Below are 139,136 nucleotides of genomic sequence, written 5' to 3'. Positions count from 1 at the left end.
GAGTATTATGGCAATCCCCCTTATCCACAGGGAATATGTTCCAAGACCCCAGTGAATGTCTAAAGCCCTATATGCACTGTTCTCTTCCTATACGTACATATCTACATAAGTTTAATTTATAAATTAGTAATGTATATTAACAACAACTAATAAAATAGAATAATTATAACAATATACTGTTCAAAATTTGCAGATAAAAGATTCTTTCTTACCGTAGATTTTACCAATTGCAGCATATTTGTTTTCCCCCCCTTTCCTTATTAAGTTGAGAAACTTTCACCTTTTCACCCAAAGGGAGCACTTTACGGGTTCTTTTTGACATATCTGAATTGCCAGCATCATCATTCTTGCACTTTGGGACTATTATTATGTAAAATAAGGGTTATGTGAACACAAGCACTGAGATACTGTGACGGTGCATCTGATAACGGCTACTAAGTAGCTAATGGGTGGGTGGTGTCTACAACACGGATATGCTGGACAAAGGGATGATTCACATCCCAGGTAGGATGGCGTGAGACAGTGAGAGATTTCATCACATTACTCAGAACAGCATGCAACATTAAATTATGAATTGTTTATTTCTAGAATTTGCCATTTAATATTTTCAGATTGTAGTTGACCATGGGTAACTGAAACTTTGGGTAGGGAGAATCACTGTATATATGTGTTCGATATACTGAATGTAAAACTGTACCGTGATTATTTAAGAAAATATCCTTCTTCTTAGGAGATGCACACTGAAATATTAAGGAGGAAAAGAGCACAACGTATGCAATATACTCTCAGATGCTTCGGAATATAGATATATGGATATGTATACGTGTGTGTTTAGAGAGAGAGAAAGAAAATGATAAAAAATAAATAGGGGAGCCTGGGCGCAGTGGCTCATGCCTGCAATTCCAGTACTTTGGGAGACCGAGGCAGGCGGAGCACTTGAGTCCCGGAGTTTGAGACCAGCCTGGGCAACATGGTGAAACCCCGTATCTACAAAAAATACAAAAAAATTAGCCTGGCATGGTGGCGTGTGTCTTCAGTCCCAGCTACCCGGCAGGCTGAGGTGGGAGGATGGTTTGAGCCCAGGAAGTTGAGGCTGCAGTGAGCCATGATCCAACTGTTACAGCCCAGCCTGGGCAACCGTAGTAAGAATCTCTCCCTAAATAAATAAATAACGGAAGTTTAAAAAAATAATGTATCGGGATAAAGAATATTCATGAGTTCCCTGAATTATTATCGCATTTTTTTTGTAAAGTTGAAAATTTTAAAAAAAATTTTTTATTTTAAAAAAGAGAGAGGACTTCCATGTTGTTCCTTGGGCACCCAACACCTCTGTGACTTACCTACATACATAAGCAGCTGCAGAGATTCTTGTGTTCTCTCGCTCCCCAAGTTCTTACCTCCCAGGGTTTCCTTCTCTGTGAGCAGTGCCCTGGCTGCTAGTCTGAAGAAAAATGGTTATCTTCTGGTGGTCCACGTGCTCTTAAACACATACTTACTTCCTAAACCCACTCCCCCTTTCACTTCCTCCGCCTAGCACTGGACAAACACACTCAGCCAATTCTTTCTGTTCCCACAAACACTTTGAAGTGAGGCTATTTGGGCACTGACACAGATCCAGACATCCAAGACAGGAAATGTCTCCAGCCTGGGAAACTGCAGACAGTTTTGTTTCATGGATCAATTGTTCCACTCCTGAGTTACACCCACTATCCTGTGGTTTATGCAGCCTGACCTTGTGCATGAATTTCAAGTTTAGTCTTTTCTTATATTTGCCACATGTACTTCCTTTAATCCTCTCCTATAATTTCTGCAGTGTCAAGATCTTTGGCCTTTATCTGGCCATCTCTCCAACATGATTATTTTGCTTTTCACACTTTACAAGTGTATTATGACAAGATTTAGAGTATTTGAGACAATCATGAGTTTTCACATATCTTTACCTATAACTTTATCCAGTTTTCCACTCTCTACTCCCTCTTTCCATTCCCCCAGCCAATAACCACATTCCCATAAGAATATCTAGATTTTGCAAATCTGATCATTTAGCCCTAGATAGGAGACTATCCTAAGCAGCACTTTGATTATCAGTCCCTATAGTCTGGGTGAGTAAAACCAGGCGGGTTACGGGTTACAACGTTGATCCTAAGGTTCACTTCTTTAGCTGAAATTGACATTATGAGATAATATTTTTAAAATCACTCTGGAGACTGTTAAGGCACTATAAAAATCCTCTGTAGACATAAACACGATCTTTTAAGAAGATGTTTTCCTAAACTGTGGTATAAAAAAATGAAATAAAAATAAAAGAAGATGTTTTCCTTAGTCCTTCAGGCAGAAGTTTTCAAATGGTGGTCTAGGAGCCACTTCTGTGATTTACAAAGTCTACTGGGCTGACTTTTTGCGGTGCTGGTGTTTATAATTTGCAATAAGAGCAATGACACCAACCACCAGTATTAAGCACTTACTTTTGCAAGGCACTGACTGCATTTCACCCTCACATTTGCTTGTGCTATCCCTCTTCGGTGTCTATTCTGCCCATTTATTCTGGTGAGGTCTATTTGCAAAGTGAAGAGAAAATCAATAATTATCTGCTGAGCCCAGTAGCAGTCTAAGGTCAGCAGGGGTAATGTATTCAACAACCATGCATCACCTGCTTCTTTATAACTAAAGAGTTTTGTTACTACTAAAGATCATTTGAAATTAACCTTTAATTAAATATAAAGAAAGAACCTAAGTCTGTATAAGTATAACCTTTAGACTGGACAGGTTTTTAATTTTCATTTTTATTTCTTTTTCTAGGCTACAGTTTTCTCATCTTCTAAATTTGAATCGTTCTTGGACATAAAATGGTTTATAATACTAAAAATTTTTTTTAAATAAAAAATGAATAAATTTGGATAATAGTAGCACTTACTTCATAGGGCTGTTGTAAATATTATATAAGACACTGCATGTAAAAGGCTAAATGTATTAGTTGTTGTTGTTATTGCTCTTACATAGCAATTACCAACACATGCTCATTACCCACCCAATCAATATCATTTTCCTGTTTAGAAATAGCACATACTAAGGACCGTAGCTACCAACAATGCTCACTGTATCTTCTAGAAGAGTCAACCAGTATCCTGGAATCTCACAGAAGGAATTATGAGAAGGCTGATATAAGATGACCCTCATTTCACAAACAAAGAAGTGGCTCAAGTAAGTTAATGTCCCAAATGCTACAGATAACTAATAGCAGTTCTGATACTAAAATCTCTGGCTTGTAGTTAAGAAAAATTTATGACAAATAAATAGATGGTGGATAAATGATAGGTAGATAGATAGACAGATAGATAGGTGTAAAGAGATAGAGGTAGAAAAGATTGATGTTAAAACTGAACCCTACAATTCTCCCAGCTTATTTCCTAGAAAGAGTTTTCAGGCTGTGGCACAGAGAAGGAGACCCAGGCAGAGTCTGCCAGTCTTCCTGAGCTGAGGAGATAAAATTGGGGGGTCCAAGGAAGCCAAGGCAACTGGAGTTCACAGAGCACAGTACCAGAGAGGACAGAATTGCAGAGAGAACTTCAGAGATCTGGAGTGACGAGATGTCACTGCATATCTATCAGAATGGCTGAAAGAATAAATAGCGCAAATACCAACTGCTGGCAAGGAGGCATAGAAACCGGGTACATGCATACATTAATGGTGAAAATATAAAATGTTATGGCCACTCTGTAAAATAGTTTGTCAGATTCCTTTTTTTACTGATACATAACAGTTGTACATATTTGTGGGGTTTTGATACATTCATACAATGTTCGATAATCAAATCAGAGTAATTGGGATATCCATTACCTCAAGCATTTATCATGTCTTTGTGTTGAGAACATTTCAAATCTTCTAATCATTTTGAAATATACAATAAATTATTGACAACTATGGTCATCCTGCTGTGCTATTGGACACTGTAACTTATTCCTTCTGTCTAACTGTATATGCTTACCATACAACCCAGCAATTGCACTCCTTGGCATTTAACCCAGAGAAATGAAAACATATGTTCACATAAAAACTTGTACAGAAATAAAATAGCAGTTTTCTTCATAATATTCAAAACCTGGAAACCATCCAAATGTTCTTCAATGGGTGACGCATTAAGCAAACCATGGTACATGTACCATGGAATACGAATCAGCAGTAAAAAGGAATAAACTATTGATACACACAATAAATTAGATACATCTCGAAGGCATTATGCTAAGTGAAAAAAATGTATCATCAAGTAGCCATGTACTGTATGATTCCATTTACATAACATGGAGAACAGATTCATAGTTGCAGGGTCAAGGATCATTGGGATAGGGGTATATGCGTGACTACAAAGAGTTATCACCAGGGAGATCTTTGTGGTGATGGAATAGTTCTGTATCTTGATTGCAGTGGTGGTTACAGGAATAAATACATAATAAAATGACTTGTAATTACACACACACACACACACACACACACGCACAAACACACATCACACTAATGTTTATTTCCTGGTTTTGATATTGTACTCTTTAAGTGAGATATAACCACTGGGGAAAACTGTTGTCAGGTACATGGGGACTCTTTGTACCATCTTTGCAACTTTCTGTGAATCTATAATCATTTCAAAATAAAAAGTTTTTCAAAGTGTTAATGCTCATTATAGAAGTTTTACATAATAGTATATAGAAACACACAAATACACACACAAGACCCTCATCCTACTGTTATTTACATGTTGGTGTGTATCTTTGCAATCTTCCTCCACTCAACTCAACCCCATGTTGACGTTAAGTTCAACATGCCTATTGAAACTACAAGTTGGCCGGGCATGGTGGCTCAGGCCTGTAATCCCAACACTTTGGGAGGCCGAGGAAGGTAGATCACCTGAGGTCAGGAGTTCAAGACCAGCCTGGCCAACATGGTGAAACCCCATCTGTACTAAAAATACAAAAATTAGCTGGCTTGGTGGAGGGCGCCTGTAATCCCAGCTACTTGGAGGCTGAGACAGGAGAATCGCTTGAACCAGGGAGGTGGAGGTTGCAGTGAGCCGAGACTGTACCATTGCACTCCAGTCTGGGCAAGAAAAGCAAAACTCCACTCCATCTCAAAAAAAAAGAAAAGAAAAGAAAAAAAAAACTGCAAGTGGAAATGTCAAGTGGTAGTTGGACATAGTGGATATAGCAATCTGGAGTTCAGAAGAGTCTAGTCTGGAAATATAAATTTGAGACATAAAGAGACATAAAGGCATATGGTTATGTATCTAAAGACATGAGACTAGACGACAGTGTCAAGAGAAGATTTTTCTTTGTTTTGTTTGTTTTTAAGATGGGGGAAATAATAGCTTGTTTGTTGATAGTAAAGACACAGTAAAGAGGAAAAACATAATGCAGGAGTGAAAGAAGATATTTGTTACAGCAATAGTTTGAGTGCTCAGACTGAGAATAGATCACCTGGGTTTATGTGTGTAAATGTGTTATGTTACCTATGAATTACACTTCAGGATAGTAAAAGGGAAACAACACGTTTGCTAGGAAAGGTTGGATCTGGTGACGTGGTTGAGAACCAGTGGTTTGAAAGAATCAGTAATGGTTAGGGTCTTGCTACACTGTGCACACATGAGTTTTTCCTTAATGCTGCAATTGCAGCTGCTCCAGTTGACTGGATATAAGAATCCAGCTCAGCTGTGGGATGGAGGCTTTCCAGGTATGAGGTCTCTCTTGGGATGTGTAACATGGGAACAGCAGAAGGGAAAGAATACTGAACAATGCTTTTCTAATAAAAATACTGAACAATGCTTTTCTAATAAGGAATTAATCTCTGTTGTGGGTCCCAAAGAAGCCATTATCTTTTTTCCTATGGTTTTTGTCGTTCACATGCCCACCAGCTAAATAGTCTGTGGTGGGAGAGGGGGCACTTTTTCAGAAACTGCCATGTTACTTGAGATGACCCAATATCTAAGCATGGTCTTCCATCAGGATCCCAGAGTGCTCAATTGTGTGCAGATCATAGCGTCAGTCTACCCACCAAACACAGAGGGACCTAGCCTATTAAACATCTTCCTAGAAAAGGCTTTCTTATGATATTATGTAGTACAATTCTTCTTACAGAAACATTTCTGAAGATTATGCTTTGCTTAAGGGTAGCCAGCAAAGGGGGTAAATAGAAATGAAAACCTAACCTATACTCTGTAAACAAACTGTACAAACTAGCACTGAGTTGACTTCACCAGGAGGAAGAGACTTTCTTCTCATTCATATAAAAGTGCTGTTTGGGCTTTCTGGGGACCTAAACAGATGGCGCTACATTTTAGTTCATTTTCACATAAGTAACCTCATGTCATCCTCACAACTTCCCCACCAAGTAAGAAGGTCTCAAATTACCTTTGGTTTTACAATAAAACTGAGGCCTCAAGCTGTTAAGTGACTCGCCTGAGGCCACGTAGGTGGTGGGTGGCAGAATAGGAATGAGGCCCTGATCTGCTGACTTCCACCCATTGTTTTTTCTTTTTTAGCATCTACCTAGACCCTGATAATGTGTTCTAGTTGAAATCATTTCCTCATGGACCTAGAGAACAATTGGTTACCAGTGATTCCAAAAACAATCTTGAATATATAAGACAGGTATTTTTAGTTATTATTAAGAATCACAATTCACATTTGTAAAATGAACTACACAAACCTGCTCACAATCTATAGAACCCAACCCTTCCTAAGTCTGCCTGCTACTTTACTCTTACGATCCTTGTTCCCCCTCTCTCATCGTTGTAGTTCCTCTGATCTAGATTTCTACCTGTTCAGGCCCTGCATAGCCATGGGTTCAGTCCATGGATTACTCTCTGGGGGAGTTACCACATTACGTCTTATTCTTTCTAACTGAGTGATTTGGGCAGCTTCTGCAATCTTGGAAGAATTTTGCTAATAACATATAAACCGTTAAACAAACCACAACCACTCTGGTGCAACAGAAACTTCCAGAACCAACAGTCTACAAAAGGAGCTCCCCAAAATCGCATCTAACCTATGAATCACTCCTGCCGAGAAGTTCTTTGTTTTTTCACAGCCTATACCTCTGCTAGAAAAGATGCCAGCTCTCTGATATTCTGGGTGGCATCTTCGATAAAAATCATGCTCAGGCTGGGCGCAGTGGCTCACGCCTGTAAATCCCAGCACTTTCGGAGGCTGAGGCAGGTGGATTACTTGAGCACAGGAGTTTGAGACCAGCCTAGGCAACATGGAAAGGCCCTGTTTCTACTAAAAATACAAAAACTAGCTGGGTGTGGTGGTGCATGCCCGTAGTCCCAGCTACTTTGGAGGCTGAGGTGGGAAGATCACCTGAGCCCAGAGTGTTGAGGCTGCAGTGAGCCAATATCACACCGCTGCACTCTGGCCTGGGCAACAGAATGTCTCCAGAAAAAAATAATAAAGTTCAAACATTTTTATCAGTGTAAGTAATATTCACTGTCTTCTTTGAAATAGGCTTAATCATTATCTTTAGAAATATTTTATCTAAAAATTATTGGAGATGACTTTATTATCTGGTTGTATAAGTTGAAGAAATAACCAAATTTCTTTGTAAGTTGCATTATTCTTATGAGCCTGCATAACCTTTCACATTTGAAAATTATTGGTAATAAACTAACCACAGTCATTTTAAAGCTCTGTCACCTACAGATAGTTTTTGCTTTACTCTTATGTTTGCCTAAAGGCTCTGCTATAAATTACAGGCCAGAATTTGTGTCTTCAATAAAGAAGGACAGTCTCAAAGCCTCATGAAAAATGATGGTACCAGATATTTCAAACTATTGATACTTCAAAGCATATACTTGGATATAGGCTTTTGAGGTAACATCACTTAGACAATTTTTAGATCAGGCTGGGTGCAGTGGCTCATACCTGTAATCCCAACACTCTGGGAGGCTGAGGCAGGTGGATCACCTGAGATCAGGAGTTTGAGACCAGCCTGGCCAACATGACAAAGCTCTGTGTATACTAAAAATACAAAAAAAATTAGCCAGGAGTGGTGGCGGGGGGCCTGTAATCCCAGCTACTTGGAAGGCTGATGCAGGAGAATCACTTGAACTTGGGAGGTGGAGGTTGCAGAGAATAGAGATTGCACCACTGCACTCGAGCCTAGGTGACAAAGCCAGTCTCCACCTCAAAAAAAAAATAATTTTTTTTTAGATCAAACTTGTAGACTGACTCCAGATTTCCAAAACTCATTTTAGTTTTTTTTTTTTTTTTTTAAAACCGCCTCATGACAGCTAACTCAAGTTTCAACAGAATAAGAATTAATTATGTAAAACTGAATGAACTGATAAAGAAACGTTGTAGTTATTTGTTTGGAATATTGTTTTAAAGTTCTGCTTTAAGGTTGATGTTGTTTTAATGTTCTATTCTGAACATATAAACAAGATTTTTTCCTTTCTTCTTAAAATCTCTCTAATTCATAAGTTAGTAGCTTTTGAAAATTAAAATATTTATCAAAAATAAACATTTTTAAATGATACCTGATTCTTACTGACCCACATACTCCAACTAAGAATTCAGAAACTCTTACCTCCCTTGTTACTTTTTATAACAGTATAGTTATCTGAATAGGTTCAGCAAGAATCTTTTCTCTTTTTTACCAGGATATAGCAGAAAAACAGTTACACAACCAAGGTGTGGGCCAGAATGTCACTTTTGAGAATGGTGCTCATTTAATCAGCTTTGATGAGCCAATGCCTACAAAATCCTCTCAGGAAAACCCACCTGGGATCTGGCTTACAGAGTGCCAGTCTTGCAGGAGGTGAGGAAGGTCACTTCCTAGTTCTTGGTTCCTTACCTTCTTGGCAGGTAAGAAACTTTAAGAAAATATGAGAACCTTGAGAAGAAAGAAATTCATCCAAATGTATAGGTACTGTGGGTAAAAATCTAGGGGAAAGAGATTCTTGAGCTTGGTTTTTCTAACCTCACAATAGCAAATAATAGAGGCTTTTGAAAGTCAGTCTGAGATTTCTTAAGGAAACTTCTAGAAAGAAGTTCATTCCGTGGTCTTGTGAATAGTATATGGCTCTAGATTTACAAAGCAAACTTAAGAAGGCCTATATGGTAAATAAAACTCTTCCACCTGTGGAAATAATCAGGCCAAGCTATCAGGATTGCCCTTTTACTTATCTTCCACCACACTGAGCTGAGAGCTTCCTATGCCATCTCTCTTCTTATCCTCAGTGCCAAGCAAAGTGTGTGGAACAACGAAGGTAGTCAACAACATTTATGAGAAGAATAAATATCAGGTTGTGAAATAGCTTTCGCACCTGATTCCAACCGTGAGGCAGCAATGGAGAGCCGGGGAGGCAGGTGGAGGCGCTGGACTCATCAAGCTTGGTTTCCTCTGCCCAGCCTCAAGTTGTACCATGGGGAGACAGAGACTCCATTAAAAATAAACTCACAATTAACTTTAACATACTGCAGCAATAAACAAATAAGTAAAAATAACAAAATGAGGAGAAGAGATGAAACAAGATGGGCAAAATGATTACTGTTGAAGTTGCATGTAATGGGCACTCGGGGATTAATCATACACTTCTTTCTACTTTCAGTGCATGTTTAAAAATTTCCATAATGGAAAGGAAAAGAAAGGAAAGGAAAAGGAAGGGAAAGCAAGGGAGGGGAGAGCATGGGAGAGGAAGGAAGAGGAGGGGAGAAAAGGAAAAGGGAGGCGAAGGGAGGGAAAAGGGAGGAGCGGGGAGGGGAGCGGAGGGGAAGGAAGGGAAGGGAGAAAGGAAAGAAAAGAAAGGAAGAAAAGAAAAGGAATGGAAAGGGGAAAGGACAGGAAAGAGGAAAGGAGAAAGGAAAGGAAAAAGGAATGGAAAAAAAAAGAAAGAAGGGGAAAGGAAAGGAAACTTGAAGGGGAAGGAAATTACAAAAAGGAAGTCTGCTTGCTTTGTAAGGAAGGGAGTAATGAGTAAGTTCAGGCAGTTTTGTTTCATTTTGGGTTTTTGCACCAGTGTTGGAGGTGTCCTAATCAGAGTGACTCATCTCGAATAAAGGCCAGATGAAGCCAAACCTGCTGGGTTACTTTCCCAGGAAATTGGGCACTGTTAATCACAAAATGTTTATGGTTGAGGAAATGAGTTAATGGAAAAAGGCATTCTCAGTTTAAAAATGGGTTTCTTGGATGGCGTGGTGGCTCACACCTGTAATCCCAGCACTTCAGGAGGCCAAGGCAGGTAGACTGCTTGATCACAGGAGTTCAAACCAGCCATGGGCAATGTCAGGCCTCTGAGCCCAAGCTTGCACGTATCCAGATGGCCTGAAGCAACTGAAGAATCACAAAAGAAGTGAAAACAGCCAGTTCCTTCCTTAACTGATGACATTACCTTGTGAAATTCCTTCTCCTGGCTCAGAAGCTCCCCTACTGAGCACCTTGTGACCCCTGCCCCTGCCAGCCAGAGAACAATCCCCTTTGACTGTAATTTTCCACTACCTACCCAAATCCTATAAAACAGCCCCACCCCATCTCCCTTTGCTGACTCCTTTTTCGGACTAGGTCCGCCTGCACCCAGGTGATTAAAAAGCTTTATTGCTCACACAAAGCCTGTTGGTGGTCTCTTCACACGGACGCACGTGACAGGCAACATGGTGAAACCCTATCTCTATAAAAAAATAAAAATAAAAATTAGTTGGGCGTGGAGACTGAGGTGAGAGAATCCAGAGGATCCAAGAGGATCGAGTCAAGGAGGTGGAGGCCGCAGTGAGCCGAGATCGCACCGCTGCACTCCAGCCTGGGCGACAAGAGTGAAACTCTGTCTTAAAAAAAAGGTAGGTGGGAGAATTTCTTGTGGTGGTGAAGGTGTAAGCAAATAAATACATAAAAATAAAAATGGGTTTCACTTTAAAGATAATACTATACTCATAAATTATTGCTGAAATCAATAGTTACACCAGAGAATAACAATACTAATAGCCTGTCACAACTTGATCACAAGCCTTTATAATAAAGTAAACTATTCTTTTTTTTTTTTTCTGAGACGGAGCCTTGCTCTGTCGCCCAGGCTGGAGTGCAATGGCGCGATCTCGGCTCACTGCAAGCTCCGCCTCCCGGGTTCACGCCATTCTCCTGCCTCAGTCTCCTGAGTAGCTGGGACTACAGGCGCCCACCACCAAGCCCGGCTAATTGTTTGTATTTTTAGTGGAGACGGGGTTTCACCGTGTTAGCCAGGATGGTCTCGATCTCCTGACCTCGTGATCCGCCCACCTCGGCCTCCCAAAGTAAACTATTCTTAACCTTAATATCCTATATAAGCAAGCATTACATTTAAAGTAGGGGCATTCCTCCTCTTGCTCTCTGAGGATGCCCTACTCTGTAATAGAGTAGTTTCTAATGAACTGTTTTAACTATACTGTACTCTGCGCCCTGTCCTTAATTCTTTCCTGCCCAAGATCGAAGAACCTGCTCTTGAGGTTTGGGACAGGAATCCTTTTCCAGTAAAACCGGTAGTTCAAACCACTCCCTGCTCCACCTCTGACTTCCTCTTTTGTTTTGAGAGAGGATCTGCAAAACACTAGCAGTTTTGAAGAAGAGTGAGCCCTAGGGAGAGAAATGCTCAGTGGCTCTGTACTAGCTCAAGTGTTGGCAGTCAGCCTCACCCCACACACTGGCCTTTTCCTGATCCCTTTCTGGTCTGAGACTGAGCAGTGGCCGGATACTGCCATGAGTAGATGGGAGTGGAAATACTCACAGCTGAAGAGGAGACAGGAGAAGAGGAGCTGAAATTTTCAAACAACTGTCACTATGTGATATTTCAACTTTAAATAGTGGCCAAATAAGTTTCAGTGGGAACTGCGTTCAATCCAAATGACAAAACCTCTAAAGTCTGAAGAAGATATACCAGCTAAACTGGTAGCTTCTAATCTTTTGATCATCATGGGTTCTTTTTTCTTTCCTTTTTTTAAATAAAACTTTTAAGATTCCTTCCCAAGTAGCTGGGAGTACAGGTGGGCCCCACCATATCCAGCTAATTTTTTAATTTTTTGTAGAGATGTAGAGATGGGGTTGCCTAACTTATTAGACCCTTTTTATTATTCCCAGCCCCCATAGGTCCTTATAAATATTTGTTAAGATATAGTTGTAACTTAACAAATGTATATGGGGGACCATGTCCAAAAAAGCCAGATGGCCACCCAGAAAGGGTTTCAGGAGGTGGAGGCTGCACAATTATCCAAGATACATTGGATCCTATCCTCAACTTACAGGTGCAAACTTGATCTTATCTGAGTTTTTCAGTTACTTTTTTTTTGAGATAGAGTCTCGCTCTTGTCGCCCAGGCTGGAGTGCAGTGGTGTGATCTCGGCTCACTGCAACCTCCACCTCCCGAGTTCAAGCTTCTCCTGCCTCAGCCTCCCAAGTAGCTGGGATTACAGGCACCCGCCACCACACCTGGCTAATTTTTGTATTTTTAGTAGACATGGGGTTTCACCATTTTGGCCAGGGTGATCTTGAACTCCTGACCTCAGGTGATCTGCCTGCCTCAGCCTCCCAAAGTGCTGGGATTACAGGCATGAGCCAGTGTGTCTGGTGAGTTTTTGAGTTTCATGCGACTGACTCACACCAACCAATCCCCAGTTAAAACTATGAACAAGGTCTACATTGAAAAATATGTGCAGTGAAAATAAACCTGCCCCATGCATTCTCTCCCTGACTCAAGTGGGAGACCAAACCTCAAAGAGATGATTGCTTGGTGAGCATCAGCGGTCAGCAGCGTCACAGTTCCTTCGGGCCAGGATAAGCTTGGGAAAACGTTTCTGACTTGAAAATAAGAACTGAGCTAGTGTCTTACTCCTGGACAATGATGGCTTAGTAGAAAGCAATTCTCAAAATTTAGAATTTCCCTTTCCAATTTCCAAACTCTCCTATCTCCTTCTTAAAATACATTAGCATGTTTGTTGACTTGTATTCTTTTATACTCCACCTCGTTCCAAGATAGGATTAAAGTCAGCTTGCAAAACTGTCTGCAATAAATAATAACACGAATCAAATTTAGGTGAGAGAAAAGAGGCAGGATACGACTTGATTGATTATGCCATCATTGTATCGAGGCTAAAATCATTATGCTTCCTGAAGCCGGCATTTTGGTCCCCAGAGCTGAGGTGTGTGAGTCCTTAGCCCTAGTTGATAGATTAGAAGTTTGGATGGTTTAATTCTACAAATGGTGACTACTATTTACCAAATGCTGATTTGACCTGATTTAATTTCTCAGGTGGTACTAATAATTTCAAGTGTTGAAGAAATTTTTCCATATAATATTTATACCTATGAATCACCACTTTATTTTCCCATTTGTATTAATAAAAATGAATAAATAAATAAAACTTACCAAAAAAGAGTTTTTAGTAAGAATGAGATGACCACAATGATTTGAATAGTTCAAACAAACTTAGTTTTAGTTAGCATGTTGTAGCCTTATTCAGAGTAAATGTGTGGTTTCCAGTAAGATGCCTGACATGTTAAAATTAGCTCACAGACTTTTTGACGCGTAGAAACAATCTTGAAAGGACAGCCAACAACCATAAGGACAAACAAAACAGAAACCACCTAAGTCAAAAAGGTAGACACAAATGCCCCTCAATTTGCAAATATATATTTCCCCTGCACCAAGAATCACCCCATGGGAGGAGCAACTGAGTTAAAATTTCAGGATGAAAGGGTTTGCTTTCTCTTCATGAAACTGTGTCTAGTGCTTTGGTCAGGTAATGATGATGATCAAGGTAATATTAGTGATCCAAGGAGCAGAGGTTTTTTCCATGCCAAGCCCATATACCCTGGTAGGGCCACCAGGTGGACAAGCCAGTCCATCTGCATGATGCTCCTAAAGGGCGGGTCACAGAGCCAAAGAAAGGAATGACTCGCCAGAAGAAACTCTGCCTTTTCTGAACTTTTTTTTTTTTTTTTTTTTTTTTTTTTTTTGAGACAGAGTCTCACTCTGTTGCCAGGTTGGAGGGCAGTGGTGCGATCTCGGCTCACTGCAACCTCTGCCTCTTGGGTTCAAGCCATTCTTCCATTCTTCTGCCTCAGCCTCCTTAGTAGCTGGGACTACAGGCACGTGCCACCACGCCCTGCTAATTTTTTTTGTATTTTAGTGGAGACAGGGTTTCACCATGTCAGCCAGGATGGTCTCGATCTCCTGACCTCATGATCCCCCCGCCTTGGCCTCCCAAAGCGCTGGGATTACAGACGTGAGCCACCGTGCCTGGCCAGAACTATTTTGAGTTCACAGACGACTAAGTTCACTTGGGATGGCAGATACTGGCTGATATGGTTTGGTCGTGGTAGTGAATAAGTCTCAAGAGATCTGATGGTTTTATCAGGGGTTTCCACTTTTGCATCTTCCTCATTCCCTCTTCCCTCCGCCAAGTAAGAAGTGCCTTTCACCCTCTGCCATGATTGTGAGACCTCCCCAGACACGTGGAACTGTAAGTCAAATTAAACCACCTTTTCTTCCCAGTCTCTGATATGTCTTTATCAGCAACATGAAAACGGACTGATACACTGGCACAGAAGTTAGCACAGAAGAGTTGTCCGTTAAGGTTTGGTGAAAGAGAGAGGAAAGGAGAGGAAAGGGAAGGAAGGAAATAGGGAAGAAGGGAGGGAGGGAGCCCTGAGCAATGCATGGAGGTCAGCAGTTAAGATTAGCTCAGCAGGAAGGAAGCGTCCTGGGCTTCTGTGGGAGGTGACCTCTGACAGGCTTCCAGGTTCCTGTGCTCTTTGAGAGAGTCTTTCTTATCCCCTCACCCAGTATACAGATACTTTGGCCTGGCCTGGCTGGCCAGATATGCAGTTGAGGTTTTACCTTCAAAGATGACAGCTAGAGAAATAAGAAAAGGGAAAGCATTTAGAATCCATAATAAGACGTACTGATAAGTAACACACATGCAGATCTTACGAATTAATGTGAATCTTCATAGGTAAGATCTTCATAATGGCAATGCTATTATGTAAGAGAATGTCCTTATTCTTAGAGATGCATGCCAATATATTCAAAAGTAGACTGATAGGCAAATTGTCTGCAGCAATTTACTTTCAAATGGCTCAGGAGAAAACAAATGTGTGTAGCAAATTATTGACTATTGATGGTTTAGGTGAGAGGTACACTAGTGTTCATTACATGATCCTTTCTACTTTTCTGTAAACTTAAAGATATCCCAAGTAAAAAGTTCAGGACAAATGGGCATTAGAAATTTTCTCTAAAATGTATAAAATCCATAGTAAGCACACCTAACTGGTAACAGTGCTTGCTTATCTTGGCTGAGAGGATAAGGGGTTCTTCCTTGCTTTTTGGTGTGTGTGTGTGTGTGTGTGTGTGTGTGTGTGTGTGTGTATGTGTTTAAGGCCACAGCTAGGACCCTTCTTTCTGCCCCTCTGGCCTCTTTCACTGTACCAAACCACCTGCTCCTGGGCCCCAGCAAAGCAATCCCCCTATGAACAACATTTCTCAACAAGTGTTTCTATGCCTGTTAGTAGCCTGTTAGTAGCCCCACATGCTTCTTCCCCATAAACCCTTTCCTCATAAACCATTGCCCACACAAAACACACCCCCTTTAAACTGCTGTTCTGGAACAAATGGCTTTCTTCTCTACTGAGTGCACCTCTGCCCAAGGCTTCCACCCACAAACGATTCTTTCTCCAAAGTTCCTGTGTAACCCTACCCCACCCATCCTCTCTGAATCATTGCCTCAATCCCCTGAGGTCTATCTTGCTGCAAATTGAATTCCTGCTGGTGTTGAGCCTGAAAATTTCTCAGTTTGCTAAGCTAAAGAGTTGCCCTTTCATGACAGATGAAGCAGTGAATTGCTTCCACTTTTGTCTAGGATCAGGCACAGACCTTACTCTTTCTGCCCTAGCACCCCAGCTCCTCAGGTCCCACTTCAGTGGCGTCAAGCAGAAGTGGACATGCATGGATAGATATATAATTATTGAAACATGAAAGCACAGTGTAACATCCCACCCTCCTTCTGTAGAACTAGAGTGTTGTGGAACTATAATTGTTGCTACTCAGGTTTTTGCAGATAAAATGTCTTGAAAAGAATTTTAGAGGTCATAAGGTCAACTATTTCTCTCTACAGCTTTGTCAAATATTCCTCTATCCCCTATTTCAGCATTTCAGGAATGTAATGTAACAATGTCTTTTTTGTAGAGCTCTTTTTCTAATATTGAGTGGGATCTCCTGTCCTAGTCAACTCTCCAAAGTTGCACAGAGTAAATTTTATTCTTCTATATAAATAATGTCTTAAAATAATATAAGCCCAGGTACATTGGCTCATGCCTGTAATCCCAATACTTTAGGAGGCCGAGGTGCTAGGATCACTTGAGGCCGGGAATTCGAGACCAGCCTGGGCAACATAGCAAGACCTTGTTTCTACAAAAAAATTTTTTTTAATTAGCTGGGTGTGGTGGTATGTGCCTGTAGTCCCAGCTACTCAGAAGCTTGAGGCAAGAGGATTGCTGGATTGGAGCCTTGGAGTTCAAGGATGCAGAGAGCTATGATCATACTACTGCATTCCACGGAGCCTGGGTAACAGATCAAGATTCTATCTCTTAAAAATATAATAATAATAATATTAATAGAAGACAGTTCTTCACTACCTCCTTTCATCTTCTGTTTACCACCAAACTTAACTACTCTCTGACTTTTCATTCAACCTAAATGTGATGCCTTTTTACACATTCTCCATCCCCATCTCTTTATGTAGATCTAATGGTATGGTGACAAAAGTCCTGAGCCTGAAGGAATAGCTTAGCTATTCCTTTGCTGTGTGATGTTGGAAAAGTCAGATAACCTTTCTCTAAGCCTTTTTAAATCAGAAAAATGAAAATGAGAATAATATCAATGATACTTGCTCGAGGGTCTCAATAATTATCACAACTAAAAAGGACCAAAAAATGTAAAATATTTTGTAAACTATAAAGCACTATGTACATATTACCTGCTGTGAATATTCACATTAAATGTCCAATCTCAGCATGAGTGTCTCCCTTCTTCCCAGCATAAATTAGGTCCTTCGATACTAGGTTTTTTTGGTAAAATTTAGCCACACACATGGGAATTCAGCATCAATGGCTCTTATGGAATGATAGTGAATTACAGTGATTACTCTGGAAAAATAGTCTATTCATAATGACAATGGTCCAGACTAATTTGTTTTATTGTTATTGTTTTGTCTTGTTTTTTAGAGAGGGACAGGGTCTCGCTTTATCACCCAAGCTGGAGAGCAGTGGCGTGATCATTGCTCACTGCAACCTGGAGTTCCCGGGCTCAAGTGATCCTCCTGCCTCAGACTCCCAAGTAGCTGAGACTACAGGTGTGTGCCATCACAATCAGCTTGTAAAATTTTTTTTTTTTTTAGAAACAGGGTCTTGCTATGTTGCCCAGTTTGGTCTCAGACTCCTGGCCTCAAGTGATCCTCCCACCTCAGCCTCCCAAAGTGCTGGGATTACAGGCGTGAGCCACTGTGCCCGGCCCCCACCTGGCCTAGTTTTTTGTTTGTTTTTAATGCTTCAATATAACAGCTACATCTTCCTTCTGTACTAGCCATTCTTTTACACTCAATCAGCTTTATAGTTGCTCCCTCCCCTGCAGGGCTCATAGTCTGCCATGTTACCAGTTGTATTCCAAAGTCTGGAGCCTTTGGGGTCTCTAAGCAAGAATTTAGCACTGAGGCTCTGGGGAGGAAGGGCTGAACTTTCTTTAATATCTTTAAAGAGTTTGCTAAAAAGTCTTTACCCTGCAGGGATCACCTTGCAGAGCTTTTCTTTGTTGTTGTTATTGTTGTTGTTGTTTTTAATTTCCTAGCTCTGCTGCCCTCTTATGGGCAGCTATCAAGTCAAAACCAAGCTTCTATCTTAGACCAATTTGCTTCCACTGGCAAGGTTCCCTATCACACAACACAGGTGTAACTGTACTATAAGCAAGCCATAGGGTATTATATCAGTAATCAATAAAGGTGCCATTTAGCTCTCAGACTATGGTACAGGCCATCTTCTCTTCTTCAAATCACACCCAAGTCCCAGTTGGCTTCTTTCCAGTTCAAAATGCCTCCCATCATTTAAAAAAAAAGGGAAAAAACCTTCCCCTGAACCCACATCCTTTCCCCCAGCTACCACTTCCCTTTATAACAAAATTTCGTTGTTTGCACTTGTTGCCTCTATTTCCTCATCTCTCATTCTTTCTGGTGTCCGCTCTAATAAAGATATCATCTTTGTTATTCCACTGAGACTACTTGTCAAGGTGAGCAGTGACCCTGATCAGTCTCCTTGTGTTAAAACACTTGCTTCACTTGCCCTCCAAGGCATCCTACTTCTTCATTTTCCTTCTGCCTCATTAATGTCTCCTCAAACACATTTGCTAGATCCTTCTCCTTCTCCTGACTTCTGTCCCCAAGTGATATCATCCAGATAATTTGGTTTAAATGCCACCTATGTGCTAATGACTTCCAAATGTATTTATCTAGCTTAAACCTCTTCCCTTGGACTCCGAACTCATATACCCAACTGTGTAATCCACGTGTCCATCTGGAGGTCTAGCTTTCCAAACGTGACAGCTGTAAAAGAAACTTTTGAGTACCATGCCAAAACTGCTCCTCTGTTAACGGTATCTTGGTAGATGGCAACTCCATTCACCCAGTAGGTCAAGCTAAAAACTTAGGAACCTTTCTAAATTCCTATTTTTTACTCATATTTTATTTTCTACATATCTATAGAAATAAGGTAAGTCTTATTCTATATATATAGATATATAGAAAAATAGAAATATATATTTTTTTCTATATATATATATCTCTCTCTATATATATTTCCATATATTTATATAAATATAGGTAAGTCCTATCTGCTCTACCTTCAAATATCTCCAGAATCCAACCTCTTCTTACTGAAGCAGCATCGTTCATCTAAGGTAATAACCTGAGGTTTGCTGCCTCATGCCAAGGAAATCAAGGATGTGGGCACACAAGAAGTGAGGTTAAAATCGGAGGTTTAATAGGCGAAAGAAAGAGAAGAGCTCTCTGTGCAGAGAGGGGTCCTGGGGAAAATGGATTGCCACTTCCACAGTGAAATGCAGGAAGTTTTATAGATAAGCTTGAAGAGGCAGTGTCTGATTTACACAGGGCTCGAAAGATTGGTTGGACCAGGTATGCCATTTGCATAGCACTGAAAGAAGCTGGCTGCCCGACCCTAATCTTTTATCACGCGGGCGGGTTTTTTACTTGGCCGTTGCCATGTCACCTGGTTCTCTGCTGTGCACGTGGTGACGAAGAAAAGAGAAGATGGAGCCTCCGTGTTGAACATGCCTGGCCCTCAGGTGGCCGTTTTCTATTGGCACAGCGGCCGGCATTCGACTGTGCAAACTTCCAGCTTGCTTATCTCTGTCTGCAGCTCAATTTTTCAGGCCACTCTTTGTTAGAAAAGAAATGACTTGGGAGCTGCCTTTAGTTAAAAAGGGAAACCTTGCCAAGGACTCTTGCCCTCACCATCTGCCTAAATAATTTCATCTAGTTCCTGTATCATTAGCACCTCCATTACCACCACTGGTTCCAGCCTAAACCGCTTTTACCCTAATCTACATCCGAGGTCTCCTAACCAATAACCCTATTTTTGCTTAATACTATTGATTTTCTACAAAGCAGCCAGTGAGGTGTTTTTTTTTTTTTTTAAAGTAAATTGGTTAAATTTCAGTGACCTTCTTTCATGCTCAAATAAAATCTAAACTTATCATGACCTACAACACCTGCTTACATCTCCAGCCTTATCTACCATCACCATTTCCCTTGTTCAGTCTACTCTAATAGCATTGGTCTTCTGTTACTGCCAAATTGTTAAGTTCCCTGAGAACTCGTGTGTTTGCTTGCACACTCTTCTCTAATCACTGCATCGTTCACGCCCTCATTTACTCAGGTCTCTGCTCAACTGACAGCTCCTTGGAGACGCCTTCCCTGAACCAACCTATTTGAAATCACTCACCCTTTTATCACTTTTTTTTAAAAAACAGCCTTGGCTGGGCGCGGTGGCTCATGCCTGTAATCCCAGCACTTTGGGAGGCCAAGGCGGGTGGATCACCTAAGGTCGGGAGTTCAACACCAGCCTGACCAACATGGAGAAACCCTGTCTCTACTAAAAATACAAAATTAGCCAGGCATGGTGGTGCATGCCTGTAATCCCAGCTACTTGGGAGGCTGAGGCAGGAGAATCGCTCGAACCTGGGAGGCGGAGGTTGCGGTGAGCAGAGATAGCGCCATTGCACTCCAGCCTGGGCAACGAAAGCAAAACTCCATCTCAAAAGAAACCAACCAACCAAACAAACAGAACAGCCTTAGTGAGCTGTATTTCACGTATCATAAAACTCACTTGTTTCAAGTGCAAAATTCAATGATTGTTATCATTTTATTTAGTGTTGCAACAATCATGTAGATCAGTTTTGGAACATTTTTACCCCTTAAATAAGATCTCTATGTCCATTATATTAATCCCCATCTCAACGCTAAGCCCCAGAAAACCATTAATCTACTTTCTGCCTCTATAAATTTTTCTGGATATCTCGTATAAATAGAATCACGTAATACAGATTTGTATCTGGATTATTTTATTTAGCATGTTTTTGAGGTTCACACATGACATAGCATGTGTCAGTAGTTTGTTCTTTTTTATTAATGAATAGTATACCATTGTGTAGATACGCATTTTTTCTTTTTCTCTTTTTTTTTTTTTTTTAAAGACAAGAGTCTCGTTCTGTTGCCCAGGCTGGAGTGCAGTGGCATGATCTCAGCTCACTGCAGCCTCCATCTCCCTGGTTCAAGTGATTCTCATGCTTCGGCCCCCAAGTAGCTGGGATTACAGGTGCATGCCACCGTGCCTGGTTAATTTTTTATTTTTAGTAGAGACAGGGTTTTGCTATGTTGGCCAGGCTGGTCTTGCACTCCTGGCCTCAAGTCATCCACCCACCCCAGCTTCCCAAAGTGCTGGGATTACAGGCACAAGCCACTACACACGGCCTAGATATACATTTTTTTAAAAATCCATTTACCAGTTGATGGGCCTTTAGGATATTTCCAGTCTTTATTATTTTAAAAGTTGCTGTGGACATTTGTGTGTGTTTGTGTGGTTATGATCTTATTTCTCTTAGGTAAACAGCTACAGGTAGAATTGCTGGGTCATATGGTAGTTTTGTGCTTTACCTTCTGAGAAACTGAAAAACTGTTTTCCAACTGGCTACACTATTTTACATTTCCACCAGAAAATGGAAATTCCACAATTTAAAAGATTCTTGTTTTTCTGCGTCCTCACCAATATTTGTTAATGTGTGTCTTATTTATTATAGTCATTTTAGTGAGTGTGAAGTGGTATCTCATTGTAGTTTTAATTTGCCTTTCTTTCCTCTATTACCTTCTATCCTCTTTATTTTTTTCTTAACACTTATTATTACCTTAGGTTTTTAAAAACATTTGTATTTATTGGTTGTCTCACTCCCCTAATTTAATGTAAATACCATGAAGGCAGAAACGTTGTCTTGTTCTTCTCCATATCCCTAACCCCTAGAACGTTTGTTGAGTAAGTAAATAAACATATCCTTCTCATGTGTTCATCTCTTCTTGTTCAGCAGCCTAGAAAGACACACTTGATAGGTGCCCTGTCTGGGACATTGAAAAGCTGAAAAGCTCAGCTTCTTCAAGGTCGCATGGGCAGATGACAATTTATAAGTTGTCAGTTTTGGATTTTGCATACATGTATATATGTACACATATGTTTGCGGTTGTATATGCACACACACACACACTTCCTGGTATATCTATATGAGGCTTAATACATCTGATTATCAAAAGGACAAAGTTCAAAACAAATGCAGAAAAAAAAAATGAATGAGTGTAAGCACAATACAGAGTTGTCAAATAAATGTTATGGTTATCTAGAAACTGAATGGCCATTACATTTACAAATGTCTATACTAGGTACAGATTGATAGCAAGACCTGACACAATGTCACTTGAATAAAACAAACAAGGTTATTTATCTAAAGGGCACAGCATAAATTCAGCTCAGTCAAAAAAGTGAACACATTTTCCAATTCAGACAGAAGTATATCTTCACTCCAACATCTTCACCAAAAGTTGTGCATTATTACTGAAAACTCCTAAATGAGTGAGAAGACTCTGCAGAAATTTAGTCTCTCTTGGTCCAGCCTATCTGTGCTCATAAACAAGTTGAATCTGCCTAGAGCGCCTCCTTGGGCAGAGGTATCTCGTGTGTGTAAGGGTTATATAATGACAGTACTATTGCCGGGTCTTAGAGAACAGGTTGGTTCTCTAAGGCATCTCTCTCAGACAGTATATCCTGTTCTGAGAACATTCCTGAACTCAGTTTTGTGGAACTGAAGCAGGGATCAGTTTCCTAGATCTTTGAGAGACCAGCTAACAAGCCCTAGATCTTTGACAGACCAGCTAACAGCCATAGGGTGTATCCTGAAGTGAAGAGTCAGTAGATAAAAAATAGTTGAGAAGCTGGACAGCCATAAAGAATGGCAGATTGACAGAAAATATCCAAAATTACTCTTACCATAATTCTGTCTTTTTTAATACTAGTAGTTTCTATTTGTGAGGGGGAGAGAAAATTGGCAAAGTAAGCATCCAAGGAAATCTAATATCCATCACCTGCCTAAAAAATTTCAGGCGTAACTCAATTTTTCTTTTCAGAGACTTTACTGATTCCATAACATCTTATCTATGATGTCCAGAGTGAGAGCTTTCTCACTGCGAAAACAACCATATGAAAAACAACTACTGTGCCAAATGTCAACTTATCCCTTATTGCAATTAAATAATTTTCCTACTTTGATGACATTAGTGGAACAGTAACAATGGTGGTAGCTATGTATTATTATTTTGGGGGAGATGACACAGGCAGATAATAATAAAGATTAATACTGTGAACCAGAATTGATCTTAAACAACCTCTGATCGGTAAAAGAACAGTTGATAGAACTAGATCAGGTCAGGGTACACAAGAGAAGTACTATGTTCTACTAACTTTTTATTATAAATTACAACAGGAGCTCAGATAGAAACAGTTCAAAAAGAGGAAAAGGGAAAACCAAGGCCAAAGTCAGGTAGCTAACAAGTGAAATGGTGTTTTAAAAAGAGTAACAGCAAAAAGAAGAAGAGAACAAGAAAAAAAAAAAAGATTGGCAAGTGAGATAAAGTAAAAGCTTCCTAGAATGAATAAACAAACTCAGAATGGACGTGAAAGTAAAGCCCAATGAAAGGGTAGGGGTTCTTTGACCCGAAAACAAGAGAGCAAATTCAGATTAATCCAGAAGAATATCACATCTAATTTAAGCCAAAACTAAAAATTAGACAAAATGATTAAAGACAGGAAAATTTTATTTTTATTAAAATCCAAATTTACAATAACAGAAAAACCAAGCAGATAACCAGTGTTTGTTCAAAGGCATCCCTTAGAAACAAAACATTATTATGAAAATCAGGGTCCTATTTACAAGAAAAAAAAGGCAACACAAATCTAAGCCAAATCGAATTAGGCAGAAGACACAGCACAGAATGAATAGCTCTCTTCTTCCCACCTTCTTGCTTTAAAGGAGCAGCAGGTGGCATTATCTCTTTGTGTCTATTCCTATTAGTAATCAAAAAACGAACTGAGAAGTGGCAAAAAAAATTAAGACCATATTCTTCCTTTGCTTCTAAAAAACTGGAGGTGACAGACGTATATCCTTGGCAGCATTGATGTAAGTCGTCAAGAAAGCACACTAATTCACTGATGTGAAAAGATCTCCAAGATATGTTAAAATAAAATAGCAAGATACAGAAAATATATATAACATACTAACTGCTGTTTATAATAAGAGAAGAAAAATAGAATTTTTATTTGTTTATATTTGTATAGATCCTGGAAGAATGCAAAAGAAACTAATAACAGTGGTTACCAGTGGGTGGGGAAGGAAGGGCATATGAGGACAAGATGGAAGTGAGAGTTCTCACTATACACATTTTATGTTGCTTAATTTTTGAACTATGTGATTATATACCTATTCACAATTTTATATTAAAAACAAGGGGAAACTATTGACTTAAGTGTGTATTTTCATCTCTAAGTTGTTTGCACTTTTGCCTCTACATTCTATTTTATAACAGCTTATTCCTTTTGTGTGTGTGTGTGTGTGACAGAGTCTTGCTCTGTCACCTAGGCTGGAGTGCAGTGGTATGATCACGGCTCACTACAGCCTCGATCTCCCAGGCTCGAGTCAGCCTCCCACCTCAGCCTCCCGAATAGCTGGGACTACAGGTGTGCACCACCATGCCCAGCTAATTTTTAAATTTCTTGTAGAAACAGGGTCTCACTATGTTGCCTAGGCTGGTCTCAAACTCCTGAACTCAAGCAGTCCTGCTGTCTCGGCCTCCCAAAGTGCTGGGATTACAGGCATGAGCCACTGTGCCCGGCTAATTTATTCTTTAAAACACTATAGAAGACCCCAACCTGACTAAAAATTAAATACTTAACACCAACCATTATGCTATTCTGTACAGTTAATTTTGGGTGAAAGTAATTCTACTATCAAAACAAGCCTCTCTTTTAGTCAGGCTTCTAACCACCAAAATACTACAGTTCAATTTTCACCTACCAGTCCTTAGTTTAAAAACCGTCAATGGCTGGCCATCTTGACTAGAAAATAAGGTCTTACTCTTTTGTTTTGTTTTGCTTTTTAGAGACAGGGTCTCACTCTGTTGCTCAGGCTGGAGCACAGTGGCTCCATCATGGCTCACTGAAGGCTCAGCCTCCCCAACTCAAGCAATCCTCCCACCTCAGCCTCCCAAGTAGCCGGGACCACAGGCAACCACCACCGTGCTCAGCTAATTTTTGTAATTTTTGTAGAGACGAGGTTTCCTCATATTGCCCAGGCTGGTCTCGAACTTGGTCTTGAACTCCTGGGCTCAGGTGATCCACCCACCTTGGCCTCCCAAAGTGTTGGGATACAGGTGTGAGCCACCGCGCCCAGCCCTAAGGTACCACTCTTGAGCCTGGAATCAGATCTCCTCTCCACCTTACTGCCCATCCTCCCATTTGTTTCTTCACTTTAAGCATTTCAGTTTGTTAAATGATTAAACATTCCTGGATTCATCTGTATGTAATGCCTTCTGCCATGTCCTCTTCACCTATCTTTTTTTTTTTTTCCAAAGATGGAGTCCTACTCTCTCACTTAGGCTAGAGTGCAGTTCCGCAATCATAAAGCCCACTGCAGCTTCAAACTCCTGTGCTCAAGTGAATCTCCCACCTAGTATGTGTGATTATAGGCATGAGCCACCGTGTCTGGCATTTCTGTAAGGTCTAAATAATGTCTCATCAATCCTTTCCTACTCCCCGACTCTGGTGATGGTCCTCTTCTCTGAATTCCTGTAGCACATACCACCATTGACACTTAGCATATGCTACTTTTCACACATTACTCTACTCCTTTTGTAAAAAATTAGGCCCTCTTCCTCAGTTCAGTTGAAAAAGCTGATTCTAAACAATGACAATATAACATATGAAGAGACTAGTAATAGTCTTTAGCAGCTGTAAAGGGCTCAAATAACTCAGCCTAGTTATTTCTTTTTATGCATACATCTTCTCTCACATCTAGACTGTAGACACTTAATCTTATACCAACTTACATTTTGGTTTTTAGGACAATGTTCTCTACATAATACATGATTAATGAATAGTTATTGATGCTAATAAAGATGGTCATGATAGGGTCAAGAAAGCAAGCCTGATGACTTCAATGTGTTTGGACACCTACCATGAGACTCAGTAAAATCAATGTATTTTGCAGGCATTCTGCAAGCCCCTCCAGAAATGAATGGTATCATCACCAGTTTTTTTCAAGAATGTCTTTTCTCTGGGAAGCCCTCCCACACCTACTTCCCTTCACTCTGTGCTCGTATCCTACAATCCTAAACTGATACATTCAGTTTTGGCTGGACTGGTTGGCTTTTTAAAATCAGACACTTGATAAACAAAATGTGGTGTATCCATGCAATAGAATATTATTTGGCCTCAAAAAAGAATTAAGTACTGATACATGCTACAACTTGGATGAATCTTGAAAACATTATGCTAAGTGAAAGAAGCCAGCCACAAAAGTCCAATTCCATTTGTGTGAAACTCCAACATAGTTAAATCTATAGACACAGAAGGTAGATCAATGGTTGTCTGGGGCTATGGGGGAGCAGATAAGGTTTCCCTTTGAAGTGACGAAATGATCTCAGATTAACTGGTAATAATTGCACTTATTTGTGAATACACTAAAGACCACTGAATTGCACACCTTAAATGGGTGAATTCTATGGTACATAAATTTTATCTCAATACAGCTATTTTTAAAAAAGAAACTGAAGACATTATGTCTTCATATAAATAAATATGAACTTAGTAAATCTACTTACTAAGTCTAAAAAGCTTACATATTCCACTCTTAAATACTCCACTCAAGTATCTCTAGGACATATTTTTCAGATGGCCCCATTCTGATTCCTGGTCAGTCTGACCAAGAGGGAGATCGGGGGTAGGAAAGCCAAGTGCCAAATGCAGCCCTCCTCAAACCAATTACCTTTCTGCCTGTCTCACCGGAGCCTTCCATGTCCTGATCTAGTCCCACCAGTTGTGACAACAACTCACGAACATGCCTAGTACTTTTTGCAGCGCTGCGTTGCCTCATCTTGAAGTGAAATCCTCTTCCCCTGCTTCATCCTTCAAGACTAGGCTCAAAGTTTTCTATAAAACTTTACCTAATATTAAGTATCCATCACTTTAAGCAAAAGAAAAAAAAACTTTCCCTAATCTACCCAATTCTCACTGTTGGGTGTACACAATCAATCCCTCCTTTGAGCTCCCACATGTGACTTTTATTCATTTTGTACAAACTTTATACAACAGTGGCTTTGTAAACGAATCTTAAGATTGTAGGGCAAGGCCAGGCACAATGGCTTACTCCTGTAATCCTAGCACCTTGGTAGGCTGAAGCAGGAGGATTGCTTGAAGCCAGGAGTTCGAGACCAGCCTCAGCAATATGATGAAACCCCATTTCTACCAAAAAATACAAAAATTAGCCAGGTGTGGTTGCATACACCTGTGGTCCCAGCTACTCAGGAGGCTGAGGTGAGAGGATCACTTGAGCCTGAGAGACGAGACGGAGGTTGCAGTGAACTGAGATTACACCACTGCACTGCAGCCTGGGTGACAGAGTGAGACCCTGTATGAAAAAAAAAAAAAAAAAAAAGAGACAGAGCCACTCCAAGATGCTTTTTCTTTGTGTTGGGCAGTTAAGTGGGTCAGTTACCAAACAAAGGATAATTTGAAAGTTCTCCAAAGCAGCCTGTGCAAAATATCTCTTCCGTATTATACCAATAACAACTAAAATGTTGTCATTACTGGAGGCTCATCCAGCACTGGTCTTTCTCAAAAGGCACACAGGCCTGGGAGGGCAGTGTGGTTTTGAAACATGCCAGCCAGCTGAACGCAAGTTGATAAGCAAAGACAATAGTGCGGTGAGCCAACAAGGGGGAAATGCCTGGAGGCAGTATCACAGGGAGGTTCTGACCAAGCACAAGTGAAGAGAAAGACTGGAGCCCAGAAAGGAAGAGGAAGGAGAGAAGGAGACACTCAAAGAGAAGCAGAGTATGAATCAACTTCGCAGGTTTGCCTGGGGCTGGCAGCAATCCAGTCAACAGTGGAGTGGCTGGCAGCAGAGAAAAGTGTTTGCCACTGCCTCATCAGCATGGAGTGAATAGAGAGTGTGGTTGCAGATGTTAGAGAAGAGTAGGAGAGAAAAGGCAAACAAGAGGAAATATAATTAGGGCTTTGGTAAGGAACTGGGAACTAAGAAAGAGGCTAATCAGTGAACTAATTCAGAGATGATCAAATAAACAGGAAATGAAACAATCAGAAGGCAAGAGAGAGAGGCAGGGCCAGCCTGACGGAAGTCGCCATCAAGTGCCGGAAGTTAACTTTTCCTTACCATCTCATAACCTCTTTCCCACCTCACCTTTCATCATTTTGCCCTTCTTCATCCTTTGCTGCACTCGCATACTATCTCATCTCAGTTCCTAACTACTTGTCTGAGAAGCGGATAGTCACACAAGACATGCGATCTCACATCCTTTCATGCCAATCTTGGTCTGTGCCCCAGCCCCATACCAAGTTACACAAAAAAATGAAATTATTTCATCTTTCTCTTTATTCTGACAACACTATGACATTAAATAAAGTCCAAGAGGTATTGGGTTAGTCCTTGTTTGGTCTCTGGTGATTTAGATAAGGCAGAACTGAGCCCCCAGGAATGTATTATCTCAAAAAGCTAGTAGCGGCTACTGTGCAAAGTTCTAAGGCCCAAGTCAAATCCTGGGCATCTCCACAGATGTGTGGTAGGGCATAGGCTCCAGCTCTTGTGTAAGAAAGAACAGGAGTGAGAACAGCTGTATTTTGTAGCGCCAAGGTCTCACTATGCTCACACCTGTAATCCCAGCTTTGAGAAGAGGATCTGGCACCAGAAGGGTCTGGTAGAAGAAAGTGGGAAAGGTGAAGGACAGGAATCTTTTCCTTTCTGCTACAACCTAAGGACAGAGGCACATGACTCCAGCAAGGGGCCAAAGAAGGTAACAGCTACTTGGATCTTGTGTGGGAGACGCCAGATCACTCCAAGGCAGGTCAACTGGCTTTGTCAGGGAGTGGAATGCTGGCCATAAGAGTGGAGACAAACTGTTCCAATTTCTGTGCAGCTTGTTTGCCAGCTGCCAATACTTCTTCATGGTTGGCCTTCTCCAGGCTTTCGTAATCCATGATGACCTTGTTAGTGATGAGAGAGAAGCCAAAGACTCGAAGTCCACAGTGCCGTGCAACGATAACTTCTGGTACTGTACTCATGCCTGATAGTGAGAAAGATGGAAACCAACTGTCAGGATCCTCAAATAACTCTTTTCCTTGCCCTTTAGCCTCACTTTCAACAAGAATTAAAAATCTCAAAAAACATCCAAAGATGGCCAGGTGCAGTGGTTCACACCTGTAATCCCAGTACATTGGGAGGCCAAGGCGGGAGGATGTCTTGAGCCCAGGAGTTTGAGACCAGCCTGGGCAACATAGTGAGACCTCGGCTCAAAAAATAAATAAAATTAGCCAGGTGTGGTAGTGTATGCCTGTGGTCCCCGTTACTCAGGAGGCTTAGGTGAGAAGATTGTTTGAGCCCAGGCAGTCAGAACTGCAGTGAGCTAGAGATGGTGCCACTGCACTCCAACCTTGGCAACAGAGCAAGGCCCCACCTAAAACAAATCCAAAGAAGCAGCTAAATTACTGTTGAGGTATGTTCTTCTATATTGCCTGAAATAAATACACATTACTTAAAATTACCAATACAATGCTTCATTTCTATATTTGTGGCAATTTTGAAGTCAATCCTAATAATAGAGTTCCATCTTCCAGCTAGAGGTACAGAAGGTGGCTATAGTGAATTTTTTAGAATTCTTAGAAACAGTCATCAAATTGGCCAGGCACAGTGGGTCGCGCCTGTAATGCCAGCACTTTAGGAGGCCGAGATGGGGGGATCACCTGAGGTCGCAAGTTCAAGGACCAGCCTGGCCAACATGGTGAAACCTTGTCTCTACTAAAAATACAAAAATTAACCGGGCGTGGTGGCACACGTCTGTAATCCCAGCTACTCGGGAGGCTGAGGCATGAGAATTGCTTGAACCCGGGAGGCAGAGGTTGCAGTGAGCCGAGATCATGCCACTGCACTCCAGCCTGGGCAACAGAGCGAGACACCGTCTCAAAAAACAGTCATCAAATCATGGATAGATCATTCATTAGCACTGCAGCTGTTAACCCCTTGGTGCTTCGTAGGGAGATTTGATGCTACACCAAATCTCACCAGTTTGTATTTCAATAAGTCAGTTTAATTCACCCTTCCCTGAAATCAGATCCTCTCAGTCCAATGAGGCCTGTTATTTCCTACTCCTTCCCCTTCCCATTGTGCTAAATCCCTCCCTCTTCAAGCCTCCAACCAAATTCCCCTTCTTACCAACAGCGTCTGCTCCCAGCTTCTGCAGCGCACGACATTCTGCCACAGTCTCAAAGCTGGGGCCTGCTATCATCACATAGGTGCCTTCCTGTAGCTCACGTTGCTCCCCCATTTGTTTCCAGGTACTGAGAGCCCTCTGCCTCATAGTCCGGTCGTAGGCATCAGACATGGCAGGGAAACGAACTCCAAACCTAGGACACAGGTTGAATTATCTCACATAAACGGAATTTAAAAAATTCTCCCACAGCTCCTAGAAGTCTTTAAATCCTACCCATCAAAAAAAAACGGAGTAACATACATACCTTTCATCATTGGGCCCTCTGAGAGGGTTCTGACCACTGAAACCAGGTAGGTTGATATGGTCACGGATCAGCATGATATCTCCAACCTCAAACTTGGGGTTCAGCCCTCCTGCTGCATTGGTGACCACCAGGGTGTCCACACCCAGAAGGTGGAAAACCCTCACTGGGAATGTCACCTTCGAAGCAAAAGATCAGAAAAAAATTTACAAAATTTCATTAATTCAGCTACACTGAAATGCATGACATACATCGTGAAAGAAAAGGAAGGAGAGGACCAAAAATCCACCTAGTCCAGACAGCTAGGTAGCGAAAGAGGCTAGACAGTTCTCTCCTGCCTCTTCCAGATCCAACCAGGCCTATCCCCCTGACTTACCTTCCAGAGTGAGTACCCTTCATACATGTGGAACCTGCCCTGCATCATCACACAGGCTCTGCCATTCAGGAACCCAAACACCAGTCGGCCAGCATGACCTGGTACTGTATACAAAAAAGAAAGAGAAATGAATGGGATTATATTTTCATGCAACACATATCCATTGAGCACCTGCTGTGAGTTACTCGCTCTGCTCAAAATGTTAGGATGTAATTAAGTAAAAGACTCATTATTATCTGTGCTTTCAGAAAGTTTAAGTCTGGTGGGAGAGCCAGGCATTACTCATAATTATACAAATACAACCCGAGATTAGAGATATGGGGTAAGGATGTTCAGCATGAACACACAAAGAAGGAAGGGCTTTTTAAAGAAATTTCAAGATAATACAAGCCATACTGCCAGAGAGTAAAAAGTGAGAAAAAAAAAGTAGATACTCAGAAATGGAAGATTAAATACCACATGTTCTCACTTATAAGTGGGAACCAAATGTGTACATATGGACCTACAGAGTGAAATAATAGACATTGGGGACTCGGAAAGGTGAGAAAGTGGGATGGGGATGAGGGATGGGAAATTACCTAATGAGTACAATGTTCACTGCTCAGGTGATGGTTACACTAAAGCACAGACTTCACCGCCGTGCAGTATATCCATACAACAAAACTGCATTGTACCCCTGTAAATCTATAAAAATTAAAATAAAAAATAGGCCAGGTGCGATGCCTCACGCCTGTAGTCCCAGCACTTTGGGAGCCCAAGACAGGTGGATCAAGAGGTCAGGAGTTCAAGACCACCCTGGCCAACATGGTGAACCCTCATCTCTACTAAAAATACAAAAATTAGCCAGGTGTGGTGGCGCACGCCTGTAATCCCAGCTACTCGGGAGGCTGAGGTGGGAGAATCACTTGAACTTGGGAGGTGGAGGTTGCAGTGAGCTGAGATCATAACACTGCACTCGAGCCTGGGTGACAGAGCAAGACTCTGTTTCAAAATAAAGTGAGTACAGTGAATGCAGTAATTATAGACCTCTTCAAATTTTTCAAAGTTCTCAAAACATGTATTCTTATATATTGCCCTAACTTAATTACCTGCCTCCTCAGTCCAGCAAGCAAGCTCATAGTATACTTACTCTGGCTTCTTAAAGAAGAGGCTACTGAACAAGGGGAAAAGAATTTGAACGCATGCAAGTCTCTCTCCTTATGACCCACAGAACAGTCCTATAGGAACACATGCCCATGTAGGGGGTGCATGGGAATGCAAAGATAACTCCCCACAGACATAACAGCCATTATTACCATTTCTCTTATCTGGCAGTCTCTTCTAATAGATGGCCAACCTATATCTTAGGGAATGGGAGAGGGACCAGCACCAAGAGGAAGAGCTGAGAAATTCTCAAAGATAGAAGAGCTTACGCCAAAAAAAAAAAAACCAAAAACAGTAATAAAGTTGACGCAGGAAACCCAAGTGGAGTATAAAAAATAAACATGTTGATAAGCTTAAAAAAACTAACCCACTTATCATTTAATGCAGTGCCCTTCTCACTGGGGGCAGGAGTGGCCAGTGGAGCCAGCGTCACTACTATCTCCCTTAGAGAAGTATGCCCTTCATACACCCTCTGTTAGTATTTCCCTCACCTTTCCCCTCTCTCTCCCAGTCTTGTGTCAAAGAGTTTAAAAAAAATAGCTATTAAAGGTCTTTTCCTGCTGACAGGTCTTAAAAACAAATTCTTAACTCTCCAGGGAAAAGAAGATAGATAGAAATCTTAAAAACTAATAAATAAACCAATAGAAGTTAGTTATTTGAGAAATTAAGTAAACCAAATAAACAACTCTTGCCCTTTACTTGGCCCCTGTCACCTGGCCCTCTTCTGAGTCTTAGCCTCAGTCCACTGACACACACTTGCCCTGTCTCTTATGGGATGTCTGCTAGAGGAATCTCCTAAAGTCATTCTGACTCATGGTGGGCTTTTCTCCTCTCTTACATTTGTCTTCAGTGAAATGCTAGGTCAAGGAGTAGAAACATCGGCCTCCTTGGTTGTGTTCCACAGAATCCCAACAACATCCCTCAGTCCCATTCCCCACTTTTGCTTGCCAGTACCTGTACTTCGGGGAAAGTTGGGGATTTCACTGTAGTCAAAGATCTGGGCCTGAGTTAATTTATCAGTCAGACCTCCTAATCCAGAACCACAGATTATTGCAACTTGAGGTCGGTGCTTAGTGTGAGACAGAAGCCATTCTGCAGTGTTCTTGTAATCTTCATATGTGTATCTAGGAGAAAAAAATATCAAGGTGAATTCTGCTCCCATTCCAAAGGCATCACAGACAAATGACCTTCAGTGCAAAAAGGCTGGCAGGTATACTGAGGCAGCAGGGACAGAGAAGCTGGCACAGAGGGAGAGGCCATACTATGCTCACCCATCTACTCAGCCACCCTTCTTTCTGAATCAAGCCGGCTACAAGTCCGATATGAAACTCCCTCCATTCTAGAGCCTGGCAAAAGTTAATAAAGCCTGTTTCTACTAACAGACCCAACTCCAGTGTTGGATCTACTGAACACTGGCAAGCTGCATACTTATCCTTATGACAAAGGTTTAGAGAGGAAGGGACCAGAGTCTACAGGGAAGTGCAATGAAATAATCAAATTAGGGAGGGTAAAAGGGCTTGGCCAGGAGGGAGCAAAAGAAGAGTACTCAAAATGGAATTAAGCCCTTCCTGAGGGTGGTGCCCCCCTAGTAAAATCCCCCTTGTTACCTTACCTATTCCCCAAAGACATTCAAAATGTAATTAAGACCAACTACTATGAAGGCAGAGATAAACTCAAATTTCCTTTTGAACCCTCATCCCTCCAGTTCCTTCCTCAGCCAAAGACTTAAGGGCTACATTTCTTTTTTGTTTTAACCAATAAAACACAATGGGAACACCCCTGGTAGAGGTCTACGTGCCAGTCTTAGCTCCCTGGATCACAAGGGGGTTAATTCCAGATAAAAAACTAGATAAACTGCTGTACAAAAAAGCAGACCCAGTCCACAGTACTGATTGTCAAAGGTTAAACCAGGACTGATTACACAAATTCTCAGCAGAATCTTGCTAGAAAAACAGATTCTGGCACTCCAGCCTGGTGACGGAGTGAGACCCTATATAAAAAACAAACAAAAAACAAACAAAAAAACAGATTCTGAAGCCCATGTAATTTTGATTTTAAAACCAGGTTTAGGGGCTGGGCGCGGTGGCTCATGCCTGTAATCCAAGCACTTTGGGAGGCTGAGGTGGGTGGATCACGAGGTCAGGAGATCGAGACCATCCTGGCTAACATGATGAAACCCCGTCTCTACTAAAAATACCAAAAAAAAAAAAAAAAAAAATTAGCCGGGTGTGGTGGCGGGCGCCTGTAGTCCCAGCTACACGGGAGGCTGAGGCAGGAGAATGGTGTGAACCCGGGAGGCAGAGGTTGCAGTGAGCCAAGATTGCTCCACTGCACTCCAGCCTGGGCGACAGAGCGAGACTCCGACTCCAAAATAAATAAATAAATAAAAATAAAATAAAATAAAATAAAATAAAACCAGGTTTAGGAATTGCTGGTCTGGAGGGAAGCAGAATTCGACCTAGATTCTAGTCCCAATATTGTCTTTTTAGGCATGTAATTTGTGCTTTAAATTATTTTCTCAGGTATAAACAAGGGATGTAAATTGGCCCCATCTACCTTATAGGCTCAATCTGAAAATGAATTGAATACTTGCTAACAACCTCCAAAGACCTATGGCTCTGTTACACAAAGTATTTGAACCTTTCTCCTGCCTTCCACCTGCCGGTGGTCTTCTTCCTGTCCTTCCCCCTCCCTGCCTCCTCCCAGTCTCCTTTCTCCCCACCGAGGATCTTTGCTCTTCAGAAACCTAAGGACACTTACCCAGAACCCCTACACTAGCAAGAATCAACCCGTGTTACTTTTCTCCCAGTTCCAAGTCCAGTTCTCTCACATCCATCTGGGAAGGCCAAAGGTTGCCTTCAGAGGTGGCAATGAGGTGTGACAGAGCTGAACATAACAAGCTTCCGCAGGAAATTTTTTACTTCCAAAGCAGAGCCCGGGAAACCAGACATGATTGCACAATACACCAGGCTGCCCTCAGGGAAGCAGTGGGATCAGGTAGGTTGGGGGCTGGTCCACAGAGCCACAGGACAATGGAGAGAAGCAATTAAGTTGGTAAAATGTTAATCAAATGGCATCCCCAAAAGGTGCAAAGGAAATGAATGTGTGAAGCTGCCGCCACATGGCATGTCTAGCTACATCTCATAGCACTTCCTCATTGGCTATCAGTCCCCGCAAGAACACCCTGGCTCCCTGGGCATCCAAAAGCAACTGTGACGCCTAATGCAGGTGACTTGGACTGGGATATCCAGGACCTAAGCAGAGAGAAGAGTTTTCAAAGGCGTGGGGTGGGGGAAGTGAGCAGAGGACTGTTGCTCAGTTCGGTGATTAATTTCCTTCTCCACTTAGGAGTCCGTTCCCACCGAGTTAATCACACTTCCAGTCTGGAAGGAAGGGAGGAGTGCAACTGGCAAAGGAGGTGAGCAATCTTGCCTCTAAAGGAGGAACTCCGAATTTGAGCACGGAAAGTACCTCGCAGCTTTACCCAGACCCTAGCACGGGAATTTCTGAAGAGCGCAAGGAGTGAGGAGACCTCCTCCTGGTATGGAGTGAGGGATATATAGATATATATACTCACGCTCCACTTGTTCCCCTAACACACACACGGAGACACACAACGGCTGCTTTTACGGAGTAGCTTAGACAGCACCAACCTGTCCCCTTCCTGCTCCGATGGCGCCACCCCAGCTCGATTCCCGCGTGCGTCCCTGCCCGCGCTGGCTGCCGCATGACTCTGCCGCCTTGCCCGCGACACTAGGCTCCGTGCCAGGCCTCTCTGCATCCCCTGGGCGCTCGCTCCCTCCCCCGGCTCCCTCTGGGCCCAGTGTGCCAGGTTCCCGGGTCTCACAGCACCTGCCCCTCCCCAAGGGTCCTGCGGGCCTGGTGTCCTCCTCACCCGTTCTCCATGGTCTCGCAGACGCCCTCTCGATGAGTCTGCTCCGGTGTGCTCCGATCCGCTCCGATCCGCTCCGATCCGCTCGGATCCGCTCCGCTATGCTATGCTGAACAGAGCAAGGCTGCCGGGTCTGATCCGCACAGTTCGCTGACTGTTCTAGGCTCTGGCTTATATCCCCAGCCCTGGAGTCCCCAGCCAATGGCAAGCGAGCACGCGGGCCGGCCCTGTCTCCATGGTGACACACCCTAATTCAATCGGCTGAACCTGGGCTGTAAACCTAATCAGAGTTCTTCCCAGCCCTAAACCTTCTCCCCCGGGGCGGGCGCGGGGAGCCGGAGCGCACCCAGCATTTCATCTCCGTACCCATTCCAGTCCGCAGAGCAGGAGTTCCCAGCAAGAAGGCCTATGCGGAAATAGGGCTAGAAGTAGGGAGGAGAGCCCCCAGCCCTCTCCTTGCAACCTCATTCCAGCTGTGTCAATAGCAAACCGTGAGAGATTCAAAAAGGAAAAATTTCATACCTTAGATTGTACAACCCCAGAATAAAAATGAAGCGAGCCTGTGTCTGAGTTGCTCCCTGGACAAGGGAAGCTGGGTCGCCCCCGGCAACAGTGCTAACTTGGAGGATACAGGGTTTAGGAGAGCACATCCAGGCCCAGGCCGGGAGAAGAAAAAGTTCTCAGGCAAGAATTCCGGGGTCCTAGATGCCGACAGAAACGATGAGGATGGATTTGCTGGATAGGGACACAGATAATCCCTTGATCTGCGCAATATTGATCCAAGCAATTCAGGTAACTAGAGGACTCCTCCCACGATGAAAATTCTGTTATCAGAATACACGGGTACCAGAATATAACATAAATAGCGTGTCTTTGGTAGAATACAACTATTTCTTCTCCCCACATTTACAAATTAACCAACCTTACATCAAATCACAAATCAATGGCCCTTGCTTAGCTATTGGATCCTCCACTTCTTCCCTCCTCCAGACTCTAATCTTTTCCGCTTGCCATTTTACCCACCTCCGTGGCCAGCCACTAATTTCCAACTCTGTTTTTCTCACTCATTTAACAAATATTTATTGAGCATCGTCTATGCACCAGTACTGTTCTAGTGCTAGGGACACAAGAATAAAAACAATATCTGTAAATTAAAAAAATTTACAGATTTTATCTTTTTATTTAAAAAATGTGTGTGTATATATAGAGAAAGAGAGAGGCCAGGCGCGGTGGTTCACGCCGGTAATCCCAGCACTTTGGGAGGCCGAGGTGGGTGGATCACCTGAGGTCAGCCTGGCCAACAAGGCAAAACCCCATCTCTACTAAAAATACAAAAAATTAGCTGGGGGTGGTGGCAGGCGCCTGTAATCCCAGCTACTTGGGAGGCTGAGGCAGGGAGAATGGTGTGAACCCGGGAGGTGGAGGTTGCAGTGAGCTGAGATCACACCATTGCACTCCAGCCTGGGCAACAGAGTGAGTAGCTGGTTCCTGAGAACTTACTAGCACTTTGAAAATAACAATGCACACAAATTGAAAAAAAATATTTTGTTCTTAAATAACCACAAATAGTTACTTATGGGATATGTACATCTGTTTGGCACTACTCAACTTCTCACATGTAGGAATCCAATGCTGCCACCCTCATTTTCTGTTCCATGCTGATTTTTACACAGTACTTTTTTTTTTTTACTTGGTACTTAATTTTTATCAGAGGGACCTTCTAAAACCATCTTTTTTAAAGATACGTTGTCTTTATATATATATATATTTTTTTTGAGACAGGGTCTCACTCTGTCACCCAGGGTGGAGTACAGTGGCACGATCTTGCCTCACTGCAATCTCTGTCTCCTGGGTTTGAGCCATTCTTTTGCCTCAGCTTCCCGAGTAGCTGGGATTACAGGCGCCTGCCACCACGCCTGGCTAATTTTTGTATTTTTAGTAGAGACGGGGTTTTGCCATATTGGCCAAGCTGGTCTTGAACTCCTGACCTCAATTGATCTGCCCACCTCGGCCTCTCAAAGTGCTGAAAGTATAGGCATGAGCTACCACACCCGGCCAGATATATTGTCATCAAAAGGAATGTAGCACAATCTAATGTTCCAACTGTGAATCACCTCAAGTTAATAGGTCACACAGTGTTTAAGAAATATAAAATATTGCTGTGTTTCCTTTGAAAATTAAAAATATTCCACAGAACCCTTGTGAGCTTGTACTTTGGCACAGAGTTTGGGAACCATGGCCCCAGTCACTCCATGCCACCTCATTCCTGAATCTATGTAGTGTAAATGAATGGGCTCTAATAAAACTACCTGTGTATGAATGCCATCTTCACCCCTTATTTACTCGTTGTGTGATTCTAGGCAAGTAAAATTCTTATTATGCCTCAATTTTTTCATCTGTAAAATAGCAATAATCGTACTATTTTTGTAACGATAATACAGAATACCTTTTACATGTTTAGGTAAATGCCTGGCTATATAATAAGCACACATTAAATGCTGGCTATTATTATTAATCTCCATTGTCTCTTTCTCTTTTGATCTTTCTAGACTCACCTAACCATAAATTGAATCAAAATAAAAACTAGAAGTATATCCAGCCTATCAATACCAATGAATCCCACACTGTTCAAAACAGAAGGCACTAGCCGTGTGTGGCTATTTAAAAGTAATAAAATTAATTAAGATGAAGTATAATAAAAATAATTCAGTTACCTAATCATACTAATTACATTGTAACTTCACGATAGCCACATGTGGTTGGTGGCCACCATATTGCATAGCATAATTACATTTTTATGCTAGAGCACAGCACTGCTCTTATCTTTTCTAGTCACTGCTACCTTGTATCCACATAAAAGAAACTGGAACTGTGCTTTATTATTTACTTTTAGGGTAAAAGAGTTCCTGTAGCATTCCTATAGACAGGAACCAGACAATCTTAAATCTTAGGGTGATTAGAGTTCATTAATGCCTTATTACACTTTCTTCTATCTTCTCATCACTTCTATCTTCAGAGGGACTCCTTGTCCAGGAACATACTTAGTAACACACTTACCCTCCACCCTTAAGATCAAGGAAACTAAAAAAAGTGGCAGGAATAGGTTCTAAGTCACTCAGTATTGCCTTGTGGAACGTATTTTATTCCTTCCCTCTCAACTGAGATCTCTCATTCTCTCTAGATCACAAGCTAAATATGTGGTTTTAAAAATATCTACCCCTGGCCAGGCACAGTGCCTCAGACCTGTAATCCCAGCACTTTGGGAGGCCAAGACAGGAGGATTACTTGAGCCCAGGAGTTTGAGACCAGCCTGAGCAACATGGTGAAGTCCCATCTCTACAAAAAATACAAAAATTAGCCAGGTGTGGTGGCATCTGTGGTCCCAGCTACTAGGGAGGCTGAAGCAGGAGAATCACCTGAGCCCAGGAAGTCAAGGCTGCAGTGACCCGTGATGGCGCCAATGTACTCCAGTCTGAGTGACAGGGTGAGACCCTATCTCAAAAAATAAAATAAAATATCTACTCCCCTTATCACCATAATCTTTGGCCTTCCATTTTCTCCAATTACTGAAATTAAAACATTTTAGGGTTTTTCCCTGTTTTTTTTTGTTGTTGTTGTTTGTTTGTTTGTTTTTAGATAGGGTCTTGCTCTGCCACCCAGGCTGGAGTGTAGTGGCTCAATCTCAGCTCACTGCAGCCTCAATCTCCTAGGCTCAAGCGATCCTCTTTCCTCTGCCTCCCAAGTAGCTAGGACTACAGGCACGCACCACCGCATTTGCCTATTTTTTATTTTTATTTTTTTAGAGACGGGATATCTTCACGTTGCCCAGGCTGGTCTCAAACTCCTGGGCTCAAGTGATCCTCCCACCTCAGCCTCCCAAAGTACTGGGATTATGGGCATGAACCACCACATCCAGCCCTTTTCTTTCTGTTATAGGGATCACTTTTATTTCTCTTTTCTAAGAGTGAGACTTCCATCTGTGCCTCACTCAGTGGCAAGAAGAACAGAGCAGAGATAAAGGACTGGCTTACCACCCTCTATTCCAAAGACCTTGGCTCCTAGAAAGGGAAGCCAAGAATTCCCTAAAAGAAAGAGCAAAGAACTGAGGCCCAGGAAGAGCAAGGAGCACAAGGGAGCAAAGTCCCAATGTAATTAACGTAAATTAATTCTTTAAAACCAGGTCACACCCTACCCAATCCCATCCAACCCCCGGCAAACTACCCCTCATCTTAGTTAACTCACTCTGCACATTACCAGAAACTTTCTGTGCCTTTGAAATGCAGTAAGGGATTGTGTTGTTTTCACACAGGTGGTAAATTACCACTTCAGGAAAGAGGAAAAAAGAAATAGGGCATGTGGAATATGTGAAAAAAAAAAAAAGAAATCAGATTGGGACACTTTGGATCATAGAAGCCAAGCAGATGTTTTCCACCCCATCCTCTGGCCATGTACACACTGTACTAGTTATCACTTTGTTGGAAATCTGAAGAAAAAAATGCTTTGAAATCTTCACAGTGTCTTTATATTCTATTATATAACACACTGAAGTGTGTTCCCCCAAATTCTTATGTTGACGATCTAACCCCCATTGTGACTATATTTGGAGATAAGTCCCTTAAAAAGGTAATTAAGTTTAAATGAGGTCATAATGGTGGGGCCACAATCCAATAAGACTGTTGTTCTCATAAGAAGAGAGGCCAGACAGGGTGGTGCTCACCTGTAATCCCAGCATTTGGACACCAAGGCAAGAGGATCACTTGAGCCCAGGAGTTAGAGACCAATGACCAGCCTGGGCAATATAGTGAGACCCTGTCTCTACAAAAAATAAAAATATTAGCCAGGCATGATGGCATGCACCTGTCATCCCAGCTACTTGGGAGACTGAGGTGGCAGGATTGCTTGCACCCAGGGGTTCAAGGCCGCCATAGACTATGACTGCACCACTGCACTCCTGCCTGGGTGACAGAGTGAGACCCTGTCTCTAAAAGCATGGAAAAAGAAGAGAAAGAGGAAGAGAAAGCAAAAATGTGTGCAGAGAAAAGGCCATTTATGCCACAATGAGAAGGTGGCCATCTGTAAGCTAAGGAGAGAAGCCTCAGGAGAAAGCAAACCTGCCAATATCTTGATCTTGGGCTTCCAGACTCCAGAGCTGTGAGAAAATAAATGTTTGTCGTTTATGCTATCTGTAGTGTTTTTTATGTCCTAGCAAATTAATACACTTCAATAGCCTAATTGTTCTCAATCTAAGTGAGAAGATCACCCCATAGGTAAAAATCAGGCAATACCTGAGACACTCAATATTTACCAGAGACAATATTAAAATGATTTATCTGTATAATACAGGTACCAACCAATCAGAACCAATGGCGCCATAAACAACCAATGCCAGCCACCCTGTAGTGCCCCAGCTGAATATCCTCCCTGCTTGCAACTGCAGCTAACAATATTGTTCAGTACCCAGCAAATTTATCCCAAGATGGGGCTTAAGTTACTTCATTAATTAATTAGACAGCCATCTATCAAGCAGCTTCTATGTTCCAGGCATAAAAGGGGGCCCATCCCAAATACCTTCTCTCTGCCACTTCTGTGCTTCTGCCCCTTTCAATCTACCTATCAAATTATTTGAATGTAAAGTATTAGATTATAAGTCAGAAGACAGGGATTTAGAGCTCCATTTCAATCTATCACTTAGCTTAAATGACTCCAGTTTACACAGCCTCAGTTTCCACATCTGTAAAATAAAGATATAGTCTTGGCTTCCCTGTCCATATCACAGTGGGTTGTGAAATAAAATGAATATAACTCTGAATGTGCTTTATTGGCCGGGCACAGTGGCTCACGCCTGTAATCCCAGCACTTCGGGAGGCCGAGGTGGGTGAATCATGAGTTCAAGAGATTGAAACCATCCTGGCCAACATGGTGAAACCCCATCTCTACTAAAAATACAAAAATTAGCTGGGTGTGGTGGCGCACACCTGTAATCCCAACTACTCGGGAGGCTGAGGCAGGAGAATCGCTTGATCCCGGGAGGTGGGCAGAGATCACACCACTGCACTCCAGCCTGGCGACAGAGTGAGACTCTGTCTCCAAAAAAAAAAAAAGTGCTTTATTAACTGTGAGCAAGTTCCAAATATTATGATTACTTTTTGCATTTTTCTGCCTATTGATCTACTCAACACAGAGCTCAGATCCTAGTTATCCATGCACAATACTCATTTTTCCTTATGTTTTAGAAGTTTTCTCTGGCTGCTCTAGCTAGAAGTGATCTCTTCTTTTCTTGAACTTGAATTACATTGTTTAATTCTTTTATTATGAAGCATGTGCTGTATCATGAATTTCTAGTATTGATATTTTTCCATGTAATAAAATACTAGTGCTGATTTTTTTTTTTTTTTTTTTTTGAGACAGGATCTTGCTCTGTTGCCCAGGTTGAGATCACGGCTCATTGTAACCTTGAACTCCTGGGCTCAAGCAATCCTCCACCTCAGCCTCCCAAAACACTGGGATTACAGGCATGAGCCACCACTCCTGGCCTGATATTTTATACTGTCAATGTTTACACTATTCTCTCTCCCTGCCCAGAGTGTAAGCTTTTTTAAGGAGTGTCTTTCACAAAGTGTAGATATTTAAAAAATATTTTTAGGACAGTTTTTGGAATATATGTGTAACTAGGGCGCAAATAATGAATCCTACTCCAACCCCAGACAATGCTTGAGCGTCTGTGTGCCACAAACTGCAGAAAGAGCAGCAGACTGGCCTCCCTCTATGGAGCTACAACCTCTTCCCTATTTTGTATCTGGAGCTTCCTTAGTTCTTTAAGTGTCTGTTAGGGGCTCTTATCTAACTGGTCGAAGGTTACTAGCTTCCAAGGAGAAGTTGGCCTGAGAAAACCCTGTCTAAAAAAATCAGGACCTAGGTGAAGTCTCCAACCCCTGTAGCAGCCAATTGCTGGGACATCAGCAGTTCCTTTGTTATTACATATTTGGGGCTGGCTGTACTTTCTTTGATGCACTTTCTTTCTCAGTGGAGAGTCTGCTAGCCAAACTGATAATGGACCTCCTCGGGGTTTATTGTTTTTATCAATTCCTTGTTGCTTCCCATATTTAAAGCAGTCCCAATTTGGGCTATGACTTGGGAAAAAATCAGGTGTGGTTCAGGCGCCCATAAAGACCACACGAGACTTCAGGTAGGGGAGGAGGCACTGCCCCTTTGCTGGAAGCAAAGTTGAGACAGGTCTAAAGACTGTCCCATCTGTCAAATAAGGTGACGAAAATAACCTTGTATTTGATTAATCCAATCAACAAATATGTGCGTATGTTAAAGGTTGGTAGTCATAAAATTGAGTAAAGGCACGGTGGCTTGCCCCTGTAGTCCCAGCTACTGGGAAGGCTTAGGCGGGAGATCAAACTCAGGAGTTTGGGTCCAGCATAGGCAAGACCCCATCTCTATTGAATTTTTTTTTTTTTTAGTAAAACGATGAAATCTTCTGGTAGTGGAGACACTAATGAAAAGATAATTTAACAATTTGATCAGCAATGGGGAAAGACGGGGCTCTGTAAGGACAGCTTCCAGGAAAACCCAGTCTTGTGTCCTGTCCCGAAAGTGACTCCAGCGACAAAGGCTGGAGTGATAATCTTAACTTTTTAATACATTTCCTCCTGGTACATCATTACTCTGACTTTTTAAAGGTACTTCTTTGAGTAGAACAGCTAACTTTGTCTACCGTTCCCCACCGTCCATTTTCTCCCCGCTCAGAAGATCCCAAGCTTCCGCACTCCTTTATTGCACCCGCCCAGCCTCCTTTAAAATGCATAAGCCACGCCCCCCATGTTCTGGCGCTAAGTTCGGGCCAATGCAGTTGCGCCGCTAGGATCACAGGACGAAAGAAGGAAAGTCACCAGCCAATAGGAAACCAGCTATAACGCAAAGCCGGAGAAAAGTGTTTTAGTGGTGTCTTTGAACGAATGAGGAGCAGAGCAACAGGGGCCGTGCAGCTTCCAGAAACACGTGACCAGTTGAGCAGACGCAGCCTAGCCCTACCTCCTGGTCTGGAGGTAGCGCGATGGGCGTCGCTCCCAATAGCTTGCAGAACCTCTAGTCACGTGCAGGTTTTGCAAGCCCAGCAGCATCTGGCAGGTCATGTGACAGTTGACGTTTGTGCGTCGCTTCCCAATGGAAAAGGAGAGGTGCCTTCACAGGACCAGGAATTGGTTTATCTACGCGAATAATAGCATGACCCGGGCGGGGATAGCCTATCACGTGCTGTTAGACGGAACGGGGCGGGGCAGGCCACTGGTTGCCGAGTGAGCTGGGCGCGCGGCGCGCAGGCGCCCTGGGGACCCGGTAGCGGCGGTGGCGGTGGCTGCGGTGACGGCAGAGGCGAAGGGAGCCGGATCCCCGACCTGAGCGGGAGGCGGCGGTGGCGGCCATGGCGGCAGATGGAGAGCGTTCCCCGCTGCTGTCTGAGCCCATCGACGGTGGCGCGGGCGGCAACGGTTTAGTGGGGCCCGGCGGGAGTGGGGCTGGGCCCGGGGGAGGCCTGACCCCCTCCGCACCACCGTACGGAGCCGGTAAACATGCCCCGCCCCAGGGTAAGCCGGGGCGGGTCCGAGGTGCTCCCCGGGGTACTCTGAGAGCCGGGGAGGGGGCGGGACCGAGGGCGGAGGCGGGTCCCAGTCGCCAGGTGCGGGACTGCTGCACCTGTGACTCGGCGAGGCTTCCTTCCCTCCGTAATCGCGATCACAGCCTAGGGACGGAAGGGGGTTCTGAGCAACCTGATAGAGGTGCCAATTATAAGAAGCCCTCCGAGCTTGGTCAGAGGGTTGAAGATCAGAAAGACTTCCCTACCACTGTGGAGCATCAGTGGGGGTGTAAGTGATCCCAGCCCTTCTATTTGCTTCCTCTCCAGCATTTCCCCCGTTTCCCGAGGGGCATCCAGCCGTGTTGCCTGGGGAGGACCCACCCCCCTATTCACCCTTAACTAGCCCGGACAGTGGGAGTGCCCCTATGATCACCTGCCGAGTCTGCCAATCTCTCATCAACGTGGAAGGCAAGATGCATCAGCATGTAGTCAAATGTGGTGTCTGCAATGAAGCCACCGTGAGTTATACATATCTATGAAATGGGCCCTGTTTCCTGGATCCTCTTTCTGATGTCTTGGTTCTAGACCCTGACCTTCCGACTGTTAGCCAAGTGCTCTTGATGATACCCAGGTTTCAGTTCTAGGTGTCTCACACAGCCATTTCCCCAGAAGCCACTCACCAAAGCTAATGTTTACTTTCTCTCACTTTCACACCTAGCCTAGTTCCTATTTGCAAATCTCATGATATAGTCTTTCTTTTATTTCTCCTTCCTGGCTAGCACCTTATTTTTCTGATCTCATAAAGTGTTTTTGGAGGGAAGTGGAGGGGATTGGGATTAGAGGTTTGCTTGCTGATGACCCTGTTATTCTCTAGCCAATCAAGAATGCACCCCCAGGGAAAAAATATGTTCGATGCCCCTGTAACTGTCTCCTTATCTGCAAAGTGACATCCCAACGGATTGCATGCCCTCGGCCCTACTGGTAAGAGGCATAAGGTGGGGAAGGGCCTAAGTGGGGAACTGGAAAGTCAAAAAAGGATGAGCATATATAGAGAATGTAAAGGTGAGAGAGCCTAGTGTTTATTTAGGAGAAAAGGCTTTGAAGCATGTGCCTCAGGAATGTTATAGCGGTCTTTCTCATTTCTCAATAAAAATATTGGGATGAAATGATGTCGTTTCGGAGAATCGACCCAGCCTTGGGGAGTGGGTGTGTTATCCTGAGGTCGGAGGGGAATTGGGGACCTGAAGTTTAAACAGTGCTCTTTCTTTCTCAAGGATTCTTGAGGGTATACAGTTGGGTGACAGAGTATCAAGTGTACAGAGAAGTCGAGTGACTTAATAGGCAGGGAGTGGGGTATGTGAAACAGGGACTGTGTGAAGATTTTTAGGATTAAAAATTTTTCAAACACAAGTTTGAAAATACAAGTCTTGCCGGGCGCAGTGGCTCACGCCTGTAATCCCAGCACTTTGGGAGGCCAAGGCGGGCAGATCACAAGGTCAGGAGATCGAGACCATCCTGGCTAACACGGTGAAACCCCGTCTCTACTAAAAATACAAAAAATTAGCCGGGCGTGGTGGCGGGCGCCTGTAGTCCCAGCTACTCGGGAGGTTGAGGCAGGAGAATGGTGTGAACCCGGGAGGCGGAGCTTGCAGTGAGCCGAGATCACGCCACTGCACTCCAGCCTGGGCGACAGAGCGAGACTCCGTCTCAAAAAAAAAAAAAAAAAAGAAAGAAAATACAAGTCTTTTTCTTTTGTATAGCAAAAGAATCATCAACCTGGGGCCTGTGCATCCCGGACCTCTGAGTCCAGAACCCCAACCCATGGGTGTCAGGGTTATCTGTGGACATTGCAAGAATACTTTTCTGGTGAGGAAGGGGTATTGGGAAGGGGAGGGGAAAGGAGACTAGGAGTCATTTCGAGTATATTTCTTGGAGTAATGGTAATGACCCCTGAAAGGTCTGTCCTATGGGAACATGTTCTGCATCCCCACCCCAAGGTTCTCATTGAGGGGGACCCTGTTTGTGCTATTATTTTCGTTTTCTTTCTCCATAGTGGACAGAGTTCACAGACCGCACCTTGGCACGTTGTCCTCACTGCAGGAAAGTGTAAGTGATTAGGGATTGAGCTGGTTGATGTATGGAGTAAAAACTACAAGGCCATAGAAAGCATCCATTTCTATTTGCCTCCCCACAGGTCATCTATTGGGCGCAGATACCCACGTAAGAGATGTATCTGCTGCTTCTTGCTTGGCTTGCTTTTGGCAGTCACTGCCACTGGCCTTGCCGTGAGTACCCTTGCCCCAACCTCTTTCATTCTGCAGCCTCATCTCCATAGGCTAAGATCTGGGAAATTGCTACCCTAAAAAAAAGTGGAAGAAACTTGGGGGAGTAGTTTGTTTTGTTTTAAGATATGGATGAGCTAAAGTGCAAGGTGGCTGATCAAGCAGACTTTATTACTACTAAAAGAGTGAAAAACAGCCTTCCTTTCTCTGTAGGATGGGGATAGGACAGTGAAATTCTTAATTTAAGAGTTGCTATTTGCAAACCTGGCTCAGTTGTCACATATTAAGAAAATCTGAGATACAGTGTGCAATGGGATGAGTATGTTACACCTAGGGGAAGGGAGCTGATCAGCTCTGCCTTTAAGAAGGTCCCTGAGGGTGGCTACGTGTGGATAAGGAACAAGGACTGAAGCGTGAGTTATTACTGTTCTTAGAACTAATAGGAGGTAGTGGAGACCAGCATTAACCCCATCTTTCTTTTCTTCTCCCTCCTTATCTTCATCAGTTTGGCACATGGAAGCATGCACGGCGATATGGAGGCATCTATGCAGCCTGGGCATTTGTCATCCTGTTGGCTGTGCTGTGTTTGGGCCGGGCCCTTTACTGGGCCTGTATGAAGGTCAGCCACCCTGTCCAGAACTTCTCCTGAGCCTGATGACCCACAGACTGTGCCTGGCCCCTCCCTGGTGGGGACAGTGACACTACGAAGGGAGCTGGGGTAGTTAAAGGCTCCCGGGGCTTCTGTAAAGAAGCCAAGCAGCTGCCTTCCTTTTCCCTGGGGAGAGGTAGGAAGGAACCAGGCCCTCACTTAGGTTTGGAGGGGCAGATAAGAGCACTGCTGACCATCTGCTTTCCTCCAAGGGTTGCTGTGTCTAGGGTGAAGTAGGCAAAACGTTGCCCTTAAAACTGGGCCCTAAAGACGGTTCCAGCCTTGTCCTTCCTTTGTGCTCCCTGAGAGCCATTCCTGTCCCTTACACATTCCAGGGCAGGGTGGGGGTGGGTAGCCCTGGGGGTTCCCCTCCCTCTTGTGCACCATTAGGACTTTGCTGCTGCTATTGCACTTCACCAGAGGTTGGCTCTGGCCTCAGTACCCTCAGTCTCCTCTCCCCACATTGTGTCCTGTGGGGGTGGGGTCAGCCGCTGCTCTGTACAGAACCACAGGAACTGATGTGTATATAACTATTTAATGTGGGATATGTTCCCCTATTCCTGTATTTCCCTTAATTCCTCCTCTCGACCTTTTTTACCCGCCCCCCCTAGTTGCAGTATTTAACTGTGCTGGGTAGGGTTGCTCAGTCTTTGGGGGAGGTTAGGGACTTATCCTGTGCTTGTAAATAAATAAGGTCATGACTCTATGCTTTTTCAGTTGTTAACTTGTGTGCATGAAAATATAAGGAGGAAGGGAATGTGTAGCCCCACGAAGGGGTAAGACACAAAGACAGCAAGGCTGAAACTATGGCTCTTTATTTTCATGTGGATAATTCAAACAAAGTCATTAGTAGTCTTTGTTCAATTTATTTTAAAAAACAAAAAACCCTCAAATAAAAAATCTTCGGCTTAAAAGAACTCTAAGTCTATCACAGGAGCCTGGTTGGAGGATTCCTATTTTTATAGATGAGAAATAGAATGCAGATTTCTCTGAAGAGTGTTTAAAGGAGGAGGGAGCTTATTTCCCAGGCTCAAAGTGATTTAGGGGTGGTGTCACAGTGCTAGGTATAGGGTGATAGGACAGTGATCACTGCCGAGGGCCTTGGAACGGATCTTGCTGTCACACAATGCAGTTAACAGAGAGTGGGACAACAAAAAGTAATCAAGGCGCCAACCAACATTCTTGGATCTAGCATTCATCATGTAAGTCCAAAAGGTGTAGGCATAGGGTGTGTTGGGGTAGAGGTGCCTAAAGCTGTCAGCCAGTGGCACAGCCTGCAGTAATTCCCCAAAGCCTTGGCGCTCTTGTGGCGTGAAGCCAGCATTCTTTTTGTTTCCCTTGGGGTTGCGAAGGTCAATTTCTTCATGTGCCACATTGAGGTCTCCACACAGCACAAGGGGCTTTCGGGAAGCCAAGCCCTTCAAGAACCTGCGAAAGGCTTCATCCCAGCGCTGCCGGTACTCCAGTCGTACCAGACCTCGGCCTGCATTAGGTACATATGCTGTTACCAGCACAAACGAGTCAAATTCAGCCACAATCACCCGGCCTTCCTGATCATGCTCCTCCTCGCCTACAGAAATGAAACAGAATTAGCATAAAAAACTGTAAGAAAAGGGAAAGCAATCGAGGTGGGGCAGAGATGGAGAATTAGCAATTGGTTTTGAAGAGTTCAGGCATTAGGCATCAATAGGGTCTCACCTATGCCGTAAGAAACTTTGAGTGGGCACTGGCGGGAAAGCAGGCCCACGCCACTGTACCCTTCCTTGTCCGAAGGAGCTGACCAGTATTGATGAGAGAGTCCAGGCAGCTCCTGAAGTTCAGCTGGTAGTTTGTTCTCTGAACATTTGGTCTCTTGAAGGCACAGTATATCTGGGGCTTCTTCCTTTACCCACTGTAAGTGAAAAGAAAGGTGGAAAATGTATTATCAGTTCAGCAGAACATTTATTGAATAATCTATATGCTAAGTCATAGATATGCACAGGTTAAACAGTCTCTTGGCCTAAGGAGTTCGAGTCAAGCAGCACAATATTTAAACAATTCTAAGCTAGATAAATGACAACAAATATAGAGAGGTAAGAAAGTCTTACATGCTATACTAAGGAGATGTGTTTTTTCTATAGGCAGTGGATAGCAAGCTAAGATTTTTAAGCTATAGTTAATGGAATGGAGGACAGGCTGAAGATAAAATGGAGGAAGTATAGTAAAGAGGTTTTTGCAACATTCTGGGAAGAGGAGAGAACATTAAAAAAGAAAATGGCAATGGAAGTGAAAGAACAGACATTTAGGAAATACAACTGGCAAGACTGGGGAAGCCCCACAGAAAACTGCGGGCAGGAGAAAAATAAAATAGCCTGAAGGCTAAACGGAGAAAAGGGGTGACTAAACCCTAAGACCATTCAATACCAAAAAATGTCTCTTCCCCTCAAATTCCACTCACATCTAATCCTTTCTTCTTAATCCAGGCTCGAAGCCCATCCACATTCCAAGAGCAGATCTTGAGTGTGGCAGGTTTGCCACTGGGTGAGGTTTTCTGATCTGGGGGGTCCTCATACAGGGCTGGGCCCTCTCCTGCTGCCTCTTTGTCATTTTTCTTTGCGGTCGTCTTACTCTTCTTAGCCTCTGGCTCTATAAAATGAGTAATATATACTGACAAAAAGCTGGTGGTTTCCAACTACGATCCGGGGTTAATTACAGACCCAACGAAAGCCTACGGTTACTGCATCTTCACAAACCCCTGCAAAAATGAGTCGGCCCGTACTTACCGTACATCAAGGGAATTACAAACACCCCCGCCGCAGCTTCTAGGAAGAAGGGCTCATTTCATTCTCTTACCTGTCTTGAGTTCATCCCCGTCTTCTGCCACCGCTCCCTTTTTCCCACGCTTCGGCATTCCCGTAACGAACGCCCTTCGGCAGCTGTACCGCGTCACCCACCGAAGCAATATTTCTACCGCGTCGCCTACAGACGCAAAGAAATCATGAAACCAGCTAAGGCTGGGGAGAAGACTCCTCCCAAAAGCGTCCCCGCACCAGGTCCCGCCTTTCAAACCATGTTATCTCTAAATCCTTTCCCCGCCTCCGTGCATCATAGGCCCTTCAGCCCCTCACCCACGAAACTAGATCATTTCATAGTGCCTTGTACCCTACTCGCGAGATCCGCCCTCCAGCCAATTGAGGATCTTAATTAAGGGTCCTGACTCAAGCTTGCCGTTCAGACTGCCAGCGAAGCCCCTCTTATGAGCAAAAGAGCAACCCCGTATCTGCACTGGTCTGATGGCAGCCTAGCTCCTCCTAACCCGAGCACAAAGAAGGGTGCGCGCTGAGCCCCCACGTGGGTAGCGGACCTGGTCACGTGGTCAGAGGCACGCTTCACGCGGCCGGAGAATGCGCGTGATTGGTCTGTCTGACACCACGTGACGGAGACGCTTAGCCTCGCCTCCCTTCTCTAATTCTCCAGGAGACTTAGGGCCCCAACCCTCCCTCGGGCTGTTTATCGTTGTGCCAGATGCGCAGCGCATTGTGTGACACTGACTTAAGAGTCTAACTGTGCAAGAGGGAAAAAAACAGTGGAGAAGGCTGGGCTGGACCACGGGAAAGAGATAGGAAAACGGATAGGAATATAACGCACAGAGTCGGCTCGGCGTCCCTGGCAGTTAGGAAGACAGGTCCCTGGAGGGGCCTTGGCGGGTCTCGGCTCGCGGGAGTTCTGCGGTGTCGCTCCCAGTGCTATCTGCAGGCAGGCCAGCTTCCTCTGCGCTCCGGAAAGCTGCGGCCCAGCGCGGACTAGTGAGGACCTCCACAGCTCCTGACATTGCTAGGCGTGCTGTCGGCGTTTTCTCCCAGGCTCCGCCATGCCGGCGGTGCTGGGTTTTGAAGGCAGCGCCAATAAGATTGGCGTGGGTGTGGTGCGGGATGGCAAGGTGCTGGCGAACCCGCGGCGGACTTATGTCACACCTCCGGGCACAGGTGGGTGAGTAGGGGACTTAAGAGTTTTCCGCGCACTTCCCCGCACAGAATCAGCCTTCCATCTTCCTAAATACTAGTGAGGTGCAGCTTTTGATCCGAGTCTCATTGAAATTATGTGACATTATTGACGTCACAAGGCTGATGACTAGAAGAGTTACAAGCACTTGGACGTGGATCTGATGAGTTCATTTACCTTTTACTGAGCGCATTTTATGTGCTGAGTATTCAGAAATAGATGTTATACTGCTGTGGAGTCAGACATACAAATAGATGTTTATACTACAGCATGATAAAAAGTATAATAGAGATGGACTCGGAATATTCTGTTTAAAAAACGCTTAGCAGGAGTATAGATTCCAGTTGCCCTGAATATACACTCCCTTTTTAAAAAAAATTTATTTTTTGAAATATTCTAGGATGAGTAGAGAGATGAGAGTGGAAAGACTCCCGGCTTACATGTCAGACAGAACTGGCTGGCTTTGCTATATTCATATTAAATATTTTTGTTTTGGACATTTGGCCTTTATTTTTTAATTTTTTTTTTGAGACAGAGTCTTTCTCTGTCGCCCAGGCTGGAATGCAATGGCAAGATCTCGGCTCACTGCAATCTCTGCCTTCCAGATTCAAGCGATTCTTCTACCCCAGCCTCCCAAGTAGCTAGGACTGTAGGTGTGTGCCACCACACCCAGCTAATTTTTGTATGTTTAGTAGAGTCGGGGTTTCACCAGGCCAAGCTGGTCTCGAACTCCTGACCTCAGATGATCCGCCCACCCCAGCCTCCCAAAGTGTGGAAATTACAGGCGTGAGCCACCGCCCAGGCCTGGTCTTTGTTTTTAAGATGGGAATAATACTTATATCATTAGGTCTTGAAGATTAGATGAAAGTACGAAACACGGCTGGGCGTGGTGGCTCACGCCTGTAATCCCAGCACTTTGGGAGGCCAAGGCGGGCAGATCACCTGAGGTTGCGGTTCGAGACCAGCCTGACCAACATGGAGAAACCCCGTCTCCACTAAAAAATACAAAAAATTAACCGGGCGTGGTGGCGCATGCCTGTAAACCCAGCTACTCGGGAGGCTGAGGCAGGAGAATTGCTTGAACCCGGGAGACAGAGGTTGTGGTGAGCCAAGATGGTGCCATTGCACTCCAGCCTGGGCATCAAGAGTGAAACTCCGTCTCAAAAGAAAAAAAAGTACAAAACACATTACAACTTTTAATTGATATTTTAAATAAGCTATTATATCTTGCCTATTCTCCCCTCAAACACTTGCATACATAGGAGAGGGCAGCTGACTTGCATGTATCTGAAAAGCCTCCCTGAACAGGTGATGTTGTGACAGATTACTCATTTGAAATATATATGTATGTTTAGCATTCACTCCTCTAGGCACTTGGGCACTGGGAGTACAAAGATAAATAAAATACTCAATGCTTTGAGATACTCATGATTAAGCTGAGCAAATCATAGAAAATTATAATGCTATAATTGTTATGTTAAATAAATGACATCATCATGCATAGAGTTCTGTAGGGTCACAGAGAAAGATCACCAAAGGCCGGGCACGGTGGCTGAGGCCTGTAATCCCAGCACTTTGGGAGGCCGAGGCGGACGGATCACGAGGTCAGGAGTTCGAGACCAGCCTGGCCAATATGGTGAAACCACGTCTCTACTAAAAATGCAAAAGTTAGCTGGGCGTGGTGGTGTCGCCTCTAGTCCCAGCTACTCGGGAGGCTGAGGCAGAGGAGTCGCTTGAACTCAGGAGGTGGAGGTTGCAGTGAGCTGAGATCGTGCCACTGCACTCCAGCCTGGGTGACAGAGCTGAGACTGTCTCAAAAGAAAAAAAAAAAAAAAATCACCAAAGGGTATGAGGTAGATACCACTTGCATTGAGACCTGAAGGCTGAGTAGGGTAAGAAGAAGAGCATTTCTGAAAGTTGAACAGCCTATATAGAAGCCGGAAAGAGTAGATCTGAAAACGTGGAAGATGGGATGCTTGGGGAAAGTGAAAGGACTCTTACTACATCACTAAAACTCCTGTAGCTTTCTTTAACTTCCTACCTACCTTTGCTACAGAAAGTCCTTGTGATCTCTGACCTATGTTCATTTTCTAGGATTCCTTCCAGGTGATACAGCCAGGCATCACCGAGCTGTTATCCTAGATCTGCTGCAGGAGGCACTAACAGAGTCTGGATTAACCTCCCAGGATATCGATTGCATTGCGTACACCAAGGGTATGGCTGGGAGAGTGGTCAACGATGGAGGAATATACCTGCAACCTGGCTAGGTCAAAATAGCCAACACCTTACCTCTGCCACCATCACTACCCCTACCCCACCTCACATCCCTTACTTCCCCCACCTATTGTTTTTTTCCAGTCTCTAGGATTATAACTTCCATTTCTCTCTCCCTAGGCCCTGGCATGGGTGCCCCACTGGTTTCTGTGGCTGTTGTGGCCCGTACTGTGGCCCAGCTATGGAATAAGCCGTTGATGGGTGTGAACCACTGTATAGGCCACATTGAGATGGGCCGCCTCATCACTGGAGCCACCAGCCCAACCGTGTTGTATGTGAGTGGAGGAAACACGCAGGTATTTAGAGTGCTCCACCCACTCCATCTCAATTTCTGAGGCACTGAACCAGTATCTTCTTTGTTCTGCCTGAGTCGTGGCAATGTCAGGAACAAAGATGGACTCATCTGAACCTAAAATACCGTAGACCAGAAAACCCCCAACAGAGTTTGTAACATTGCGGGTTTTGGCAGCGTGATCAGAACGCTAGATGGCTTATCATGATCAGACTTTATATCCGATTATAAAGATTAGGAATTTCTACTTCAGGAAAGGAATGAATGGGATTGAAAAGGATTGAAGTCTTCAAAACAATGAATAGCTGAAAGATCTTGCATTATTTCGAAGCTTATTTTTTCTATAAATCTTAGCAATTGAAACTAACGGTTGCTGGGTACGGCAACTCGTGCCTGTAATTCCAGCACTTTGGGAGGTCGAGGCGGGTGGATCATCTGAGGTCAGGAGTTTGAGCCCAGCCTGGCCAACATGGCAAAACCCCATCTGTGCTAAAAATAGCAAAAATTAATTTGGTGTGGTGGTGGGTGCGTGTAACCCTGGCAACTCCAGAGGCCGAGGCAGGAGAATCACTTGAACCCAGGAGGCGGAGGTTGCGGTGAACTGAGATCGCACCATTGCACTCCAGCCTGGGCAACAAGAGCAAAACTCTGTCTCAAAAAAAAAAAAAACAAACAAAAAACAAAAAAAAACAACTAAAGGACGCGACCTGATTTCTTATTTTAGGGCAACTACATGCTTTGTTTTTATATTACTGGAAACGATTATGTAGACTTTGTTATTCTAAGAGTTTAGAAATATAAATAACTTTAAGAAATACTTTGTAAATTATAGAAGGTATTTTATTTTATTTTGTCTTATTTATTTATTTATTTGAGACGGAGTTTCGCTCTTATTGTCCAGGTTGGAGTGCAATGGTGCAACCTTGGCTCATTGCAGCCTCTGCCTCCCAGGTTCAAACTATTCTTTACTCCTGAGTAGCTGGGATTACAGGCACCCGCCACTATACCTGGCTAATTTTTTGTGTTTTTAGTAGAGACGGGGTTTCACCCTGTTGGTCAGGCTGGTCTTGAACTCCGGACCTCAGGTGATCCACCTGCCTCGGCCTCCGTAAGTGCTGGGATTACAGGCGTGAGCCACCGTGCCCAGCCAGAAGGTATTTTAAATGTATAGGTGAAGCTAAAGTTGTTTGGGTTACCTTATATGACCTTTTTAAGGTTGGGATTGGATTCCCTTCCAACAGAACACTTGGTTATCATTAGAAATAGTTCAGCATTGTCCCCAGCTCATGAAAGGGTTGTGTCGGGAAGATGAGGCACATGTTTCCCATGAAAACGATGCAGAAACTTCAGCAGGTAGAGGGCAAGTAGTTGGTTGAGGCCTGAAGGATGACATACAAGGTTAGTGACTTGGGTTGTGGAAAGTATAATGGAGGCTACAAGAGTTGATGAAAAGGAGCAGTGACGGTTTTGTCTTCCTCTTCTCTTTTAATGTTTGCTTAGGTGTAAGAAACAGGGAGGGTGATTAGGTGGAGAGGAGTGGATAGCAGAAGCAGAAAGGCAGGATTTTTCCCTCTCCTTTGTTACTATCTTTTTGACAGCAGATTAAGATCTATATCAGAAAGGGAAGAAATCTCTTCTCTTTTAATGTTTGCTTAGGTGTAAGAAACAGGGAGGGTGATTAGGTGGAGAGGAGTGGATAGCAGAAGCAGAAAGGCAGGATTTTTCCCTCTCCTTTGTTACTATCTTTTTGACAGCAGATTAAGATCTATATCAGAAAGGGAAGAAATCCCTAACAGCACTGGGAAGGGAAAGGGACTTCTTAAGGTTCGTAGGAAGCCGTCGGTGTTATAAGTGTGCAGCATATGTGTCAGTAGGTGACAGATATTCTCTGTGCTAAAAGTTGGTCACACATGAAGAATGGCCTTAATACAAAAAAGTAGTTGGGCGTGGTGGTGGGTGCCTGTAATCCCAGCTACTTGGGAGGCTGAGGCAGGAGAATTGCTTGAACCCGGGAGGCAGAGGTTGCAGTGAGCTGAGATCATGCCATTGCACTCCAGCCTGGGCGACAGAGCAAGACTCTGTCTCAGAAAAAACAAACAAAGAAAGAAAAATGGCCTTAAGTGAATTGCCATTGCTGACTTGGCTGGGCCATTCGTCTGACTCCATATGAGATTTTTGAGTTCTTCAACTCTGCTTCTTGGTTCTAAATACCACTGCCCAGCTGGATACGGTGGTTCACACCTATAATCCCAGCACTTTGAGAGGCTGAGGCAGGTAGATTGCTGGAGACCAGGAGTTTGAGACCAGGCTGGGCAACATAGTGAGACCCCATCTCTACAAAAATATAAAAATTAGCCACACATGGTAGCCCAGCTACTCAGGAAGCTGAGGTGGGAGAATCCTTTGAGCCTAGGAGGTGGAGGCTACAGTGAGCTATGATCACACCACTCCACTCCAGCCTGGGAGACAGAGCGAGACCGTGTCTCAAAAAAACAAATACCACTGCCACTGTGTCATAATTTAGAAGGATTCATGTTCTCTGCCTCCAAGCAGAAAAGCCTGTTCCCTACTGTCAAGACTGCATTTAAGGGATGTATTAGGAACTTCTAAGCCGGAAAACAAATGTATTTGAAATGACAATTTATTTCTGCCTGAACCTAGACTGTTTAGGAATCTGTTCCTGGAATCCTCAGGGTATACAGATTTCTTCTCAAATCAGAGCTGTAAAAAGTACCCATTCACCAGTTGGGAGACACCTTTCTTCCACTTCTTATTGGAAGCCCTGGTGGTCATGTTGATCCTCTGCTATGTTTTTCTCCCAAAGCCAAATAATCCTCTTTACAAACTTGGGGTTTCATGGACATCCTCATCACCCTTAGGTGATTGCATACTCGGAACATCGTTACCGTATCTTTGGGGAAACCATCGATATTGCAGTGGGTAATTGTCTGGATCGTTTCGCTCGAGTGCTGAAGGTAAGCCAGTGGGGCTGCAGAGAACATAAAATGTGGGTGAATTTTTGGGAAGCCATGGAGGTGGAGGGAGGAAATAGTAAATAAGCTTCTTATGCTTCCTGCATATCTGATTTCATCCTCTTCCGTTCCCTCCTTCCTTATTTTTTTTGTTCTGCTAGATTTCTAATGACCCAAGTCCAGGATACAACATTGAACAGATGGCAAAGCGGTAAGGGGACATAAGGTGGAAGCAGGCTGGCTGCTGGGGCTTCAGGGATTTCCCCATATACGGTATATATTAACAAAATTTGGGAGGGGCTTTGGAGGGTGAGAAGCCAGCTGACTGTAGGCTTAGTGCCTCGTATGCTTATTCCCACATAGAGGCAAGAAGCTAGTTGAGCTGCCATACACTGTAAAGGGGATGGACGTCTCATTCTCAGGGATCCTGTCTTTCATTGAGGTGAGGGTGAGAGAGGTGATGAGACGGGCACTTTCATGCTTTTTGAATGAAGCGTATCTGTTTTACTTACCATTGTATTTCGTATAGCTCAGTGTATTCATATAGCACAGTACTGGTCCATATCATATGCTGGGTAAATTCATTTAGAAGGTATTCATTGAATATCTCTGTGTGCCAGATACTGTTCTAGATAGTAGAGATGCAGCATGGAGCAAAACAAAAATCCCTGCCTACGTGGAGCTTAGATTCTAAATGGGGGGGGTGGGGGAGATAAGAAAGGGGAAAATAATGAAGTGCCAGATGATGATGAGTACAGGTGAAAAATGAAGCAGGGTAAGTAAGGGGTGAGAGATGTCAGGACAAGCATTCAAAAAGTAATGATTGCATCTTAAATGAATGCTGCTCATTCTATACCATGATGCCAGTGAAGGCAATGTGGTACAGGGTGTGCGGGTAACTTGAATTGTGGTGAAACGTGGTGACCCTCTGAATGCATTAATTTTTGCTCTCATGTAATCCCAAAACCATGATTTGTTGATTCTTTTGTTTTTCCTTTTAATTGTAGGATGTAGCCCATCGGATGCTGGCCACAGGCGAGTGTACTCCTGAGGATCTGTGTTTCTCCCTGCAGGTAATGCAGTAACAAGCTGGGACAGAAAGTTGGGGCTGGAGGAGGTTTTATATTGTAGAGCAGAACTAATCTGGGATGCCCTCTAATATTTTCTCCTTATCTGTCCCCGACAGGAAACTGTGTTTGCGATGCTGGTAGAGGTCACAGAGCGAGCCATGGCACATTGTGGCTCCCAGGAGGCCCTCATTGTGGGAGGAGTGGGGTGTATGTATCATTGAAGTGCTCCTCTTTCCTGTTCTTAGCACGGTGTGTCTTCCTCCTGATACTCTAAATCATTAAGGGTTTGGAGTAGGCTTCCCAATCCTTGCCCCGGTCCCCTAGTCATTGTTCTGAGTAAGTGCACATGACGTGTTCTGCTGGACCATGAAGAGATAGCTAAAACTAAGCTAATCCTGTTCCCTACCTCTCTGTAGGTAATGTGAGGCTACAGGAGATGATGGCAACAATGTGCCAGGAACGTGGAGCCCGGCTTTTTGCTACAGATGAGAGGTAAAGACACTTTCCCTTTGGTTTCTTTTTTAATTCTCCTGTTACAGTGATTTTCCACCTTAGATCCCGATTTTCGTATCTCTTGCATCCCAGATTCTGTATTGACAATGGAGCCATGATAGCCCAGGCTGGCTGGGAGATGTTTCGGGCCGGACACAGGACCCCACTCAGTGATTCTGGGGTTACACAGAGGTGAGTGATTCACCTCTTGGTGAGGGTAGATTATTGGGACATAGACAAAAACAGCAGGGAAGAGAGTCCAGGAACACGAGGGCAAGAAGAATGGAAGGTGTTAAGGGCCGGCTCTCCACCATGTTTCTTCTGTTTTTCCACAGGTATCGGACAGATGAAGTAGAGGTGACCTGGAGGGACTAATAAGATTAACAGAATCAGAGTAGCTAGTTCCTTAACTGGAACCCAAAGGACCCTGTGCCTCAATCTCTATCCTGATGTCATGGGAGTCCTAGCAAAGCTATAGACTCCAGGCAAGGCTTGGGATCCTTTATGGAACCCCAAGATGACTCAGCAATAAAATATTTTTGGTTTTTTGGTTTTGTATGTTGGTGATTGGATTGTGTTGTTCAGGACCAATATAGATTTGGTGCTGGATAAATTCTTGTTGGAGCCTGCTGCTGTGGAACCAAGAATGAGGTATCTTTTTTTTTTTTTAAGAAATGGAGTCTTGGCGGCCTGGCACAGTGGCTCACGCCTATAATCCCAGCACTTTGGGAGGCTGAGGCGGGCGGATCACGAGGTCAGGAGATCGAGACCATCTTGGCTAACACGGTGAAACCCCGTCTCTACTAAAAATTAAAAAAAATAAGCCGGGCATGGTGGCGGGTGCCTGTAGTCCCAGCTTCTCAGGGAGGCTGAGGCAGGAGAATGGCTTGAACCTGGGAGGCGGAGCTTGCAGTGAGCCACTGCACTCTAGCCTGGGCGACAGAGCAAGATTCCGTCTCAAAAAAAAAAAAGAAACGGAGTCTTGCTGTGTTGCCCGGGCTGGTCTCAAACTGGGCTCAAGCAGTCTTACCACCTCAGCCTCCTGAGTAAGGATACCATTGTGCCTAGCAACAATAGTATTATCATAACTATTATTTTAGTATCAGGTCCTGTGCTAACTGCTTTACATTCATCCTCTCATTTAAATTCTTTGAAGTGGGTATACAAGACTTCTCTCAAAATAGCCTGGAGGCTGGGTGCAGTGGCTCACACCTGTTATCCCAGCGCTGTGGGAGGCCAAGTCAGGAGGATTCCTTGAGCCCAGGAGTTTGAGCCCAGCCTGGGCAAATAGCAAGACACCATCTATTTGAAAAATTTAAAAATTATCTGGGCATGGTGGCGCACATCTGTAGTCCCAGCTCCAAGGGAGGCTGAGGCGGGAAGATAGCTTGAGCCCAGGAGTTTGAGGTTGCAGTGAGCTGTGATTGAGCCACTGCATTCCAGCCTGAGTGACAGAATAAAACCTTGTCTCTTAAAAACAAACAAACAAACAAACAGCCTGGAGGTTGGTCTAATTTGTAACTCTAGAGTAAAACTGCCTGTACTCCATATACTTTCTCCTACATGCACATCCATTGGCAGGCTTGAGGAATGCCCGCAGATGTACATCCCTCCCTACCACAAACAACAGAACAAATCTCATACCCTTTATCTTATTGATGTTGATATCAGTCATCACAATTAGTCCTAAACTACTGAGTCATTTCATCTTTTACACTTAATAACCATGTATCTCCACTCTGTTTTGTCTCCATCTGCCTACGTTTTCCAACTCTAGAAGCTCTTCCACTGTGCCCTCTGGAACTGATGGCCAGTCGTTAGTCAAATTCTGTGTAGCCTCAACCTCTTCCCTGAACGTTCCCGTCACATTTATGCTCTTCAGACTTGGTTTCTTATGAGGACTCTGCTGCTTCTATCACCTCGGTAGTGGTGGCATTTTCCCTTCCACACCCATTGTACTACTGGGCCTGGAGGTGGTGCACGTGTCCTCATACTGTTTCCAGACCATTGTCCCTCATCCCTAGTACCCTTCTGCTTTGAAACAGACTATCACACCAACACCACTTTTGTCATAAATCTTGATGATTTCAATATTCAGGTAGATCATACTAACACCCACTTCAGCCACTTATTTCCTTGGTCATGTTCTGGAGCTGCAGATCCTCCACATCTCAGTTTCAGACATGCCACTCTCGACTACTACCACCTCCTGTCTTGCCAGTTCATTTTCTTTAGTATGCTAAATCCAACAGTTCATCCCTTCACCAGGACCTACGGTCCATTGATCATACTTCCTTTCTACAGATTTTATCCCCCATCTATTTTTATTTCCCTCCTTCAGCTAAATTCCCATAATCCACCTCATTTCCCTTCCCCTCTTTTGCTTTTGTCATATTCAACTCATCACCTACTTTAGACTAGTAAAAATAGCTATGCTGACTGATGTTACTTTAAACTTACGACCATGACACTAAAATGGGCCCTTTATGTCACCCAGAAATATTCCATGTCTCTAGTCCTTTCACTTGCCTTCTTTTCTGGTGACTGTTTCATACCTTCTGACCCCTCAAATCTCTTAACATCTCCCCTACTCTGACTCTTACCTTCGTTCCTATTGCAGTAAGAAAATAGAAGCAATCGGTATACATTTACAAGCTTCTGCCCCTGAAACTAACCACCTTCCAGCATCTATACCCGTGTACTCTGCCTTCCTCCTGGTACCATAAACCAGTGGTTCTCAACCAGAGCTGATTTTGCTTCTCAGAGGACACTGGATTGTCACCATGGATAGGAGGATATTTTACTGATTAGAAGTCAGGGCTGGTTGCAGTGGCTCACGCCTGTAATCCCAGCACTGGGAGGCCAAGGCAGGTGGACCACTTGAGGCCAGGAGTTCAAGACCAGCCTGACCAGCATGTTGAAACCCCTCTACTAAAAATACAAAAAAATCAGCTGGCGTGGTGTCACACGCCTGTAATCCCAACTACTCGGGTACGAGAATCGCTTGAACCCAGGAGGCGGAGGTTGCAGTGAGCCAAGATTGTGCCACTGCATGCCAGCCTGAGTGACAGAGCAAGACTCTCTCTCAAAAAAAAGGGATAATTCTCCCTCTTTTCCTGGAGAGTCAGTATTTCCGTCTCTCCTGAATCTTGCCATCAGCACACAAATATGCCACTGTTTTCTTCATTTTACAAATAATGCCTGCTTGTCCCCATTTGCCCTTCCAGGTGCTTCCCATTTTTCTGTTCCACTTTACAGCAAAACTTAGAAAGACTTGTCTTCAATTTCTGTCCACCAGTTCCCTATTAAATCTCCACCAAAACTATTCTTATCACGGTCACTGATGACCTGCACATAGCTAAATCTAATGGCGTATTCTTCTTCCTCAGAAACTGTCAGCAGCACTTGACACTCCCTCTTTGAAAAGTTTCCTTACTTGGCTTTAGGATGCATTCTCTGGTCTGCCTCCTAGCTTACTGACTGCTCTTTCTTAATCTCCTTTGCTAGTTTCTCCTCATCTCCACAGAGTTTAGTCCTCAGACTGCTCTCTTTACACATACACCTGCAGTGACTTCATCTAGTTGTATACATTAAAATCATTTTGATGGGGGTTACTCCCAGTTATAGTTCCAACCTGGACTTCTATCCCAGATACCTAGCTGCCCATTGGCACCTCCACTTGGATGCTTAATAGGCATCTCAAATTTAACATATTCAAAATTGCACTTATTCTTTCCCCAACTTAGTCCTGTAGTCTTTCTTATTTCTGACAAGGACAACTCCATTCTTCTAGTTGTTCATGTCAAAGTATCTTTGTCAGTTTTCTTTCTTCTCCAATTAATCAAATCCTCTTGGCTCTACCTTCAAAATACATCCAGAATTCCATTTCTCCTCACTTCCACTGCTGCCACTGTAGATCAAGCCAGAATTATGTGTCTTCAAGATTATTGCAGTAGCTGCTCTTTCTCCTTTCCCCATTGCCCACTTAGAGTCAATTCTCCACATAGCAGCCAGAGTGAATAGTGTTAGCATGGAAGCCAGATCATGTTACTCTTCTGCTCAAAACCCTCAGTGCTTTCTTACATCAAAAGAAAAACCAGAGTCTTTAAAGGCCTGTGAGACCCTCTGTGATCCACTCTGCCCTTCCCTGCTTACCACTTTGATCTGCTACTCAGTTCCTTGTTTCCCTTCCCTGCTTACCACTTTGATCTGCTACTCAATTGCTTGTCTGCTCTGCTCCAGCAACACGGGCTTTTCTGTTGGCCTTTAAACACCACAGTTGTCCTCTGAGGTGGGAGGAGGGTATTGGGCACTTGGTAAATGCAGAGTTCATTTTCTAGTCCTTTCTGGTTTGTATGTCAGTATCTTCCCTTTCCTATTCTCCCTGGAACTTGGAGAACTTGGGACTTCCTGGGGAGCCATGGAGTCCCTACCTTCATCATCACTGAGCCAGTACACGTCCACTGCCCTCCGGCCTTGCTTGGATTGGAACATTGAGGCTGCTGGAGTAAGGATGCTGCCCAAGAAAAGAGAAGAAAAGAATGAGACAAACTCCTTATCCAGCTGAGCAGTTGCTCCTAATTCAGTATAATACCTCTCCTCCCCTATGAGAATTATTGCTATCCTAGAGAAATGTCATGTGGCTTCTCTCCACATTGACTAACCGCATTCCCTTTTTACTTTCCTTGGTGCCTGCTTCTCTAACCCGCTCTACAACTCTGTTTTTCCTAAAACAGGACATGTTTTAGGATTGGTCTCCTTCCTGCTAGGTATCCATCCCTATGACATCCAAATATGCTGGGTTTACTGGGAAAAGTGGGGGTATAACATAAAATAATGTTATCTTTTTGCTAAGGATGCCCAAAATTTAACTGGTAAGATGTGTAATATTATTAGAATTGGGGTAGTGCCAGAAACCCTTCTCTAGAATTGGGCCATAGCCCTTCCTGACCACACTCCACCTCACCCTGCTATGTTGTATCTTTTGATCCAAATTTCTCCCACCTGAATTTAGAAGATACCTTTAAAGCTTTCCCCTACCCTGAAAATTTCAGGAGAACTAAAGCTCAAGCAAAATTAATTTCTGTCACATCCTGGTACCCAATTCTATTCAGTCTTAGGTCTTGGTAAGTCCAGATGAGTTCATTTGCCTCCCAGACTGTCTTTGAGAGCCCATTTCTATACCTCCCATACCACAACCTTCTCTTAGGCCCACCTCTTTTCACTCACCTTGAGCTTGGTGTTGAGTAGCCAGGCTTAACCTTCCTGGAATCCTTATGAGGCCTATGCCATAGTTGTAGTCAAAGTCATCACTTTATGGAGAGGAGAGAAAAGGAGATATAGGAGGAAGAGATGAAGGGGTGGGGGTCTCTTTCCTGGGGACAGAGGCACTGCTGGGCAGCTGTTGGGAACAAGGGCTTCACCACGATTACATTTCCTCTTCTTTCTAGTTCCTGACCATTTCTATGTCCATCTTACCCTTCTTTATTTCACATTCACACTAGAGTGCCTATGTAGTACTGCATGGCAGATACAGGCCCTTTCTGCCAATTTTGCTTATATCCCGAGACCAGCACACTGGACTTCCTTTGATTCAAACATGAGACCTGAAAGGAGAAGCAATGAAGAAAGAAGGGGATATGGTATGTTGGGTGAGAGGTGACAAGAAGACTTCCTTTTTCTCCACTGCCCCTCCCAGATTTCAGGAGGCTAGTTTCCTTCTGTGTCTGAGCAGATAGCCCTGCAGAGGTTCATGGTTCTTGCCATGGCCTTTCCCAAAAAAGCCAAAAGTTTGCAAGAACCAGTCATGTAGTATTAAAGAATAAAGTAGACCAAGTGGGAACTGTGGCAAACTGGAGAGCACCTGCCTTGTCCCATGGGACAGGAGCTACTCAGCCCCAGCTAACTGTGTCATGTGGGTTGGAGGCCCAGGATTAGCAGATGCCTGGATCTTAAATGTTGGTAGTTTATTTTAAAAATTGTAAATGCTGTGCAATCAAAAACCTCATTTCCAGGCAAGATTCCATCCATAGGCCACCATTTTCAATCTCTCATCTACAGACTTCCGTACTGAAGTTCTTAATGTGATCTTACACATTGGTGAGGCTCACTGAGTAGGACAGTGCCATTTGGTAGGTGTCTGCCTGGACTAAAGAGCCCCAGTTCACAACTGCAGAGGAAGGGGTGGTGCAGAATGATTAGGGGTGGTGCATCAATCATCGGGTAGAAGAGGAAACAGACTGTTCGTAGTTCTGGGCTTCTTGTGGGGGTCAGCCTCCTGTTGTAACTCACTTCCTGACTCCCTGCTCACCCGCCTACTCACTCGCCAGGTTTTGTAGATCACATAACAGCAGAAGGGTAAGCAACACAGTAATCAGCGTTGCCTGCCACGTGAGGAGGAACATGATGAGCAGGAGGAGCAGAGAGCCCAGGAGAGAGACCAGGGACTTTACCTGTAGAAGGAAGGGCACCAGCCTGCAGGGGACAGCAAATGTAGGCCCTTGTCCTCGCCTCAGCACCACCCACTCATGTATCCCAAGGATGCCCTCCCAACTCCCCAGGTCTTTCCAGCCCTAGACCTTACCTCAACACCTGCCCACACTAACCAGGCAACCAGGTAAGAGAGGCGTAGAAACAGCCAAAGTTGATGAGGGCACAGGAACAGAGGAGGAAGTTGGCGATGATGGGGGCAATGATACTCAGCTCGGCTTTGGGGGAGATGAAAGGTCAGGAGTGAGTCTACACACTAGTGTCGTAAGATCCAGGTCTAGAAGTCCGGGACATCATTTGATGGCTTTCTCCATTCTCTCTATTCCCTTCTTACTCCTCACTCCACCCCCACACACATACCACCCCTACCACTGCAAGGCTAGGAGGCATTTTCGTCCACTTTCAGGAAAAGAGAGATAGAAAAGAGGTTTTAGGATCAGGTCCTAGAAGCCAGAGGTAGGGCTGGGAAGGGCCTGAGAGGAATGGTGATTAATAGAGCCCGGTGTGGAGGGTGGGGTGGGGAGTAGTCACTGATAAGGATGAAACCTACAGCAATGAGGAAGGTGAGCAGATAGCCCCACAGAGGCTCGTGGTTCTTGCCATGGCGTTTCCCCCAAAAAAAGCCAGTGATTGCGTATGGTTTATCCTGGCACAGCTGCTGCAAGAGGTCTTGGCGATCGACAGGGGAGGCTCCCAGGAAGTAGGAGAATGAGAGCCCTCTCTTCCTCTAAAGAGGCAGGAGAGTGGGAAGCATAGACAGAAGTCAAGGGAGTTTAGGGGTCAGAGGCAGAAGGGATAGGAGTAGGGGGAGTAGGGGGTGGTAAGATCCCTGGGAATGAAGGATGGGAAAAACTGAGAGTGGGGAGGTAGATAGATGAGTGACACCGGGCCAGGCCTGGGGGCTCATGCCTGTAATCCCAGCACTTTGGGAGGCTAAGGCGGGCGAATCACAAGGTTAGGAGTTCGAGACCAACCTGGCCAACATAGTGAAACCCCATCTCTACTAAAAATATAAAAATTAACCAGATGTGGTGGCACGTGCCTGTACTTGGGAGGCTGAGGTGAGAGAATCACTTGAACCTGGGAGGCGGAGGTTGCAGTGAGCCGAGACCATGCCATTGCACTCCAGCCTGGGTGACAAAGTGAGACTCTTGTCTCAAAAAAAAAAAAAAAAAAAAAAGAGTGACACCTTCCCCATACTTTCCCTTGATTTACAGGCAGACTTTGAATGTTGCTATGTGGGCTTGGATTATCTCTTTAAACGCTAGGCAGCCACGGTCATCTCCATCTCCCAAAGTTACCTTCTAACTCCCAGTTGCTGAGAACTGAGCCCTCTTTTGCCCCTCCTCAAAAATTATACACTTGGGATGACCATGTCCACTAACATTCTCTCCTTTCTCTTGCAAGCCTCTTGCTAAGATCTCAACTAGCCTGGAAGATATTAGGGACTGAAACAAAGCAGGAAAGGGTACAGAACAGAGTGGCACTCAAGATTCCAGCAGACATCAGAGGGCTAAAGGCAGACACCATGTTCATGGCCTGAGGAAAAGGGCAGACAGGGGCAAAAATCAATGCATTTCCAAAGTAATGCATTCCACCCATATTTTCACCTAGTTTTCCCAGACTTATTAAAATTTATTTGCATCTTTGAAGATTTTGCCCCAAATTAATCAACTTAAACATCTATGCTATGCCAGGGAATGGGCAAGGTTTCTCTCTCTATACTTCCGCTCTGGTTCACTCACCTCATAGTGATTAGAAAGCCCATAGAGGCAGGACCCTTGCTCTCGACAACTGCTGAAATCCCAGCCATACTGGCACTTTGCGCCCAGGCAGCTCCCATTCTGCACACCCATGTCAGTCCTATTTTCTGAAGCACATTGAATCATACAGGAGCCTGGAAGTGAGATTGAGGATACACATTTCTTCATGGGAAGAAAACCCCATCCCAAAGCAGTAGGGCTATCTAGGTACCACCAGTACCAAAAGGGGAAATGAAAATGTTTGTGTGGCAGGGGTTGGGGGAGTGAGGAAATGACCAAATGTGATCATCGAAGAACACCATACAATTCATTAACAGATATGAGGGATGGGGAAACATGAAGGGAGGAGCGGGAGTCCCTACAGACTCACCAGCCTTGATTTTGCCATTGCTGGAGATGGCTGAGATAGGCAATCCAGTGACAGTATGACTGAGGCCAAGAAGAGGATGATGAGCCATGTGAGCCCTGGGTGAGGGTGGGAATTTATTCATACACGCACATCCCTTCATACTGCCCAGGAGAGCTTTGAGCTCATACCTGTGCCGGCCTGAGCAGCGATCCAAGGCAGCTGCAGGTAGAGAATGATGCCCCAGATGTTGAGCATACAGCAAATCCCGGGAGCAGGGTGGTAAGGGAGGGGTCACAGTCTCCAGTGTGAGCCCCACCCCTTGCCCCCTTCTTCAGAGGTACTTCCCAAAAACTCCCCTGGAGCAAAAAGTTCTCGCCTGCCTAGATCCCCAGACTTAGGGAACCATGAGCGCCAATCCATTACCATGACTCCTATGACTGAGCTGAAGTGCACTGGGGCCTTGCCGGTTTTGGCCCCAGAATTCTCCAGATCATCTTGGGAGTGTGGCTGGGTGTGGGGTTCCTCTCCAGGTGGACGTGTCGCTATTTCTTGGCTGAGACAGCACATACATAACTGAAATGCCAAGACCCCTCGCTAGCCAGCGCGTCTGCAACCAGGAGGACAGCTAATGGACCTGGAGGGCAGTCCCAGAGCTACATGAAGGGTGGTGGTAGCCCACATGCAGATTTTATCCTACCTTCAGGAGTTCACTGTGGGGCCTGGGTCTTACCAAGCTGTATGGAGCCATCCCAGGACTACGGAGTTGGCATAGAACTCGTAGCAGAGTCTGGTGTCCTCATCCTTGTAAGCAGTTGGTGAACAGAGGCTGGCTTGGGGTATGTCTCCACCAGATTGCAGTTCCTCCAACTCCTGGTTGGGGGTCAAGATGCTGGTCACATTGTCTTGCTCTGGGGAGGACATGAGAGGCATTCGAAATGTCTGAACTGGGAAAGAGGGTGCAGAGCCTGGACACTATCTCCCCATTTGCTGGCCAGGATAACCATAAACTGCCTCTCAGTTGAACCATTTTGGGGAGTGCACCTGCTGGCTAGGCTCACCCAGGAAATGCTAGCTACTCCGAGTTGCCAGGGGTACCCAGGCCACAAATGGGGAAATGGAGACAGCTCTGAAAGTAGGAGGGGGTGCTGTGCGGGTCAGCCCACTTCCCACCCTACCCCGCCCTCCACATGAGCCCTTTCATCTGAATCAATAATAAGGAGCAGTCGTGCCTCCTTCCCTTATTAAGTCTGCTGTGGAGTCAACCTATCCAGCCTGGACCAGACATTTTATAAGCCAAGAAGTAGGAGCCCTTGGCCTGTCCTACCTCCCCCAGAGAAGGGAGAGGAAGTGTGTCACTGCACCTTTCCCTAAATCCTTTCCACAAGAGGACACTCAAAACTGCGGCACAAAGTGATTGCCTGGCTTTTAGGGGCTTTAGTCAAGCACTTGGCCTCAGGATGAGAAAGGAAGTGTTGTCCTGGAGGGAGAAGGAGTGGCTGTTACCGTCTGGCTCAAACGGAATACTTGCATGTCCATAGCCCATCTAGTCCAGGACTCTGGTCCTCACAGCATGCAGATCAAGCACACCTTCCACTGTCTGGTTCTTATCCCAGTGCCAAGATGAGAGTTAGAATTCCCCAGACTTTTCCAAAGACACAGGGTTGGATTTCAGGCTCTCACCCTGGACCCCACCTCTGGACAGATAGGCATCCCTGTGTGGGGTGAGCCACCTAGGTCCGTAGCCCTGCCCCCTGGCCCTTCACTTTCCCCACTCTTCTGCCCTCCATGGATAAAGCTGGACTATGTTCGCTTCTGGGTCCCAGCTGTTCACTCCTGGGTCCCAGCTTTTTTGTTTTTTGAGACAGGGTTTTGCTCTGTCACCCAAGCTGGAGTGTAGTGGTGCGACCTCAGTTCACTGCAACCTCTGCCTCCTGGGCTCAAGTGATCCTCCCACCTCAGCCTCCTAAGAAGCTGGGACTAAAGTTGTGCCCCACCACGCCTGGCTAATTTTTGTATTTTTTTGTAGAGATGGGGTTTCACCATGTTGCCCAGTTTGGTCTCAAACTGCTGGCCTCAAGTGATCCATCTGCCTTGGCCTCCCACAGTGCTACGACTACAGGCATGAGACACCACGTCCAGCTAATTTTGGTAATTTTTGATAGATATAAAAAACATGGAGTTTCATCATGTTACCCAGGCTGGTCTAATTCCTGGGCTCAAGTGACTCACCCACCTTGGCCTCCCAAAGTGCTAGGATTACAGGCAAGAACCACCATGCCCGGTGCGGTCCCAGCTTTATCATGCACAGAAAAGTCAACAGCCAAAGCCTGGTCCAGACTCTTTGCCTGACCCTTCCAGCCCACTCTAGTGGCCCAGCCCTTCTGGCCTTGGGCTCATTCCAGCGGATCCCCTCATTCTCCTTGGTTTCCTAATTTGCCTAGCTCAGCACCCCCATATGACCTACAGGTGGAAGGGTGGGGGTGTCAGTCTGGGAGGGAGCCCAGGGGATTGGGTGTCAGAGTTAGGACACCAGGTGCCAAGTGCCTAGCCAGCCAGGACCGGCTATAATTAGCCCCATGGGGCCACTGGCTGACTGGGATGCCATGTGGGCAAGTTCCCTCTGCCACGCAGAACCAAGCACAGCGGGCACTCAAGTGAGAGGGCAAGGGGAACGCTGGTGTCTCCTGAGGGTGACTAAGAGGATGGGGGCAATAGGGGAGGGGTGTGGTCCCGGTTACTGGATCTTTATAGGGCTTCTTGCATGTTTCACTGCACCGCGTGCACCCTATAGTTGTCCTATATATCCCAGATACTCCAGTGTTGGGATGTGGCTGAGGGTAGGAGGAGGGTGTTGGAGCAGGGGAGAGACTGACATTTCGACTGGCTGGAGACATGGTTGCTCTGGCCTCTTTGGGTCCCGCTCTGACGCCAGGCTGTCTTGCCTCTGCTCACCTGCAGCTATCCAGCAAACCTCGGCATGAGCGTCTCGGACACCCCACATTATCCCCCTGAGCTGGAGAGTGTCTCTCATCCCGTCCAGAAGGACTGCCTTGGACTCCCTGTGCACGCCCAGAGAACCCCTTCCTGGCCTCCCTCCCCCGACGAGGATCCCAGATTGCCTTCCTTTCCTCTGGAAGAGCCTGGCTCCAGGCCCCTGGTCCCAAGGAACCTTCCGTTTCCAGCCTTGTCCCTAGAGGAAGAAGAGGAAGAGGAAGAAGATGAAGATGCGGCAGAGCCCGAGTGGCTGCGCAGCGAGGAGCATCCGAGCCAGTTTTTCGCCGAGGCCCAGCGGCTGCGGGAGCAGAGATTGTTGCTGGACGAAGAGGTGTCAGTCGCGGGGCGGGTATACGGGGTGCATCGGGTGATCCTGGCCGCAATCAGCAGCCTCTTCCGAGACAGGCTGCTGGGCGGCGGAGGTCCGCGGCCCCCCTTCAGCCTCGAGGTGTCCCCAGGGGGCTGGGAGGCCGTGCTGACCTTTGCCTATGAGGGGGTGCTGGGCCCCGCCCCGCAGGGGGATGTGCTGGCTGCAGCCGAGGCGCTGGGAGCGCCCCGGGTGAAGGCTGCTGCCCAGCGGACATGCGAGAGGGCTGGAAATGCTGGGGAAGATGTAAAGAAGCCCAGCCAGGCAGAGGAGCTGAGGGAGAACCTGCGCGGAATCGAGCTCCTCTACCGAGAGGGCGTCGGGTGTGACTTGAAGCTGGAGGCAGGCGGCTGCCAGCTGCGGGGTGAGGGCCTGTGGGGCATTAAATTACTGCAGGTGCATATGCTACCGGAATGGTGTGTGCAAGCAGCAGGTGGTTTGATCCCCACCATGATGGTTTTGATCCCTGCTGCTGTCAGAATTTCCCTGGCGTGGCCTTTGGTGCCTCTCCTGCCCCACGGAGAGCCGGACATGCGCAGTCAAGTTGTTTTCTAGGCGCACTGACAGATTTAAACTGACCCTCTGTCTGGCTTTTCCTGTGTCCGGTAACAAGGAATCTCCAGCCAGCTGGCTAGAGCTAAGGGTACAATCCATGGCAGTAGAACAAGCAGAAAGTGGATTGACTCAAACAGAAATTAACAAAAGGCCCTTCTTTGCATCCTCCATTCAGGACACAGGAAAGCCAGGGGAACATGGTGGAAAACTCAATGTGTGCTTTCACCTTGGTGTGCTTGACACCATGGCTGACTTATGGGCCCTGCAGCTAATGAGCAAGGTCTGGTACTGTTTAAGGTTACCAGGCCGTGGCACTTTTTTTTTTCTTTTTTCTGAGACAGCGTCTCACTCTGTCACCCGGGCTGGAGTGCAGTGGCACGATCTTGGCTCACTGCAACCTGCACCTCCTGGGTTCAAGCGATTCTCCTGCCTCAGCCTCCCGAGTAGCTGGGATTACAGGCACCTGCCACCATGCCTGGCTAATTTTTTTGGTATTTTTTAGTAGAGACGGGGTTTCACCAGGTTGGCCAGGCTTGTCTTGAACTCCTGATCTCAGGTGGTCTACCCGTCTCATGCTGGGATTACAGGCATGAGTCGCTGCACCCGGCCTGGCCATGGCACTTTGAAGTTAACTCTGCTCATCACCAGGAAAGCTAAGTAGGGTTGCATAAGTTGAGTATTATTTGGAGTCTACTAACGTTTAGTGAGGCACTTGGGTACCTGAAATTTTTACACATGACATTTCTTTTTAATTTTCACTGAAAGCTGGTGAGGTCAATATCATTATCTATAGGTGCAGATAAGGAACATTAAATTCAGAGATGTTGACTTGGGACAACCGGGATACAAGCCTACATCACTAGTCCAGTCTGCTTCCACTAGGCCATGTGGACACATTGAAAGTTTAAAATTACAAGGGATTAGTTTAGAGATTATCTAGTTGGGCTCTTACACTTTGCTGATGAAGAAATCAGAATCCAAGACTTGTCTAAAGTCACATAGCTACTGCCCATTAGAGGAGTACTGGGAACTAAAGTGCTTCCGGGACTCCTAGAAGGAAAACCACTCCAAAAGTCTTTATTTTCATTTATGATAGCACTAGATGGAGAGGGGATTTAAATTTTTCATAATCATAAAATTCTCACTAAGCTTTTGAATTTAAGCATACTCATATCACTGTTTTTATTTCCCTAGGAAATATTCCTACTTAATGGTTGCGAATCTGTCACTTAAAATCCTAGGGTATAGTAATGAGTAAGAGGTGAATACAAGTGGTTGTGAGCCCTTTCAGGGTTGGCTCTGAACTATAGGTTGATTGATGATATGGGAGCTGAGACGGCTCAGCTTGTTTTGAGGAATGCAGATTTTCTCAGACAATATATATTTGAAATCTGTCATTGATGTTTACTACTTGGGAAGCACCAGGCCACTACCCACTGCTTAAAAGACAGTGGAAAGTCATATGAACAACACCTGCCCTTTGGGAAAGGCACGCGTGCCTCAGTTGGTCGAAGCAGCATGGAGTTCTTAAACAGCTTGGCCTCTGTGACCTGCCTAAAAGGACTTCTAGCAGCATTACCCCCAACCTTTTTATTATGAAGCATTTAACAAAGCAAAGAACATTAAGATGAACATTCAAACACCCATCACCCAGATTTAACAACTAATATTTTACTATATTTATTTCATCTGTTCATTTTATTTTTTACTGAAGTTTAAAGGAAATTCATGACATTTTACTCATAAGTATTTGGGCATGTATCTTTTTAAAAGAGGACAATTCTGTGGGACTAGGTGTGAAAGGAAAAAAAATAAATCAAAGAGGATATTTTCTCATAACCATAATACCTTTATCATGCACGACAAAAGTAATAGTAATTTCCTTCTCTTTCTTTCTTCTTCTTTCTTTTTTTTTTTTTTTTTTTTTTTTTAAGATGGAATCTTGCTCTGTCACCCAGGCTGGAGTACAATGGCATGATCTCGGCTCACTGCAACCTCCACCTCCCAGGTTCAAGTGATTCGCCCGCCTCAGCCTCCCAAGTAACTGCAATTACAGGCGTGCACCACCACGCCCAGCTAATTTTTGTACTTTTAGTAAAGACGGGGTTTCACCATGTTGGCTAGTCTGGTCTTGAACTCCTGACCTCAGGTGATCCACCTGCCTCAGCCTCCCAAAATGCTGGGCTTACAGGCATGAGCCACTGTGCCTGGCCAGTAATTTCTTAATATCACCTAGTCCACATTTATATTTTCCCAATTGTCCAAAAAACATTTTTTAAAGTGAGTTTGTTCAACCCAGGAATTAATCAAGGACTATGCTATTCTCAGTTGCATGTCTCTTAAGCTTCCTTTAATCTAGTATAGTCCTCCCTCCTTTTTTTTTTTTTATTACTTTATATATTGATTGGTAAAGACAATAACGTGTAAGATTGGTTATCCTGGGCCAGGCACGGTGGCTCACGCCTGTAGTCCCAACACTTTGGGAGGCTGAGGCAGGCAGATCACTTGAGGCCAGGAGTTCAAGGTTAGCCTGTCCAACATGACGAAACCCTGTCTCTACTAAAAATACAAAAATTAGCCAGGCATGGTCGTGTGCAGCTGTAGTCCCAGCTAATCTGGAAGCTGAGGCACGAGAATCACTTGAACCTGGGGGGTGGAGGTCGCAGTGAGCCAAGATTGTACCACTGCACTCCAGGCAGGGTTACAGAGAAAGACCCTATCTCAAAAAAAAAAAAAAAAAAAAAAAAAATTGGTTATCCTATAAAATGCTCCATTTTCTTGATTTGTATGGTTTTTCCCTTCATGGTTTTGTCTAAATTGTTCCTTTAGCCTTTCAACTTCCTATAAACTTGACTTAAGATCTAAAGAGTTGAACAGATTCAAGTTAAATATTTTGGCCAGAACAATCCATAGGTGATGCTGAGTATGAGGTCTAATTGTTTAACAGCATAGGTTAATAGGACAATTTCATTGTCATGAGGACCATGCAGATAACCAAGGTATTGGTACACAAGCATGCTTATTGCAGCCTGACATCAGTGACAGTGGATGGAGATGATCTGCCCAGACAGCCACTGCATGGAAATGAAAAATAAATCACATGCTTTCTCTAGGACCCAACTCAGTTTCCTTTATTTATTTATTTATTTATTTATTTATTTATTTATTTTGAGATGGAGTCTCGCTCTGTCACCCAGGCTGGGTGCAGCAGCGCAGTCTCAGCTCTTGCAACCCTGGCCTCCCAGGTTCAAGCGATTCCCCTGCCTCAGTCTCCAAGTAGCTGGGATTACAGGCGCCTGCCACCATGCCCGGCTAATCTTTGTATTTTTGGTAGAGACGGAGTTTCACCATGTTGGCCAGGCTGGCCTTGAACTCCTGACCTCAAGTGATCCACCCACCTCAGCCTCCCAAAGCGCTGGGATTACAGGCGTGTGCCACAACGCCCAACCAGTTTCCTTATTTTAAAGGGAATAATTGAATTAGGTTATTTTGAAGGTCTCAAGTTTCAGATCTCATGATTCTACAAATTATACCAAGAACAGGAGAGGGTTATGCAGAGAAAAGCTGGTACTCATGGAAAACATTAAACACTAAATCTTAGGCAAGAGGAGACTGCAATCTGATGAGGTTGGATTACAGCCATTCCCGAGTGGTGCCATTTTCCCAGCAAAATCTAACAGAATGGCTGACAGTTTTGGCTCTTGAAATTGTAAAGAATTTTATTTTGTGCACAATATAGACAGACCTATATAAGCTGCATGTTGGTCTTTTCCATTTATTTTGTGCTCCTCTTAGCAAATGCTTTCTTCTCAACCTGATCCATGAAGACTCTTTTTCTGACTGATCTGACCAAAAAGACTAAAGCAATGTTTACCAAAGTGTCTTCAGGCCACTAACATGAGAATCACATAGGGTTACCTGAAGTGCTAAAATACAAATCTCTAGGGTCTCCGTCCAGAACTGTTGAATCAGAATCTCTGGGAGTGGACTGCTGAAACCTGCATTTTAACAACTACCCCATGGTATTCTGATGCACACCACGGTTTGGCCTGTAGCAGTGGGTGGCTTGGATGGCCAAACTTAGAGGTACCAAGTTGGGGTAGTGCCTATCGGTCTTGCAACACTTTGAGTCCTCCTCTATTTCTTCTCCACTCCTACAGTGCACCGAGCTGCCCTGGCCTGCGGCAGTGAGTTCTTTGGGGCCATGCTCCTGAGTGGGATGAGGGAATCCCAGGGCACAGAGGTATCTCTGCGGACGATCTCCACCCAGGACCTGCGACTCCTCGTCTCTTTTGCTTACTCCGGAGTTGTGCGGGCAAGGTGGCCAGGGCTACTGAGAGCTGCCCAGGCTGCTCTGCAGTACCAGAGCTCTTCCTGCTTGGATTTGTGTCAGAAAGGCTTGGCACGGGGCCTCAGCCCTGCCCGTTGCCTGGCCCTTTTCCCCATGGCTGAAGCCCCTGGGTTGGAGAGGCTCTGGAGCAAAGCCCGTCACTACCTCCTCACCCACCTGCCTGCTGTAGCCTTGTGTCCTGCTTTCCCTTCTTTACCAGCTGCCTGCTTGGCTGAGCTCCTGGATAGTGATGAGCTCCATGTGCAGGAGGAGTTTGAGGCCTTTGTGGCTGCACGGTGTTGGCTAGCTGCCAACCCCGAGACCCAGGAGTCAGAGGCCAAGGCCCTGTTGCGATGTGTCCGCTTTGGCCGCATGTCCACCAGGGAGTTGCGGAGGGTGCGGGCAGCTGGGCTGCTTCCACCCCTGACCCCGGATCTGTTGCACCAGCTGATGGTAGAGGCTGATGTTCCAGGCCAAGAGAGACGGAGGGAGCCTGACCGGGCACTGGTAGTGATTGGCGGGGATGGGCTCAGACCAGACATGGCCCTAAGACAACCATCCCGAGCAGTGTGGTGGGCCCGGGCCTTCCGCTGTGGCGTGGGACTGGTACGAACTGTTGAGTGGGGGCAGCTGCCTGCCCTGCCTGCCCCCGGACGCTTCCGGCATGGGGCTGCGAGCCTGGCAGGAAGTGATCTCTATGTGTGTGGGGGACAAGATTTCTACAGTCACTCCAGCACCCTGGCTTCAACTCTCAGGTATAAGCTTCTAGGAGTGGGTACGGTGTGGCAGGCCCTAAAGTGAGCACGGAGAGAAATTGCTGGCCTAGCCAACCACAGGTGCCCAGAGTCACTCTTCCAATCTCTTGTCCTACTGTGTCCAGGTGGGAGCCCAGTCAAGATGACTGGGAGGAGATGGCTCCTTTGTCCCAGGCTCGAAGCCTTTTCCCCTTGGTGGCACTGGATGGAAAACTTTATGCCCTGGGTGGAAGACACAATGATGTTGCCCTGGACTCTGTGGAGACCTACAACCCTGAGCTCGATGTCTGGAGGTAAGCAGGCAAGGGGGCATCTGGGAGAGATTAGGAGACTTGGAATAGAAGGAGAGTTGAAGATGCTAGTTGCTGTATCTTGTGTCCTGTTCTCCCTTAGGCCAGCACCTGCACTTCCAGCACCATGTTTTGCCCATGCAGCTGCGATTTTGGAAGGCCGATTGTACGTGAGCGGTGGCTGTGGTGGGACTGGCCAATACCTGGCCTCATTGATGCACTATGACCCCAAACTTGAGAAGCCGGGGACATTTCTGAGTCCTATGGGGGTACCTCGGGCTGGCCATGTCATGGCTGCATTGGGTGGGCGGTTGTATGTGGCAGGTGGGCTGGGTGAGACTGGGGACCTGCTAAGCTTTGAGGCCTATGAACTAAGGACTGATAGCTGGACTCACCTGGCACCCCTACCCTCCCCCCATGTGGGGGCTGCAAGTGCTGTGCTGCAGGGGGAGCTACTGGTGCTGGGGGGCTACAGTCACCGTACTTATGCACTCTCCCACCTTATCCATGCCTACTGTCCTGGCCTGGGCCGATGGCTCTGCCTGGGAACTCTGCCAAGGCCTCGGGCTGAGATGCCTGCCTGCATCCTGACACTGCCCACTGTGCAGCACATAGCTTTGGTTCCCACCCCACACCAAACCAAACCTGCTGGGTGAAGAGGGAGCAACAGCATATGGGGAGAGGAAGGCGTAAGAAATAGCCTGAGAGAAGGACAGAGATTGTGGGGAGAGAAAAGAGAAGGCTTTATTCTTGGTAGTATTTGATTCTCACACTGTGCATTGTAAACTGCTTTTGTACATATGATCTCCATTGAGGAAATGGTGGTTCCAGAACTCCTGGGGAAAACATATAGGGAAAGGGGAGGCAGCTGAATACCCAGGTAAGGAGAGGAGACTCGGGAGCAACTCCACAAGGCTTAGGGATTCTTAGGGAAAGTGCATCTGGTTTGAAAGAGAGTTAAGAAGCTTCAGTAGCCAAAGTGTAGAGACCACGGGAGGACAGTTGGAAAAATGGTTCTGACCCACGGATCATGGAAAAAATGTGGAATGGCCATCCATGAAAGAGTTTGAGGAGTGTAGGAGGAAGGACTGTAAATCGTTCAGCCCTTTTTTTCCCCGGAACTTGCTCCTTTCTCCTCTCCCATCCCTGGGATGCCTAAACCTTCTTAACAATATTCTTTCTCAGGTAATTTTGTAGGCCTGGTCTAGCGTTTCCCAGCTGAGACACCACAGGCTGCCCCTGAGAACCTCTTGGTTTCCTTCTGAGGCAGAAGCTCCCACATGGACATGCACAGGGGCCTGAGAGGCCTGACGGGCCCCCCGGAGCCATGCGGCAGGAGTGTTGTGTGGGGATGATGGGGACAGAGGCCAAGGAGGGAGACGCCCACAGTGGAAAAACAAATGATCTGAGGTTTAAGGACATGGGGTGGAAGAAGTCAGAAGCCTGTCTGGCTTCTTTCTTTTGGGCAAACTGAGGAATCAGGAGTGAGAATGAGACCGTTGTTGCCTGAGGTCTCAAGTGGTGAGAGGATGTGGCGGAGAGAAGAGTGAGAAGCAGACAAGACTCAGAAAAGTCATTTCCCCCTTTCGGTCCCTTTCCCCCAGAGTTATTTTTAAATCCATTTCCCTTTATCTTGGCCAGGGAAAGTAGTCAGGTGCTTCCTCTTTCTCTCTTCCTCCATCCTGCTCTCCCCACTGCCTCTCTTTTTTATTTTTCTTCCTCTTCTTTCTCCCTCACACAGTTATTAATTACCTACTTTGTGGCAGGCACTGTAGGAGGCACCAAGGATACAGAGGTCAGAGAGCTCCTGACCGGCAGATAGACGTAAACAAATACAAGTTTTGAGTGGACTTAGATGTATGGACAAGTCTTAGATGTATGGACAAGTCTTGTGAGAGCCCAGAGGACAGAGCAGTGAACTCTGCCCAGGAAGGCTTCTGTTAGGGAAGATGTCATCCGATGGGTGTATTTTGACCTGGATCTTAAAGGCTGCCTAGAGTCTCACCCATTAGAGAAGGGGGAATGCATTTGAAACAGAAAGAAGTGGGGCATGCCATGCCCTGTTTCTCCATAGCAAAGAGGAAGTGGGTATTCCAGAGGCTTTTTAGATAATTCTGCGGCTCTTGCCACCTACTCTCTTCTCTGGAACCTTCCTGAGGATAATGGCTTTCACTTAATGATTGTGTATTCCTGCCCTCTACAACTCACCTGTATCCTTCCTGTCTGCTCTTTCCATTTCTGCCTACTGGACAGCTGAGAGCAAAAAAGGGTCAGTTTTTTTTTGTGTGTGTAGGTCAATTTTCTTTTTCTTTTTCTTTTTTTTTTTTTTTTTGAGACAGAGTTTCACTCTGTTGCCCAGGCTGGAGTGCAATGGTGCGATCTCAGCTCACTGCAACCTCTTCCTCCCGAGTTCAAGTGATTCTCCTGCCTCAGCCTCCCTGAGTAGCTGGGATTACAGCTATTACATCTGGCTAATTTTGTATTTTTAGTAGAGACAGGTTTCTCCATGTTGGTCAGGTTGATCTTGAACTCCTGACCTCAGGTGATCCACCCACCTCGGCCTCCCAAAGTGCTGGGATTACAGGCGTGAGCCACAGTGCCCGGCCTGTGTAGGTCAGTTTTCTATTACCATTGTTTATTAAGATTTTCATGTTTCTAAGGGTGACGATGGAGTCTCCCTTGTATCCTTCTTCATTCTGGCCCCAGAAGTACTTGGCATGTATTTTGTTTATTTATTTTTAGATTTCATTATTTTAGTAAGGTTTTTTTCTGTATCTCTATTTAAGATAGACTAGGAATGTAATTGAAAATGAGAAGGGGTAAGTAGGATGTATAAGAGAAAAGAGAAGGAAGAATTAAAGAAAGGGAAGAAGGAAATTGAAGGAGATGAGAAGCTATAAATATTGGATGAACTTCTATGAACATTTTTTGTGATTTGTACCTAAAGGCAGACTTAAATAAAGGTTTCATAGTGACTGAATCTTTCTTATTTGAGTTTCTGTACTATAAAAAGCATTCAAATAAAATTCCCTGTAATCTGCCTTCTAGGTCTACCACATGATTGAAATCATCTCCCTCCACTGTTACTATGACCTACTTCTTACCAAATCTAACAATCTGTGGCCATCTTCATTCTCTTTCATCTTTCTGCAGGAACTGATTGGCGTGAAAACTGGCTCTTACCCTAAAAGTTTCTCTTCTCCTGGCTTTAGAGATAGCACACTCTCCTGGCTGGACTTTCTCTTATTTCTCCAATCCAAAATCCAGTAAGCCAGATCAAAGTGTCCAAGGGGGTGTGGCTTCGTCTCTAGTGGAGCTGATAGCCAAGGATCCACAGGTATGTGGATGAGGGTGGTTCATTGCAGAAAGTTCTGACTTTCATTATTTATCTTTAAAATTGAGGGAAGAGTGAGGAGAGAGGAGATCTCTGACTGAAGGAGGACCCTAGTCAATAGTCCATTCATCAGTGAGAAGGGACTGAATATAGGCAAGGTAACAGCCTGGGACTTCAGCCAGGCAGACTAAGAATAGGGTAATATCAGGGTAACATTTCAACCCCAGAAGGGAAGTGGAGTGAGAATTAGGAATTGGGATAGAAACCATGCATACAGATTGGGCAACCATGGTGGTGAACTGGCAAGGCTAGTTTGATGACTGTACAGGCCTGGGATTCTTACCTTTGGTGAATCAGATAATAAGCCAAGGTGTTCTAGATGCTCGCTAATAGCTCCCCCAACACTCTTCCCTCAACCCCCTTTGCTGGTGAGGGTGAAATTTCTGATATCTCTCTTATCTTTCCAAGGTTGACTCAGGTACTGGGTAGGACCGGACATGCAGGCTAATGTTTAGTACAAGTAAGTGTGTGGGACTCTATGCATCACTTGTCTCCTGTGCCTAGTCCTGAGTTGCTTACGTTCTTCCTTTCCTTTGCTTTACACTCCCTGTTAGGAAACTCACCTCCACTCTGTCTCCAACCTTGATGGTTCGCCTGGGTTCTAGTCTGATTTTTTTCACTGATTCTCACCTCCATTTAGATGTGCCAGCATCATTAGTTCAGATTCCTCATGCTTTATTGGCACTATCATTTCCCCTGTTTCCTGGACCTGAAGCTTTAGAATCATCCTGAGCTTATTTTCCTTTATCTTTTCTTCTTTACTCGACTCATCATATAATACTGGACTACCGAAAGAAAAACTGACTTAGTGTCGTCTCCCAATCTTTTCTATGTTGAATATAATATATACGGAAAATTCTTAGCCAGGTGTGGTGACACATACCTGCAATTCCAGCTACTTAGGAGGCTGAGGCATGAGAATTGTTTGAACCCGGGAGACGGAGGTTGCAGTGAGCTGAGATCGCGCCACTGCACTCCAGCCTGGGTGATAGAGTGAGACTCTGTCTCAAATTAATAACAATAATACATGGAAAATTGACAGCAAGGAAGGTTTAAAAAAATAGAAGAGCAAATTTATATGAAAATTTCACTAGTTGTGAAACCAAGAATTATTACTTACCCAGACAGACACTCTGGGTTGTAGCAGCAACAATGTTCAATCAAAAGAATGAAAAACTGCCAGGCACTGTGCTACACACCCATAGTTCCAGCTCTTCAGAAGGCTGAGGTGGGATCGCTTGAGCTCAGGAGTTCGAGTCCAGCCTGGATAACATAGTGAGACCCCATCTCGAAAAAAAAAAGGAATAAAAGAAAAATTGCATAGAAAGATTGTTTAATAGAATTATAGAATGGAGAGGTTTCAGAGATCATGTAATTCAAACCTTTTGTTACACAGCTTAGGAAATAAAGGTATGTGGTTCACAGTCTAGATAATGAAGAAGAAGGCTTTTCATGAAACTAGTCTCTCACATACATTAGGACCAACAGGCAGGCTAAGACAAACATCACAGATGAGGTCTATAGACAGGACAGTCATAATTACTCTTTCAGGATCATAGACTGTATTCTAAATCCTGTCTAGCCCTTGAGATCAAGGAGCCCTAAGTGAAAAGGTGTGAATTTATCACAGCTCCTGGTAAAACACCTACCAAAAAAAATTATAGATAGATACATACTTATGTGTATATACATGCATACATATATATCATTAGTGGTGAGATTATAGTCTTTTTTCTCTGAGAGAGAAATGATCATGGTATTATTACTATAGCTGATTCAGAATATAATAATCTATATTTCGTATTTGATATGTTTTGGATCTGTGTCCCTGCGCATATCTCATGTCAAATTGTAATCCCCAGTGTCAGAGGTGGGGCCTGCTGGGAGGTGATGGGTCACGGGAGTGGTTTCCATGACAGGTTTAGCCCCGTTCCCCTGGTGCTGTTCTTCTGGTAGTGAGTTTTCGTGAGATCTTGTTGTTTAGAAGTGCGTAGCACCTCCCGCCTCCCTCTCTTTCTTGCTCCTGCTCCTGCCATGTAAGACGTTTCACGCCTCCTTTGCCTTCTGCCATGATTGGAAACTTCCTGAGGCCTCCCCAGAAGCAGATGCTGCCATGCTTCCTGTATAGCCTGCAGAACCATGAGACAATTAAACCTCTTTTCTTTATAAATTACCCAGTCTCGGGTATTTCTTTATAGTAATGTGAGAACAGACAAATAGCGGTATTAGAAGAATGACAAAAGAAAGTATAGCCTTGAAAGTGTACTGAGCTAGATTCAGTAACTTCGCTTCAAGTTTCAATTCAATTGTTGCTTTGGTAATTATGAGTAAGTCCTTTAACCAGTTTGAATTCCAAGTTCGTATCCCATAAAATAAGCACCATAATGGTATTGTAAACACCAGTGTTATTATAGCTCATAAACCCCACAACTTGGGATAGTCCTAAGGACCTCTAGGCACATTTGGAAAAGTGTGCCTTGGTAATCTATAAGTCAAGTTCCTAGGACATATCCTTTTAGATCAGAGAGCTAAATGATGCCAAACAAGGAGGCCAGTGTACTGTAGTGACAGACTCCTGAGACCATGAGTACCGTACAGAAGGTTATAAGCTACTCCAGCCTGATGTACTCCTGCGACAGGGAAGCAGATTCATCTGGATTCCAACTGAGGCCAAGGCATATAGTTAGAGAGCTATATATCAGTTAGTTGGTGTTTTGTTTTGTTTTGTTTGAGACAGAGTATTGCTCTGTCTCCCAGGCTGGAGTGCAGTGGTGCAGTCTCCGCTCACTGCAACCTCCACCTCCCGGGTTCAAGCGATTCTCCTACCTCAGCCTCCCAAGTACCTGGGATTATAGGCACATACCCAGCTAATTTTTGTATTTTTAGTAGAGACAGGGTTTCACCATGTTGGCCAGGCTGGTCTTGAACTCCTGACCTCAAGTGATCCGCCCGCCTCGGCCTCCCAAAGTGCTAGGATTACAGGAGTGAGCCACCGTGCCTGGCTAATATATCAGTTTGACTAATTGCCAGGTAGACAATCTGAGCCCCAATACACACTTTTCAAGCAAACTGTCACTGATGAAAGCCAACTCTTTCATTACAGAGTAAGAACTGCTTGTTTTATTTTTTATTTTTTTGAGACAGAGTCTCACTCTGTCGCCCAGGCTGGAGTGCAGTGGTACAATTTCGGCTCACTGCAACCTCCGCCTCCTGGATTCAAGTGATTCTCCTGCCTCAGCCTCCAGAGTAGCTGGGATTACAGGAGTCCGCCACTACACCTGGCTAATTTTTGTATTTTTAGTAGATATGGGATTTTACCATCTTGTCCAAGCTAGTCTTGAGCTCCCGACCTCAGGTGATCCACCTGCCTTAGCCTCCCAAAGTGCTGGGATTACAGGCGTGAGCCACTGTGCCCAGCCTAGAACTGCTTGTTTTAGATTATAGTTATCATTATTTGTGCTAGCTATATGCCAGGTGGTATGCTAAGTGCTTTATGTATGTTATCTAATTTGAATGACAATACAGCCCATAAAAAGTGGGTGCTATTATTATTCCCACTTTATAGATGAGAAAACTGGAAGATTAGAGGAGTTTGTAAATGTTGAGCATGTATTTAAACTGGTAGAAGGACTTTATTATGTCCCCTCTCTCATGTAGCTCCATCTCCACTTGAGTGGCAAGCTTTATCCATGAAACTCATACATGGGCTCTACAAGTGGGAGCAATGAGCGAGTATAAGTGCCACTGGAGGTTTGGAGACATGGTCTTGAAAAATTAACATCCAATTGCTGTAATGCAAATAGCCGTGAATTTAAAAGACGCTCAGCCAGAGCAAGGGGTAGTGGGTTCTTCCTTCCAACAGTTTTTTTTCACTTATTAGGATGTATTGAGCTTGGGATTGTTATGAAAATGAGACAGGAGGTGAGACTTTTCAAATGGAGAAGCTAGCCTGGCCCCTTTGCCACATCTGCATCATGTGATCTTACGGCAGACTCAAGGACCACTCGCTGGCCCTATTGAGGGTTGAGATTATTAACCTTATTTTCTTCTACAGCTTAGGTCACACTGCTAGTCAGTAGCAGAGGAGGATTTAAACACAGATGCATTGGACCAGGTGTGGTGGCACATGTTTCAAGACCTTTGTCTCAAAAAATAAAAATAAAAAAATAAAAAATAAACCCAGATCTGTTGGACTCCAGAGTTCATGTTTAAACAACCATATTTAATATATAATATATTATCTGGCCGGGTGTGGTGGCTCACTCCTGTAATCCCAGCACTTTGGGAGGCAGAGGTGGGCGGATCACCTGAGGTCAGGAGTTCAAGGCCAACCAGGACAACATGGTGAAACCTTGTCTCTACTAAAAAGACAAAAAATTAGCCAGCGGTGGTGGCAGGTGCCTGTAATCCCAGCTACTTCGGAGGCTGAGGCAGGAGAATTGCTTGAACCCAGGAGGCAGAGGTTGCAGTGAGCCAAGATTATGCCACTGCACTCCAGCCTGGGCAACAAAAGCAAAATTCCATCTCAAAAAAAAAAAAAAAAAATATATATATATATATATGTAATATACTATCTTCACCCATATCTTGGATTGCAGCCAAGTATTCCAGTTCTTCCCTGATTATCTGAATTCCCATATTTTTTTAATTCTTCCCACAAGTCGTTAAAATGTTCCAAGTTCACTATTTTTTTTTTTTTTTTTTTTTTTGGGACCGAGTCTCTCTCTGTCACCAGGCTGGAGTGCAGTGGCACGGTCTCAGCTCACTGCAACCTCCGCGTTCCCAGGTTCAAGCAATTCTCCTGTCTCAGCCTCTCGAGTAGCTGGGACTACAGGCGCACGCCACCATGCCCAGCTAGTTTTTGTGTTTTTAGTAGAGATGGTGTTTCACCATGTTGGCCAGGATGGTCTTGATCTCTTGACCTCATGATCCGCCCACCTCGGCCTCCCAAAGTGTTGGGATTACAGGCATGAGCCACCATGCCCGGCCTTTTTTTTCTTTTTCTTTTTTTTTTTTTTTGACACGGAGTTTCACTCTTGTTGCCTAGGCTGGAGTGTAGTGGCGGGATCTTGGCTCACTGCAACCTCCGCCTCCCAGGTTCAAGCAGTTCTCCAGTCTCAGCCTCCCAAGTAGCTGGGATTACAGGTGCACGCCCCCACACCCAGCTAATTTTGTATTTTTAGTACAGACGAGGTTTTACCATGTTGGCCAGGCTGGTCTCGAACTCCTGACCTCAGGTGATCTGCCTGCCTCTGCCTTCCAAAGTGCTGGGATTACAGGTGTGAGCCACTGTGCCCGGCACCAAGTTCACTATTTTGAAATCCAAATTTGACTTCCAATTACTTCTGCCTCATCCCATCCGAAAGCAGGACTCAAATCCTTTTTGAGATCAGGCATACTGTTTTTGTCTCAAAAAAAAAAAAAAAAAGTAGGATGATTAGAGAGTACCCTGATGTAAACTGTCTTATATTTTGCAGGCCTAATGTACCAGTTATCATTTGCTGCCCAAAACTTTGTGACTTAAAACAACAACCATTTAATCATATTTCACAATTTTATGTGTATATGACTTCACTAAATTTAGGCAGGCTTCCACTAGATGATTCTTCTGTTTCATGTGTCATTAGTGGAAGTTACTTGATGATAGACAATTGGTAGATGAACTGATCTGAAGGACTTAAGACAGCTTCTTTCTCCACCAGGGCACCAGAGATGTGCCCTGTCTGGTGCCCTGGTAGAGATGGCTAGAAGGCTGAGCTCAGTTGAGTGTGTTAATTGAAACACCTACATGTGGCCTCTTTAGAGTGGCAGTGTTAGGGTAGTTGGACTCACATGACAGCTCAGGGCTTCCCAAGGGAGTATTCCAGAGTCCTGGAGGAAGGGCAAGTTTCCTTTGACCTAGCCTCAGAAGTCCCAGAATGCAACTGCTGCCACATTATATTGGTCAAACAAGTGACCAGGTCAGCCCAGTTTCAAGAAGGAATTAAGACTCTGCCTCTCAATGGGAGAGGAAGCAAAGAATTTGTGGCCTATTTTAATTACCATACCTGATTAGGGAGACTAGTCAGTGAGGAATGTCCTTGAAGAAAGATGAAGAAAGAGGCCAGCCACGGTGGCTCCTGCCTGTAATCCCAGCACTTTGGGAAGTCGAGGCGGGCGGATCACCTGAGGTCAGGAGTTTGAGACCAGCCTGGCCAAGATGGTGAAAGCTTGTCTCTACTAAAAATACAAAAAATGAGCCGGGCATGGCGGTGGGTGCCTGTAATCTCAGCTACTCAGGAGGCTGAGGCAGGAGAATTGCTTGAACCCAGGAGGCAGAGGTTGTAGTGAACCGAGATCGTGCCACTGCACTCCAGCCTGGGCGACACAGCAAGACTGTGCCTCAAAAAAAAAAAAAAAAGAAAGAAAGATGAAGAAAGACATTGGCAAATGTCAACAGACCAGAGGCCAAATGCAGGGTTGTTTTGATTCAGAAGAGTCAGAAGGGAGAAGACACTGAGGTTCTTGTAATCTGCTTTCAGATGGCCCAGAAGGGCTTGTCTGAGGTGACAAGTGGCTATCCAGTAAGTGTTTGCTTGTCCACATATCACGGCTTGTGTGATGCTTTAAGTTGCGATGGTTAGGTCAAACAAACACATACTGTGAATCTAAAGGTAATCATTCACAAAGAAGAAAAAAATCAGGTAAAACCAATGGCCTTTCCACTTCCTACTGGTCACTCCCCTCCCAGCTTATCAGAGACCTGCCCTTCCCAGTTCAAAGTCCATCTCTCCAGGGAGTTGCTTGAGATCCTTGCTCTCACCTATATAACCCTATAGTTTGTTTCTTAGTCCATTATAGCACTTCTCTTTATTTGCCTTGTGTTTTTGTGATTTCTACATGTGTCTATCTCTACAAGATGATGAAGTCTTGAGAAGAAGGCATGTTGTATACATTTTACCCATGTACTAGCACTATTCTTTGACAGGGGATTAGCAGATGTTTGTTGATCAAAGTAGAGGAGGACAATGAATGTGCAAGAAAACTGACCACAAGTGAGCAATTTTAATAGGTGGTAGGACCCTTCCCAAAAGGGAAGACTGAGGGGGTGGCACTCCTTTGTCCCAGAGACAAATCAGTCTGGATACTACACCCATCAGTTGGCCATTGCAGCTCAATGCTACTGATCAACAGTGAGGTGATGTAGGCCTATATACAGGAGAAAGTGAATGGTCCTTTAAGAACTTGCAAATAAGGAAAGTAAGACGGTTCTGTGAGAGTTAAGTGATTTCATTCCAGTGGGAAATGGCACATCTTCCCAGCCCTGGTATAGTTATTTGATTGGCAAAACTCCTGATTTATTCTAATGATAGTAATCTGAAGAAAGATTGCTTCAACTCAAGGGAAGGGCTAACTTAGGAAAGCATGACTCAAAGAAGCAAATATTGGCAATATGACTAGCACTTCCTACGGGTATGAAAAGCTGAATTTGAACATTATGAACATCTTGCCAGTTGAAACGTTTTCTCTGTTGCAAGGCAGAGATAGTTTATCTGGCTCCTCAAAACACAGCTGAAATGTCCTTTAGGGATCATTCAGTGGCTGTGTGATTGGAACAGAATATCTGGGAATTGGGCCAAATTTTTAATTTATATATGCAATTCAAGTGTGACGGGTGCATTATTTACTACCTACCTCTGCCGTGTGGTAGGTAGTAACTATCGCTCCTGTTTAGGTAATCATCCTAGATTAATAGTTTTTAAAATGTTTACCTCAGATCAGAGAGAAGAGTCATGATTACCTGAGAAATTGCTGGAAGTGCAAATTCTCAGGTTCCATCTCAGACCTACCTACTGAATCAGAAATTTTCAAAAGAGATGAGCAACAATCTTCGTTTAAATCAGAGCTTTTTTTTTTTTTGAGATAGGGTCTTGCTTTGTCACCCAGGTTGCAGGGACACGAACACAGCTCACTGCCGCCTTGACTTCCTGGACTCAAGCAATCCTCCTGCCTCAGCTCCACAAGTAGCAAGGACTACAGGTGTGCACCAGCGTGCCTAGCTATTTTTTTTTTTTTTTTTTTGGCATTTTTTGTAGAGACAGGGTTTCAACATGTTGCCCAGGCTGGTCTCAAACTCCTGAGCTCAAGTGATCTGCCCGCTCGGCCTCCCAAAGTGCTGGGATTATAGTCATAAGCCACCATACGCTGCCTAATCAGGGGTTCTTAAATTTAAGCATGTACCAAAACCAACCGGAGAGCTTGTTAAAATGCAAATCACTGGGCCCTGACCTCAGTGTTTGGAAATATAGATTCTCAGGTTCCACGCCACTTGTCTGGATCAGCGTTTCTCAAACTTTAATGTGAGTGGGAATAACCTGGAAATATTGTTAAAAGATTCTGATTCAGTAGATGTGGGGTAGAGCCTGAGAATCTGCATTTCCAACAAGGTGATATTGATGTTGTGGTCCACAATCCCATACTTTGATTAGTGAGACCCTTGAGCAGAGGTTCCTAAACTTTTCTGCACATTAGTATCACCTGATGTCTCCATCCATTTGTGCTGCTATACCAAAATACCTGAGACTGGGTAATTTTACAGATAATAGAAATTTATTTCTCATAATTCTGGAGGCTGGGAAGTCCAAGATCAAGGCACTAGCATTTGGTGTCTGGTGAGAACACACCTTCTTGCTGCATCTTCTCATGGCAGAAGGTGGAAGGGCAAACAAAGGAGTGACTGCTGGTTTCTTCTAGCCCTTTTATAAGGCTGCAAACTCCATTCATAAGGGCTCTGCTCTCATGACTTAATCCCTCCTAAAGACCCCAACCCTTAATATTATCGCATTGCAGATCGAGTTTCAACATGAATTTTGGGGGACATATTCAGACCATAGCACCTAGGAAACTTCAAAAACTACTGATGCCTGGGTCCTACTCTGGGTGATTGCAATTTAATTGGTCTGGGGTGTGGCCCGGACTTTGGAATTTTTAAACTATCCCCAGGTAGTTCCAATGTACAAGCCTTGCCTGCCTTGAATCCCTTTGCTGCTTCAGGAAACCAGAAAGTAAATCTAGATCCTCAAAGCCAATCAGGAAGCCATCACCAATTGCCTTGCCTCCTGTATTGCCAGTCTTCTCAGGTCTGATATTTATGGGAATATGATGGAAGGGCTTGCATATGCTGTTCTGCATATGTCACTGATGGGGCAGGTGTTTCCCACAGAGAGTCACAGACTACGAGGTCTTGAGGTTGGGATTATTATCTAAGGTATATTCTATGGGGAAGAGGCCTTATAAAGCTGGCCTTCAGAAGAAAGGCCCTGTGTGGACTCTTTCAATCCCTCCCCTCACTTCTTTCTCCTCAGTATGCTCCCACTGTAGTCACCTCACATAACCCTTTCTTTCCGATTTCCTAGCTCTTGTGTTCCCTCACCAAACTCCTCTCTTTCTCCTCTAAACAGACCGCTAATGATGGTTTTCGATGTGAGTGGCACTGCCCTCTAGGGGGTGTTTTTGGCTTTCACAATAATTAGGATGATTTTACACATTTAAATGGGTAGTGCCCAGGACAGCTCAACATTCAGGAACTGTTTGGGACACTACCACACAATGAGTGACATTTCCGCATCTTTAACTTTGAATAACTTGCCAGTCATTCATGTAGCTGAAAACTTGTTTTAATTAGGATCTAACTTAATTTTTTTCTTTTTTTTTTTAAGTCGGAGTTTTGCTCTTGTCACCCAGGCTGGAGTGCAGTGGTGTGCTCTCGGCTCACTGCAACCTCCACCTTCTGGGTTCAAGCCATTCTCCTGCCTCAGCCTCCCGAGTAGCTGGGATTACAGGCGGCCGCCACCATGCCCGGCTAATTTTTGTATTTTTAGTGGAGACAAGGTTTCACCATGTTGGCCAGGCTGGTCTCAAACTCCTGACCTCAGGTAATCTGCCCACCTTGGCCTCCCCAAGTGCTGGGATTACAGGCGTGAGCCACCGCGCCCGACCATAATTTAATTTTAAATATAAACACAAGGCATTTTATGCGTAGTTTTAATACACGCTGAATTTTCCAGGGATGCAACTACTATGAAAATCATGGGATGATCATACCTTGTTTTGTTTGAAAATCTGCCAAAAGTTATTTAGTATTCTGGAAAATCATACCACATCAGTAATTCTGTTCATGGCATTTGAATCGCCATTATAATGCCTGTATCATTCTGCATTTGTAGCTGTTACATTCGAGGTGATTTTATATAGAGATGCATATATCTGAGTACCACATTGTGTCTTCTTGAATGTTATGCACAAGCATTTACATATCTAAACACATAGTATTTAATTGTAAGTCATATTCCTTCTACTATTCCTTTTATCTCCCATCCAAGTACTAACCAAGCCCAACCCTGCTCAGCTTCCAAGATCAGAGGAGATTGGGCGCGTTCAGGGTGGTATGGCTGTAAACTCCTTTATATCTCTTTAAGAGATTTTACTAATTTTTTGGCCAGGCATGGTGGCTTATGCCTGTAATCCAAGCACTTTGGGAGGCCAACGTAGGAGGACTGTTTGAGCCCTGGAGGTAGAGCCTGGGCAACATAGCAAAACCCTGTCTCTACTTTTTGTCTTTAAATTTTTGTTTAAAATTGTGTGTGGAGGTAAGTTACATTCTTTATGAATTATGTTTCAGGAAAATAAAAGGAGCTTTAAAATATTTGTTATAAAAAGGAAATGTTTTAGTTCAGGTTGCTATAACAAATTATCGTAGACTGGATGGCTTAAACAACAAATATTATTTCTCACATTTCTAGAGAATGGAAGTCCAAGATCAGATTGCCAGCATGGTCTGCTTCTGAAGATGAGGGCCTTCCTTGGGATTGCAGATGGCTCTTTTCTTGTATCCTCATATCGTGGAAAAAGAGCTAGCTAGCTCTTCCGTCTCTCCTTATGAGGCCACCAATCCCATTTATGAGTATTCTAAACTCCATGACCTAATGACCTCCCAGAGATCCCACCCTAAATACCATTGCATTGGGATTAGGGTTTCAATATATAAATTTTGGGGAGACACAAACATAAAGACCATTGCAGGCAGTGTTGGGACTGATGGGGTGGGTGGCAATGGAGGTTTCTAAGGAAGGAAAGGGGTACTGGCTCAGTTAATAGAGGATAGAATGCCCTCAATTCTGAGCGGAAGCTCAGCTATTACCTGAGACTCAAGGGTACCTCTCTAAGGAAAGCAATGATATTTTCCAGAAGACAGCTAATCTGCTTTATATAAAGGCAGAAAGCATATTTCTCCTGCTACTATATTTGGTCCTTTTTTTATGAAGCTAGCATTATTAACCTGAGGGTCAATTGTCTCTTTCCTAAGCCTGGTTCCATCTTCCTTGAAAGGGTTCAGCATTAATCATTCAGGATGGCTCCAGATAGATTCTGTGTGATCCACGGATCTCTCTTCTGATCAACAGGAGGGGAGGTACTTGCTCTCAGTTCAGCGAACTTTGATTGACTGATGTCTACACTTGGTTACAGGAGGTTGCTTTCTGCTTTCCGTCGCCTTTTAAGGAGTTCCTCAGAGGAACTTTAGGATGAATTGAGTCTGACCGTCTTTGATGCTAGGAAGGAGAGGTGTACAGACAGGCAGCGAACATGCTAAAATCTTTTCCAGGAAACGGTGTTTGAAGAGTTAATGGGAGAAAAAAAGACGAAAATTAGCCAGAGGAGACGAATTTGGTAGAGGGGGAGGCCCTAGGGACAGGAGAAAATAGGACTCGAAAGGGAAAAAAAGAGAAACAATAACAAACTAAACTCGGGCCCCAGAAAAGGCTGCAGGGGTCCTGGGCATTCGCGTCGCCGGCCTGGCATGTCGTCTTGCCCGGCCCTCGGCTCGCTGCCCTTCCAGCAGCTGCTGCGCCCCGCCCGGGCCCGAGAGTCTCCGCCCGCACTGTCTCTTCCCAGATCCGCATCCGGCTCCTCCCCCGGCTGCCACCCTTCCCACTGGCAGAATCCAGAGCGAAGTTTCTGCTTCCTGCTGCGGGAATCGGACGCCCCAGGTCAGGCACCCAGGGTCTCCAGCCCCAGTCTAAGGTAGGGTCCGAGCGCAGGCAGAACTTGCCCTGGACCTGGGTCTAGGGCGCTGGGCTCTGAGGCTGAGAGCTGGGCGGGAAGGGCCTGGCGGGGCCGGTTAGGAACCACCCGAGACTCAGCAAGGAGTGCATCCACCCTGCTCCTCCCGGCGGCTCCGGGAAGGGGACGGAGTGTATACTGCGTGAAAGGGGAGGTGAGAAAGGAGGAGGAGAAGGCTGAAGGAGAGGGAGGGACAGGAAGAGGGACCACGTGAGAGTCATCCCCTCTTACTTCCTTGCCCTGTGTGCCCATTGAAAGGGGACAGTGGCTGTCACCAACAAATGCTAGTATGAGAACCGTTTGTAATAATAGAAACCCAGACTGTGCTTAAATGTGCTAGACTACCATACAGCCACTTGAAGAGTGAGGTGGAGGCCGGGCGCGGTGGTTCATGCCTGTAATCCCAGCACTTTGGGAGGCGGAGGTTGGGGATCACCTGAGGTCAGGAGTTTGAGACCAGCCTGGCCAACATGGTGAAAACCTTCTCTACTGAAAATACAAAAAATTAGCCAGGCATGGTGGTGGGCGCCTGTAATCCCAGTTACTCGGAAGGCTAAGGCAGGAGAATCGCTTGAACTCGGGAGGCAGAGATTTCAGTGAGCTGAACAACAGAGCTAGATTCCGCCTCAAAAAAAAAAAAAAAAAAAAAAAAGGAAAGAGTGAGGTGGGTATTAATGTGTTAATAGGGCAAAGTCTCTGAGATATACTAAGTGCAGAATAGCGTCTAACTTATGATCCTGTTTGTGTAAAGCAAAAGCAAAAGCAAAAGCAGTGGTGATGGTGAAGGCATGTATTTGTATATGCATAGAAACTGAAACTATTAGTATAAAACTGTTAGCAATGTTTACTTCCAGAGAAGGGAACTAGAGATGGAAGTGGGGACGGAACTTTAACTTTCCATTTGTGGTTCAGCTGAATCTCCTTTCAAAAACTCCAGGGTGCAAAAAAATAAAATGAGCAAAATAGTGAGACTGTCCTTTTAAGGACAGGACAGTCTCACTATGTTGCTCCAATAAACTGTCCTTATTTTTCTGTTTATTTTTGGTTTGAGATCTCTTTAAAAAAAAAAAAATCTGAGTCAATTCTGAGTTTCCCCACCCCTTTCCTTGGGGGCTTATATAGGGCAACGACATGAGCAAAGTGTATAGGGCACAGAAGCCATCATTTTTTATGTGTTTGTCACACTGACGTCCAGTGAGATACTGTTGTCCTTTTTGGCCCTGGATTGTTAGTCATTCAGGTCTTCTTGGAAGTGTTCTGTACTCCTGTCCCTAAGCTTTTTCACACTAAGTTTAGGTGGTTGACTTAACAATATTATTCCCAAAATATTTACATATGAATGAGAGATTAGCCTTTGTCCAAATAAATAAGAAAATACATTCCTTTTTTTTTTTTTTTTTTAAATAGAGGTCTCACTATGTTGCCCAGGCTGGTCTTGAACTCCTGACTTCAAGTGATCCTCCCACCTCAGCCTCCCAAAGTGCTAGGATTACAGGTGTGAGCCATCACACCCCACCCGGCCGGAAAATAGGTTCCTGAAGGTATAATTCAAGCATTCTGTTAGGCAGAGGTTTCTGATTTGCAGTTTATGGAGATCCTGGGAGATCCATAAATGGGCTTCATAGACACTGTGAAAATTGAGCACAAAACAGTATATACTCTTTTTTTTTTTTCTGTGAAAAAGCTCCATAGCTTTTACCAGATTCTCAAAAGCCTCTGAATCCCACTGACCAGCAATTGTGGGAACAATGGTTAACAAGGCTAAAAGGGTCTCTCTCCTCAGGAACTTAATGGTATATTGGGAAGAAAGACAAACAGGTGATGTGCTCTATGATAGGGGAAGTATGGGTGTTGTGAAAACAAGGAGAAGGCCACCTAAACCAGACTGGGGCTTGGTGTCAGCACAGGCTTTTTGGAGGAGTTGATGATGAAACTGAAGCCTGTAGAGTGAGAGGAAAGTAGCATTTGGCCTTGTAAAGGAGGGGCGGTGTTGGTAGAAGAAAGAGTGTTCCAGGGATCTGCCTGTGCAAAGGCCCATAGTCAAGAGATACCATGGCAATTAATAAGCTAAATAAAATTTGTATGATTGAAGCTTAGAGTGCTGAGAGTTAGATTGGGGTGTTAGAGATGATGCTTGGAGGTGACCAGAAGACGGGTTTTGTGTGTGCTGCTGAGGATGCAGAGGGGAGCAAGACAAAGGAGCCCTTACCTTAAGGAGTTTTATTTCAGTGAGGAGAAACAATTAGGCTGAGTGCGGTGGCTCATGCCTGTAATCCTAGCACTTTGGGAGGCTGAGGTGGGTGGATCATGAGGTCAGGAGATCGAGACCATCCTGATGAACATGGTGAAACCCTGTCTCTACTACAAACACAAAAATTAGCTGGATGTGGTGGCGTGCACTTGTAATCCCAGCTACTTGGGAGGCTGAGGCAGGAGAATCGCTTGAACCCAGGAAGTCAAGGTTGCAGTGAGCTGAGACTGTGCCACTGCACTCCAGTCTGGCAATAGAGTGAGACTCCATCTCAAAAAACAAAAAGCAAAAAAAAAAAAAAACAAAGGAGAAACAATTAGCAAGTGGGCTAATAAGCAAACATGCTTTAAAAAAAGAAAAAAAAAAAGGAGTCCGCCAGGCGCAGTGGCTCACACCTGTAATCCCAGCACTTTGGGGGGCCAAGGTGGGTGGATCACAAGGTCAGGAGTTTGAGACCAGCCTGGCCAGCATAGCGAAACCCTCTCTACTAAAAATACAAAAAAAAAAAAAAAAAAAAAAAAAATTAGCTGGGCGTAGTGGCGGGTGCCTGTAATTCCAGCTACTCGGGAGGCTGAGGCAGGAGAATGGATCGAACCTGGGAGGTGGAGGTTGCAGTGAGCCAAGATCGTGCCATTGCACTCCAGCCTGGATGACAGAGCAAGACTCTGTCTCAAAAAAAAAGGAGTCTCACTATGTAGCTCAGGCTGGTTTTAAACTCCTGGGCTCAAGTGATCCTCCTGCCTCAGCCTTCGAGAGTCGCTGCGATTACAGGGTACCACATCTGGCTCTAGCAGGGAGGTCCTTTAGACAAATCTATATATAGTATGTCACCACATGGATTAGAGGGTTTCAACAAAGGTGGTGGTAGGCGGAATGGAGAGAATTGGATAGATTTGAGAGACACTGAGGGAGTAGAATCAATAGGATTTAGTAGTTTACTGGATAATAACAACAAATAATAATAGCTTCTATATTGAACACTTAGTGCCAGGCAATGCTCAAAGTGCCTAATATTTTTTTCTCATTTATGTCTATAACAACTCTGTGAGGTAGGCTTTTTTTTTTTTTTTTTTTTTTGAGACAGAGTCTTGCTCTGTCGCCCAGGCTGGAGTGCAGTAGCCAATCTTGGCTCATTGCAATCTCCCCCTCCCGGGTTCATGCCATTCTCCTGCCTCAGCCTCCCGAGTAGCTGGGACTACAGGTGACCACCACCATGCCCGGCTAATTTTTTGTATTTTTTTTTTAGTAGAGATGGGGTTTCACTGTGTTAGCCAGGATAGTCTCGATCTCCTGACCTTGTGATCCGCCTGCCTCGGCCTCCCAAAGTGCTGGGATTACAGGCGTGAGCCACCGCGCCCGGCCAGCATTTTTCTTAATTTTATAAAAGAGGAAACCCTAGAGACACAGAGAATTTAAGTATCTTATCCAACCAAGATCCCAAGGTAAAGGAGGATTCAAAGTAAAGTCTGTCTCACTTCCAGCTCCAGTAGGCAGAGGGGGCAAAGGAAGGGGAATGGATTTGGGGCAGAGATATGAGAAGGAGAAAGATGATACATTTAGGATCTGTGGAATTTGGAGCACCTTTGAGTCATCCAGTGGGGATGTCCAACAGGCAAATGGATAAGTGAATATGAAGCTCAGAAGGGAGAACCAGGTCCAGGAATAGATCTGTGAGTCGCCAGCACAGAAATGTCATTTGGAGCCACATAGTGGGTGAGACCACCCCAGTGAAGTATGTACAAGGATTAGAATAGAACTGCAAGGAGCATTGATGTTAAGAAATGGCAGAGAAAGAATCCCTCAGAAGATCTAGCCAGAATAGTTTTAAGAAGAAAATCAGGACAGTAGCATCATGGAAAGCAAAGGAAGAGAGAGTTCTAATGAGAGAGTAATCAACAATGTCATATTCTACTTGAGGGGTGAAATAAGATAAAGGCCAAGATGTATTTATTTATGGAAGTAACAAAAAGTTCCTTGGTTACCTAAGAGGACTTGTGGACTGGTGGGGACAGAATCCCACTTAGTTGGTTGAAGAGTGAATAGGAGGCAAGGAAGCTGAGGTGGTGAATATTGACAACTTGATTAAAGTACCTGTTTCTCTGGAGCTAAGAACCCACAGTCCAGATTATAGTGCGAGGCCTCTCTACTAAGTAGGGATCAAACTGATAGTCCTGCAGCGGGGGTCAGGGGAGTTGGGTCTCCTTTACCTTCTTATGAGAAGGCATGTCCCTTCCTCTCCAGCCATTCCTTTTTGTTTTTTTTTTTAAGAAATATTTTTTATTTTTTAAAACTTTGTAGAGATGAGGTTTCACCGTGTTGCCCAGGCTTGCCTCGAACTCTTGGGCTCAAGGAATCCTCTTGCCTCAGCTCCCAAAGTGTTGGGATTAGAAGCATGAGCCACTGCACCTGGCCTTTTCTTAATTTCTCTGCTCTTAAGCCTCTGCCTTACCTTTTCGCTATCCCTCTCTCTTAGAATATTCTCTGGATGAACCCAGTCCTGGGAAAAACAACGTTAGTTGTTTTCTACCCACAAATCATTGGCATTATCAGGAGAGCTGTGGGGAAGATATGCTCTCATGCAAATACACTCTCAGTGCAGCCAGGTGCTCATCTCCTGTTTTTCTGTCCTTCTAGGCATATACAAGCTGAGTTTCAGCCATGGAAAAACTCCATGGGCATGTGTCTGCCCATCCAGACATCCTCTCCTTGGAGAACCGGTGCCTGGCTATGCTCCCTGACTTACAGCCCATGGAGAAACTACATCAGCATATATCTACCAACTCAGATATCCTCTCCTTGAAGAACCAGTGCCTAGCCACGCTTCCTGACCTGAAGACCATGGAAAAACCACATGGATATGTGTCTGCCCACCCAGACATCCTCTCCTTGGAGAACCGGTGCCTGGCCACACTTTCTGACCTGAAGACCATGGAGAAACCACATGGACATGTTTCTGCCCATCCAGACATCCTCTCCTTGGAGAACCGGTGCCTGGTCACCCTCCCTAGTCTAAAGAGCACTGTGTCTGCCAGCCCTTTGTTCCAGAGTCTACAGATATCTCACATGACGCAAGCTGATTTGTACTGTCTGAACAACAGCAATTGCCTGCTCTCTGAGCCTCCAAGTTGGAGGGCTCAGCATTTCTCTAAGGGACTAGACCTTTCAACCTGCCCTATAGCCCTGAAATCCATCTCTGCCACAGAGACAGCTCAGGAAGCAACTTTGGTAATAGCTCCAGGCACTCATCTTGACTCCAGCCATGTCTGTTGTATGCTCTTGTCTCTAGCTTTCAGTGTCTCAGTTTCCCTCTGTGCTGCTCTGTGTCTGGCTATCTTCTCTCCTCAGAGCCTCTCCTAGGGTGCCTTTTGTTGCAGGACCATCTTCACTGGCATCGTTACTTTTATTGCGTATCTACTTTGGAGGTTTTGTGCAATAGATCAAAAACAATTCCTGTCCTGGCTGGGTGCGGTGGCTCATGCCTGTAATCCCAGCACTTTGGGAGGCCAAGGCGGGTGGATCACTTGAGTCCAGGAGTTTGAGACCAGCCTGGGCAACACGATGAAACCCTGTCTCTACCGAAAATACAAAAATTAGCCAGGTGTGGTGGTGTGCACCTGTAATCCCAGCTTCTTGGGAGGCTGAGGCACGAGAATTGCTTCAACCGGGAGGCGAGATTGTGTCACTGCACTCCAGCCTGGGCAACAGATAGAGACTATGTCTCAAAAAAATGAAAGCCCAAAAGACCACAACAAAAAACAGTCCCTGTCCTTAGGAAGCCTCTGCTCAGGAAAGCCAGCTTAATGTTACTATAGCAGAGTCAGTTAGGTGCTTTTGAGATCAGGCATGAGATACATCTGCTAATTAATTTTCCAACAGCTCTATCAGGGCCTATACCAGAGACCACTTAATTGTCTGTGCATGTGCAAATACATGTCCACTTTTACACGTCTACATGCCTACATTTAGTATACAGTTCAGAATCACTAGATAGACACACATTGCTTCTGTGTATACTTGTGTTTCGGGTTGAGGGACAAGGCTAATCTGAACCCTCTTCTGTCTCTGCCAATTACAAACTATGCAACCTTAGGCAACCTCTTAACCCTTTAGAGCTTTAATCTCCTCACCTTTAAAATGAATTTAATGAAAATCTACTTCACAGGGTTGTTATCAGGATTACAACTGCTGCCATCTTACATTGATTTAGGGCTTTGCATTTTGCAAAGAGTCATACGTACATATATCACTCCATTTAATTTCCCAGTGGCCCTATCAGATAGGTGGTAGTGAATGAGAGAAAGCTGAGGTTCAGAGAGGTTAAGCAGCCCAAGGCTGCTGGGGGATTAATATGGGGCTTTGCCCTTTTTCTTCTGACCCCCAAAACATCTCACTAATATCCTAAAAGGTGTGTGAAGAGCCCCATGCTGCCAGGTTGTGACATCAATGAAGAGATGAAAGCAGGGGCATATCATGAAGCATGTGGGTGAAGGCTCCGAAGGTTGAGTAGAGCAAGGTGGTGTGTGAGAGCAGTAAGTCAGACAGGACACATCAGTGCTGGTGTGTGAAGGGAGAGGAGATTAGAGGTGCTATTAATGGAGATGTAGACTTTCCCCATGGTCTGGCGCTGCCTTCAGATCCATCTGGGTTTGAGGGGCTGTGGATACTGCTGTGATTCATAACTGCCACTACTATCCCCAGGGTCGTTGGTTTGATTCAGAAGAGAAGAAAGGGGCAGAGACCCAAATGCCTTCTTATAGTCTGAGCTTGGGAGAGGAGGAGGAAGTGGAGGATCTAGCCGTGAAGCTCACCTCTGGAGCCTCTGAATCTCATCCAGAGCCTACTGACCATGTCCTTCAGGAAAAGAAGGTAAAAATTCAAGAGTTGGGGAAAGATGAATGGTGTGGAGGGGGGGTTGGTGGTTGAGTACTTGAACCAGGTCCCCTCCCTGGTTGGAAGGGGAAGGTAGGGATACAACCTAGCTCTTGTTTCTCACTTCCTAATCCCCTTTTCTTTTCTTTTTTCTTTTATTTTCCTTTTCTTTTTTCTTTCCTTTCTTTCTCTCTTTTATTTTTTTTCTTTTTTTTTTGAGATGGAGTCTCACTCTGTCGCCTAGGTTGGAGTGCAATGGCATAATCTCAGCTCATGGCAACCTCTGCTTCCTGAGTTCGTTATTCTGCCTCAGCCTCCTGAGTAGCTGGAATTACAGGCGTGCACTGCCATGCCTGGCTAATTTTTGTATCTTCAGTAGAGATGGGATTTTGCCATGTTGGCCAGGCTGCTCTCAAACTCCTGACCTCAGGTGGTCTGCCCACCTCAGTCTCCCAGAGTGTTGGGATTACAGATGTGAGCCACCATGCCTGGCCCTAATCCCCTTTTGTAAGTTCTCAATTGGACTCCACATCTCGGGTCCATTCTCTCTGTCCTTGACTTTGTAAGTTAGTCTGCATGGATGCTTAAGTTGGTCCTTATTACCTCTCTTCTCATTTCTTCCCTCTTTCTCAATTCCCAGATGACTCTACTGAGCTTGCTGTGCTCTACTCTGGTCTCAGAAGTAAACATGAAAGATGCATCTGATCCCACCCTGGCTGCCATTTTTGAAATCTGTCGTGAACTTGCCCTCCTGGAGCCTGAGTTTATCCTCAAGGTATTGAGGCGTGAAGGAGGGGATGGGGGTGTGAAGCTGGTAGACTGGGAGTGTGGTTATGGTGTGTGGTGGGGTGGTGACTAGCCTCATGTTGGGGGTGGGAGGAGCTTCTCTTAGGAAGGATTTCTGGGTGAGTCTGAGGCCTAGTCCCTGTGGTTCAGTGAAGAGCGGGGAAAGAGTATACCAGGCTTGGTTTGTTTAGTAAGTACCCATTCTCTCAAGGAGCTTATAGTATTGTTAGGGAAGCAAAATACTTTTCCAAATATCATACAAATACAGCTGGAATGTTAGACAGTGAACATTTCTGAAGCAGAGAAGAGCGAGGTGGGAAATATCTTCTATGATGCTTTGGAAAATGGCAGGTTTAATCAATGATTTGAACCCTGAATAAATTTTTGATAGCTATTGATGCAGGAAGTCTTCCAAAGAAGGAAAAGGCCTGGTTGACTTGCAAGGCAGTCAGTAGACTCAGAAGAAGACATGCTGGAAAGTTGAGTAAGGGATAGAGTATGGAGGTTTTAGAATGCCAAGTCAGGCGGCCTGGGCTTCGTATTTTGTGGACAGTGTGGACAGCTCAGGAAAGGTTTTATACAGGCACACTCAATCAGTAGGTAAGTTCAGGGCAGAAAGCTATGGGAGGAGTGACTGAGATTCTAGTCCTCTCACCCTGTGTCCTAGGCATCTTTGTATGCCAGGCAGCAGCTGAACGTCCGGAATGTGGCCAATAAAATCTTGGCCATTGCTGCCTTCTTGCCGGCATGTCGCCCCCACCTGCGACGATATTTCTGTGCCATTGTCCAGCTGCCTTCTGACTGGATCCAGGTGGCTGAGCTTTACCAGGTATGGTGCTCATTTCCCTGAGCTTGGGCCTTCACTTCATTCCTTCTCTTATGCTCACTGCATCCTTGGAGAAAATTCTCAGGCAGTTTGGTTTCCCCTCAGCTTTCCTCAGCATTGGTGCTCAGACAGGACAGCTTCTCCCTCCACTAGGCTGGGTTGCCCAACATGGAGAATGTGATTGAGAAGGGCTGGACCAAAGTTTGAGAAAAAAAAATGGTCTTATTCTGGACCTCATGCATTTTTTTTTTTTTTTTTTGGGAGACGGAGTTTCACTCTTGTCGCCCAGGCTGGAGTACAATGGCGTGATCTCGGCTCACTGCAACCTCTGCCTCCCAGGTTCAAGTGATTCTCCTTCCCCAGCCTCCCGAGTAGCTGGGATTACAGGTGTGCACCACCACGCCTGGCTAATTTTTGTATTGTTAGTAGAGATGGGGTTTCACCATGATGGCCAGGCTGGTCTTGACCTCCTGACCTCAGGTGATCCACTGGCCTTGGCCTCCCTAAGTGCTGGGATTACAGGCGTAAAGGTGAGCCACCCTGCCCAGCCAGGACCTCATGTTTCTAATGAAGAAATGAAAATCAGTACCACAGAAATTGTGACTTTGGAGCTAGGGCTGGGAACTTGCTCGCTATTCTGTGCTCTCATGTATCTCCATGAAGTGGCCTCGTTTTGTTTTGGAGGGTTGGTTTGGGTCTTGCTACTAGTGGTGTCCTCTCTCTTTGACAGAGCCTGGCTGAGGGAGATAAGAATAAGCTGGTGCCCCTGCCCGCCTGTCTCCGTACTGCCATGACGGACAAATTTGCCCAGTTTGACGAGTACCAGCTGGCTAAGTACAACCCTCGGAAGCACCGGGCCAAGAAGCACCCCCGCCGGCCACCCCGCTGTCCAGTCAGTCACTGCCCTAGCCCTCGACCCACGCCCCTTTTCTCCAGGAAGGGCAGGACAAAGGAGCATGCTGATGCTGGGAAGTCCCATACCAGGAGCAAAGGGAGTCAGAGAAATGCAGGGGGGCTGGGTAGAGCTCGGGGGCATGTGGTGCAGGGCAGGGTTCTTTTCTAGTTGGCTTCTTTTTTGGTAGAGATGCACCTTCAGGGCTATTGACTGAGTCTCTTCAAGGACAACCTCCATTTCCCTTTTTGAAACTGCTTCTCCTGTCCCTACAGAGGATGGAGCCTCCATTTTCTTGCAGACCTTTTCCAAGGTACATAGTGTGTCTTAGAGAAGAGCAGAGAAAGGTGAGTCCCTTCTTCTGGGGTTGTATATGTGCATGTACAATCTTTTCTGGACTAATATTTAGGAACAAAATTCTATTAGGGTTGAAAATACTTTCTTCCTGGGGATTCTTGGCTGTGATTATGGGTAAGGTTCTGAAAGCACTGAGAAAGGCATGTGGTTTTATTTTTTTTCACTTCACTCTCCTTGGTATTGTATTTTTTTTTTTTTTTTTTTTTTTTTTTTTGAGACGAAGTCATGCACTGTGGCCCAAGCTGGAGTGCTGCAGTGGCATGGTTTTGGCTCACCACAACCTCCACCTCACAGGCTCAAGCGATTCTCCTGCCTCAGCCTCCTGAGTAGCTGGGACTACAGGCGTGTGCCACCACGCCCGGCTAATTTTTGTGTTTTTAGTAGAGATGGGGTTTCACCATGTTGGCCAGGCTGGTCTCGATCTCCTAACCTCGTGATCCACCTGCCTTGACCTCCCAAAGTGCTGGAATTACAGATGTGAGCCACCACACCCAGTTGGTATTGTACTTTACTGCCAGGTGACATGTCAGTAAAGTTGGATAAGTGAGTTTAAAACATTATGAAATATATACCTTTCACAGGAAGTTTTAAAAACAAACCAAACAAAATCTTTTTACTTTTGGACAAATAAGGTATTGTACATAGCAGTTAAGAGCATAGAATCTGGATTCACATCACCCGGCTTTGAATCTTCCATCCACCCCTTACTGGCTATGAGATATCGGTCAAATGATTTAACCTCTCTTGCCTCAGTTTTCTCATGTATTAAATGGGAATAAAGCAGAACCTACATTGTTAGGTTGTCATAAAGATTAAATAAGTTACTATATTTAAAGTATTTCTAACAATTCCTGGAAACAAATAAGTGTTAGCTATCACTACCATCATCATTATTAAAACAGATGATTAGGAAAATATATATTAGCGTTATAAGAAAAAACGCATTCTCAGTCGGTCAGCTCGTCTTTTCTCTTCATCCTATTAATATATCCTAAATTTAGTTCTTCTGCCATAGAAGATTCTGAAAGCTACCTACTTTTAGTTTTTATTTATTTATTTATTTTTGAGACGAAGCCTTGCTCTGTAGCCCAGGCTGGAGTGCAGTGGTTCTGTCTTGGCTTACTGCAATCCCCACCTCCTGGGTTCAAGCAATTCTCCTGCCTCAGCCTCCCAAGTAGCTGGGAGTACAGACATGCACCACCATGCCCAGCTAATTTTTTTGTAGTTTTAGTAGAGATGGGGTTTCACCATGTTGGTCAGACTGGTCTCAAACTCCTGACCTCCTACTCCTCCCTCCCGAGTAGCTGGGATTCAAATGATCCACTTGCCTTGGCCTCCCAAAGTGTTAGGATTACAGGCATGAGCCACCACGCCCGGCCTACTTTTAGTTTTTAAACTCCTCGTAGCCTGCATTGTGCTCATTTCTCTATTTATCTATTAAGAGTCTTAGTGATTTAAATCGGAGCTGATTTTCCCTTTCCCCTCCTCTACAAACAAAGCTGTCCTGTGTTCATTCTATCCCCACCTTGTTTCTCACAAGCCAGTCAACCCATGTTAACTGCTTGTGTGAATGAAACGGTGACCCCAAAGAACTGCCATTCCTGTGCTGCTCACCATGGGAGCTCTTGTTGCCAGAGATTTGTACCCTCTATTCCTGCTCCTTGGCCAAATCTATTTTGAAGAAAGAAATTACCACATAGGGATAGGATGGTCTTACAATCTGCTTTATTGAAGAAAGTTCCCATGGTCATGGATGAAAGAACCCCTGTGGGACTTGGGGATGTTTCCACAGTTTGAGAAGGCCTGTGATACAGTGCCAGAGAAAAAGAATCCTCCAAGGTTCACCCTGAAGAAGCTGGTTCAGCGACTGCACATCCACGAGCCTGCCCAGCACGTTCAAGCCCTGCTGGGTTACAGGTGAGGAGCTGCACCCTGAGCATGCATTCCATCTAAGTAATTCCTTAACTTTTCAACATCCGTGGCCCCCATCCCAGTAGTTCTCAAACCCAGCAACATGACTTTAGGCAGACATGCCCTGTAGACATGACTGCCTTTCCAATTGCTGCCTTTCCTTTTCTGACTCACCTGTAAACATGACTCACCTTTCCTTTTCTGAGTTATTTTCTTGCTGACTCTGAAATGATAGACCTCTTTCTTCCCTATCCTCAGATACCCCTCCAACCGACAGCTCTTTTCTCGAAGTCGCCTTCCTGGGCCTTGGGATCCTAGCAGAGCTGGGAAGAGGATGAAGCTGTCTAGGCCAGAGACCTGGGAGCGGGAGCTGAGCCTACGGGGGAACAAAGCGTCGGTCTGGGAGGAGCTCATTGGTAGAGTGGCCTTGACCATCACATTCCCTCCTTCTCTTCCCCATTTATGCACCACATTTTAGATCCTCACTAGAAGATTTCTGTGGAATGATGAAGTTATTATTTTGCCTGGTAGTTGTATTACTGAAAATGATTTGATTTATAAGGTCTGCCATTGACTACACCAAAGTAAACAGTGGTACCTGCTTTGAGTAATGTTGGCATCATAGATCATTATACCAGATATAGTTAGGTGATGCACAAGTTTTTATCAACATATGACAAAAGTACCTTCTCTCTCATTATACTTGTATCAGTATCTCTGTAACTCATTCCAAAAAAGGTAGGACTGGCACATGGCATATCGGAATCTGTACAGAACCTCATATTGTATTTAGGACATGGAAGTTTTAGGTAATTTGCCCACACTGATACAGAAAAAAAAAAAATTCAAATAGAGGAGGACCAAGTTATCTTCAATTTTCTCTTTCTCTGTTTTTTTTTTTTTTTTTTTTGGTCTACTTTTAACTGCAGGCTCTTTCTTTCATTTTTTACTTTATAAAATTTTTACTTTTTTTAAATTTTATTTTAGGGACAAGGTCTTTCTAATGTTACCCAGGCTGGTCTCAAACTCATGGCCTCAAGCATTTCTCCTACCTTGGCCTCCCAAAGTGCTGGAATTATAGGCATGAGCCACTGCACCCACACACGCACCCCCACACACAAACACACATACACACACACACCTGCCCCCAGCTGACAGCCTCTTCCCTGATAGTTGAAACCACTTGGGGTAGAGTAGAATAAAGGGGCCTGGATAGAAGCTGGTATATGTAGATAATTCTTTTTTTTTTTTTTTTTTTTGAGACGAAGTTTTGCTCTTTTTGCCCAGGCGGGACTGCAGTGGTGCAATCTTGGCTCACTGCAACTTCTGCCTCCTGCCTCAGTCTCCTGAGTAGCTGGGATTACAGGTGCACGCCACCATGCCCAGCTAATTTTGTATTTTTAGTAGAGACGGGGTTTCACCATGTTGGCTGGTCTTGAACTCCTGACCTCCAGTAATCCACTCGCCTCGGCCTCCCAAAGTGCTGGAATTATAGGTGTGAGCCACCACACCCGGCCATATGAAGATAATTCTATATGCACCCATCTCCACTTCCTCCCTCTGGTTGAGAACCATTGTCCCTGAAAATGTAAGGACGTGTAAATTTATTCTTTTAATGTCATTTATCCTGGTTGAGGCAAATGCCCATAGTCTAATCCCGTGGTGGCTAGAGTTTCTTTTTTTTAATCACATACTACAAAAACAATTTTTAGGGTATACCAGAATATATGTATATGTACCTTTTTTTTTTTTTTTTTTTTTAGAAACAGGGCCTCACTTTGTTGCCAAGGCTGGTTTCCAACTGCTGGGATTACAGATGTAAGCCACTGTGCCCAGCCAAAAATAAATATAAATAAATAAAAGGAAATATAAAAAAAGATATAAGTATAAAATATAAGATAAAATGTAATTGGGTATACAGAACCCTTTTTGGAGATCACAGATCTCATTAATAACTCATTAACATTTTTTTGGAATGAAATTAGTGAATTTTGCAACCTGAAGGATGAATGTCCAGTTTATTTTCTAATATCACCAGTATGATATTGGACTTAATTTCTTATCAAAAATGATCTAGAAAACCTTTTATACATAGTAACAGTGGAAAAAACTTGAGTCGACAATGGATGCAATAGTTCATTTACAGTACATATACAACCTAATTGTTCCGTACAGTTTGTGAATCAGAATTATGACTGGAGGCCAGGCACCATGGCTCACGCCTGTAATCCCAGCACTTTGGGAGGCTGGGGCGGGCAAATCACTTGAGCTTAGGAGTTTGAGACCAGCCTGAGCAACATGGTGAAACCCCGTCTCTACCAAAAATACAAAAATTAGCTGGGCATGGTGGTTGATGTCTGTGGTCCCAGCTGCTTGGGAGGTTGAGGCAGCAGGATTGCTTGAGCCTGGGAAGTGGAGGTTGTAGTGAGCCAAGATTGTGCCACTGGGTGACAGAGACAGACTCCATCTCAAAAATAAAAAAAAAAAAGAATTATGACTGGAGAATCCCAAGACTTCCAGAGGGCTGAAAGCTTCCAGCTATAATTCAAATGAGACTTACATCCCCTTTACAAAGGGAGCACCGTTTACCTGATGAAGCTGCTGATGGTGTGGGCTGGTGCACAAGGCACGGTGAGGGACTGACAGGCCTCGCCTTTAAAGTGGTTTGAATGCACCTCTGTCCAGGAAAAGAAAATCACACCTCCTATTTATGTTTACTTTTATCTAAAAGAAAAGAATTTTCCCAGTATTTACCATGCAGATTGAACCCACATAGTCACTCAATCCATGTGATACAGTGTTCTGTGTAATAGTTGAGGTTTTCTGAGCATCCACAATGCTCAGAAATGCTCACTCTTTTTTTTTTTTAATTTTGGTTTCTATATAATTTGACTTATAGCAATTTATCTTTCAATTGTAGATGGATTTGGAATTATATTATTCAGTATTAACCAAATTAACTGTCTAAAATTGATATAAACCTTTTTTTTTTTTTGGGCAGAGTCTCACTTTGATGCCCAGGCTGGAGTGCAGTGGCGCGACCTCGGCTCACTGCAACCTCTGCCTCCCAGGTTCAAGCAATTCTCCTGCTTCAGCCTCCTGATTAGCTGAGATTACAGGTGACCACCACCACGCCCGGCTAATTTTTGTATTTTTAGTAGAGATGGGGTTTCACCGTGTTAGCCAGGATGGTCTTGATCTCCTGACCTCATGATCCACCTGCCTTGGCCTCCCAAAGTGCTGGGATTACAGGCGTGAGCCACTGCGCCCAGCCTAAAATTGATATAAACCTTAAAAATATTATTATTAAGAAACTATGGGCTGGGCATGGTGGCTCACACCTGTAATCCCAGCAATTTGGGAGGCCGAGGCGGGCAGACCACTGTAGATCGGGAGTTCAAGACCAGCCTGGCCAACATGGTGAAACCCCGTCTCTACTAAAAATACAAAAATTAGCCGGGCATGGTGGTGAGCACCTGTAATCCCAGCTACTCGGAGGCTGAGGCAGGAGAATTGCTTGAATCCAGGAAGCAGAGGTTGCAGTGAGCTGAGATCGCACCACCACACTCTAGCCTGGGCGACAGAGTGAGACTCCGTCTCAAAAAAAAAAGAAAAGAAACTATGGCTTGAAGATAATATTAATAACACAGGCACAAGGGAACAACCAGAAAGTGACAGAGGTCAGAGGTGAAATTCTATCTCCAGTGCAAATCTTTTTCACCTATATTTAAGCAAAAAAAGTAATGACTAATCAAATATAAGAAATTGGGTAAGAAGCTTACAAATTATGAAGACTATTTCAAATATGGATTTACATACATTCATCATTATAAATGGTGAACTTTTTTTTTTTTTTTTTGGAGACAGAGTCTTGCTTTTCCACCCAGGCTGGAGTGCAGTGGCGTGATCTCGGTTCACTGCAACCTTCGCCTTTTGGTTTCAAGCGATTCTCCTGACTCAGCCTTCCGAGTGGCTGGGATTAGAGGCACCCGACACCACGCCTAGCTAATTTTTGTATTTTTGTAGAGACGGGGTTTCATAAATGGTGAACCTTCTTTTAAATGGATATTGTGCCTTGAAATATTAACTAATGAATGTACTACATTATGTTAGTATATACTTCATAAATCAACTTACACTACTAAATTTCTCTTTTGGCCATCTAAAAAGTTTAGAAACCTTTGTTCTAGACTAGATAATACATTTTGCCAGTTGAACCCAATCTTAGGGCTAGAGCCAACAGATTAAGTGGTAACATAACAGCCATCCCATAAACAGTGTTGCATAAATTTTGTTCCAAACTTCAGGCCAACCCTGTTTTTAATCTTTCCAAGCCTTTCAAACATTTTGAGTAGGGTAGACTGTATGTGAATTCCTCACTTCCTCTATCTTGGACTTTCTACATGCCTGGTTTGTGAACTTCTTGCTCTGGTCTCTGACCTCTCTCTAATCATCCCTCATTTGCTTTTTTTTTTTTAAACAGTCTTGCTATGTTGCCCAGGCTGGACTCCAATTCCAGGGTCCTGGGCTCAAGTGATCCTTCTGTCTCAGCCTCCTTGGTAGCTGAGATTATAGGTGCATGCCAGTGTGCCTGGCCTTCTCATTTGTTTTTCTCACTCTATGCCTCACATTCCACAGAAAATGGGAAGCTTCCCTTCATGGCCATGCTTCGGAACCTGTGCAACCTGCTGCGGGTTGGAATCAGTGCCCGCCACCATGAGCTCATTCTCCAGAGACTCCAGCATGCGGTATGTATGAGGGGCTGGTAGCCATGGGGCCCAGCAACTAGATGTGCACGTGGAGAGGCCACTGCTGCTTTGGAGGCCAGGCTTTTTCAGGTGGCAGAGGCAGGTACGGCCACCAAGCTGTTTCCATGTGGGCTGTAAGTAGGTCTGGAAATACAGACAGGTTGAGGGAGATAAGTTTGGGGGTTCAGTAAATCCTTTGAGAAGTTACAGTAGAGTATAAGAACTTTCATTTAAATTTTCCGAGCTCAGTGACTTACCAGGAAGAGACACTTCTGTGATGTAACTGATTTTAGAAGGAGTCTTTGTTTTTTATTTATAGAGATGGGGTTTTGCCATGTTGGCAAGGCTGGTCTCGAACTCTTGATCCCAGGCAGTCCACCTGCCTCAGGCTCCCAAAGTGCTGGGATTACAGGCGTGAGCTACCACACCCCGCCCAGAGGGAGTCTTAAAAGAAACAGGGCTCCTTCTGTTACTTTCTCTTCTTTTGTTACCTTTTCTCACATCCTAAAATGATGACTTTTTTCTTTCTTCGTATTACCCTTTTTCTATATCTCTTGTCTAAGTTCATTTTGTCCTTCTGTACCTTCCCACAAAGCTAATAGAGTGGACCCCTGAAGCCCCCTATACTCCCGGCTCGTGTGCTCATGACCCCTCCCTCCCTTGCTTTCTAGAAGTCGGTGATCCACAGTCGGCAGTTTCCATTCAGATTTCTTAACGCCCATGATGCCATTGATGCCCTTGAGGCTCAACTCAGAAATCAAGGTATTCTCCCCCTTCTTCCAACTCCTCTTTGCCTCCCACATCTGACAATAAATGAAGCAGCAGCACCAATATTTTCAGCCTCTTGCCTTGCAGTCTCAGGGTGTGTCGGGGTGGGGGGCAGAGGTCAGGCCCTTGCCAGCCCCAAGGGTTGGGGCTCAGGTCACATTACTGGAAGGAAAAGATGAGGGAATAGAAGCTGCCTAACTCGGAAATTTACCTGTCATCATACAGCATTGCCGTTTCCTTCGAATATAACACTGATGAGGCGGATACTAACTAGAAATGACAGGAACCGTCCCAGGCGGAGGTTTCTTTGCCACCTAAGCCGTCAGCAGCTTCGGACAGCAATGAGGATACCTGTGTTGTATGAGCGGCTCAAGAGGGAGAAGCTGAGAGTACACAAGGCCAGGTATGTATGCACCGTCTGGGAGCCAAGGGTGGGCAATCGGGGCTACCCTGGCACAGGTTGGAAGTCATCTGGGAAGCCCGGCTGTTTTTCTGTAAAGGTTTGCTTGTCAGTCATCGCAGTGGCTCAGAACTGCCTGGTTTCTTGCATAGCACACCTTGTCTTTAACATTGTCCTAAAGAGAGGTCGTGAAACAGAGTCTACTCCTGGACCTCCACTCTATTATCTGTGATTGTTTTATTCGTTTATGTGGATTCCTTTCTTTTAGTTATGCTGATGTATGGTGGTGTATGCTTGTATGCTGGTGTCCTCTCTGCTTCTGCTCTGATTCATGGTTTTCTTTCTTTTTCTTTTCTGTGACATGTTTGTTTTTCTTTTTGTTTCTATCTCTTTCTGTATTTTTTGACCCATTCATCTCTTTTGTTTTTGTTGTGTGTGTGTGTGTATTTTGAAATACACACAAAGATAGTTACCATCGGCAGGCTCAAAGACAGATGTACCATCTGTTTTGTAGGCTTGGTGAAGTCTCAGCTGTCTTTTTAAGTGGTTCATCGGTATCTTACACTTATTTTTACTCAAAACAAACACAGGACTCACTTAACTTTCTAGAGGGCTCAGTAACTAGGAATCTCCTGAATCAGTAGCTGAACACAGGGCCATTTAAGAATCAAGCCTGGCCGGGTATGGTGGCTCACGCCTGTAATCCCAGCACTTTGGGAGGCTGAGGCAGGTGGATCACGAGGCAGGCGGATCATGAGGTCAGGAGTTTGAGACTAGCCTGGCCAACATGGTGAAACCCCCTGTCTACTAAAAATACAAAAATTAGCCGGGTGTGGTGGTGGGTGCCTGTAATCCCAGCTACTTGGGAGACTAAGGCAGGAGAATCACTTGAACCCGGGAGGCGGAGGTTGCTGTGAGCCGAGTTCGCGCCACTGCACTCCAGCCTGGGCAATAAGAGTGAGACTCTGTCTCAAAAAAAAAAAAAAAAAAAAAAGCCCAAGAGGCCAGTCCAAATGGTATTCATGTACTGACCAATGTAGCCACTAGCCACATGTGGCTATTTAGCAGTTGAAATATGCTAGTGAAGTCTGAGTTGAGACATGCTAGGATTTGAAGGCAGTCTGAAAACAAGAGTGTGAAATATTCATAATTTTTGTATTAATTACAGGCTGACATGAAAATGTTTTCATATATTGGGTTAAATAAAATGCAGTATTAAATTAATTTTAGCCAGGTGCAGGTGCTTGCACTTGTAGTCCCACCTACTTGGGAGGCTGAGGTGCTGGGATCTCTTGTGCTCAGGAATTTGACGCTGCGGGGAGCTACGATCATGCCACTGCACAGACTAGGCAACAGAGGAAGACCCTGTCCTTTTTTTTTTTTTTTTTTTTTTGAGACAGGATTTTATTCCCATCACCCAGGCTGGAGTGCAATGGCACAACCCCAGCTCACTGCAATCTCTACCTCTTGGGCTCAAGTGATTCTCCTGCCTCAGCCTCCCAAGTAGCTGGGATTATAGGCACACACCACTGCACCCAGCTATTTTTTGTATTTTTTGTAGAGTTAGGGTTTCACCATGTCACCCAGGCTGGTTTCAAACCCCTGAGCTCAAGCGATCCAACCACCTTGGCCTCCTAAACCAAAGTGCTGAGATTATAGGCATTAGCCAAGGACCCTGGCTCTTTTTTTTTTTTTTATTGAGACAAAGTCCCGCTTCGTCACCCAGGCTGGTGTGATCTCAGCTCACTGCAACCTCTGCCTCCCCTGTTCAAGTGATTCTCGTGCCTCAGACTCCCAAGTAGCTAGGATTACAGGCGCATGCCACCACACCCCGCTAATTTTTGAATTTTTAGTAGAGACAGGGTTTCACCATGTTAGCCAGGCTGCTCTCAAATTCCCGACCTCAAGTGATCCATCTACCTTGGCCTCCCAAAGTACTGGGATTACAGGCGTGAGCTACCATGCCTGTCTTGTCTCTTAAAAAAAAGAAAAATTAATTTCACCAATTTATTTTTACTGTTTAAAATGTGACTATTAGAAAATTATATGTGTATAATTTAAGTTTGCTAGTGGGTCTACAGGTGACTTCCCCTCTCCTACCATGAGTGTGGATTAGAAGAATCCTACAGGATGGGGGCAGAGGGAAGCTCTCTCCCAGTCCTCTACACCAGAAATGGAGTGGGCTGTGGAAGGGGGTGTGGTGCTTGAGGGAGGGAGAAGACTCAATACTTAGTGGCAACTTCTCATCTCCCCGTCTGCCTCTAAGGGGCAGATAAGCCCTGAGCCCCTGTGTCTGTGTCTTTCTTGCCTGTAGACAGTGGAAATATGATGGTGAGATGCTGAACAGGTACCGACAGGCCCTAGAGACAGCTGTGAACCTCTCTGTGAAGCACAGCCTGCCCCTGCTGCCAGGCCGCACCGTCTTGGTCTATCGGACAGATGTTAATGCAGACAGGCTCTGTCCAAAGAGCAACCCACAAGGGGTAAAAAAATAAAAAGCATCCTCCAAGGGGTTGGGTTGGTAGGATGCTGGGGATCCTGAGCAGTATCCTGTTCCCAGAGCTGGTTTTCCCAGGCAAACACTCAGACTGAAATAAATGATACGAATTTGCTTCCAAGTATCAGTCCTCGGTTCCTAGGGACAATTCCTAGGATGTTGTTTCAACCAGGTTTATGGAACATAATACTAACATTTCACCTTTGGCTGGTACTTGGTACTCTCTAAATTTCCATCACCAAAATATGTCTCACTTTCACCTCACTACATCCCAGTGTTGAACTTATTCCCTCAAACCAATGGAAGGGTTTGGCCTCCAGGGCTGGCTGGGCAAGGGTGAATTCCAAAGCAGGGGAGCTTTATTTCCCCTGACACTTGTCCAATCAGCCCCCACTGAACTATGCGCTGCTGTTGATTGGGATGATGATCACGAGGGCGGAGCAGGTGGATGTCGTGCTGTGTGGAGATGATACTCTGAAGACTGCAGTGTTTAAGGCAGAAGAAGGCATCCTGAAGACTGCCATCAAGCTCCAGGCTCAAGTCCAGGTCAGACACTCAACACCCACCATCCAAAAATACATGAAGGACACAGGCCTGGGAATAGCCCAGATATTTGGTAAAGGCACAGATAGTACACAGTTCTGAAGATTTCCCAAGCAGACTGCAGGGCTGCAGTGTTTGTCGCTTACTGTGCAACCACATAACGTGAAGTCTTTCCTTCAGGAGTTTGATGAAAATGATGGATGGTCCCTGAATACTTTTGGGAAATACCTGCTGTCTCTGGCTGGCCAAAGGGTTCCTGTGAGTATTAATCCCTGAGAAACCGTCTCCCTCCCCGACATTTTCCTCTGCAACTGATATATTTCATTTCTTGACCTTTAAAGCTGACTTCTCTAGTCAGATCAGCTCTCTACTGACTACAACCCCCTACCCAATGGTGTGCTGCTAAATATCTAACAACCAGCTGCCTAGAAAAATAAGCCTTGGTTAGTAGCATCAGCTAAATTTCCATGGTGTAAACAGTCCTACCGTGGCTGATTTCAAGCTATCAACATGATGCTACTGAACACAGAGTTGGGAAAAGACGCTCAGGAGCACACTGCTGTGTAGTATTCTCACAATCCTGATACAGCAGATGTAAATAAGCACAAGTAGATAATAATAAAATGTAGTAAAATTATTAGGAAGTTATACATTTTGAGTATTTATTACATTTGTTTTATTTTCTGATTTTTATTTTTTGAGATAGGGTCTCACTCCGTTGCCCAGGCTGGAGTGAAGTGGCTCGATTATAGCTCACTGCAACTAAAACTCCTGGGCTCAAGTGATTCTCCTGCCTTAGCCTCCCAAGTAGCTGGGGCTACTGGTGTGTGTCAACATGCCCAGTCACATTTGTTTTTAATATAACTTATTTAACTTTTTTAAATGTATACAATTTAATGTTTAATAATGTCCATCTTTAACAACTGCCCACAAACTTCCTGAAAACTTAACAATCAGCTCTCTTGAGCCTGAATGAGCCAGCTGCAGTATACCACTGCCCCACTCCAACCTGCACTTTGATGTCCCCTGTAAGTTAAAATGTAGTGGCTTCCCTCATTCTATGTGCTCTCAGGACAGGTACTCCTCCTCTCAGAGTTCTTCTAATCCTCCTGTCCTCACAAAGCTCATATCTTAATGTCCCGGGCTCTCTAGCATCCCTTCTCTAGCTTCTTCTCCCCTTTCATCTTACAGGTGGACAGGGTCATCCTCCTTGGCCAAAGCATGGATGAAGGAATGATAAATGTGGCCAAACAGCTTTACTGGCAGCGTGTGAATTCCAAGTGCCTCTTTGTTGGTATCATCCTAAGAAGGGTACAATACCTGTAAGGGTGCTTATACTTCCTGCCCAGTGTCAGAAATTAGTGGTCTACGTTTCCTCTCTACGCCTGCCAAAGCATAGGACACTCCCACTTGGCAGGGATCTCCCCACCTCTGCCTTCTTACCTCTGTTGCACTTCAGGTGGATACTTTAACCTAACTCTGTACCCCTCCGTGAGAGTCCGCCCTAGCCCTAGCCACCACATAACCCTATTAAAGGTGCAGAAGTGGGGTTTTCATCTTGGGATGTTAGTGGGCAGTGACTGTGTTCTAGGTATTGTTTGTGATGGTTAATGACTGCTTCTTCCTTTGCCAGGTCACCAGATTTGAATCCCAATGATGTGACACTCTCAGGCTGTACTGATGGGATACTGAAGTGAGTACAGAATGGATACTGAAGGGTTGGATACTTTGTTGGAAAGTTTTTAGGAGATTATCTACTCCAGTCACTTTTTTTTTTTTTTTTTTTTGAGACAGAGTCTCACTCTGTCGCTCAGGCTGGAGTGCAGTGGCACAATCTTGGCTCACTGCAACCTCCATCTCCTGGGTTCAAGCGATCCTCCTGCCTCCGCCTCCCGAGTACCTGGGACTACAGACATGCGCCACCATGCCCGGCTAATTTTTGTATTTTTAGTAGAGACGGGGTTTCACCATGTTGGTCAGGCTGGTCTTGAACTCCTGACCTCGTGATCCACCCACGTCAGCCTCCCAAAGTGCTGGGATTACAGGCGTGAGCCACTGTGCCCGGCTCCAGTCACTTCTTTTTTAAAGTAAGGTAGTTCACTCCTCTTTTACAGCCATCCAGGCATAGCAGCAACACGGTGTCACAGGGACCCAGGCACTTTCTCTCTTATTGCTCCATGATCCTCAAATACTCAGCTTCTACCTCGTAATTCAGCATGTCTGCTTCAGCTCCAGCCATCTTGGTATTCAGCCAAGTTTGCATTATATCCAGTAGGAAAGAAGAAAAGGGACATGGGAGATTTCACTGTCAAGAGTTGGCCGTGTCACTGTGGCTTCTGTTCAGTTCTGGATCCAGAGAAAATTACATCTATTTAAGCTAAAATTATAGAAATCTTTTCATGTTTTTTTTCTCTGTCTCTCCATCCTTTGTCTTCTTATTTACTTGTTTTCTCCCCTGGCTTTTCCTTTGGATGCCATCCATTTCCCTCAACTCCTATGAGGAAGCCTCAGGCACATTCCTCCTTCTCCAGGGAGCCTTTATGGCTGGCACAGAGCTGCTCAAGCGCACACTGGGATGGCTTTAATTTTTACACCTTTCCCTAGCCCATTGCCCCGGCCCAACAGCAAGTTTATGATTACCATGCAGAGCAGGAGGGGCTAGAGCTGGGCTTCTCTTTTCCTTCATTCCTATGGTTCTGCATCCTCATTTATTTTAAGTCTGCATAAACTGCTTATGGTCATCTTCTTGAGGAGCTTCACTTAACTGGTGACCAAACGTAGACATATCTTTTTCCCCCTGCCCTTTTTGGAAGACCTCACTGATTTTGACCTGTGGTATTCTACTCTCATTTATCTTGTTATTTATGTCAGGTTCATTGCAGAGCATGGGGCCTCCCATCTTCTGGAACATGTGGGCCAAATGGACAAAATATTCAAGATTCCACCATCCCCAGGAAAGACAGGGGTCCAGTCTCTCCGGCCACTGGAAGAGGACACGCCAAGCCCCTTGGCTCCTATTTCCCAGCAAGGGTCAGTCTGTGTTTCTATGCCTTTGTGAATTGGGAGGGGCTGCAGTCAAACCTTGGGAAACCCTGGGGCTGAAATTCTAGCTGGTGAGGTGCCGCTTGTTCTGTTCGTGAAGGCGTGCTTCCTCTTTCTCAGGTGGGGGTTTCTCTACCACAGGGAGTTGTCAGATTGTGAGCAAGCCCTTCCTTTCTCTACTGAGGAAAGGAAGTCAAAATGCAAAGATGACAGCAGACATCATGGCCGTATGGCCAGGGCATAGGCAGAGGGCTTAGGAGCACAGGTTCTGGCTTTTTCATTGTGGCTTTGCCAAATAGTAATTTGAATCTGGCTTAGTTGCTTAATTTCTTTTTTATTTTTATTTTTTTTTTGAGACGGAGTCTTGCTCTTTCGCCCAGGCTGGAGTGCAGTGGCGCGATCTCAGCTCACTGCAAGCTCCACCTCCTGGGTTCACGCCATTCTCCTGCCTCAGCCTCCCGAGTAGCTGAGACTACAGGCGCCTGCCATCATGCCCGGCTATTTTTTTTTTTTTTTGTATTTTTAGTAGAGACGGGGTTTCACCATGTCAGCCAGGATGGTCTCGATCTCCTGACCTCGTGATCTGCCTGCCTCGGCCTCCCAAAGTGCTGGGATTACAGGCATGAGCCACTGTGCCTGGCCAGTTGCTTAATTTCTTAAAGCTATAGTTTCTTGCTGGGCGCGGTGGCTCACGCCTGTAATCCCAGCACTTTGGGAGGTCGAGGCGGGCAGATCACCTGAGGTCGGAAGTTCAAGGTTAGCCTGTCCAACATGACGAAACCTTGTCTACTAAAAATACAAAATTAGCCGGGTGTGGTGGCGCATGCCTGTAATCCCAGCTACTGGGGAGTCTGGGGCGGGAGAATCGCTTGAATCCTGGAGGCAGAGGTTGCGGTGAGCCGAGATCACGCCATTTTACCCTAGCCTGGGCAACAAGAGCAAAACTCTGTCTCAAAAAAAAAAAAAAAGCTATAGTTTCTTGATTGCTAAAATGGAGATAATGATAGTGCTTACCTCACAGTGCTGTCATGAACAAACAGTAAGTATATAAAAATGATTACCAGAAAAAGGAGAGGTGTACAAGAAATAGCAAGTGGGATTTAAATTCCAGGGCCCTGCAGTTGAGACCACTAGCAGGTGCTTCTCTGAAGGCCTGCTGGGCACCCATCTGCTGTCTGTTGTACCTGGCTTGTGCTCAGTTCTAAAGGGTGATCACAGCAGTGTCTGTGGATTAGGGGGTAGGACTCATCCCTAGACTGAGCCCTGCTCTCTGCTTATCCCCAGATGGCGCAGCATCCGGCTTTTCATTTCATCCACTTTCCGAGACATGCACGGGGAGCGGGACCTGTTGCTGAGGTCTGTGCTGCCAGCACTGCAGGCCCGAGTGGCCCCTCACCGTATCAGCCTTCATGGAATCGACCTTCGCTGGGGCGTCACTGAGGAGGAGACCCGTAGGAACAGGTGTGGGGGCTGCAGAGAAGAGGGGCTGGGTCAGGGATGAGGGGCTTGAGTGGTGGATCTGAGGTGGGCATGGTTGGGGCTGCAAGAATGGATGAGGGTAAAAGCGGGAGTCGCTCCTTGGATACTAACAAGAGCAGCCTACCTTTTCTTTCCTCAGTTGCTAGCCAGGGCCCTGTCTCCCTATTTGTGCCTATGTTCCCTGATACCATGCCCCCAGTGACTCCCACATGTCCCTATAACCATGCCTACAGACAACTGGAGGTGTGCCTTGGGGAGGTGGAGAACGCACAGCTGTTTGTGGGGATTCTGGGCTCCCGTTATGGATACATTCCCCCCAGCTACAACCTTCCTGAGCATCCACACTTCCACTGGGTAAGGCAGACAGGTTTGGAGGAGGGCTGGGGAGGAAGCAAAGGTTGGGGCAGAGGCTGGGAGAAGCCACACTCTGTCAGAAACCCTGGGACTATGAACAGGCAGGTCCTTGAGACTTGAAGTGAAATACAGGCTGAAGATACTGCAAGTGACCATGCTCTAGATGAGAAAAGTCCTTTGAGAAGTGCCTCTGGGGTTGCCAAGAGCAAAAGTAAGAGGGTAGGTGTGCTTAGGTGTTGCCATCAAATAGATCTGGGTACTGATCTCCCTTCTGTCATCTATAAGTTGTGTGGCTTTGTGTGATGCAGCTTACTCTGACCTAGCCTCAATTTCCCTATATTAAGAGAAGCAATGACATTTACATTGGAGGGTTATTATGAGAATTAAAAGTCTGTAACAGGGCCAGGTGCAGTGGCTCACGCCTGTAATCCCAGCACTTTGGGAGACCAAGGCGGGTGGATCACCTGAGGTCAGGAGTTCGAGACCAGCCTGGCTAACATGGCGAAACCCCGTCTCTACTAAAAATACAAAAATTAGCTGGGCTTGGTGGTAGGCGCCTGTAATCCCAGCTACTCGGGAGGCTGAGGCAGGAGAATTGCTTGAACCCAGGAGGCGGAGGTTGCAGTGAGCTGAGATTGCGCCATTGCCCTCCAGCCTGGGCGACAAGAACAAAACTCAGTCTCAAAAAAACAAAAAATAAAAAAAACAAAAACAAAAGTCTGTAACAGAATACTTAATGTATTACAGGCATTCAATGAATGTTAGCTATTAGTGCCTTGTTCCAGGAAAAAAAAATAAAAATAAGTAAAAAACATTAGCTATTAGCTATATTTTATTGCTTGTGCCTGGAGGGAAGGAGAGAGGAACATCACAGATACAGGAGGCCTGGGGCCTTGGCAGGTGTGGAGGGAGGGTTGTTGTGGCCTAGGACCAAACTCACTGTCTCTGCCCTCCCCGCAGGCCCAGCAGTACCCTTCAGGGCGCTCTGTGACAGAGATGGAGGTGATGCAGTTCCTGAACCGGAACCAACGTCTGCAGCCCTCTGCCCAAGCTCTCATCTATTTCCGTGATTCCAGCTTCCTCAGGTACTCTCTGTTGCCTGTAGGTTGGGGCTCCTTCCCCAGAAGGCTAGACAGGCTAGTCTTCTCTCCTCTGTATTCAGAGTATAGAAGGGGAGTGCTATGAGGCAGAAACAGGACTCAGCATGCCTTTGCAGCCCCACGTCAGCCTTGGTGCTGGAGTCAAGAGCTGTCTTCTTGAGGAGCTTCAGGAAATTACAGCTATGTCTGGTGGTTGGTGGAGGGAGGCTGGCTGGGGTCTGAGTCTATTCCAACTTTTGGGGTCTTTGGTGGTCAGCTCTGTGCCAGATGCCTGGAAATCTGACTTTGTTTCTGAGTCTGAAGAGGCCGCATGTCGGATCTCAGAACTGAAGAGCTACCTAAGCAGACAGAAAGGGATCACCTGCCGCAGGTGAGCTGAGGGAGGTAGGGAGCACCTATACAGAGATGTGGTGAGAGGAGCTGGGCCTGCTCTGACTTGGTTGTGCTTGATTTGCCCACAGGTACCCCTGTGAGTGGGGGGGTGTGGCAGCTGGCCGGCCCTATGTTGGCGGGCTGGAGGAGTTTGGGCAGTTGGTTCTGCAGGATGTATGGAATATGATCCAGAAGCTCTACCTGCAGGTCAGCAGAAGCACTGGTGACCAGAGGCATGGAGAGGGACATGGGGTGGTCTGGGTTGTCCTGGGTAGGAAGTAGCTTGGCGGGGGCTCTGTGACTTTTAGCCTGGGAGTGCTGAGGAGCATGGCATCATGGATAGTCACTGACCCATTTACCCTCAGCCTGGGGCCCTGCTGGAGCAGCCAGTGTCCATCCCAGACGATGACTTGGTCCAGGCCACCTTCCAGCAGCTGCAGAAGCCACCGAGTCCTGCCCGGCCACACCTTCTTCAGGACACAGTGCAGCAGCTGGTGCTGCACCACGGGAGGCTGAGCCTGGTGACGGGGCAGTCAGGACAGGGCAAGACAGCCTTCCTGGTACAGAGTCTCAGGGGCCTGGGCAGGAGGGAGGGAAGGCTGTGTGGGCTAAGGAGGTAAGGCACAGGGAGCTCAAGCATGTAAAATGTGACCATGTTTTCTGTTCCTGTCCCATGCAGGCATCTCTTGTGTCAGCCCTGCAGGCTCCTGATGGGGCCAAGGTGGCACCATTAGTCTTCTTCCACTTTTCTGGGGCTCGTCCTGACCAGGGTCTTGCCCTCACTCTGCTCAGACGCCTCTGTACCTATCTGCGTGGCCAACTAAAAGAGCCAGGTGCCCTCCCCAGCACCTACCGGTGGGTATCTCCCAATGAGCCCAGCCTCGTTGATGCCCATGTACCACCCCTGCTTTTCTCTCTGTCCCACTGACCCTGACTTCCTCTCCATGTACAGAAGCCTGGTGTGGGAGCTGCAGCAGAGGCTGCTGCCCAAGTCTGCTGAGTCCCTGCATCCTGGCCAGACCCAGGTCCTGATCATCGATGGGGCTGATAGGTTAGTGGACCAGAATGGGCAGCTGATTTCAGACTGGATCCCAAAGAAGCTTCCCCGGGTGAGTGTGAGAAGGAGGTGGGTGTCGGGAGGCAGGCTGGGGAGAAGGAGGGATATGGCACGGAGGAGAGGGGCCTCTCCAGTGTGGTTCTCCTTTTCTTTCTACTTTCCTGCCCCTTTGCCCAAATATCACAGCGTGTACACCTGGTGCTGAGTGTGTCTAGTGATGCAGGCCTAGGGGAGACCCTTGAGCAGAGCCAGGGTGCCCACGTGGTGGCCTTGGGGCCTCTGGAGGCCTCTGCTCGGGCCCGGCTGGTGAGAGAGGAGCTGGCACTGTACGGGAAGCGGCTGGAGGAGTCACCATTTAACAACCAGGTTGGGTTCTAGGCCAGGGCCGGTGGGTGTATGGGGTGAATCTGGGAGCTATGAAGACCTGGTGTGCTGAGGCTGCTAGCTGCCTTGCACAGACCTGCTCCATTGTTTTCTCAGAAATTCTGTCCATGGGAAGTTGTTAATAAGAAAATTGTGATTCCTGATCATGTCACCCAGCCCTCTTCCCCCGGTGAATTGCCTTTCCGGGGCCTCTCGGGGTGACGGGATGAGTAAAGTGGTTTTTGGTGGGGTAGGCTGAGCCACAGGGGTTTTCTGGCAGGGCTGGCTGGGCAGAGCGGCGTAGGAGAGGGATGGTTTGTGTCCTGGGGTGATGCCATGGGCCTGGCGTCTGCTGGGGACTCTCAGATGAGGAGCTGCCTGGCAGAGGGGCTGGTGCTGGGGCAGAGGGCTGGCTGCGGGCAGCCCTCCTGGACCCCACCCTGAGTCCTGAGTCTTGCCAGATGCGACTGCTGCTGGTGAAGCGGGAATCAGGCCGGCCGCTCTACCTGCGCTTGGTCACCGATCACCTGAGGCTCTTCGCGCTGTACGAGCAGGTTGGTTCTCCTCCCCTTCCGAGTCCTAATCACCACTTCCCCTTCTCTCTTCAGCTGCTTTGTCTCATCCCTATCCCACGTCCTTTGGTGTCTTGTGATCACCCACTCCCTATCCTCGCCTCATACCTCGCCTCACTTCCCTCCTATTGTTGTTCTTTACTTTTTCATTCCTCTACAGTGTCCTCCTGCTGCCCCTTCCCTATCCCACAACCCAAGCTGCTTCTCCTCCCACCACACTGAGCATGGCTGTCCTCCCGCCATCCTAGGTGTCTGAGAGACTCCGGACCCTGCCTGCCACTGTCCCGCTGCTGCTGCAGCACGTCCTGAGCACACTGGAGAAGGAGCACGGGCCTGATGTCCTTCCCCAGGCCTTGACTGCCCTAGAGGTCACACGGAGTGGTCAGTGCTTGGGGTGGGTGGGTTGGGACGCTGAGGGCCAGGGTTCAGATTACATTGGTTCCATTGGGGTCTCAGCAGGCAGTGCAAGGAGAGACTGGGTGTGGTGGGGGCGGGGACACTGTATGGTTAGATGAGGGCCTCAGAGAGCTTGAGTTTTCAGGTTTGACTGTGGACCAGCTGCATGGAGTGCTGAGTGTGTGGCGGACACTACCGAAGGGGACTAAGAGCTGGGAAGAAGCAGTGGCTGCTGGTAACAGTGGAGACCCCTACCCCATGGGCCCGTTTGCCTACCTCGTCCAGAGTCTGCGCAGGTACAGGTGCCCCAGCTGAGCTCCCGCTGACCTCTCTGTGCCTTCCCTTCTTTGAGCCAGGGCCCTCTGTATAGCTTCAGCAACTGGCTCCCAGACCATGAATGGGCTACTGCTCCAGCTGCTCCAGTTTCCGCTGTTTGAGGGGGGAACAGGAGCCCACTGCTGTGCCAGGATGCTCACTGACAGGCCTCTTCCTTCTTCTCTCTCCCTTCCTCACACGAGGACAGTTTGCTAGGGGAGGGCCCGCTGGAGCGCCCTGGTGCCCGGCTGTGCCTCCCTGTTGGGCCCCTGAGAACAGCAGCTAAACGTCGCTATGGGAAGAGGCCAGGGCTAGAGGACACGGCACACATCCTCATTGCAGGTGACTGCAGCCCAAGTCAGCCTGGGCACTGAGTGTGGGGCTTGGGCCTGGAGGCCAGGACCACCCACTGTGCTCCCATCTGCTGGCCAGCTCACCTACTGCCCTTGGGAATGATGCAAGGCTGAGCCTTTCTCAATGTCTGTTCATGCAGCTCAGCTCTGGAAGACATGTGACGCTGATGCCTCAGGCACCTTCCGAAGTTGCCCTCCTGAGGCTCTGGGAGACCTGCCTTACCACCTGGTTAGTTCCTAGACCCCATAGACACCTTTCCCAAAGTGAGTGCTTTGGTTGTTCTGAGACCCCTCTCCGCTTACCATCTCCACCATCACCGCTGCCGTTACCCCTCCCAAACTCCCTTCACCTCTTTCCTTTCAGTTTTCCTGCCCTTCTTCTTCAAGTCCTTTGTCCCAGCTCAGATCCTATCTCTGTATCCAGGTTCTGAGACTAAACTGTCCCATCTCACCGGCCCCTTCATATCCCTAATGAATTCAATCTGACCTTCTCAGCTCCAGAGCGGGAACCGTGGACTTCTTTCGAAGTTTCTTACCAACCTCCATGTGGTGGCCGCACACTTGGAATTGGGTCTGGTCTCTCGGCTCTTGGAGGCCCACGCCCTCTATGGTGAGATGAGTCACTGGCTGGATTCTTCTCTGAGATATGGGACTCCTGGGTGTGCTTATGGGGGCCCTGCTCAGGGTTGGGGCGGGGGTGTGGGTGTCAGGGAAAAAAGATTCAAATTTCCATTTCAAGTTGAAAATGCCAAGAGGGTGAGCACGTGACTCTCAGGAGACCTTTCACCTTGATCTCTTGGACCAGAGATTCTTCAACTTTATTTAGTTAGCATAAAACTATCTAGGAAACTTGTTCCAATTGCAGATCCTTGGGTCTCCATATTCTGGTTCCCTAGGTTTGGAGTGGGGCCCAAAGCTTTGTACTTTTAAGAGATATTCCTGATATAGGGCCAGAGGGCCACACTTTGAGACTTACTATTGTAGACACACCATATGGTTTTATTTGGTGCTGGGGCTAATGGGGTCCAGCTGGCTCCCCAGTGACATTCTGCCACCCTTTTATAGCTTCTTCAGTCCCCAAAGAGGAACAAAAGCTCCCCGAGGCTGACGTTGCAGTGTTTCGCACCTTCCTGAGGCAGCAGGCTTCAATCCTCAGCCAGTACCCCCGGCTCCTGCCCCAGCAGGCAGCCAACCAGCCCCTGGACTCACCTCTTTGCCACCAAGCCCCACTGCTCTCCCAGAGATGGCACCTCCAACACACACTACGATGGCTTAATAAACCCCAGACCATGAACAATCAGCAAAGGTAAGACCTTGACCCCAGGCCCTAGTAAGCCCACCAGAGGGCAAGCTGCAGCTTTTTCTGAAACTGAGGAATAAGGATGACCAGAAACACTGGAGAGGGATCCAGGCACAGAAGCACAGAAATCAACTCCTGTTTGCATTCTCTTGTTTATTTCCTCCCTTTCTTCCTGCTCTTTCTCTAGCTCCAGCCTGTCTCTGGCAGTTTCCTCATCCCCTACTGCCGTGGCCTTCTCCACCAATGGGCAAAGAGCAGCTGTGGGCACTGCCAATGGGACAGTTTACGTGTTGGACCTGAGAACTTGGCAGGTATGACAATCAAGGAGGGGCAGAATTTACCCTCTGAAAATCCGTGCAGACTGCCCTGAAGCCCTAGATGAGCCAAACACACCTGTTATCACTCTGATTGATTCAGCAACTTTACTGCCTGCACATCAGCTCAAAGGGCTTGGTCAAAAAATCAATCACACGGCAAATATTTGCTGCACATCTTCCATTTAAGGCACTGTGCTAAGCGTTGCAAGAAACACAGGACTTGGGACCTTGTCATTGACCACCAAGTGGTCAGTTTTGTTGGGAGATAAGATATACAAGGTAAAAAGGAACCAAACCATAGCCATGTAATCTAATTAAGACATGAGTGAGTTGTGCAGTTATAGGAGGACATAGGATAGAGAAGGGCAGGCACCCTTGTTTGAACAGGGAACCTGAGCAAAGACACAGGGAGAGAATGTTCCCTGTAAATTTGTAAATTGCTGGGAATTATGGCAGCACATAGTGCTTATGGGAGGCTAATAGTACATTAGGCTGGAGAGGTGAGTCCTAGAACCACAGCCTCTTTCTATCCTCTTTACACTCATGTCATCCCCTACCCCATGTAACCCCATTTTCTCAGACCCATCAAAATTTTCTGTAACTTGGGGAATAGGTATGGGGTTTGGAGTAGGGGAGAAAATGTGGCCCCACTTGGATCACGAGGCCCCCACTTGAACGTGTGCTTGACTTGCAACATAGAGAGCCAAGGACTCACAGCCTTTGTGCCTTGGCCTTCTTTTTGGGTGGGTCCTGGAGTGGTGGGACTTGGAGGGTCAAGGGGATGACCTGAGCCGCACTTCCTCACCCACTGTCGCAGGAGGAGAAGTCTGTGGTGAGTGGCTGTGATGGAATCTCTGCTTGTTTGTTCCTCTCCGATGATACACTCTTTCTTACTGCCTTCGACGGGCTCCTGGAGCTCTGGGACCTGCAGCATGGTTGTCGGTAAGGGGTCCTCCCCATTTGTCTTGGAGTGAGGGCCTTTCCCATTTGTTGGAAGCCCCAGGAGAAGGAAATGAGGAGGGAGCTGATGGCCAGGGGTCCAGAGGACTGACTTCATCTTCCTGGGATAGGGTGCTGCAGACTAAGGCTCACCAGTACCAAATCACTGGCTGCTGCCTGAGCCCAGACCGCCGGCTGCTAGCCACTGTGTGCTTGGGAGGATGCCTAAAGGTAAGACTTGGGGTCTGCAGCGGTCAGAGTGGCCCTGAGCCATGACTCACCCTCGTGAGGTTGTTCTCTCAGTGTGGCAGAGACTGCTGACTCCCTGACCAGAGAAGGCCTTCCCTGCTGAGGGCAGGGTAACTGGACAAGGTTGCTCCTGGAGGTCTGGGACTGAGAAGTTCAGGCATCTCTGTTCAGCATCCTGATTCCTCCTCTCTCTCCCTCAGCTGTGGGACACAGTCCGTGGGCAGCTGGCCTTCCAGCACACCTACCCCAAGTCCCTGAACTGTGTTGCCTTCCACCCAGAGGGGCAGGTAATAGCCACAGGCAGCTGGGCTGGCAGCATCAGCTTCTTCCAGGTGGATGGGCTCAAAGTCACCAAGGTAAGAAGGTCCAGTGTAGCTCTTGGGGGAAGCACAGGAGGACAGGAGTGGAAGGTGGCAGACAACAGACAGACAGCAGCATTCTGGGTCACTTAAGATTTTGCTGAGAGCAGGTCTTCACGTTTCCATTTCTACCTCCTTGTGTAGGACCTGGGGGCACCCGGAGCCTCTGTCCGTACCTTGGCCTTCAATGTGCCTGGGGGGGTTGTGGCTGTGGGCCGGCTGGACAGTATGGTGGAGCTGTGGGCCTGGCGAGAAGGGGCACGGCTGGCTGTCTTCCCTGCCCACCATGGCTTTGTTGCTGCTGCGCTTTTCCTGCATGCGGGTTGCCAGTTACTGACGGCTGGAGAGGATGGCAAGGTCAGCTTGCAGAGGGCTGGTGGTGGATTGTGAGGAGGAATAGCAAAGGCAAAGAATATCTTGGTGGGGGTGGGGGTCCTTTGTCGAGGAGACCGTGGAGGAGCTTGGATTGCAGGAGCCACGGGGAGAGGGGTGCCCCTGTGTGCAGGGGCAGCTCTCATGAGAAGAGTCACTGGAAGGAGGACTTTAATGGGGGTGGCTGTAACTCAAAGCAGGGAGGAGGACTGGGTGGTGGAGGTGGTATCCTTAAGCCCTTTTCTTGGTTCCCAGGTTCAGGTGTGGTCAGGGTCTCTGGGTCGGCCCCGTGGGCTCCTGGGTTCCCTTTCTCTCTCTCCTGCTCTCTCCGTGGCACTCAGCCCAGATGGTGATCAGGTGGCTGTTGGATATCGAGCGGATGGCATTAGGATCTACAAAATCTCTTCAGGTACTGAACGGGAATGGGTGGGTTTTTGAGCCTTTAGAAAGAGCGCAGCCCCTGCCCCCCACCCCTTCCCAAGTGTCTTACTCCCTTGTTCTCTCTCATTCTCTAGGTTCCCAGGGGGCTCAGGGTCAGGCACTGGATGTGGCAGTGTCCGCCCTGGCCTGGCTAAGCCCCAAGGTGTTGGTGAGTGGTGCAGAAGATGGGTCCTTGCAGGGCTGGGCACTCAAGGAATGCTCCCTTCAGTCCCTCTGGCTCCTGTCCAGATTCCAGAAGCCTGTGCTAGGACTGGCCACTTCCCAGGAGCTCTTGGCTTCTGCCTCAGGTACTACTGGACAGTGGGCAGGGTTAACAAATCACTGTTTTTTTTTTTTTTTTTTTTTTAAAGACAGAGCTTCACTCTTGTTGCCCAGGCTAGAGTGCAGTGGTGCGATCTCGGCCCACTGCAACTTATGCCTCCTGGGTTCAAGCAATTCTCCTGTCTCGGCCTCCCGAGTAGCTGGGGTTACAGGCATGCGCCTCCACGCCCAGCTAATTTTGTATTTTTAGTAGAGACGGGGTTTTACCATGTTGGTCATGCTGGTCTCGAACTCCTGACCTTAGGTGATCCACCCACCTCGGCCTCCCAAAGTGCTGGGATTACAGACGTGAGCCATCGCACCTGGCCCACAAATCACTTCCTTTTAAAGACACTAATACCTTTCTCCAAGTTGTATGTATATGTGTATGAAAACACACATGTGTGATTTTGTTTTACAACTTTCAAAGTGCTTTTGAATGCAGTTATCTTGCATAATCTGTTTAGACTGTTTCCACTCATTCCTTCACCCTCATTCTGGGACCTCTAAACTCCCAGTAATCCTTTGAGTTTCTGCCCCGTGGGAGACTTTGCTGTCTGAAGGGATAGGTTTCCCTTAGAAGGAGACAGAGAGATGTTGAGGTGCAAATGTAGAATGGCCTGGGCCCTGTCTAGGAGGGAGACCTGGTCTTCACAGGTCGTGAGGTGGAAGTGACACTGGACACGAGAAGAGGAGGGGTCTGGAGCAGCTGCTGTGGGAGTACAGTTAGAGAAGCAGAGACAAGGAACCATGCTCCCGGCCTGAGCTGTGGAGCTGGAGCTGGGAGTGCCACGCGTTCCTGTCCTATGTACACACTCGCTGATGACCCTTGCCCAGGGCCTCTCCACAGCCTTGTGACTCCCTGCATCCCTCCCATGGAGCTGAGCCTCAGGTGTCGCCCTCAGCCCCCATGGCCGCTCCTGTCTTTGGCCTCCCAGGGCCTGTCTGGCTTCCTCTTTCAGGAAGCTGTTCCCTCTCTCTTTTTCCAATGCAGAGGATTTCACAGTGCGGCTGTGGCCAAGGCAGCTGCTGACGCGGCCGCACAAGGCAGAAGACTTTCCCTGTGGCACTGAGCTGAGGGGACATGAGGGCCCTGTGAGCTGCTGTAGTTTCAGCACTGACGGAGGCAGCCTGGCCACCGGGGGCCGGGATCGGGTGAGCTGCAGAAGGATGCAACCCTGGGGTCCCATAGCCCCTGTAGTTCCTAGATTTCTTAACAACCCATTTCCCATTGCTTCCTCCTGCTTTTTGTTTTGCAAAATCTAGTATAGATCTGTCTACCTGTGCTTCCTTGTGCCTCCTCTTTCCTTGAAATTTCTTGCCTGAAATGGCTCCGGGGTTCCCATCCTTCCTTTGGTCCTGATTGCTCCCTCTCCTTGGGGCCTATCCAGAGTCTCCTCTGCTGGGACGTGAGGACACCCAAAACCCCTGTTTTGATCCACTCCTTCCTTGCCTGTCACCGTGACTGGGTCACTGGCTGTGCCTGGACCAAAGATAACCTACTGGTGAGTAAAGGGCCAGGGGTGGCACAGAGCCCAGCTGGGTTCCTGGGGCAAGACAACACTCCCCACCTTGTCCTTTTTCTGGCACCCTTTAATAATAGTAATAGCTAATATTTGTCAAACTTGATATGTGCCAGGCATTGAACTAAGCTCTTTTCATATATTGTTTCACTTAATCTTTACAACACCCTGTAAAGTAGATGCTCCTTTTATCTCTATTTTTCGGACAAGGAAATTGAACTCAGAACATTTCCAAGGTCAGTGATGAAGCTGAGCCAGCGAACTCTCCAATTAAAAAGCCTAGGGCTGGGCACGGTGGCTCACACCTGTAATCCCAGCACTTTGGGAGGCCGAGGCGAGTGGATCATGAGGCCAGGAGTTCAAGACCAGGCTGACCAACATGGAGAAACCCTGTCTCTACTAAAGATACAAAATTAGCCGGGCGTGGTGATGCATGCCTGTAATCCCAGCTACTCAGGAGGCTGAGGCAGGAGAATCACTTGAACCCGGGAGGCAGAGATCATGCCATTGCACTCCAGCCTGGGCAACAAGAGTGAAACTCCATCTCAAAATAATAATAATAATATGGACAATAGCTACCATTTATTATATGCAATAGCTACCATTTATTATATGCTCACTGTGTGCCAGGCAGCATGCTAAGTCCTTTTTTGTTTTTTTTTTTTTTGAGACAGAGTTTCATTCTCGTCGCCCAGGCTGGAGTGCAGTGGCACAATCTCTGCTCACTGCAATCTCCACCTCCCAGGTTCGAATGATTCTCCTGCCTCGGCCTCCTGAGTAGCTGAGATTATAGGCACCTGCCACCATGCCCAGCTAATTTTTTGTATTTTTAGTAGAGATGGGGTTTCCTCATGTTGGCCAGGCTGGTCTTGAACTCCTGACCTCAGGCGATCCACCTGCCTCGGCCTCCCAAAGTGTTGGGATTACAGGCATGAGCCACCGTGCCCAGCCTAAGTCCTTTATGTAGACGCACTCAGCCCCACAACCACCATATCAGATAGGTACATTATCATTACACTCATTAAATAGTTGGGAAACCCAAGGCTCAGAAAGAGAAACAGACCACAAAGCAGAAAGTAATGAGTGACAGAGCTAGGATTTGAACCCAGGAGAACCCAGGCCCTTAATTACGTGGCTTACCGCCTTCCACCCTACACTACAGACATACCAAAATGCTGGAGGGATGCTGATAATCCCACTCCTCTGACTTCTGACTCTGCAGATATCCTGCTCCAGTGATGGCTGTGTGGGGCTCTGGGACCCAGAGTCGGGACAGCGGCTTGGTCAGTTCCTGGGTCATCAGAGTGCTCTGAGCGCTGTGGCAGCTGTGGTGAGAAAGCAATGGAGATCCTACTGGGGGTCTCTGGAAGGGCTAAGGGGGCTTTGGGAGACGGTGCATGGAGCATCTAATCCCAGAGGCAAAACGAGCATAAAAATGAGATACCTGGAGATTAGGCAACATAGTGAGACCCCCCATCTCCATAAAAAATAAAAATAAAAATTAGCTGGGAACCATGATGCATGCCTGTAGTTCTAGCTACTCAGCAGGCTGAGGCGAGAGATCACTTGCGCCCAGGATTTCAAGACTACAGTGAGCTATGATCAAACCACTGCACTCCAGCCTCCAGTGTGACAGAGTGAGATCCTATCTTTAAAAAAAAAAAAGGAGAAAAAGAAAATGAGATACTTGGGACTGGATTATGGTGTTGAGGCTAAGGGTTGGTGTAAAGGGAGAGAGGAGAGCATGAAAACACAGCCTCTTGGTATCATGAACTTGAGCCACCTGACCCCACTGTCCTGAGCCACCCGACCCCACTGTTCCTGAGTTCCCCTCCCTTGTTGACATCTTCCATGCTCCTAATGCTCAGCCCACCTCTGTGGAGGGAGTTCTGTTTCCCACGTCCTGCTCAATATGACTCTGCTCTGATCTTGTGCTCTGTGGGCAGGAGGAGCACGTGGTGTCTGTGGGCCGGGATGGGACCTTGAAAGTGTGGGACCATCAAGGAGTGGAGCTGACCAGCATCCCTGCTCACTCAGGACCCATTAGTCACTGTGCAGCTGCCATGGAGACCCGTGCAGGTAACAAAACATCAGCCACCTCCCCTTCCCTGCTGCCTCTTCTTTTCTCCCCTGCTGCGTCCCTTCCTCTGACTCAGTCTGTGTCTTATCAGCTGGACAGCCTGGGTCAGAGCTTCTGGTGGTAACCATCGGGCTAGATGGGGCTACACGGTTATGGCATCCACTCTTGGTGAGTTCCTGCAAGGACCAGAGTCAAGGCAGGTGGGGAAGGTATGTGGAATAACCTTCTGTTGTGCCCACTCCCATGAGCCCATCTCCATCCCTTCCTCCTAGGTGTGCCATACCCACACCTTCCTGGCTCACAGTGGCCCAGTCCATGCTGCTGCTGTTTCAGAAACCTCAGGCCTCATGCTGACCGCCTCTGAGGATGGTTCTGTACGGCTCTGGCAGGTTCCTAAGGAAGCAGGTGAGTGAGGCTTGGAGAGAGACAGGGTGTGTTACTGGCACAAAAAAAGGTCAAGGGTGGCCTGATATCTCTTATCCCAGCTCCTAATGAAGCACTTCCTTTCTTCTCCAGATGACACATGTATACCAAGGAGTTCTGCAGCCGTCACTGCTGTGGCTTGGGCACCAGATGGTTCCATGGCAGTATCTGGAAATCAAGCTGGGGAACTAATCTTGTGGCAGGAAGCTAAGGCTGTGGCCACAGCACAGGTGAGTCGGTGTACCCTTGGTTCTTTGTCTGTGTGAATTTTACCCTGGCTGTGTATTTACTGGGCGTTAGAGGTTGCATATGTGCCTGGAAGGGAAAAGATGGTGCATCCTGGCTCATCAGAAGCACTGAATTGAGCTTGTTGTGTACACCAGGCTCCGGGCCACATTGGTGCTCTCATCTGGTCCTCGGCACGCACCTTCTTTGTCCTCAGTGCTGATGAGAAGATCAGCGAGTGGCAAGTGAAACTGCAGAAGGGTTCGGCACCCGGAAATCTGAGGTGAAACAGGCTGATGGGTTAATGGGATAGAAACCGCAGTCTCCTCACTCCTGGCATTTTACCCAAATTACTGCACTTCTGCTTCTGAACTAGGTCAATTGGATGTTAGTTACTGAGCGGGACATTATTTTCTGCTTCTGTCCATGGCAATGTAAATGAATAATTCTCAGGTGCCTACTTGATGCCAAGCTCTGGGCCAGGCAGTATGAACCAGTTACAGATGAAATTCATCTTTTAATTAAGGAAGCTCACAGTAGAGGAATGTGCATATAATTAAACCAGCCATATTCAGACTGACTAGTGCTATAATGAAGATACACACACACACACACACATAGTCCTGGGGCTTCAGAACTTGAGAAATTGTGGGAAGGAGTTGGTATTTAAGGTTGGACACTTACAGAATGAGTAGGAGTTTTCTGGGCCAGTAAGAGAAGGGAACAGTGTTTCAGGAAGAGGAAGGAACGTGTACAGAAGATACGGAGATGTTGAGAGTGTGTAGTATATTCTGGATATGGCCAGCTCCTTGGATTCCTGGTGGGAGCAAGGGAAATGGAATTGAATAGATAAACTGGGGTCAGGCTGTAGAGGGCACAGTGCTAAGAATTTTGGGTGGAATAATGATCTGGATTTTATAAAGAGAACTGGTGGCAGTATGGAAGATGGATGGTAGTAGAGAGATACTAAAGATAAGGAGACCACGTTTACACCTGTAGCTATAGCCTAGGAAAGACGTAATGTGGGCCTGACCTGGGCTGTGGAGACGAGAAGGGGAGATACGGATTTGGGCATGTGTTGCATCCACAGGCCTTACTGGTGAGTTGGAGGTAAAGAGGGAAGGAAAAGCCAAAAATGTTAGAGATTCCTAGTTTGAGCAAGTAATGGGATGGCACTGATGAATACTAATGTTAAAAAAAAAACCAGAAAGTGGAACAGGATTTTCAGGGAAGGTGATGCATTTTGCTTTGTACTTCATTCCTGAGGAATTCATGTGGGATTGAGCAGCCTGAGAGAGGTTAACTAAAATAGGATCTTTCTCTGTCCATGTACTTTTTTGAGCTAGTCTTCACCTGAACCGAATTCTACAGGAGGACTTAGGGGTGCTGACAAGTCTGGATTGGGCTCCTGATCGTCACTTTCTCATCTTGGCCAAAGCGGATTTGAGGTTACTTTGCATGAAGCCGGGGGATGCTCCATCTGAAATCTGGTAAGATCCAAAATGCTATTTCCTCCTGAGCTGGGGAAAAAGGAAACGTGAGTTAGTGGTTATCTTGAGGTTGAGTCTAACTTAGAAGAAAACTCTGGAGTCTTAAAGAGAGGTGTTCTTCTCTTTACCTCTCTTTAAATCCTGGGATCAACCTATTCCTTTCTCACAAACCAGGAACAGCTATACAGAGAATCCTATGATATTGTCCACCCACAAAGAGTATGGCATATTTGTCCTGCAGCCGAAGGATCCTGGAGTTCTTTATTTATTGGTAAGTCCTATTTGAGTGTGTGCTAAAGCAAACATTCATCTAGGACCAGTGTTTTTACACCTTAGGGGCCCGTCATGGAGGATAGGGAAGGGAAAGGCAGTTGGCTGCAAATCCTCCTATCCTCCTTCAACTGGAGCAGTTCTGATTTAGGACATTGTATATTGGGTTCCCATGTAAGATTTCACTGGTACAAGAAAGGACTCTACCGTTTTAGAAAGCCATGGGAAACCATAAACCTAGAAGTTTTCTCAATTGCATTTTTTCCCATGTCTCTCTTGTCTTGCCCCTATGAATAATAGCATCTTGAGGGCAAGGACTCCATCTTGTTTTTGTCATCATACTTAGCAGTTACTTAATAGATGTTCAACACTTTTTGGATTGAGTGCGCCAAAGCTAGCTGTTCACTTCAAATGCAGGTTCCTGGGAGCCGCTTGTTATTGGGAAGGTTATTAAATCCTGACCTGCTACCCACTAAAGTTATCTACTAAAGCCTATTCATGACCCAGTGATTCCACTCCTAAATATATACCCAAGAGAAAGGAGTACATATGTTCTGCAAAGCCGGGTACAAGAATCTTCATAGCAGCTTTATTCATCATAGCTAAATATCAATATATAGAAAGGGGATAAATAATTTGTGGTATATTTATACAATGGAATGCTACATGGCAAAAAAATTAATGTGATACAGCATGCTGATGAATGGAATAATACAGACATACCTCGTAGACATTATTCGGGGCAAAGGAAGCCAGTTACAAAAGAGTACATACTGTATGATTTCACCTAAATGAAGTTCAAGAACAAGCAAGACTAATTTCAGTTGACAGACATTAGAATATTGTTAGCTTTTGTGGTGATGGTCTGGTATTGATGGGAAAGGGACATAAGGGCAATTTTCTGAGGTGATGGAAATGCTCTACATCTTGATCTGTGGGGTGACTGCATGGGTGGATGCACATGTAAAGATACATCGCGATGTACATTTAAGATTTGTGCACTTAGCCAGGTGTAGTGGCTCACACCTGTAATCCCAGCACTTTGGGAGGCCAAGGCCAGTGGATCACTTGAGGCCAGGAGTTCGAGACCAGCCTGGCCCACATGGTGAAACCCCATCTCTACTAAAAATAAAAAACTCAGCTGGGTGTGGTGGCGCACGCCGGTGTTTCCAGCTACTTGGGAGGCTGAGGCAGGATAATCGCTTCAACCCAGGAGGCAGAGGTTGCAGTGAACCGAGATCGCGCCACTGCACTCCAGCCTGGGCGACAGAGACTCCGTCTCAAAAAAAAAAAAAAAAAAAAAAAAAAAAAAAAAATATTTGCGCACTTGATTGTATCTAAGTTATAGTTAAAAAAAAAAAAAATTCCTGACCAGCCCAGAGCAGAAAACTGTTGCTTTGTCTGGTACAAGTTGACTCATATGGGTAGGCTAAACAAAATTACCTATACTTTCACAGACGCAAAACGAATCAGGAGAGTTTGAAGAGAGGCTGAACTTTGATATAAACTTAGAGAATCCTAGTAGGACCCTAATATCGATAACTCAAGCCAAACCTGAATCTGGTGAGTGGTAACAGGAGGACCTGAGGAGCCTGGAGATGGCCCAGGGTGGATGGCAGATCCCTGAGACTTGGCTCTAATTCTGTCCTTAAAATGGCAGAGTCCTCATTTTTGTGTGCCAGCTCTGATGGGATGCTATGGAACCTGGCCAAATGTAGCCCAGAAGGAGAATGGACCACAGGTAACATCTGGCAGAAAAAAGCAAACACTCCAGAAACCCAAATTCCAGGGACAGACCCATCTACCTGCAGGGAACCTGATGCCAGCATGAATACTGATGCCAGCATGGATAGCGAGCCAACACCACATCTAAAGACACGGCAGCGTAGAAAGGTGAGTTTGAAGGAAGGGTCAGAAATACTAGGGGAGGGCTGGGAGCAGTGGCTCACACCTATAATCCCAGCACTTTGGGAGGCCGAGGCGGGCAGATAATGAGGTCAGGAGATCAAGACCATCCTGGCTAACACGGTGAAACCCCATCTGTACTAAAAAATACAAAAAATTAGCTGGGCGTGGTGGTGGGTGCCTGTAGTCCCAGCTGCTCGAGAGGCTGAGGCAGGAGAATGGTGTGAACCCAGGAGGCGGAGCTTGCGGTGAGCTGAGATCATGCCACTGCACTCCAGCCTGGGCGACAGAGTGAGACTCCGTCTCAAAAAAAAAAAAGAAATACTAGGGGAGGAGGGCTCTAGGTCTGACACAGCGCATTGTGGTGCTTCTCTGAGGAGGGGCCCCTGAGAACTCACCATCCTGCTCTCCCCTTTCCTCTTTGAGATTCACTCGGGCTCTGTCACAGCCCTCCATGTGACACCTGAGTTGCTGGTGACAGCTTCAAAGGACAGAGATGTTAAGCTATGGGAGAGACCCAGTATGCAGCTGGTAAGTGTGTGTGTGTGTGTGTGTGTGTGCACGCGCACGTGTGCATGCACACCTATCCCAGAGGGATGTCACAAGACAGCAAACTTAGAGTAAGAAAGGGCAAAAGATCAAAATTCTATTTTCTTCAATCACTTGCAATGTATGACTAACCTGTTTCTAAATAAAAGGCATTAATGTGAGAAAAAATAAGTTAGTAAGGAGGCCCTAGGCTTGTAGCCCTGACCTCCCCTATTTTTGTTCCCATCGTAGCTGGGCCTGTTCCGATGCGAAGGGTCAGTGAGCTGCCTGGAACCTTGGCTGGGCACTGACTCCACCCTGCAGCTTGCCGTGGGAGACGTGCAGGGCAATGTGTACTTTCTGAACTGGGAATGAAGATGTGCCACTCGGGGGAAAAATGATACCCCTTGTGCTAGAGATGCAAAGCCTGAAGACACTGGTAGCTTTTAATAATTATAAAATTAATAATTTCTTGATAATTATAAAAATGAAGTGTCAAAAAAATCTCAAGTGTAGGCCTGCCTGTGTTCTCATGTGGATGTAGAACAGGAGGATATTCTATGTATATGTATATGTACATTCTAATGTGTGTTTCTTCTTATTTAACATTAATCCTTACTAGAACCACAAGAAAGTGAATGAAATCTTTAGTAGGTACTCTTTTGAAACTAGGTTTTAGAATTCTTGCATCACTCACGGGCCCTAGGACCCTAGGATGCCATTCTTGCCAGGAGGAGGAATGAGAGTGATGTTGGCCAACATTCAATTTGAACAGAGCATGGAAGACCTTTCAGTTCATCGGGAAAGAATGAGGGAGGGAGAATAAGTCAGTCATTGCATCAGGGCGTTTAGAAAGAGCTATGTTTCTGTCACAGAGACAGCCCTTTTCTCAGAACTACCCAGAGGAGGCTGGGCATGGTGGCTCACGCTTGTAATCCCAGCACTTTGGGAGGCCGAGGCGGGCAGATCACGAGGTCAGGAGATCGAGACCATCCTGGCTAACATGGTGAAACCCTGTCTCTACTAAAAAGTACAAAAAATTAGCCAGGTGTGGTGGCGGGCACCTGTAGTCCCAGCTACTTGGGAGGCTGAGGCAGGAGAATGGCGTCAACCCAGGAGGCGGAGCTTGCAGTGAGCCGAGATCTCACCACTGCACTCCAGCCTGGGCGACAGAGGAAGACTCTGCCTGAAAAAAAAAAAAAAAAAAAAAAAAGAACTACCCAGATGAGAGGTGAGGAGCCAAGCCATTGAAAGCAGAACAAACCTTCTGGTTTTCCCAACTTCTGACACGACTTTCAACTTTAGTCAATATGGTAACTGGCATTCTCAGAAGCGATCATGAAAGTGTCTTACTCTCTCTCAAGTTGAAATTCACAAAGATTAAAACTAACTGAGAGGTGGCACAATCATAGCCATGAACTCTGATTTTCTTAAGTAAAAAACCTTTTTTTTTTTTGAGACAGAGTCTGGCTCTGTCACCTAGGCTGGAGTGCAGTGGCGCGATCTCGGCTCAGTGCAACCTCTGCTTCCTGGGTTCAGGCGATTCTCCTGCCTCAGCCTCCCGAGTAGCTGGGATTACAGGTGCCCACCACCACGCCCAGCTAATTTTTGTATTTTAGTAGAGACGAAGTTTCACCATGTTGGCCAGGTGGGTCTCAAACTCCTGACCTCAGGTTATCTGCACACCTCAGCCTCCTAAAGTTCTGGGATTACAGGCGTGAGCCATCGTGCCCAGCCCATAAAAGAACCTTATTATATTCCTAAAATTCAATCATATGGAAGAATCTATTGAGCAGGTTAGCCTTTGCTTAACTTTCCTCCTCTCTGTTACTCCAGCCTTAGCTGGGGTGTTTTGTAGAATTTTCAGAGCATGGAAGACAGACAACTAGAGCTTCCTCCTGCCCTTGGCCTGTGCTTTTAGGAGAGCAAAAGGCAAAAGATTGAAACCAGTGACTTTAGTTTCCTCAGGCCCTTTCTTTCTAAGGGTTAAAGAAGAAGGAAATGTCTTCTGTGGCCAAGAATTCAAGGACTTGTAGGAGATAAGTGAAGGCTATTACAGGGATTTTGTCCTGGTTTGGTAGGTTTCTCTTGCAGAAATACCACTACACTCTGGTCTAGAAATGAGTTTTGAAGACTGGGGGAGTTAAAGGGCACTAGTTTTGCTCTCACTGTATCCTGATTCCAGGTTTTACATGGAGAAATCACCTGAGGGACTTTACTTTATTTCTATCCAATGCCCTGGTTTCCATCCTGACCAGAGGATGATGACATCAGCTGATAGGCCATGCTTCTGTCTTCTCTTATGTGCCTCATGCCAAGCCTCGAAATATACCTTCTGGACCATCATTTCCACATCTACCTTGTGACTAGAAGTCCTAGTTATGGTATTTTGAAATTTACGATCCATAATCCTTGCCAGAAATCCTGCAGCGAACCATGGCATGGCATCATCCTAGTCATTGATTTCGATCTTTTGCCTTTTGCTCCCCTAAAAGCATGGGCCAATGGCAGGAGGAAGCTCTATTTGTCTGTCTTCCATGCTCTGAAAATTATATAAAAGCATCCCAGCTAAGGCTGCAGTGAAGGGGATGGGGAAAGTTAAGCAAAGGCTAACTTGACCAATAGGCTGAATATATTCAGTCTTGTTGGCCAGGCCCACTTGAAGGGTTTTTTCTGTCTCATCTTGGAGACAGACAGTGAGGTCATGGTATAACTGTTATGAGTAAAGTCAAGAACAGATTCTAGGTAAAAGCAATTATGTACCCAAAAGGAGTTGAAGGGAAAATCAGTTTAGGTTTACATTAAACATCCTTCAAGTTCTTATCTTGAAATGGAGTTTCAGTGTCTCCCAAAGGCTGGATGAGTTTTACAGTTATAACCACTGGATTGTGAGACCGTAAGACATTTGAACAATCTTTTCTTCTACCCATCTAGAAAAGCATCTTTTTTATATACCAAATTTTTACACATATATCCACATCTGTTTTTGAAATCTAGAGCAGAGGTACTCAAAGTTTGGTTCATGGACTAGTGCCAGTTCACAAATTGTTAATGTTTCATAATGAGATAAGTATGGAAATTGAGAGTAACCGTTTAGAAACTGTATAGGAATTTAAAAAGTAATATCTGACAAATTTAATAATAAAAATGGAGGCTTGTATTTTGTGTGCTTTTTAATTTCATTTTCTTGATAATCCATTTTGATTATATTTTATAAAAGTGTTATTCCATGACAGATAAGAAATTAAAACAGGCCAGGCACGGTGGCTCATGCCTATAATCCCAGCACTTTGAAAGGCTGAGGCGGGTGGATCACCTGAGGTCTGGAGCTCGAGACGAGCCTGGCCAATATGGTGAAACCCCGTTGCCACTAAAAATACAAAAAATTAGCTGGGCATGGTGGCAGGCACCTGTAATCCCAGCTACTTGGGAGGCTGAGGCAGGAGAATCGCTTGAACTTGGGGGGGAAGAGGTTGCAGTGAGCCGAGATCGCACCATTGCACTCCAGGCTGGGCAACAAGAATGAAACTCGGTGAAAGAAAGAAAGAGAGAGAAGAATGAAACTCGGTGAAAGAAAGAGAGAGAGAGAAAGAGAAAGAAAGAAAAAGAAAGAGTGGGAAGGAGGAAGGAAGGAAGAAAGAAAGACAAAGGAACAATTAGTCCTTCATCTCAGAAGCTTTGAGAAGCACTACTCTAGAGAGACTGGGTAACAGCAGCAAAAAGCATGGACTTGGAATAAGACTGCCTGAGTTCAAATCTTCATGCTTCCTTTCCCCCATTTGTACAACAGCCATAATAATGGTGCTTACTTCACGGGAGTGTTTTAAGGACTAAATGAGTTAAGGTGTAAAACACAGAACAGTGACACTTATGTGGTAAGTGTTCAATAAGTGCTAACTTGACTGTTCTTTTTGTTATCTAGCAGTACGAGTATCACCTCATTATTCTTTCTCATAAATGTCTTATTTATTAGTATATATTTAATCAATCAGAAAATCTGGACTGAATTTTTCAGTTTTCAAAAAAATGTGAAACTAGTATTCTTTCTAAGTTCAGGGGTACAAGTGCAGGTTTGTTACGTAGGTAAACTTGTGTCATGGAGGTTTGTTGTACAGTTTATTTCATCACCCAGGTATTAAGCCTAGTACCCATTAGTTGTTTTTCTTGATCCTCTCCCTCCTCTCACCCTCCAAATACCTAATCTTCTCATCCAGAATGATGGGTATGTTTCTTTATCAGTTAAAATATTAAAGTTATGCTATCATAACAACCCCAAAATCTCAACAACTTAAAATAGCAAAGATTTATTTCTAAATCATGCCACATGGCCTGTTAAGGGTCAGCGAGAAGGCCCTGCTCTACTTTGCGCATAT

The 139,136-nt window shown here is 45.6% G+C and overlaps 8 protein-coding genes across 17 annotated transcripts in view; 4 read left to right on the top strand and 4 right to left on the bottom strand.

Moving 5' to 3' along the window:
* The window catches only part of RNASE10 (ribonuclease A family member 10 (inactive)), a 3,712-nt gene extending 2,208 nt beyond the window's left edge, over positions 1 to 1,504 (bottom strand). The window contains exon 1 of the mRNA XM_063651291.1: positions 1,341 to 1,504. Coding sequence (XP_063507361.1) covers positions 1,341 to 1,350 — 10 coding nt within the window. The 5' untranslated portion in view covers positions 1,351 to 1,504. The remainder of the gene's footprint in view (positions 1 to 1,340) is intronic.
* Positions 1,505 to 28,252: 26,748 nt separating this feature from the next.
* PNP (purine nucleoside phosphorylase) lies at positions 28,253 to 35,987 on the bottom strand. Its single transcript, XM_054449051.2, has 6 exons — positions 35,817 to 35,987; positions 32,876 to 33,045; positions 30,779 to 30,882; positions 30,406 to 30,581; positions 30,104 to 30,294; positions 28,253 to 28,958 (listed from the first exon to the last, which is right to left on the bottom strand). Exons 1-6 carry the CDS (start codon positions 35,825 to 35,827, stop codon positions 28,741 to 28,743), a joined length of 870 nt encoding a protein of 289 aa, XP_054305026.1. The 5' UTR covers positions 35,828 to 35,987; the 3' UTR covers positions 28,253 to 28,740.
* Positions 35,988 to 43,821: 7,834 nt separating this feature from the next.
* Positions 43,822 to 48,031, top strand: PIP4P1 (phosphatidylinositol-4,5-bisphosphate 4-phosphatase 1). Of its 2 annotated transcripts, none has more exons than XM_054448373.2 (7): positions 43,822 to 44,404; positions 44,722 to 44,912; positions 45,269 to 45,375; positions 46,155 to 46,260; positions 46,448 to 46,500; positions 46,589 to 46,679; positions 47,182 to 48,031. In XM_054448373.2, exons 1-7 carry the CDS (start codon positions 44,242 to 44,244, stop codon positions 47,323 to 47,325), a joined length of 855 nt encoding a protein of 284 aa, XP_054304348.1. In that variant the 5' UTR covers positions 43,822 to 44,241; the 3' UTR covers positions 47,326 to 48,031. The 2 variants fall into 2 exon arrangements, with proteins under 2 accessions (XP_054304348.1, XP_054304349.1); XM_054448374.2 differs by having other exon boundaries at positions 43,969 to 44,383.
* Positions 48,032 to 48,124: 93 nt separating this feature from the next.
* Positions 48,125 to 51,407, bottom strand: APEX1 (apurinic/apyrimidinic endodeoxyribonuclease 1). 4 transcript variants are annotated; one of them, XM_054448369.1, is made up of 5 exons: positions 50,953 to 51,407; positions 50,158 to 50,283; positions 49,763 to 49,950; positions 49,024 to 49,216; positions 48,125 to 48,895 (listed from the first exon to the last, which is right to left on the bottom strand). In XM_054448369.1, the coding sequence occupies exons 2-5, from the start codon at positions 50,213 to 50,215 to the stop codon at positions 48,378 to 48,380; spliced, it is 957 nt and encodes a 318-aa protein (XP_054304344.1). In that variant the 5' UTR covers positions 50,216 to 50,283; positions 50,953 to 51,407; the 3' UTR covers positions 48,125 to 48,377. The 4 variants fall into 4 exon arrangements, with proteins under 4 accessions (XP_054304344.1, XP_054304345.1, XP_054304346.1 ...); XM_054448370.2 differs by lacking the exon at positions 50,953 to 51,407 and adding an exon at positions 50,467 to 50,682; XM_054448371.2 differs by lacking the exon at positions 50,953 to 51,407 and adding an exon at positions 50,523 to 50,671.
* On the top strand, positions 51,033 to 58,964 carry OSGEP (O-sialoglycoprotein endopeptidase). The gene is made up of 11 exons (XM_054448367.2): positions 51,033 to 51,290; positions 53,401 to 53,520; positions 53,701 to 53,876; positions 56,752 to 56,847; positions 57,006 to 57,055; positions 57,208 to 57,286; positions 57,852 to 57,917; positions 58,031 to 58,121; positions 58,331 to 58,406; positions 58,500 to 58,598; positions 58,742 to 58,964. The coding sequence occupies exons 1-11, from the start codon at positions 51,176 to 51,178 to the stop codon at positions 58,779 to 58,781; spliced, it is 1,008 nt and encodes a 335-aa protein (XP_054304342.1). The 5' UTR covers positions 51,033 to 51,175; the 3' UTR covers positions 58,782 to 58,964.
* Positions 58,965 to 62,839: 3,875 nt separating this feature from the next.
* On the bottom strand, positions 62,840 to 68,753 carry LOC129012578 (solute carrier family 12 member 3-like). Of its 2 annotated transcripts, XR_008493646.2 has the most exons (5): positions 67,738 to 68,753; positions 67,029 to 67,123; positions 66,641 to 66,792; positions 63,636 to 63,718; positions 62,840 to 62,922 (listed from the first exon to the last, which is right to left on the bottom strand). XR_008493646.2 is itself a non-coding variant. In XM_054448364.2 (4 exons), exons 1-4 carry the CDS (start codon positions 67,935 to 67,937, stop codon positions 66,318 to 66,320), a joined length of 564 nt encoding a protein of 187 aa, XP_054304339.2. In that variant the 5' UTR covers positions 67,938 to 68,753; the 3' UTR covers positions 66,090 to 66,317. The 2 variants fall into 2 exon arrangements, 1 of the variants encoding a protein (XP_054304339.2); XM_054448364.2 differs by lacking the exons at positions 62,840 to 62,922; positions 63,636 to 63,718 and adding an exon at positions 66,090 to 66,434.
* On the top strand, positions 63,629 to 78,794 carry KLHL33 (kelch like family member 33). Its single transcript, XM_054449592.2, has 5 exons — positions 63,629 to 64,048; positions 69,966 to 70,732; positions 75,084 to 76,008; positions 76,134 to 76,301; positions 76,402 to 78,794. Exons 2-5 carry the CDS (start codon positions 69,985 to 69,987, stop codon positions 76,952 to 76,954), a joined length of 2,394 nt encoding a protein of 797 aa, XP_054305567.2. The 5' UTR covers positions 63,629 to 64,048; positions 69,966 to 69,984; the 3' UTR covers positions 76,955 to 78,794.
* Positions 78,795 to 91,621: 12,827 nt separating this feature from the next.
* On the top strand, positions 91,622 to 137,926 carry TEP1 (telomerase associated protein 1). 5 transcript variants are annotated; one of them, XM_063651365.1, is made up of 55 exons: positions 91,622 to 91,718; positions 96,677 to 97,267; positions 98,741 to 98,908; positions 99,552 to 99,686; positions 100,365 to 100,526; positions 101,254 to 101,415; positions 101,691 to 101,762; positions 103,565 to 103,689; positions 103,942 to 104,099; positions 108,322 to 108,431; positions 109,106 to 109,193; positions 109,425 to 109,602; positions 111,914 to 112,082; positions 112,484 to 112,642; positions 112,820 to 112,897; positions 113,831 to 113,961; positions 114,273 to 114,332; positions 115,511 to 115,669; positions 116,966 to 117,142; positions 117,394 to 117,514; positions 118,475 to 118,599; positions 118,871 to 118,984; positions 119,076 to 119,193; positions 119,352 to 119,546; positions 119,666 to 119,841; positions 119,939 to 120,095; positions 120,230 to 120,409; positions 120,868 to 120,960; positions 121,227 to 121,359; positions 121,520 to 121,670; positions 121,898 to 122,031; positions 122,183 to 122,271; positions 122,538 to 122,652; positions 123,108 to 123,348; positions 123,530 to 123,653; positions 124,477 to 124,601; positions 124,730 to 124,829; positions 125,048 to 125,203; positions 125,351 to 125,563; positions 125,834 to 125,987; positions 126,094 to 126,306; positions 127,314 to 127,474; positions 127,711 to 127,824; positions 129,065 to 129,172; positions 129,789 to 129,921; positions 130,014 to 130,090; positions 130,195 to 130,327; positions 130,439 to 130,575; positions 130,729 to 130,853; positions 131,917 to 132,060; positions 132,235 to 132,331; positions 133,788 to 133,893; positions 133,991 to 134,223; positions 134,662 to 134,766; positions 135,016 to 137,926. In XM_063651365.1, the coding sequence occupies exons 2-55, from the start codon at positions 96,701 to 96,703 to the stop codon at positions 135,136 to 135,138; spliced, it is 7,881 nt and encodes a 2,626-aa protein (XP_063507435.1). In that variant the 5' UTR covers positions 91,622 to 91,718; positions 96,677 to 96,700; the 3' UTR covers positions 135,139 to 137,926. The 5 variants fall into 5 exon arrangements, with proteins under 5 accessions (XP_063507435.1, XP_054303570.2, XP_054303568.2 ...); XM_054447595.2 differs by having other exon boundaries at positions 109,103 to 109,193; XM_054447593.2 differs by having other exon boundaries at positions 91,631 to 91,752; positions 109,103 to 109,193.
* Positions 137,927 to 139,136: the final 1,210 nt, after the last annotated feature.

Source organism: Pongo pygmaeus, chromosome 15 (assembly GCF_028885625.2).
Source record: "Pongo pygmaeus isolate AG05252 chromosome 15, NHGRI_mPonPyg2-v2.0_pri, whole genome shotgun sequence".
Classification (NCBI taxonomy): Eukaryota; Metazoa; Chordata; class Mammalia; order Primates; family Hominidae; genus Pongo; species Pongo pygmaeus.
Note: the sequence above shows the minus strand (reverse complement) of the source record. Positions and strands in the feature narration are given on the sequence as shown.

Excerpts from the sequence above, each read along its gene's own strand:
- KLHL33 (XM_054449592.2), top strand. The coding sequence starts at position 69,985 with ATGAGCGTCTCGGACACCCCACATTATCCCCCTGAGCTGGAGAGTGTC. Across the intron at positions 76,009-76,133 it reads ACCCTGGCTTCAACTCTCAG|GTGGGAGCCCAGTCAAGATG; the intron begins GTATAAGCTTCT and ends TACTGTGTCCAG. Across the intron at positions 76,302-76,401 it reads CCTGAGCTCGATGTCTGGAG|GCCAGCACCTGCACTTCCAG; the intron begins GTAAGCAGGCAA and ends GTTCTCCCTTAG.
- OSGEP (XM_054448367.2), top strand. The coding sequence starts at position 51,176 with ATGCCGGCGGTGCTGGGTTTTGAAGGCAGCGCCAATAAGATTGGCGTG. Across the intron at positions 57,056-57,207 it reads ATTGAACAGATGGCAAAGCG|AGGCAAGAAGCTAGTTGAGC; the intron begins GTAAGGGGACAT and ends ATTCCCACATAG. Across the intron at positions 58,122-58,330 it reads CATTGTGGGAGGAGTGGGGT|GTAATGTGAGGCTACAGGAG; the intron begins GTATGTATCATT and ends ACCTCTCTGTAG.
- PIP4P1 (XM_054448373.2), top strand. The coding sequence starts at position 44,242 with ATGGCGGCAGATGGAGAGCGTTCCCCGCTGCTGTCTGAGCCCATCGAC. Across the intron at positions 45,376-46,154 it reads GCATGCCCTCGGCCCTACTG|CAAAAGAATCATCAACCTGG; the intron begins GTAAGAGGCATA and ends TCTTTTGTATAG. Across the intron at positions 46,680-47,181 it reads TCACTGCCACTGGCCTTGCC|TTTGGCACATGGAAGCATGC; the intron begins GTGAGTACCCTT and ends TATCTTCATCAG.
- TEP1 (XM_054447595.2), top strand. The coding sequence starts at position 96,701 with ATGGAAAAACTCCATGGGCATGTGTCTGCCCATCCAGACATCCTCTCC. Across the intron at positions 108,432-109,102 it reads TCCAGAGACTCCAGCATGCG|AAGTCGGTGATCCACAGTCG; the intron begins GTATGTATGAGG and ends CTTGCTTTCTAG. Across the intron at positions 129,173-129,788 it reads TGAGCGCTGTGGCAGCTGTG|GAGGAGCACGTGGTGTCTGT; the intron begins GTGAGAAAGCAA and ends CTCTGTGGGCAG.
- PNP (XM_054449051.2), bottom strand. Across the intron at positions 30,883-32,875 it reads CAACTTTCCCCGAAGTACAG|TACCAGGTCATGCTGGCCGA; the intron begins GTACTGGCAAGC and ends TTTTGTATACAG. Across the intron at positions 30,582-30,778 it reads AAGGGTACTCACTCTGGAAG|GTGACATTCCCAGTGAGGGT; the intron begins GTAAGTCAGGGG and ends TTTGCTTCGAAG.
- LOC129012578 (XM_054448364.2), bottom strand. The coding sequence starts at position 67,937 with ATGCCTCTCATGTCCTCCCCAGAGCAAGACAATGTGACCAGCATCTTG. Across the intron at positions 67,124-67,737 it reads GGATGGCTCCATACAGCTTG|GGCTCACATGGCTCATCATC; the intron begins GTAAGACCCAGG and ends ACCCTCACCCAG. Across the intron at positions 66,435-66,640 it reads GGCTTTCTAATCACTATGAG|GCCATGAACATGGTGTCTGC; the intron begins GTGAGTGAACCA and ends CCTTTTCCTCAG.
- APEX1 (XM_054448369.1), bottom strand. The coding sequence starts at position 50,215 with ATGCCGAAGCGTGGGAAAAAGGGAGCGGTGGCAGAAGACGGGGATGAA. Across the intron at positions 49,951-50,157 it reads CGGGGATGAACTCAAGACAG|AGCCAGAGGCTAAGAAGAGT; the intron begins GTAAGAGAATGA and ends CTCATTTTATAG. Across the intron at positions 48,896-49,023 it reads CAAAGTTTCTTACGGCATAG|GCGAGGAGGAGCATGATCAG; the intron begins GTGAGACCCTAT and ends TCATTTCTGTAG.